Source organism: Channa argus, chromosome 17 (genome assembly GCF_033026475.1).
Source record: "Channa argus isolate prfri chromosome 17, Channa argus male v1.0, whole genome shotgun sequence".
NCBI lineage: Eukaryota > Metazoa > Chordata > Actinopteri > Anabantiformes > Channidae > Channa > Channa argus.
Window position 1 is genome coordinate 21,177,500 of NC_090213.1, and position 144,179 is coordinate 21,321,678.

At 39.0% G+C, this 144,179-nt stretch overlaps 1 protein-coding gene across 7 annotated transcripts; it reads right to left on the reverse strand.

Moving 5' to 3' along the window:
* Positions 1-26,942: 26,942 nt before the first annotated feature.
* On the reverse strand, positions 26,943-120,641 carry epha7 (eph receptor A7). 7 transcript variants are annotated; one of them, XM_067481951.1, is made up of 17 exons: positions 120,430-120,636; positions 118,853-118,917; positions 117,609-118,278; positions 99,621-99,776; positions 87,374-87,709; positions 54,574-54,698; positions 52,330-52,498; positions 49,403-49,547; positions 47,589-47,644; positions 44,910-45,023; positions 44,251-44,436; positions 43,622-43,683; positions 43,194-43,403; positions 42,296-42,445; positions 37,585-37,778; positions 36,799-36,954; positions 26,943-34,533 (listed from the first exon to the last, which is right to left on the reverse strand). In XM_067481951.1, exons 1-17 carry the CDS (start codon positions 120,521-120,523, stop codon positions 34,419-34,421), a joined length of 3,003 nt encoding a protein of 1,000 aa, XP_067338052.1. In that variant the 5' UTR covers positions 120,524-120,636; the 3' UTR covers positions 26,943-34,418. The 7 variants fall into 7 exon arrangements, 5 of the variants coding, with proteins under 5 accessions (XP_067338052.1, XP_067338054.1, XP_067338051.1 ...); XM_067481953.1 differs by having other exon boundaries at positions 49,439-49,547; positions 120,430-120,635; XM_067481950.1 differs by having other exon boundaries at positions 44,910-45,035; positions 120,430-120,635.
* Between the last annotated feature and the right edge of the window lie 23,538 nt (positions 120,642-144,179).

Below are 144,179 nucleotides of genomic sequence, written 5' to 3' on the forward strand. Positions count from 1 at the left end.
GGATTAAATAAATTCCAAACTGATTACATTTTGGCAAGAGAAACTTTTTCGCTGAAAACTCACGTTGCTCTGGTGCCGTGTCAAACTAACCCTTTCACACAACTGTTGAGTGATTTGTCATACAGTGCTTATTTGCTGGGCTGAAAAGGAATTAAAACTAATCTGACAACCAACTTCTATTTTACACAGGCACCTGCACACTGCTGGAGTTAAAGGGAAACTTCAGCACAAAACACTGCTGTGCTCTTAAAAAAATGCAAATTGTGTTTGATGTTTTGTGAAGAATACTTGCAGGCATTGATCTGTCCTCGCTGGCTTTATTCAGCTGGTAAAACTCACTGTGCTTTTTGTCTGCAGCAAATCAAAGATAGACCCTATGGGCGCTGTCAGAAGTCATTGTGCGAAATGTAGGACTTCACTAAGGTCAAATTGCACAATGCAGGAAGATGGAAAGGGGACACACTTGAAAGTTTAACAACACCTTATCACTTTCTACAAAACACAAATAATATATCATTAATACCTGTACTCTATATATTGTGTAATGGATACATACAAAAGCTGATGCAACATCTCACAGATGGTTGTGATGGCAGATAACAGTCAGGCTTTGCTTTAAATAATGCTTCATTATCAATATGATGTGCATGTAATAATCGGCTTACTGAGTACATGTTGCAGGATTTAAAAGACACCTACACTGATGAGCTCCATCATTAGCATTGGTTCTCTTAATAATGGGATGGATGACAATAGTCAGAATGGCCACTCTGAGCAATCCACCTGTCTTTTAGTACTACAGCCATTCAAACCCTGGAAAGCTCAGAGGTTATACAATGATCAGCCACAAAACATAAACAATGGTGGCGTTAATAATATCATGGAGGACAAGGGTCAGCATGGCCAGTCTGAGTAGGCTGCAGCTACACAGCTCCATACACAGCAAAATGTGATGCACTGTGTGCAAAGGTGGTAGAAGTACACAAACTCAATATTTATGTAAAAGTGCAAGTATTGGCCTAAAACATATCGCCACTAAAAGCTTTAAATCTCTTACTAAAGTAAAATTACTGAGAAGATTATTTACCTTTTGTTGAAAGTACAAAGGTAAAAGTATTCCACTAAGAAAACAATACTTACCATAGTAAATATGGTGAAATATGTACAGTAATTAACAAAAAAATCACTGTTGGTAAAGGTTGAACTAATTTTAACCATTTTAGGTGCTAAAAGGTGGTTAACCCGTAATGATAATATTTATTGGTAATATTTACTAAATGCCCAGCAGGGCGACTGTGGGGCAGGAAGGTAGAGCGGTTGTCCATCAATCTCACAGTTGTTGGTTCAATCTCCAGCTCCTCCGGTAACATGTCGAAGTGTCCTTGAGCAAGACACTGAACCCCAACTTAGTTGCTCCCGGTGAGTGTTGGCCAGCTGCATAGCAGCTCCCCCATCGGTGTATGAATGTGTGTGTGATTGTGTGTGTGAATGGGTAAATAAGAAGCAGTGTAAAGCGCTTTGAGTGCCAATAGGTAGAAAAGCGCTATATAAGTGCAGAACATTTACCAGCTGCCATCAAAGTCTGTGAAAAGCAAGATGTTCTTATCTTTGTAAGAACATGATACAGTGTAATGTAAAAAGACTGTCAACTATGTAGTACTATGATGTGGAGTTTACCTATTTCTCATCAGACTTTAATCATGAGCAGGATTTTTTAGGGAAAGCTTAAAGAAGTGCTCAATGATATGCTGCAGCCCCTGCCCAGAACAAAAACCCCATTCCAACTTCTACTAAAATTTCAAATATTGCTAATACTGTAACTAAACGCTTTTCTACCTATGACCACTCAAAGCACTTTACACTGCTTTTATTTACCTGTTCCTACTCACAGCGATGGGGAACTGGCCAACACGCACAACTACCAACTAAGTTGGGCTTCAGTGTCTTGCTCAATGATGCTTCAACATGTGACCAAAGGAGCCAGGAATCGAACCAACAACCGGGGGGATTGGGGGACAAATGCTCTACCTTCCTGCGCCAGTCTCAACAGTATGTTATGTATCATACTTGGTGTGTAATACCATATCATGTTGTTTATACAATATTTATTTAAGAAATATATTTGCAAAAAAAAATGTATTAGTAAATGCCTCGACATTTAGCAACATTTTAGTTTTTATTTGTCAGATTACCCAATTATGAAGCAGTTATGCAAGTCAATCAGTTATCAGTTAGTTACTATTACATTTCTTCAGCAAATACAATAATACAACAATCGCAACCACAACCTTCTGTGCGGAGTTTGCATGTTGTCCCTATGTTTGCATAGGTTTCTTCCAGGTGCTTCAGTTTTCTCTAACGCTAAAAATGTGCGTTAGGGACCAGGTCAGGTTGGCCCATAGTGGCGGCACGCTCAGTCGCAGCAGCTCTGGTCTAACCCTCCATCTGATCATCAGATGGAATTTCGTTGTACACCTTGTATGTATAGGACAAATAAAGTACTTTAAAAAAATGTTCACACAATGGTGCAGATTCATACAATATAAATTTTGAAGCTTTTTTTTTTTGAGCTGTGACCACATGTTCAAAGACAGTGTTCACCAATGAATGGCTCTAATCTCCCAATCATATCTGCCCTGGTGTCTTCCATCAACTCTATCTCAAAAAGTATCAAAGCATATGAATCAGGATTCATATTTGTAATGTGTCCACGAGTAGGCAATCATTTTAATATAATTATGTCTACTAGGCTTATACATTGAAGCAATGGTTAGAAAATGGCTACAAAATGAGAAATTAGCGACTTGAGCTAGGCTATTTACACTGCTTAAACTGGGAACCCAAAGAGCGATCGACCCTGGTGTCGGAAGAATCATAGATATACATTTTATAGTCTGATTTGTGCCCTTCAACTAAAATGAGATTGTTAGGGTGTCTACAAATGATATCTTAATTTTTACGTCAACTTTTACACGTACTCCTCCTTCTGTTTTTTTTTTTCAAGAGCATTTAGACAATAATATTTCTGTACAGCAGTGCCACCAAGTGGATATAAATGACATCACATACACTACTCAGTGAGGTGAATGAGGATAAACAAACAAAGATAGGTTTTCTGAGTTTTTACTACAGCAGTATGGCTACAAAAAAGGTCAACCATGCAGTTACGATGGAAGTCAAATTGTTAAAGAACACCATTTCCCATTAGGCAGAGTAGTTTGTTTTTCATCTCAACAGTAGACATGAGCCACAAGAGTGAGTGGACAGTTTACAGAAAGTTCAGACATGTCTAAAAAAGCAGCAGGATGTAGGGAACTGAACGTTGCACGGGATTTATGACAGCACAGATTCCAGCTAGAACACTAGCCATTAAAACTTTACCTGATGCATCCCCAGAAATTCAGAACGGAGTACTGCCAATAATTTTAGGATTTTTAAACCTAATTTTACATACTTTATTTTTTTAATCATCTACCTGCTGAATATAATGACAAACAGAGATGTGTTAGTCTAGTGGCTGTAGTGAACATGACATATCCACATAGTAAATAGGTGCTTATATTGCTTTTATTACAGTGTTGCTTCTCATTCACCTATTTTCCCACCGATTGTGGGTGCTTGCCTGACCCACCAGGAGGAACTTGGGGTTCAGTGTCTTGCCCAAGGACACTTTGACACATAGCCAGGAGGGACTGGAGGGAATTAAACCACTGACTCTTTGATTTGTGGACGACTGCCTTACCAACTATATTACAGCCGCCCAAAAAATTTCCCACAGGAGACTAGAGTCTGACTCACTGAGAAAGGCAATGCCTTTAGCTATCAAGCTCCTCCCAACTCTCTACTTTTAAGTCTAGGCTTAAAACCTTCCTTTTTGATGAAGTTTATAGTTCGTTGAAATCATGCTGCTATAGGGTTAGCCTGCTAGGGGACCCACCCCCCAATGCACTGGGCTCCCTTCCTCCTCTCACCCCACATTTACTTGTCACAACTGTATGGCATTAACTTTGTGTCTTCTTTCTCCCATAGTTGTCTTTCTCCATCTCTGTCCCTTTCTGCAGGCTTTCTGTCCCTTTTCTGTGCCCTGCTTTGAAGCTGTGTGTTTTCCAGCGTGCAGCTACTGGTCCTACCAAACTGCTCGATGTTTTGTTGTTGCTTTTTGTTGTTCTTTTCTTTTCTCTCTCCACTTTCCACTCACCAAAACCGGTCAAGGCAGATGGCCGCCCACCCTGAGCCTGGTTCTGCTGGAGGTTTCTTCTGTTAAAGTGAGTTTTTCATCTCCACTGTTGCTGAGTTCTTGCTAAAAGGTGATTTGTTGGGTTTTCTCTACATATATTATATTATATTATAGTCTTGAAAGTGCCTTAAGATGACTTTGTTGTGAATTGGCACAATATAAATAAAGTTGAATTGAATTGAATTTAATATGTTATGTCATGGATTTGTCACTACATACATGAAGGAACATTAAGGAAACAGTGGTTTTAAACCAAACCCTGACAAATGTAACCATCATTATTTTGTGCCTAAAGCTAAACTTTAACTCAACCAAAAGACTATGTTAACACGGGTATAATTCAGCTTTAATTGTTTAAGATAAAAAATGATGGAATTCCAGCTGCAATACAGTGCCTAGTCCAAAAGTGAGGCCAATTCGACAATTACCTGCTCCCATGATGGCATTCATTCAACAACAGCTTCTGTGGTTCATAAGGCCGGGTAGTGATCAACAACATGCAGTAACAACATGGTCAGATTAAATGACTTGTTGGTTTGTATTAATTGGGTTTGAAATTATTGTAGTACAGTATAAGTGAACCTGTTTCTGGAAGGTTACGTTAGTCAAAAACTATACCTTAAAGACAGAGAAAGACTATTATTAAGAACCATAAGTCATGTTATAGATACAAGAGAATTTCTAATTCTCTGAATATACCTTGGAGTACAATTAAATCTATTATTAACATATTAAAAGAATATGTGTAAATCCCCACAGAGCAGGCCACCAAGACACCTAAGAAGCCTCTGAAGTAGTGATATATATCAGTTATCCAGTGTAGAATATACAGCATTAATGTACAGCATTCGTGGAACTCTGGCTTTTTAACAGCATGTTTGCTTGATGTTTCCTAGGTAGGCTGCTCTATGCATAGATAGCTGTTCTTGCCTTGTATGAGAAGTACCAGCACACTTAGTAATCTGATTGAAAAAGAGGTGTGCTGTCTTGAAATGGGGTAGTAGTTAATAATGGCTGTGCGGTGTATCCGTAATAAGGCCTGTAAATTACCATTAAATGTTGCTTTAACTGAATACTATGTGTACGGATTCTGGAATGAAACTAATCCAAAAGAAACTCCTGAGAGCACACTGTAGCTTTAGTTCTCTAGTAAATTCCATTACCGAGTATCATTTGAAGCAGGTGTTCAGTGTTGTGTAGCAGATGACTGTGAAAATAACCTTCCCAAACCTCACTGTGACTGTTTGGAATACAATGAAGCTTCATAGATAGTGTAGCTTGTTTAATTGGTAACATTCCTTTGTTGCCAGTGCTACTAAGATTATTTTAAACAAAAGGATTTAACATTAATGAAGAACATTCCAGGGTAATGTAATGATCAATAATTGGAGAATATATGGAGGGTGGATGAGTGAAATTAGTTGTCCATGAAAGAAAATGAACCAAGTTATGTCTTTGAGGGAAAGAATAAGGATAATTTACACTGATGTGTTTCTAAGTAATTTTCCCTCCTATTCACTTATTTATGTAAAATCTAACCTAGAGCAGAAATTGCTAGGAAAAAATGCGTGATGCGATAAGCAAGGGAGGACAGAACAGTGGGAGAAGACTAAATGTGTTTTAAAATTCTAGTCATTTTAGTTGTCATCCCATAGCAATGTGTCACTGTCAAATGCTTTATCTGTCAGCTGCACTCTTGCCCATAGACAGCCCTGGGCCATGTGGGAGACTTCACGGTACTTTTTTCCCTTTCCCCCATGTCTGCCTGTAGCAGGTGTGGAGTCATCACAACTCTATCAGCTTCACCACGGCAATAAAAACACATTAAACTGCTACTCTGAGGAGTGCTGTGCACCCGGACATGGGGTCAAGATGACTAATGGTGGCTGCTCCACATTTGGGCAGGGTCAGTCTTAAGCCCCTTGAAGATCTGAGCCAACAGTCCAAAATCCAATTTTAGTTAACCCAGATTTGTTTACTAATAACATTTATATTCAACCAGACCTGAAAAGAAATGTTTTTAGTGAAAATTACATAGTCCTATTGTATGCTTTATTACTTAAAGTGCAAACTCTCCTAAAAGCTGTACATGTGGGACCATTTCTTAAATTATTCTATTGTATTGCCGTGATTGTAAATATTTTTACATTGTTTCTTCTGCATCTTCCTTGTAGCACTTATAAATTTGCTTTAAATGTAAAGTGGATTCTGCATAAAATTGATTATTATTATTATTATTGTTGTTGTTGTTATTTTTGCTCTCTCCAAATATTCCAGTCCAGACCAAAAAACTATCTTGTTTTGTTTGTTTTTTCTTTTTTGATGATAAACTCATTACAGATGAAAACATCAACTGGAAAATGAATAAGAACAGGAAGTGGCAGCAGGGGCAGTGACTCCATAAGTAGTAAAACTGTTTACATTACAGGAAGTCACTAATGCTCACATTCTGTGAGGTCTGATCCACAAATGTCACAAACTAATTATTAAAGATCACTTGCTCAGCTTCTATAATCTATCTGCTTCTTCCTGTGTCTGACAGATAAAACTTAAAATGCTACACATGTAATCTGTGTTTATAGTTTACCTTCTATATGGCTCACATATATACCAACTGTCAGTGCTACATTGTATTAAGGGTGAGACATAGGTGGGGTTATAGAGCAGGACAGTGGCAGGGTGGGGGTTGGCAGAAGAATGATTTGTGTGAAATTTTTATTCTCTATACTGTCAGGTATCAAAAGCAATATTTAGCAAAAGTAATGAGCTTTGTTGGTTGTCCCTATATAACTGTTATCATTTCTATCGATACTAGTAAACCATGGGGTCTACTGATCTAACTGTGAATGGTTAATTTGATCAGTAGGTATCATATAGGTAGAATCTGTAGCCACAAAATTAGACTGGCCAAAAAATAAAGTCTAACACAAAGAACTTTGCCAGAAAACAAGGAATAAAATAACACATGTACAGAAAAAAAGTCAGACTATATTTTACAGAGGTGACTTCTTCATACGTCTGTGTTTATAACCTGTGTGCAGTTTAATTATGTTTCTTGGGCCCTATACATCTACAATGAACAGAGGTCTATCAATGAAATATTTTTCTGACATTTAAAATTGGACAGCACATTGGTATGCTTTATTATTATATCAACCAACCAGTATTTATCAACCTGCAGTAAATCCCGCCTACAAAAAAGATCATATTTAAAGAGGTGTCTTATGAGTTTGTATGTTTTCCGTTTGTATGTTTGTATGTTGTATGTGTCTGTGGTAAATGCTCTGCACTTATTTAGCGCTTCTCATTCCCCCATTCTCCCTCACATTCACAAACACCCACACACCGACGGGGGCAACACTCATCAGGAGCAAGTAGTTTGGGGTTTAGTGTCTTGCTCAAGGACACATGTGGCATGTGACCAGAGGAGCCAGGGATTGAACCAACAACTGTGCTATTGGTGGATTACTGCTCTTCCTCCTGTGCCACAGTTGCCACAAAATGTGGGTCTTCAAGGTCAACTGGGATTGGCTGCAGCACCCTATTCCTAGACAGGATAATGAGGCTAGGTGATAGATGAATAGAAGTTAATATGAAGTGTTTTTTTTTTTCAATACAGATGTTCAGAAAAATTATAAAAAATTAATTATAAACCAAGTTAAAATGCCCTTATTGGCTGATGCTGAAAGATTATGAAGTATTTCTTATTAATTTAAGTAAAAATCATAAGCATCAGCCATGCCCAATGAAACCCTGAGGTCATCTAACCACAAGATAGACTTAAAACCAACAGTTTGTTGTGAAATACTTAATGCATGAATGTGTATTTGAAAAAACTAAATAAAATAAAAGGTGGACATTTTTTATCATTATAGTAAAATGACATTCTTCAGCCTCCAAGCTTCTTGTTTTGCTGTTTAAGCGTATTGTTCTGTGAATATAAATTGTTTTTATTAGCTAAAGGTTTTACCCTTATCATCCATTTGTAGTTTGATACTTTTTAATGAACAATTATTGTTTTATTAGCCTTGATTTAGGACATGTGCTTACTTGTTCAATTAAATTTTACTATTTTGATATCATTACCCCAGATCGTGCTTATGTAGGCATATGAATAGATTGAATAGAGTGTACAGTCCTTGGGATTTCAGAAGAGAAACGCTTGGAAACACAGATAAATAAAAAAGATAGGAAGAGCAATGGGAAGCTGGCAATGCAGAAGTGAGCAACATCTCCAGAGAAATGTCCCTAAGTTTGTCACTCAAATATTTTGTGGTTGGGTTTACAGAGAGCAGTGGATCTTCAGCAAAGAAGTGATAAGCAAAGGTTTCGCTAAACCCTTTCAATGCTACGTACGTAAGGCCTCTCCATTACTAAACGGTTTGACCGAACAGAATGGAAGAATGTTGGTAATACACTATATCAGTAAGCAGCGTTTCCACTACATCTTCGCAATGAACACCTGCTGAGCACCAAATCCTTACTGTCTGTCTGTACTGCATCAGCGTGCTGTCTGTATTACTGAACACTGCAAAGAAGTTAAAATATTCAATAAATAATCGAGAGGCCACTTTTTTTTACGTGCGTGTGCTAATAAGCGGTGGTACAACACAATTCAGAAGGTGGATACCTGAACCAAAACCCAGCAGGATCCTTTGGTATCCGAGGATTTGAGTCAAGTTAGGACAATCATTGTTCAGGTTTGCTCCTGGCATATTGTATTGTGGTCAACAGTTTGGCCACTTCAAATATGACTAAAGAAAACTAGTAAATAGTCATCTGAAGCCCACAAACTTAACTCCGTTGAGCTCATGTCGCATTTGGATCCAGTGAGCCAGTAAACTTGTTCTTTCAGACCAGATGACCTTTTGAAGTGTCTCAATCCTCTCAGCTCTCCTCATTGGTAAGTCATCTGTGTTTTTCTGTTTTACCCTGACACTGTGTCTGTCCATCTGTTATTGATCTTTAATATACTTCTGTACAGTCTCACTAATACAGCTGCATAGAATCCAGATACAGTAAGGATGCATTAAAATTAATGAAGCCAATAAAATAAATAGAACTGCAGAATAGCTCTGTCCAAAAAAATGTAATCTTCACTGCAGTTTTCATAGTTGATTGTAAATCCTTAGACTGCACTGCAGATCTGCTTTGGCAGAAAAATAATCTATAGCTTGGATAATAATTTTACTATTCATCTTTGTTTTTTCAAATATTAAGTCTGACTAAGCTGATATTTTTTACATTTCTGACCATCTTAGTGCTAATGTTTCTCCACCTGTCATAAATATTTAGCAATACTCTGCAAGAAGTCAGAGGTAACTACAAATGATGATTGCATCAAACCAGAATTACAGTTGAAACAGCAGAGAACAGAACAGGTGTAATTTCTCTAAAGACAATTTCAAGGTTTCAGTCCTTGTGATGAAACCATTTTTATTGCCATTAACTCTTCGAGTATCACTATCCAGAACTAGAAATTCAAAAAAGATGCTCTATCAATTGAATCTCTATCAGAGAATTTTTACTGCTTGATTTGTAAGTTTTGAGGTGTTCTCATTTATTTTAATTTAATAATTTAATGACGATCGAGAGCTGGATGTTTAGAGTCTTATTCCTGCACTTACATTGTGAGTTGTAGCTGTAAACCAAGATTATACTTTTTACAATAAAGAATAATGCATATGTGATATAAAACTTGTCACCTGCATGTGTAAACACAACAACATAAGCAAACCCCATGTTACTATGACAATAACACATAATTGTTACAATTTCTAAGCACATCCACTTCTTTCATTAAACTGTTAACCCCCCCTCCACACACACAAACCCACACACACAAATGCTTTCTTGTGATGACACAATTCAATTAATTCAACTTCAATGTGAAGGCCCAATTTAAATTAATTTACCTGAGATAAATTCTCCACAGTCAATTCTAGTTTTGGGCTAAACGTAAAACACAGGCACCAGATTATACAAATCATTCACTGTCAGATCTGTTGAAATGTAATTGTGGCGTCACAAAGTGTTTACGTTTAAGATTTCTGACACTTTTTGCCCTTGTTATTCTTAATTATTCTTCTTCATTTTTGCTGCAGTGTTAAACTCTCACAGCCCTGTCTCTCCTTCTCTCTCTGTGAGTCTCTCGTAACCAAGGGGAAACATGCTTCAGATAGCTGAAACATTGTTTCAGATATCGATATACATGGTCTGGTCAATGACCACGAGAGTGTGGAGTCACGCTAGATGATAAAAATCATGCTTTTCTAATCCAATTCTTAAATGGGTTCAAAGATCCAACATATCCAAAAAGCCTGGACGAGAGCATCCAGCAGCACTCATTTAATCTTGATAAACTACATATGAAGAACATGGCCCTAACCTCAGTTTGAAGCGACACAGCAGAATTTTGTTAATTGTTTTTGTTGAGATTTTTCCAGGTTTTGAGTAAATGCCATTCATGCATTGTGTTAAAAGAGAATTTATCACCAAGGAAAATCCAAGAAAGGATCTTTTTGTTGTTTTTACTTTCTTGTTCCCACCACAGATCAATTGAGTCAATAATCAGGCAAGACTATACTTGCATGACTTGTAGTGATGCATTTTAGTTTGCATTAATATTTCTACATTTAAAAGGAAACCAAACCAAGTGAAAAAAGTTTATAATTTGTTTGTCTGGTTCAGACCAGAATAAATGAACTATAGATTTAAGATCCCAGGTAGTACTCTTGACCTGGCCTCCAGTGTCAAACATACAGCAGGAAATTAAATAAGATCACACTCTAAGCTAAAGCTTGCTTGGTTGCTTTAGAAAAACATAAATATGCTTCCACTCCTACTTCCAGTGCAATACTGTGCCAACAAAAGACAGGCATAATAGGTACCAGTCATCCCTCTCCCCAGGCATTCCCATCTGCCCGCTCACAAAGAGGCCTATTGGTGCTCTTGTGAGGTGGGGTGGAGGTCTGACTAGCTCACCGTGGGGGTTTGTCCTCCTCCATTGCTGTCCTCACTAATCCCAGTACTGACAAGTAGTGAGAGGACCAATCAGAAGCTGCCTGGCAGGTCCTCCAAATCCACCCAGGTCAGGGATAATTTGTCTTTAGATTTCTCTTTCTATTGACTGTCTGAACATGTCTGAGAACAGGCTGGTTGTGAGAGACACTTTTGCTGGGTCTCAGTGGCGATATGGAGGTGGAGAATGGTGAGGGTCAGCTCCCTGTGTCCCAGCATCCAGGCATCTCTGGGAGATCAAAACCTTGTTTGTCTGCCTGGAGATTTGGCAGTGATTAAAAGCTCTGCAGCTCTGTTCAAGCGAAGAACATTCTGTTAAGCTTCAGTTTAACCACCATCTATGCTCAGTTAAGTTCTGCTAATGTCTGGTTTCATTAACAACATGTTATTATACTAATTATTTTGGAAAAGCAGATCAAAAATGTTTAGCCTGGAGGACCAATAAGTACCTCCTATTCATGTTAATTTAGTTTTAAGAGATTTTACAGTCAAAGGGACAAAAGCACTTTGCATAAAAATAGTTTAATAAAAAAACCAGAGCTCCACTTACAAGCTTTTTTCAGCTCACAAGTCAGCACACTGAATTTGTTAAGCATGACAGTTCTTTCTTTGCATTAGCTATTCCTCCTTTTCATTGGGAATAGTAATTTGACAAAATGCTTCAATCTAACATCTACCCTTTCACGTTTTCAACCTTCAAATGCCTTTGGTTACGTGTGCACTGGCATCTTTTCCTTTCCCTGTTAAATTAACTGTTCATCTACTTTCATGTCTTTCATGTCTTCAGCTGACATTTCAACTGTTATCAGCAATTACACTTCAGCTGATTAGTGATCTCTTACACTTCAAATGACAGTTCAACTGCTTTCATCAACTGTAAGTACAGTGAACAATTGTTTTCAGTTATTACACTTGACACTTGTAACTCAATAAATCACACATTTTCAAGCTTTTTCTTTCGACGCTATCCTCCTATAAAATACAACAAAGTGTTTCCTTGTAAAAAAGACAAATACAAAACCTTGCTGTGACCTAGGATTTAGACTTTTAATCCAGCATTTTTCTATGCTATGTTGATAACAAAGCATAGAAATATAGATATAAATAAATAAATATAGAAAACCCAACAAGTGCCCCTTGAGTAAGCCCTGGACAATGATGGAGAAGAAAAACTTTCTTTACCTTAAGAAATCTAAAGCAGAGGTGCACGCTAGCGTGGGGGAACATCTTTCTTGACAAGTTGGGGTGAGTGGAATTGGAGAAGTTTGGAGAAGCGAAACTATAGAAGAAATGAGACCCAAAATGTCTTGTAATGGTGACATGTAAGGAGGGGAGAAGATGAGTGCTTTCGGGGGTCTCCCAGCATGAGACATTTATAACAGCCCAACTAAGAGCTAGTTCAGAGTGAATGAACCAGCTCTAACTACAAACTTAAAAAAAAAACAGAAGAAGGTTTAAGTCAGACTTAAAAATAGAGAGGGTGTCTACTCCCTGAATCTGAACTGGGAGCTGTTTCCAAAGGAGAGGAGCTTGATAGCTAGAGGCTCTGCCTCCCATTCTACCTTTGGAAATTCTGGAAAGCACAAGTAGGCCTGCATTCTGAGATCGAAGTGGTCTACTATTGGCTATTGGTCTATCGGCTAAATCCTGATCAAATTCTGATTTAAAGGGTTTGATTACAGCAACCTTTGCTCTTTGGACTGTTAACCTAATATGGACATGTCTATCAAAGGTAAAAAAAAAAAAAATGGGTGGTCTAATCAGGATGGGATCTAAGAAACGTGTTGATGGTTTCTAAACAAGCAACAATGACTCTAGAGCTGTTGTATATGAAGATCTATCTGTGATGATCCTGAGGACGATCCAGGTAATATATTTCTTTCTCTAATAGCTGCAATTTTATTTGTAAAGAAAGTCAGGCTTTTTTATATATTAATGAACTGTTTTTCCAGGCTAAGCAAAATTCTTCCAAATGAGTAGAACAATACTTCCTTTCTAAGTTTTGTGATGTCTGCTTTAAGCTACGCATTTGTGAATTGTACCATGAAGCACAAAAGTGCCTCTTTTTCAGAAGGGTAACCACATCTTCTCAGTAAGATAAACTACTTGTATGGGATTTGTCAAAGTGAGAACTGTCCATTTTATTGACAGAGTGAAGTACATTACAAAGGGATCATTTCCCTAAAATGTTTAACAGCATTTTCAGATAAAATGCCTATCAGAGTGCATCATCAAGTGAAAGCACACATTCTGAGCTTGCCTCTGACATCAATCTTAAATTCAAATGTGTACAAAAAAACAAATCTACAGAAATGTTGAAATTTGACCTGCAATCAGGCGTCTACAAAAGCTGATTCAAGTATCCTGGCAAGTGACACTAAGAGCAAGGTTACTGATGCAACATTACCTCTATTGATATTACCCAACTCAGAGTCCCTTACTTTATTCCCCACCCATTCAAGAATCACATTAAGGTTGTAGAGTGCTATTTTATTGCTTTTAGTTTTTCAATTAGTCTGGATAATTTGTGTCCACCTCCTTTAGATTAGATTTTAAATGAGAAACATGTTGTGCCATTAATTATCAAATTCTTGTTTGGTGGACAAGGCTCTTTAATGCCCAGCTGTAAAGAAAAGAAAAGAAATTGGAAGGAAAGGGTGGAGAGAGTGAAGATGGGAAAATGGGGAACAGCACAGGGGACTGCTGGGTAGTGGGCAGGCTAAGTGATTAGCTCAGTAATAGCAAGAAGGGCTGTAACAGTGATGGCCTTTCTATATGTATGTCGTACCTGGTGGTGCATCCCCCCCGATGTTTTCTGTACCACATTAGGCGTACATACCTGTGCATGTGGTTCTAACCCGTGGTGATGCTGGTAAGCTACAGATGACATTTGTTCCTTCATTCGACACCCCACAGCGTGCCTCCTTCCCACCCAGCTGATGAGCAAACACTTCACTCCTAGTCATCTCAAAAAGTGGGTCAGGCCTCTTTGTAGCTTCTGCCACTGCTGTGCTTTGTCTACAGCACTGCTGTTGCCTCTAGAATCTGTGTATAGTAGGATGTTTTTGTGCAGCAAGACTGCAGGCACACACTGCAGATAAATCATATGTCTTTACAGGTGCCACAGTAACACGATCAGCAATGCTCTTCACCTCACCTGTTAGTGGTTTTATATCATTAATTGTGTACTTATATTGGGGGGGGGGGGGGGGGGGGGGGGGATTCTGGGAACACTGAACGGAAAACCCATAATAAACTTTCAAATTCTAAAAGAAAATCTAACACTGAAGGAAGATTAGGAGGATTTAAAGTGGACTAAATGAAACAGGTTACTATTAGGTGCTAGCGACAGTATATGTGTTACAAATTGCTTCCCGAAGTGGCTGCAGAAACAGCTACGATCATATATGAGACACACAGTTGTACAGGTTTTAACACTACAAAAATAACTACTTAAAACTGCATTAAAAACAAAAAGCTCTGCATCTGCCATTCACTAAGCTTCAGTGTTGCTTGAATAAAATGCTTGTATGGTATTTTAAGTTGGGGGAAAATGCAGTTAAACACAAGAAAAAGCTAGAAGGTGGACCTTTATTTTTATTGTTTTAACGTACCACTCCAATCTTAGCAAACAAATAAAATGAATTAATTTGCTTATTTTTATCTAGTAACAACATGTATGCATCCATAGGTACTGTGGAGGTTCACTGTTCTTATTAATAAGTCCCGGTCTGTAATCTAAAGCATTACCAAAAGTATAAATGTACCTGTCCACAGGGTTGTCAGCTAACTCTAATGACAGTGTATTTTTTCCTTATTATTCTGACATAATTCTAACCTGTTTTGACAATAGTGCACTTAATTTGATGCTACCAGAAAAGTAAAACTAAATTCTATAGAGGGAGACAGCAGGGACATGTACGTACAGCATGTATGCTGTCATACTAGTCACATAGCTTCTCTAGAGTCCCTGAATACTTATGGTGCGATAACGACCCTGCTGGCTGAATTTAAATCAGATTGCAGTGGTCTCTTGGCACAATCTGCATGTGTCTTTTCCATTGAAAAGCTTTTTTCTACAAGCTACATTCCTGCTGCAGGAGGGGAGCTGCTGGGACGCAGTGAAGCAGGAGCATGTGAAAGAGGCAGATGTCTGTTAGTTCCAAGGTGTTCTTACCTGGCTCTGAGGAAGTGACTCATGCATGTTTTGGTTTGACAGGCAAACTTGATAATAAGCCTCAGGAGTCAGAGGTGGCTGACTGTATGTAAGTGTACACACACACACACACACACACACACACATTGACCACCATCACAAGTGAATGATTCTTTATGTGAACATAAGAACAGTGTGCCCACAGGTACACTTATCTCAGCACTTCTTTGTTCTGCTTGATCACACATTTGACTGAAAGTGTGTTATAGTAAATCTTTTGTGAAATGTTGAATTATCCTTAATGACTTTAAGTTAGTTCACTAACAAAAAAGGCTATAACGAGAGCCAAAGCTCCCCTTTGTTTTAGACCATAAATCATTATTATACTGTATTATTATATTAGCTATTCCCATTTCCTTGCAGAGGAGGCCCTATTTTAGAAGCAGTGCAGCAGTCTCAAAAGAAAACATACCCTGAAGGTTTTTTTATTTCACATCTCTGCAATTCTGCTCACTGACCTAATTGTAACTGGTTTTCCACCTAGCAATTTTACAACGTTTCCTCCATTGTCTTTTGAAGTCATATTACCATAAAGCTGTTAACTAATATATTCAGATTTGTCAATATTTCTGCAAAAATGCAGTACCAAGGTCCTCATTTTTAAAGGCCTGGTTTCTTTCGAGAGATATATGCTTATCACAGTATCATCTTTATCATAGTTTTTTAATCCATTTGATGTTTGAACTTTATGACACAAATTTATTATGTAGTTAGTACAGTTGTTAAGAAAATGCTGATATATTGTATCCTGTATCTGAAAAATCCATGAGCCACAGTGTTGCACCAGATTACATGTTTTGTACACACTCTATATTTTATGATAATATTTGATTTTATTATCCTCTTGCAAGAAATACTTAAAGGAGAACCAAATGTGGATTAGTCTGTTAGTAAAAATAGTCCCTAAACTATAGAATCCTCAGGTGATTAGAGTCTTAACATGCCAATGATGGTTAGTTATTAATTATTATCACACTGATGATTATGATTCAGTAGGTCATCTATACTGACATAGTTATGATGGTCTAAACTTGTGCAAAGATGTTACATCTAGCAGTCATAGTAAATATTACAGTTACCAGAGGGATTTGGTGCTGTACTTTAAAGTAAACGAGGAATATTGTTATTCAGTGTTACTGGTTTAATCAATGTTGTTTCTGTATGTTAACCCAAACCACCATCTTCTCCTAACCCCAATTTTCTCATATAACCTTGTTAACAAGTGGAACAGCTACCTACTGGCTGCTTTAATTAGAAATTCAGGGCATTACTAAGTCTTTTTTGAAAATGAAACAATACATTTGTGACCAACTTTTTAAAGATATGTGTTCCCTAGACACAAACACCAAGGTTGAGCCACAGACGGCAGTGAGAAAGTATAAAGATCCAGACAGAAATACATTGCTGGTTTTGCTGTTTTCATGGCATTTGTGATAGCAGCACTGCTGTCCAGTCCTTTAAACTGAGCACATTTTACTGGACAATTTACAGGTCTGGGTTTGCACTGATGGATCTGAAGCCAGCTGGAGAAATGGGAAAATAGCTCAGTGGACTTAATGGACATAGTTACAACAATAGTTACAACAATTGCAAATAATTAATATGTGGTATGTTTTGTGAACCAGGTTCTGTTATGAGAGTAAATAAATACAGTATTATCTACAGTTTTCCGAGAATGGCAAACTCAAAGAGTAAGGGACATGCATACACTTTAAAAAAGTTTTATAAGATATCATGTAAGTACATGCAATATTTAATGTTAATTTTAAGAAATTCTCAGGGCTTGCTGCAGGGAGGTACCACACCAACACCACTAAACACAAACCACACATGCCCAAAATAATAGAACAATACCATCTTAAAATTACCCTCCAAGAGCACACTAGTGTGCATATAGCATCCACAAAATTATTACTAAACATGCAGTGAAGAGGGGCTAATTCTGTGTAGTTTCGGTTGCTATAATTAGAAAATTCATCAGCAAGGTTATTCTCCATCAGAATGCAACAATGTTTAATATACAATAAAACAATTCCACCAGGTTTATAGGTCATTTTAACAATTGTGATTAATATACACTAACATAGGGGCAATTCAAATTCAGTCAGCCTTTGGGCAGACTTGGATTTTAGAATGAGGTGGCATCACCCTGTTAATGATTTCTCCCTTATTCAGCCTTTCACTCAGCTGCTTGTCCCATCTGCAGCCTTTAAGGTGATTAGACATTTGTTGTCTAGGAGAATTTTACCTCGGGAAATCAGGTTTCTCTAATCCCCTACCCCAATTTTGGAAACCAGCTTTTCAGTTTACATGACAATGAAGAAATCAGCTTTACTGTAAAACTGACAGTAACCTGGTTACTTAAGTCCTTGTAAAACCACAAGTCATCATCACTGCTTTGACTGGCAGACCTTCACTGTCAGCTTTGTCAGTGTACGAGAAGTTGTTCATATACACACCTAGAAATACCAGACCATTGCCATGTACAACTGCAGTATTAAAGTATATAATTCACTGCTCTTGTAGCAACCTGGCAGCAGGTGTCTCTTCTCCATGTTTGTCATTTGTTTTGTTGTTGCTGTTTTACTAATTTTATGGTGCACTAACTAAAGGTTTCATTTTATTTTCTGCTTTTAAAAAAACTTTTTTGCTACTGTGATCAATACAAAATGGAGCTGGTATTACTAATTTTCTTTACAATGTTTTTGAGGGATTGCAGAGATGGCTGGTCATTCTGGCGTCCTTTAAACATGTTAAAAATAAATGTTATATTGCAAAATAATCATGCAGTAAACATTGTTTAACCAACCTGTGCACGCTGTAGTCATGTCAGCATTAATTAAAGAAAAATAAGGATTTGGTTAATTCTGAAGGATCCTGTCCACTTCCTGTGTGGAGTCCTGATAAAATCAGGTGACGTGAGGCTATGACAGCTTCAGATTTGCCACAGGGTGTAGAGAGTAGCAGGGTTTTAATGTTCCTGAACTGTGTTTTGCTCTGCTCTGTCTCTCTGTTTCACATGTAAGTTTTGTAAGTAGGTGAGTCAGACTGTTTCTGCAGCTCAGCAGCTACTTAATGTTACTGCAGGAGAAGGTGAAGCAAAGTGGAGCCACAGAAAACAAAGAAAATTTGGAGCTCAGGTAAGAATCAATGAGTATGTGTGTGTTTTGACATTATAAATTCTAAACTACTATCAGCATTGCTCAGACCTTTCTGTTTGCTCACCATGTTATATATTTACCCTAAAGCTGACACTAAACCTGTTGCTGATGTAATCTTTTCACAGTGATTGCAGGCCATTTTACCAGATGCACCAAGCTGATAGGTCATTTTAGCCATTGTTACTGCAAGGAGACAACATTTAAGTGTAAGCAGTTTGGCCAATATTTTGTCTTGCTCGAGTTGCTAAAACTCTTAAGTTATGTCTTGATTAGGGAGCATACAATTCAGTCGCTGTCCCTCCTGAAGGTTATTCTGATCAAACATTTTACATTTGAAATCCATCTAAAAAACTTAGAACTCTATCAGTCTTTTATTAAATCTGTGTGTTGTGTTATGCTTTGTTAAGGTGGTAAATAGAAACAGGTTTGTTAAGATGGTTTAGGTTCCCCAACCAGTCAATTCAGAACTGATGATGTCTTTGTATGAGAGGTACATTGTTTTCCAGCTGCCACTGAGCAGCCTCTCAACTATGGTGCAGGAGGTAAAGCGTTTGTCCACCTATCCTCAAGTTGCTGGTTCAATCTCCGGTTCCTCCAGCCACATGTCGAAGTGTCCTTGCGCAAAAAAACAGCCTTTCGTGACCCAGTCCCTGGCAGCAGTGAAGACCAACATCTACACAACAACATGCACTAGTCTTTTAGCAAAGAGGCTTAAAGCTAGTTTAATTGCTGGAAAATGTCATATCTGAGTGACAGGCTAGCATTAGCTGGGTCAGCAACATGATGAGGACGTAAGTGAAGGGCAGGGTGGAACATAATGAAGGAGGGAAAAGGAGGGGTGGGTGCTTTGAGGCTCATGCTAGCTTTATGTTGGTGGTGACTGCTTCAGTTTATATTTTATGTACCTTTGGAACCGTACATTAGGTAAAAATTATGACACACATATGTAATAAATAAATAGAAATATGTGCTGGAGATTATGTGTTTGTTCTTGTTTTGCAGAAGCCTCTGCTGAGCTCCAAACAGGTCAGAGATTTCCTCAGCAACCAGTGTTTTGATGGCAGCAGCACCATCGCTCCTTTTGCTCCAATGTGTCTTTGAAGAAACCATTGTATCTGCCAAATCCATCAACCCTTCCTACAGAGGCATTTGCCAGCCTGTGAAACTGATCATCTACCTTGGGAATTGTGAACTATAGCAGGGAGGGCCATATTTTACTGCCTCCTTAAATTCTTAATGCAGGAAGGTGCCATGGGCTTGGCAATAAAACGGACTCTACGAATCCAAGGCACTTAGGCCACTCTCAATCAGCCCAAAGCATCCTGAGACACTCTGAAAGCAGACATGTTATGAATCTAACTGTAGCTGCAATACTTAATCAAAACGAATGTTAGTTCCAGAAAAATAAAGTGCATTTGGAATGCAGTGTTTTTCAGTGTAGTATGGAGTATGGTATGGTAGTATTTGCATTAAAAACAAATTTGCCAAGAATAAATGATTGCAATCAACATGTGGTGTACTTATCTCCACTGTCCTTTTGAATAGCAAGGTCTTATTAAGGGAAGTATCTTAATAAATAAATGAAAATGTTCACATAATTGCACGTGAAAGCTGACTGTGAAGTTATTTATGAAAGAAAGATATAAACAGAAGTTTTCACCCTCTATGAATCTGCTGCTGCTATTATTGTGTGACATTCAATTTCTGATTATATCAGAGATTTTAATTATTTATAATAAATAGAATTGAAGAATGATAAGAAGGTGCTTCTTCTGTTTTAATGAGAACTGTTTAAAAAATGTCCCTTTCCACGAGCAATGTTATAGAAGCATGATCCAAATGACTAAAGCTACATCATGAATTTCAGCCCAGAATCTCTATGAATTACAAAGTTCCTGTGTAAAAACTTAAACTTGGATGTAAGTGTGGCACGAGTCATGTCCCAAGTGTCAGCTACTTACTCTGTTTTGGTTCTCACCAAATGTACACATTCATCCATTATCTGTAACTGCTTATCCTGTTTAGGGACGAGGGGGGTGGAGCCTATCTGAGCTGTTCTTGGGTGAGAGCCTAGGCAGGTCATCAGTTTATCTCAGGGTCAACACAGAAAGACAAACGAAGGAAGACAACCATTCACACCTACAGGCAATCTACATTCACCAAATAACCTAACATGTCTTTGGACACACAAGCACAGGGAGAAGCTCTACACAGAAGGGTCATGGTTGGGTGGGGACCTGACCCACAACCTTCTAGCTGTGAAGTGTCAGCGCTAACTACTTCACCACCAGGCTGCCCCCACCAAATCTTGATGTTAGCTGCTGAATGTTCCTCTAAATTCACCCTCACACTATTACAACAATAACAAAAGTACTACTAGCACTACTATATATCCATATACACAATATAACAAGAGTTTAGAGTTACTGAACCCTTCTGTGTGTGGCTCATTTGTGAATAACTTTGGATAATGGCATTTGACACATGACTAAATGTAAATATATCTTCTAAAATGGCATTTGTTGGGTGGCAGCCACTTGTCTTTTTGGGTGTAACTTTTGTAATGTTGTTGTTGTCTATGGCAGAGAATTGGCAGAGCATCCAGAATTACTTACACATGGCAACAGATAGTAGAACTGCTAAACAACAGGCCTGCTCTCAGAGGAAAAATCTCATGTCATCATCTGGACTTCGTTTCCACTTCCTGCCCAGGACTTTTATTTTGTAGTCCCTTTTACCTGCTTCCTGCCTTATGTTAATTCATCAGCCTGATTGTTTTCACCTGTTCCCTGGTTCTGTATACCTGGCTCTTCCCACAGTCCCCGGCCAGATCATTTATCCTCGTGTTTCAATGTTTGCTACCTGTCGTGTTTTTTCGTGTCCTCCCCTCAGCAGCGAATTTCTGTTAACCCTCTCACCGTCTCTTTACTTGGGTCCGTCCTTATCCAAAAGTGTGACATGAGGAGGCAGAGGCAGGGTCTAGTCAAGGTCTAGTCTGCCATAATAAAGTGGACAAGTCATCAGTGCTGATGGAGGACCACTGTGTGGACAGTTAATGCAGCATATTACGTGTAAGGAAATATGGCTGCATGAACTTTGTCCTGATTCATTTGTAACTAGATGGTTTCCAGCTAGCGAGGGTGAAGTGCACCCTGAGGCTAAAGGTCCGTTATTCCTCCTGCCATCAAACTCCACTGTCTTCATTACTTCTAGAAAACTCATGCAACCTGGATGATCGTAGAATTATTTGCCTGATTGTCATTCATGTGTTATTGTTGCTCCTTTTTTCTGATCTTTATTTATTCCACATTTAACCTGTTTGAGTTTTTTTACTTTTCCTGGAATTTTTGCTCTTCTGCTGTGCCTGCCATCTTGGAGAAACCTAATACAAATTATCAAAGCATAAGTCAATTAAATGGATTTTTCTTCTCGAGATTATTATGTCAACAACCTTTTTTTTGACAGTTAGATGTGTTAATGCAATGGTATAATGTATTATTGACAATCTTCTTAAAAAATTAGAGGTTCTTTTAAGATGCCCTTGTAACTGTCACTCAGGCTTCTTAATTACCTCTGCCATAATCATCCATCCTGATTTGTCGATCAGGAGTAGTTTTAGAGCAATGCAAGTATTTGTCCTGAAAATAGGATGTTTACCCTCCTAATGATGAAACCAGAGAGAAGATTAAGCAGAGAGATGATGTTTGATTTTTAGATTATTTTGTTGACATCTGACACATGGAGCCTGAGTAGCTTTTTACTCTGAATTACACACAGCAATAACAGGAAAATCTAGTCAAAGCGCTGCTATTTGCTGTGTGTGGGAAGAGAAAGGCCCTTACTGAGATAAATACAGCTGTTACAATGCATTGCAGTTATTGTTGTTTTAGGTCTGTACTCCACTTACTTCCAAGCACTGTGAGGGAATGTTATGTTGGATTTAAAGGCATTTATATCTGTTTGTATTGAACAGGTTAGAACATTTTGAGGTTACACTAGCTTGTGATATAGTATGTATGTGATATAAAAGTGTACAACACGATTACCCAAGTACTCCAATAGTTAACGCATATGTCACTATTATGTCCATGGTTTGATTTTGACCTCTGACCTTTCCTGCATGTTTCCAAAAGGCAGTTAATTAATAAAATATGGGAAAATATGGGGTCCCGAAAAATGGGAGGGTTGTGGCAGGAAGGGAATCTGACATAAAAACACATGTTCCGCCAAATCAATGTGCGGAACATGTTCTGCTGTGGAGCTTTGGTTTGACATCCTGCTGTAAAAAACAGTCTTGTACAGCAGTGACCAAGTTGTGCATGAGATGGGGTTTTACATAAGACAGAATATGTAGGTATCTATATAGAGTGATGTTTCATATGAGATAGTTTAATCTAAAGCCTAACTGGAATAATGGTCTTCCAGTCAATGAATATTTATGAACCAAAAAAAGTCAATGTACACAAATGCTTAAGCTGAGCCATATTTTTATTGTTTACAAAAAACAAAAAATCTGCCTTATGATTTGTCCAGTCAGAGCAAAGAGCTCAACAATCATACAAATTCATGCACTATTGTTGCAGTAAGTATATAATATTAAGATTATAGCTGACATATCAACACCACATAAAAAATATACATAATCTTGTTTGCTGTGCATATTATTAGGTGTATTAAAATCCTGGAATGTTGTTCGTCCCCTATATTTCAGTGTTTCACTATCATGTACTGTACATAGCACTTTATATGACACTGTGTTGGGAAACTATATATAAAATATTCTGAAAAAAGCACACAAAGGTAATAATTTGATCTGATTAGCAAGAACACTGAAATTAGAAAAGACTCTAGACTATTCCCAACGTAACAAGAATGGACTGATGCTCTGTTTCTACAGGCAAGTCAATGGCTAAACTTTTGATGAAGCACCAGCTCTTTTTTAGGATACAGGGCCTCTTTCCTCGGAAATCACCTCTATTTTTCTTCAAGACAAGAGCAACAGATTAGGCATGAAAAGTCTAGTTTGTTGCATCTGTAAATACCACATTATATTTCCCTGAAGGATACACCTGAAGTGTGAAACGCAAAGCCTTTGTTTTCTAAATGGGTCATGATCTGTTTTCCCCGTGGAGTCCAACAGGTAAACCATTAGTCAAGCTTGCACATTCTCCTAATCAATTTACACACTTCAAAACCATTCATCTCCATTTCCACTTTTGACTTCTATATTAGATGCAAAATGTCAGATACCGTAATAATGGTGAAACGGGGCTCAGAATTATTGCAGAATCACCAAATACAAATGATTTCTTTCCCAGTTATCTTCCTCTGGCAGTCTGCCACCTTCTTCTATTTATGTCAGTTTGCTGTAAAGGCCTAGATGAAGACAGTTTGTACTCTAATATATAAAGAGCCAAAGCATTTCAGGGTGTGATTAACTATAAACACTGTAATATAATTGATCACAGTCTTTGCTGATTAATTTCACTTCCATGACAGTTACTTTGCTATTAATCTTTAACAGCCGCAAATTTTGGTGACTTCACTTTACAGTTAAACTGTTGCACTTTACTAGCACCCAAAGCAGTTGCTTCTTCCCACACACACATGCACACACTCAGCAGCTGCCCTGACCCACAGGGAGCAAATTGTGGCTCAATGTTTTGCTCAATGAAACTTGGGCATTTGGAGTTGAGGAATTAACTGTCAAACAAATTGGTGGATGTCCACTCTACCTTCTGAGCCACAGCAACCTTTTTTCAAGTTTCTGAAGTCTGAAATAAACTTTACTCTCTTCTTTACTTATGTATTGTGACAGCAGTTGCGTATTCACGTAAAACGAAGTCATATATCAAAAAAGAACAACAGAACATCTTTTCACACCAAGACCATGTCCAGTCTCCTCTGGGAATGTCCTCTGCTTCGGAGAGCTAACCCTGACCCTTTCCCTACTATAGTCTTCATACAACGAGTCACAATCACTACAGGTGCTACATGACCCCCAAATGTGTCTTCTGGTCCTTTTCTGCTGCAGGTACAAAGAACATATTGTGTTGTTTTATTATTGATATTTTATCATGACATGATATGGTTATAATTTATTTTATTTCCCCTCTCCAGCGTGTTTAAGTTCTCGGTGCCTTGTCTGTACTTTGTGTGTTTTTCCTGCACTGCTCATGGAGTGATTTTCTGTTGTTTGCCTTTTTTAAATAAACCTTCATTAACCATAACACCCATCCTCGCCGTCTCCTCTTTTGGGTCCTACCAAAATTAAATATACATTCAAAGTGTGACAGAAATATTATAGGCTACAGACTGGGTTCTGCTCAAGAAAGTCATGAGAACCAAAAAAAAACTATGAAGCTACTGACAGGTACATTGCCTATAAGAAATATTCACCCCGCTTGAGTTTTCAATTTGTATTTTTTTGAATGATGGGTGATTCAAGGCTGACAAAAAATTGCTAACAAATCAGAATTGTTTTGTTTCATGTCAAATTATTCTACATTAATAAAACATATAAACTAAAAGTCACTGAATAACTCTTGGAGAACAGTAAATAAGTGTTAGTAGACCTACTTTAAAAACTTGATTGACGTCCACTAAGACATCTCTGACTGCTTTAAAGCATTATACGTGTAACAACTATTTTATGGGTTTTTTGTTTAATCTTTATGGGAGTGACGCAGAGGCAAAAGCTCATATTATAAATGTCAGCTAGAGTTTGCACCAAGGCATCTGTGATACTCTGATGTCTACTGGGAGAAGGTTCTATAGTCTGTTGAGACATAAATAGATTTTTTTTTTTTTTATCAGACTAGATTTTATGACTGGCAAAGAAATCATGCAACAGTCGGAACTTTCTCAGCAGAGCATGAAGGATTTGCAGATGTAAAGATCTCACTGATACAGTTTTATAGCCTTAGATAAATAACAGTTGTTTCTCTGTTGTGTCTCTGATAAGTTTAAAAAATGCCTTTACCAACATTCAGGGGGCTCAATGAATGTGTTCTCCAGGTGGCGATTGTGTTTCAATTCTTCCTTTTTTTATTGTGCATCTTCAATTTGTAAAAAAAAAAAATAACGGAATGCTACAAATTTGGAAAAACAATTTAAATGTCACAAAAAAGTGTTTGCACAGCTGAAATAAAAAGGTATATTAATAAAAACACAATGCAAGAAAGTCCATTAGAAACAGTCTTGTCAATAATTAAACATACTTAAACATCACTCACTGCATCAGATCTGCAGTGTGGAGATACTGTAATTTATATGAAAAAACATAGATAGAATCCAACACTCTTTCTTTATGGTCTTCTGTTTGAAATTTGACCAGTATCCTTTTAATCATGTCATGTCAGTGTGTTTTCTTCATTGGGGTAATGGTGTCTGAGTGCAGAATTAGCACTGCCAGCTGTTTATTGCATTGGATGGTACTGTTCGAATGTAAGCGTGGTATCCTTTTACTGCAGTACTTGTCAAAATGACCTAAACGTTTAAGGAGGATTAGACTTGTAGGGTAGAAAGTAAGGAGCACCTACAGAAAAAACTTTGGAAGGAAGCCAAATTCATGGGAAACCCAAAGCAGTGCTGCAGAGAGACATTGGAGCAGGCTTGGAGACAGCATGGTAAGCAAGTAACGGACTTACCAAAATAAATATTAGAACTGCTGAAAGATGTGATCAGTAGAAATCCATTCAAACCCCTTCAAAGAATTGGAATTTCTGCAGGATTACATTACAAAACAGTGAGGGCTGTTTGGACAGTTCTGGCTGTCTTATCATGTATGCATGTACAAACAAGTGGGTAAGCGTGTCCACACACTTTCTCAAGCACATTCAAACACACAAAACCTCAGTGGCGGCTCTAAGTGTAATGCAGGAGCAGATAAATGTAGTTAATAAGTTTAGGTTTAAGGGAAGCACCCAGCTTCATCTGCCCTATGTGTGGTTGGCCTGGGTGGCTTCACTCTTTTATTTAAATTTATTTTGAACCATTTTATTGTTTGTTTTTTCAGGAAGGAGTCATGTATATTGTGATGGCTGTTGTTGGAGCTGTTTTGAAGCAAAAAATATACCATTCACATTTTGTAAGTGTTCCACTCTTTATTCCACTATATAGGTTGCTTGTACCATCTCATATACAGGTGCGAGGCCAAAGGGGGGACCTGGATGGGCACTGGCAACCCCCAAAATCTGATTGGCTATCCCAGGTGTCACACCTGTCAGAGTGACAAGGTGGTGGGTACCTGCTGTATAACTTACAGCACAAGGAGAAATGAACAAATCTGAGTCTAAAACTACTCACGATCATTACAAATAAATTATTTATTTACTATTATGTACATTTATATATTTTGTCACAACAGAGTTTTGTAGCAGTTAGAACCAGGCAGATAATCTCTGCACAGGATAGACTTTTACATCTGATTGTATTTACTTAGTTGAAAAATTTTAAAATTGGTACCCAAAGCATTTAACACTGCTTCTCATCCACCTATTCACACACACACACACACACACACTGGAGCAACTAAGCTAAAGTGCAGTTTCTTGCTCGAGGCACTTCGATCTATTAACCTATTAATATAGAGTTTACTTCCAAAGGTTTTTAAGTTTAAAACCTTGTGCTAAGGGTCATTTTCTAAATCTACCACCCTGTTTTGAGGCTGTGCCCCAGTCTGGCCACACCAATAAAAAGATTCTAGATCCACCTCTGCTCATACAACACACAGTACTGTTTGCTGAACTAGTGTCCCCACATTGGGAGGCAGCTGTCTTTTGAAATATAACATAATGTTTGTGGTTTTCCTTTATTCATTTCTTTGCCACATTCAAAGCTGGATCATTCTGCTCGGATCCATCCATCCCAGCCCTTTACATACATTGCATACAAAGGCACACACTCCCCCAAGATAACCCCATGTCTCTTTTGGTCATTTTTCCCCCTGCTGTATTCTGTATTTTTCAGGACGGCAAAATTCCATTGAAGCTTGGAACTAGCTGCATCCTACAGCCTCTAAGAGCTACGTGTCAGCTGAGAAGGTGACGCACATGTAAATCATAGTAAAAGACAAAAACAAAATTATGTAGTACTTTCAAGAAAGGTCACAGTATGATCTTGATATTGCTTGAGTCTGTAATTATGTATTGTAAATTAATTGTAAATTAATGAATAGTAAATTATGTAATTCCATGTTTCCATGTTAACATATTTCAACGAATGATGCTCATTACAACTGTATTTTATTTGCAGTAGGAAGTTAGCATGTCCCTAGTTTCTTCAACCAATGAGACTTTTCAACTGGCATTAGGATCACTTCAGAAATAAGCTCTGGGACAAATAGAAGTTTAAGATAAGTACATGTTCTGTTCGGTAAGATAATCTTCACATATAACCACCACTTTTGGGATTTTCTAAAGCTTTAATACAATGGACAGAAGTAAAAAAGCTATTGTTAGTCTATGAACAAGCTACACCACAGAAGTCTTTCTTCTTATAGTGACCTAATTGTGAGTTATAAACTAAACAAGGCTGGAAAGATGGATTAGTGAGTAAGTGAGTCCCACATGAAGACATTTAATGTTCCCGACAACCTCTCAAAGTGTCATTTAGCAACTTGTTAGCGACTACCTTTTTAAGACAAGTAAAAGTTAAAAAAGATCCTGTTTTGGATATTTACTGTGAATTTTATGTCAGAGAATGTACATGAAATGAACACGAAACTCTCGACCTTGTGTTAACTAAACATTATTTCAGGCATTTATCCAAAAACACATAGGTTTAGTGCAAAAACGCAAACTGATTTCCAGGTTTTAGGACTCATTCCGATAGGACGCTAATAGATTTTTAGCTTATGAAAAGAAACCTTTAATTAGAAGATAAAGGCCTAAAACAGATCTACAGTACCATGGGAACATATACAGACTGGAAAAAAAAGTGTATTAAAAATCTTACCTTTTTTATTAAATATAAAAGTCAACTCAGTCAGGTGGGAATTTGACTAAAATGCTCATACACTGTATGGCCCGAAGTCAAACTAGACTGAAAACTGAATAAAAGTTTTGTTAACATTTATTAATGACAACAGGAAGACTAATATGTCAAGCATTTGCCTCTAAAGATTCCTTTGAGAAAGACAAATAGTTGACGATTAATATTAAGGCTGTAATCGACTAAAACTCTTGGATTTCTGTTCCAAATATCAAAACTTTAAAAGAGCATAACATGAACATCTAGGATTTGAGAAATGATAACAAAAACTACAAAGGACAACTTCTATAGAGATTGTATTATATTTCCAAAAATATATGTACAGTCTATTACAAAGGTTACAAAGCAAAAAGAATTGTTTATGTAACAAGAAATTGTCTAGTTTAAACGATCCTGCATTTCTGCTGTTGGGGAAAATATTTTTGACCAGTGAATCATCTCAATACTTTCATCACAGAAAAATAAATAATAAATTGACCATTTGTATTACTGTACAACCAACTAAAAGGTAAAATAAAGACAGAGTCAACGGAAAGATGGAGATCCTACCAGAGTCTTTGGTCCTAAATGAGAAATTATGTACAACTGAAATCTTGTGGGTGACAGTAATTCATCTGTGAGATAGAAAAATATAGTGCATTTTCAATGTATTCAGAGCTTTCTACTGAGTAATATGTGTAAAAAACAATATAAATAAAATGTACAAGTTTTACACTTAGAACATATACAAAGATTCCCTCAGATCCCGGCTCTTTCGGACACAGTCGAGATGCTGCACTCTTTGGAAGTATCCACCACTTCGCCAAAGAATCATTTCCAAATGTGAAACCACAAGATTTAAAAAATAACTTCTTAAAATTCTGAGCTGTTCCTGATTCCATCCAACTCTCTGCATCCTGCCATCTTCTGTTGTTGTTTTTTGTCTTTTTTATTAATTTTGTATTTTTGTGTTTTGTTGAAATAAAGCCACAAAAAAAAAAAAAATTAAATAAACTGTCCCGAGTCGAACAACCTGAAGTTCAAAATGTGTATGAGGTGAGCTGAAAGACAGTAAAGTGACTTTGTTGCTGAATCTTACAGGTGATGTTGAGTTGATTGTACCCTGGCCTCAAAATGCTGTTTCCCTACCACTGAAAGAATGCAAAAAAAAAAAAGGGAGGTGGGGGTTAGAAGCATACCCTGGGGTGTGAGGGGCCTGGTTTTAAAATCAGAGCAGGGAGCAGAGGGGTGGGTGAGAGAGTACTGCCTGTGAACTGGGGAGTTTTGTGCTGACTGAATGACTTTATGCCGGTATTCAATTCAAAGGTCTGGCCAGGGCCCAATGCTGAGCTGTGCTGTATGGATAAAGAGAGGGAGTGTGTGTTTGTGTGTGTGAGAGAGAGAGAGACACACACAGGGGCTCAAAGCTGGTCAGGGCAGATTCCTGGTGTCTCTTTGCAAAGGTGAGTCTTAAAAGTGAAATGGATCTGTCCACACTAATCTGATTAGTGTGGACGTGTATGTTTCCAGTGTGTAAAAACACTATGTATCCTAACATGTGAGGGTTATTTTCTATCCATGCTTCCTACCAAACTGTACACCAATGAGTCTAGAACCAACCCATTCATTTGAAAATGTTTCCGTATTTCAATTCTGTACATATGCACTGATCGGGTGTGAAAATTGAGTTGGACAGTAGAGCACTCGGACTAATCTGGAGCTACACAGCCTCACACACAGCAAGCTGTGTCAGTCATGGCCAGGGATGGATTATTAAATGGGCTCACAGGCCACCAGAGGTCAAGAGGCCCCAGGCACGTGCTTCTTTGTGAATTTGTTTGAAATTTAGAAAGAACTCAGATGCAAGACAACAAATGACTAAAAAGACCAAAGACAACCAAAGGTTGATGCACATGACCGAACATTGACCCAAAATGACCATAAACACACACTCTAAACAGTAACAAAAATAATTTGGACAGGAATCCTGAACGTCTCTAGACTTCACCGAGGGGATCTGCATGTGAGAATGTCTGAGTCAGACAGCCCAGACATTACTTCAAGTTTCAAGAGCCCCCTGATATGGAAGCATGGGTAATGGGTGTAAGGCTGTGTGTGGATGTAGGATTTAAAATGAGCGAATGGGCCTGCTGATGTTTCTATAAGGTGAATGCTACGTGTTCTTCTTCTTTTGTTTTTTGACTCGCACGGCTTTTTTATGTGCTGTAAACAAAACACTGTGCTTACTGCAGCAAACGTTTTCTATCATGTTGCATCCTCTGTCGAGGCACCGCCCCCCAATGGAATCAGTATACACATATAAGGTACACCATTAAAACCAGCAAGTGGTATTAATTCTGCAGCTGATCAGTGTCCACTTCTATGAACAGACATATGCTGTTATCAAGTCTTTCATCACAGAAAAATCATAAAAGTGTGAAAGCTGTAATAAACTGAAATGACACCTGGTTCCGTAATCAGTCGTGTCAAGCTGAGCTGACACATCTCAATCATACTACTTGGATAAGAAGAGGGAGACAGTGCTTGAGACAAGTTTCAATGGAAACAATCCAAATAAGTATAAAACTGTTATCTCAACCTGCTCAATAAAATGTTTAACAGCCTAATTAAATAAAAAATGGGCCGTTCGGGCAAAAAGCACTGTTGTTGGTAAGATGGGAACATTTAATCTCCCCTTGTTTTTATTAGAAAAGGACAAAAAACTCTGACTCTAGCAACTGGCATCACTTTTAAAGGTCAAGATGACAAACCTCACAGTGACATGTAACAACCAGCTTGTTGTTGTCATTAATGATTTCCTTGGAAACTGGGCTCTGTACTTAGCCAAAGATGGTGAGGTGAAAAAAAACATAGCAGTTTTACATAGTCTCAGCTGTTCAGTCTCTGTGATCGCCTTTAAAAATAATGCAGACTTTTGAGGGATTTTTGTGTTTGCGTTGTCAGACATTTTAGACCGAAATTAGTGGAAGAAGTATTTGGAAGATTAATTGACAATTTAGAGCATTACATTAAAATGGTTCCCATTTTTAAAGTCTGTCTTAAAATAACAGTCAGGTGTTCATATGAACATTGAAAGAGGTCTGACTTGGTGCTGTAATCATTGCTCCTGTTAATACATGCCACAAACATTGCTTCAGTGGAACAGTTGTTGGCCAAACTCCATAGTGCCTGTTCACTGCTTCATGCAGTTCTGTATTCAAATGTGTATCTGAAGCTAAAATGTGCAGTTTATTGAATCAAAGTCTTTTTTTATTGTAAAATGAAAATTTGGAAGATGTTTAGACATATATACACCATATACTGTTCCTGTCTCTCAGCTTATCTTTTTTTTGTTCTTTCCTTTGTGAGGTTGCCATTTGGTCATTTTGCCTTTTTCCCAGATGCCCTTTCATATAGAATTCTCTCAAATTTTGGCAGAGCTGTGACCGGCATGCAGAATGCACTGCCCACGAACCATCGACCCTGCAGCTGAAGGGCAACCACTGTACCAATAGAGACACTGTCTATGCTCTTTTCAGATACATGTTTTAATTAATTTTTGGATGAATGTAGATTGTTTTGAGGCCTGTATTAGTTAAACTTGTTTCATTGCTCACAGGAACACATGACCGTTGCTTTAAGACTCAATGGTAAAAATTGGTAACTTAAATTGGTAAATTGGAGACTTTGAAAAGAAAGTGAAAGTCATCTACTGGTGTTGGTGCTATCAGTCAGCTCAAGGTTGATTTCCCGATGTTTTTATCTGTGGATCTGAGATGAAAATGATATTTTGGAGAATAAAACTTTATCTCTCAGGTTACAGCGGCAATAAAAGATCTAATGGTTTTCTTCTTTGAATACCACCTCTCCTTACACGACAGCTCAATAACTGCATTTCTTATCAAAGAATACTGCACTAAAACATACTCGACATGAAAACTTTCTGTCTTTTTTGCATTTGAAGTAGAGACAGATGGCACCAAATAGGATGATTGGCTTTTAGCACATCTTCTGCAAAACGCCTCGCCGTCTCTGTTCTCCATACAAAGCTGTATGGAAGAAAAGAGGAGCAATCTTAAGAGACACTTTAATGCATGTTCCATTACATTTACGCCTGTGAGGGATGAGTAGCGGAGACGCATGAATAAACAAGGGAGTCATGGCTGCCTACAGAGCCGGGGTGGTGGGATTTAACATCACAATGTGCATCTGATTTAGGCTCCATCATTTGGTCCTGCATTTTCATACCCAAGCCCTGAAGGGGCTTTTTGATTTCTGGGCGGCGCGTTGGTGTCACAAGATGATGTCAGCATGGCTAATTGGCACCTTTCTACTGTTTTTGTTAGTGCCTCTTTCATCTCTGCAGCCACTCAGTCTAACATTTCCATGCCATGTTACATTTTCATCAAATGTTAAGCATATCATAGATGCAAAATCTTACACCATTACTTCATTTGAAGACTTGGCACTGCAGTTTCTCAGAGCACTTTTGAAAACGTTTTTAGGTCGAAGAAGTACATTCCTTTTCTTTCGTTTCCTTCCGGTGGTGACTAAATCTTTCCAAAGACTAATGACAGCACACACATGCCTAGCACCTTTAAAAGCTCAGGTGAGGACCATTTCTACCTGGTAATTATTGCTCTGTTTTGTCCATCTCTTCTTTGCTGAACGTGTCACTTGTGGCATTACTCCGTGTCTGTGAACTGATGTTCACCTGTTCAAGTTCCAGATAGAAAAGACATCACACTACAAGGAAAAAAATAAAAAATAGAGAGCTTGTCCACTCACTAAAAGAACTGCAGAAAGCATTGCAATTGAAATGCCTAAAATTGCAATTCTAACTCATTTAAGGCAGTATTACATTTACACTCTTCTTGAATCCACCCCTAAAAATGTATTTGCAGCTGACCAATACCATACCATACAAACACTGTGTGCAACATTTTAGGCAGAATGATGGCAAAACAATATGCGGTGGCCTCAATTTCAATACAATCTTTCAATAGTGCTAAAACATTCTACTTAATAACCAAATAACTCATCCTGTGTTTCCTGCAGTGAACACTAAGACAAAGGATATTGCTACTCTGATACAAAAGTCTGGTGATTCAAATAACAATTCACGTCCTGCTTCTCCTCAGTGTTGCACTCTTCAGAAAAAAATCCTTAAAAAAAGTGAAAGGTCAAAACATGTCAAAAACTCTGTCAGGCTCCAAACAAGCATGTGAGGGTTTTTCATTCAATAGCACATGAAGGATAACACTGCAAACAGTTCAAACAGTCCAGCATGTGTCAGCACAAAAAGTACCTGTGAATCTGCAGCTAAATAGTTCCCTCCGTGTTTGGATAAAAGAGAGTTTACCCTGTTGTCAAGTCCAAATAGAAGAGAATAAAAGAATAGCTGTATGCAAGTTATTTGTTCTTCTTAAAGAAAATCCATAGCCACGGTGTGCACTTAAATCATTCATTAAGTTAAAGAAATGTAAGCATCAATTCCTCTCAATTGCTCCATTTGATATGTGGTTGAGTTCATAAGCGCTTCTAAAAAAAAGGAAAAAAAAAGTCTTGTCCAGGTAGTTTCATTTTTTGTTGCTGTTTTTGCCCTTTTCCTCTCTTTAGTGCTCTCTGAAGAGGCGGAGTGCATCCTTCTCTGAGGAACAAAGGAATGATTTCACCCCCAGACACAGCCGGAAGAGTCAGACATGACAGATGTCAGTTTACTTTGATGGTTATCCCGGTTACATCCCGGGCGCCGCTCCAGATAAGTCCTGTTTTAGTTTTTGCCTTGCTCGGGGGAGCCCATCGCAGTCTGTCACACTTGAACACCCGTGCCATGGAGATGCAGCATCTGGGCTCTCATAGTCTGTATGCTGCTCATGATCTTTTTCTGATGGCCCACCAGTGTGATTCCCAAGCTCATCACGTCCCTGGAAGACAGGACAACCCATCAATCAATGCACCAGACCACAGTATGGGACAAACCAAGTGAGAGTTAGAGCCTTAAGCCTTTAATTATTATTGATGTGAGTAAGGGGTAGAAAAAAATGCATGCAAAAACTGCAGGGATATGTATCAATATCAATAATAACCATCAATTCCAAGCAAACTATGATCTCAAGTGGTCTAACATTTCATCTGCATCTGTATCTGTATGCTTGGAAAGTTTTCTTGACTGGGGGATGAATTGCAGATACTGGTATTGGCATTTTGTCCAATACTGGGCTTGTGTACTTTTATTCATCCTCATAATACATCTCCGATACCACACCCAATACCTCTGGGGTGGAAAATGTCTTTAGATGGTTTAGAGCTTTTTTAAGATAACTGATGACGACAAAAGCAAAGCGGAATGAAAATTGTGCTCTGCTAATGACTTGTGTTCCAGTTATTAGCAGTCATTCTCATATTTGTCAAGATTATTTTAAACTTGTTTAATATTTGCAAGTGCCATCAGTGGCAATAAATTTCACTTTGTTGTACAAACTTATTCTACCTTTATATTCTTCTGCAGACTCTACAGTCTGTTGTCCACACCTCACTATCCAGGATCTCACTACTAGATCCCAACTCTCTGCTTTGTCTGTCTTTGTTCTTTTCATTTGGTTCTTTTCAGCAAAGGTTGCTCTGTTTATAAAACCCCAGTCACTGCTATATTTGTTTTGGCAGAAGAACTTGCATTCTCACAGCGTTTGCAGGTTTGTCTACATTAGACGTCCAGTCGCTCCTTCCAGAAACTAGATTTCTGTGACAGTTAGTGGAAACAGGTTGGTATTGGCAAGTACTCAAATGCAAATACTTGAACTCAATCTGGAAAAAAGTTGTATCAGGACATTTCTAAGTTGAATCCTTGAACATTTTGTGAAGATGGATATTGACATCTGATCATCACTGGATGTTCTAAAAAACAGCTCAAGGCCAAGCCACAGTCTGGGCTCGAGTTCACTTATTCATGTGTTTTCAACTAGTGAGATTAAAAAAAGGAACAAATAAAGCCAAGAGTTTGCACAAGTTCATGCAGTTTAACATGGGGATACACTTCATAAACATTAATATGGAATGTGGGAGAACTTATTAAGGAATTTAAGAAATATTTTCCAAGTAACATGTAATCCACATATAGTAATTACAGGAAAAATGGTTTGGATAATCCTCTGAGCAAACAAGAAACGAGGAAGTTGAAACATTGCTGTCACAAAGCCTTTTATCACTGCAATTAGGACTGTTTCAGACTGATGTTTGAACAGGCATCTGGTCAGCACCTCTGACAGGTTTCAAGTTTGAATCTTTGACAAACCTCACTGAAAAACATTCTGGGAAAATTACTGTTTTCTTTTCTTTGAGCAGCTACAGATTGTTTTAAATTCCTAAAGCTGTAAAAACATAGGCTGTGTAAAACAACATGAGATGGTGAGTTTCAGAAATTACTGTATGCTAATTAGTATAGCACAAAATCAGAGCCATATCATTTTATGGCTTTATTTTTTAACAGAAACAGCAATTTTGGTTTCAGTTCCACATTTACATATTTTCTATTTGGGCTACGCTACTTGATACTTCCTGCTGAGTATTACTTTAACTGTGAAGCAGGAAAGGGATGATTTATCCATTTTGATACCCTGAAAGTGAAACAGTTCTATAAAACAGTACCAAATTTAACTGATGATTCGCACAACTAAAGGCCGGAAAATCATACCTCATTAGAAGAAATGTATGAATAAATGTACATTATCTGATATAAAGACACTCACAGTAACAGAGCCATGGATTTAACTGTGTATAATTTGGAATTAGTCCTGTGCAAACATAGACTAAATTCATCCAAACAACATTTATGCATGGAGGAAGTGCTGAGTTTGCATTAGCAGCAAATTAAATTAGGTGATAACAAACAGGTAGGCTTATGACTACAATATGAATAAATTACAGAAGTAAAACTTAGAAAATAAAAATAAAGAGATGTTTGTGTTCTGCAGGTTAGATTATAAAAACAGACCATTGGAAATGTAGGGTGATTTATGAAAACTCATAAATCTTATGGGTTGGCAGTCATTCAAATCTCAACCTGAAGGCAAAATGCAAAACCTGATGACTCCTGTTAGGTGTTAGTGTACATTGAGATCACAGCCTATACATGGCTGGTGTTAATGTTCTCTACTGATGCTTAACCCCTTTACGGATTCAAGTCTACTCACTCAATTGACATCCTAGCCACAGATTCCAGGGAACTATAGCCAGCTGCTGTGAAGTTGTCTCTGTATCGCTCCATCTTGATGGCTTCCAGCCACTCTCCCACTGAGCGGAAAGCGGTGAAGTCTGGTGTGCTCTGATCTAACAGTGGACTAATTGGTCTGTGGGATGAGCACAGAAAGATGTTTATGTCTTATGTGAAAAGGAAATGTTCTGCTGAAAACACAATCAAGCAGGAGATGAGACAAAGCGATGGCATCCAGCGGTGCAGAAAATTGCAAGAAGGGGCAAGAACTAGCTGAACAGAGGCTTCAATCAATACAAAATCCACAAACAGATGCAGCATGTCAGGTTACTGCCTCTGAAAAATATTATTGCCAATATATTTTCAATGTGAACACATTCCCCACACACAGTCTATATAATAAAGTGCTCTTTAACCAGCTGTAACCTCTGACTCTCAATCTTACCTCGGGAAAGTAAGTTCTGACTGCAAACAGAATTCATTTGACAAACGTCAGAGCAAGGTCTAGAGTCCCCACTGCACTCCGAAGTAGCAGGACTCATTATAGAGATTGATTTAAAAGCCCTCCTATTGACCATAAAGCCATGGAAGCTGCTTTGGGATATTGATCCCCTAGGATTTATCTTTCATCTGTGAACTACAGAAGCTAAATCATCCACTGGACACTTTGGATCATCCCCTAATGCGCTAAACTTAAAGTTAGAATGCTTTATTGTATAAGGCAACATTCTAAAGAAATGAATGATTTGGGGTTTTGCTTCCTGACCTTGTACATGTTCCCACTGGAGTTTTCAAGGTGTTAGGGTTACGGATCATCTTATCAAGGATGCCAACTATCTGATCGAATTTTGGACGTTCGGCTCTGTCTTTCTGCCAGCAGTCCAGCATTAGCTGATGGAGGCCTGGAGGACAGTCCATGGGAGCTGGAAGACGGTATCCCTCCTCTATCGCCTTTATGACCTAGAGAATGCAGAACACATGGATTATTAGTATACACATTTAGTACAACCCTAACCCTAAAACCTTAAATATCAACCTTTTATTTCACCCAACCTCTACCCAAACCCCTTTCGGATCACCTCAATCTTAAATAATTGAGTATCAGCCTTTAAGTTTCACCTCAGCGTAACCCCCTGTCTTTTGATATTGGCCCCAAAAGCTTTAGTATCAGCGTTTATAACCACCTAAAACCCCACAATCATTAAACCTTTAGTTTTGAATGATTTACAAAAATACTATTTTCCTTAGGCCTCTATGCAGCTTCAGCTCTATGTGAAAAGCTTCATTTTTGCCTACATCTTCTACAGAGTCCACTCTGTCCTGATTGGGCTAATATGGCCCGAGCACAGCAGGGACCTATAGAAATAATATGTATTTATAGTCTTTGGGTATATGGTTCACTTATGGGCTGATGATGGTCAGATACGGTTTAGGAAGATGTTCATATGGGTAACATCTGGGGAGCCACTGGAAAGTTTGCCACATAGCAGAAAAGGTTTTGTTTTTGTTTGATTCTTTGGAATGACACCTATCATCACAACAATGAAGTTACTAAACTAAAATATAGAAAAAGCAGAATATGGCCTCTTTAATCAATTCATGGCTACCTGAATAATTGTGTGAGAATTATGTAAATGAAAGTAGCTACGCTGAGTGTTGCTGCTCAGATACTGTCATTTCCAAACTCCATTCTTTTTACCAAATGAGTACTCAGATCCTTCTACATCTGCCTCGGCTAGAGCTAGTAATCTCCAATTTTGTTTGTGAAGCCTGTCTGCAAAGAACACAGCCTGAAGGACACTGTCCAATTCGTGTTTTATATCCAAGTCAATTTTACTAATCACAGAGAAAACTTCCCGGCCTGTGAAAACTGCTATATACAGGAAGGATGTTTGTCTAGTCGGAAAAAAATCAGTCAAATAACAACACTCAGGCATTTGAGCTTGAGACTTCCAGAGGAGACATGGAAGTTGAGAGACATGACTCTTTAACCAGCAGGGAGGTTTTAACTGATGATTCTATAAAATGACACCATGGGAAACGGAGGAAGTGTGGGATCCAGCAATATTTGAATGTGACCCACTTAGTTGATTAAAAGATTTTGACTTTTTTTATTGTCTGTATGTTCAGTTCTTAATGGAAAAGCTTCATTTGATTCAGTAGCTTCTTTGATAAGATCAAAGGTTTTCAATTTGTTTCTAAATGTGTAGGCATACGAGCAAATACGGAGCACAAATCTCCCATTTGCTCTATTTATCTAGAAAACTAATTTGTCTTAGAATCTGAGTGTAAATGGACCTAAAGTGTCAGCTACAAGAGTTCAAAGCACAAAATAACTGCTTCCATAGTGGGTAGAAATACTGTGATACTGTGGAAGTTAATTTGATGGTCAGGCTGTGTAATTCTTTAAGAAAAATCCCACCTTTTCTATAATTTACTGATCCTGAAAAGGGTAGAAATACTTTTATTTTGCCTCAGCTCGAACACTGCTGCTCTGCTCTCATTACGCTCAGTCGCTAAATCATCTTTTGCTGCTAAATGCTGCAGCTAGGCTTTTAAGCAACTCCTTAGGAGACTGGATCATATCATATTACACCAACTTGGGTCTCTCCTAAGGTTCGACTGTGATTCTTAATAGTACCCTTAAAGGTTATTTAGGGTCAAGCTTCTGGATACATGGTGGAGTTAGAGTGTGTGGTAGTATTTCATTGAGATTCATTCTCTCAATTGTTCTTATGTCTAAACAAAGGCGCCATAAATGTATTCAGCTCTGCTAAATAATAAAAAAGATCTTTTTACAGAGCATTTAAACCTAATCTACTGTCACTCTGCATCATGCATGCAGTTTAGCACAGAGTTCATTAAAAGTCAATGCCGTGAGAACAGCAGGTGCAGTGGGCATTTTGATTTGGCCCCCTAGCTCCCTTTCCTTTTTAATGTGTATAAGGGATTCTCTACGTTTCTGCATATATTCATCAGCTATTCCTGTCAGGGCTGCTCAGACAAGAATGAGTCATGGAGAGAGAAGGTGTCAAAACACTGAAACTGTTGCTAAAAATGCAAATAATGTTCTTCCTGCATCCCTAGAGGATGTTTGCTGACGTCTTGACAAAGCGCAAAAATTTCTGACATTGATGTCTGTCAAGTAGCAGAGTGACAAGATAACCACATACGGCACTTTAATGCCCAGACATCTTGTTTAGCATTTTTAACATCTGATTGTTCAATCAGCAGGCCTCTGCTGTGTAGTGCCAAAGAATATTAATCATGTTTAGCCTTGATGCTGTGGGAGCTAAATACCAGGCGCCATATACAAATCTTAAGACCAGATCTCACTCGCCTTCTATCATCAATCAGAATGTGTCAAGTGTCCGACAATAAGAAAAAAGCTTCAACTGGTCTGGCGCAGTTGGACTCCCACAGTAGGAGTTGACAGGAAAGAAGGCAACAGCACTCAGCAAACTGCGGGTGACTCAATCTTTATAGCAATCTGTGACATTTCTGAAAAGTGTGGGACTTAATAAGAAGCAAATGTGTTGTTTGAGGAAGAAAAGTATGAGTAAGAGTTTACTTGATGATAAGTGATCATCTTGATTATGATGATTGGCCGTTTTTCCCTCATCTCGCTCATAAATATTCACAATTCAAATAAGTTTCATTCTGCACCTTTATGATACATTCTCTTATGTTATTACAGAATCTAATAGAGCCTTGAAACCTCCAAACTCCCTGTCAGCTCTGGTGCACTGAGTTTCATAACATCAGCAGTGAGGTGGGAGAAAATTCTACCACATGAAAAAGTACAGTACGGCTGTTTACACAGTGTGTGTATTTTTATTTCTTTTTCTGTTTTTGCATTGTTACGAGAGCAATAGTCCTTTTCCTTTTTGTTTGACCGTATTGTAGTCTAATAAAGTTTAACTGAATTCAAGTAATACTTATTCTGACATTTCATCATGGTTATTATTTTATTATTTATGCAAGTAGAGCCTGATGTTGTTGACTCAGATTTTCTACATAGATCTTTGCACTTCACCCTTAATGCATTTTAAATGAGAAGGCAGCGGTGTTTCTGGATCTTGTTTTTACAGTATATATTTTTTGCATGGCCGAGTTATACCAACATTTGTGGATACAGCATAAACTGTGTTCCTTGACAACAGTTTTTACAAGTTTGATTTCCTCTAAAGAATCGGATCTGTCTTTAATGCAGTGGCTCCTGAGGGCCTGGAAATCTCACCGCTTGTGTACAGAGAGGATATTTTAATGATATCAAGAACCAATAGATCATAAAATCCCCTTATTTGTTGCAATTTTACATTGAGAAATGTTATTCTCAAGGCACAGAACAAGTGTCTTTTTCAGTAATGAACCTAACCCATACTCATTTTTATTAGTCTTTTGTTGCCTCTGTCCCAACTTTTGAGACAAGCTGTTGGAATTGCAGTTAATGTGTGGCATTTTAATGTGTTAATAAACAATCAAAATCCACGTTTTACCATTTGAAATGCTTTATTTATACTATTTACAATCAAATTAGGTATTAAATGTTTCAAATTTTGCATTTTGCATTTTATATAATCTCCCAATATTTCTTGAGAATTAAGTTTTGTACATTTGTGTTTTTTTCTTCTGTACAAGACAGATGTAAACCGATTCCCTATCTTGCAGCAAATTATTGTGTTATGTATTTCATTTTATACGTATGAAAACACCTTGAAGCACTGCTTATTTAATTACTCTGTAGGCTTGTCTCATTAAGTTGAAAAAAAGGTGGTGTGTGTCTTTATGTTTAGCACTTTGTTCAAGTTGTTTGCTGTATGATAACATCATTTCTTATTACCATAAGTCATTATATGAAGAAGAAGAGGTTTCAATCCAGAGCATTCTGCACGCCAAGTGCTTTCCACTCTCATTATTTAAATTAACAGCATCATCAAATCCATGTTCTTGGGACTTTTTTATTTGGGATATATTTATGCTTGTCCCATTTCAGGACTGTTTCTCCTTCAAATCCTTCAAAACTACATGAATCTAGCAAGAGTTCTTGAACTCATTAAGTCCAAGGTTACAGTACCAGCTGCACTGTTCTCATGAGATCCAGCAAAAAAACCCTCAGAGTTAGATTTTCGTGATTTCTCTGATTTTCAGCTGTGATTTTCTTTGTTTTAGTCGGATGACATCAGTAAATATAATTAGGGATGAATCTGGGAAAATTGTTTCAATTTATGCCTCTTGTAGAGCATTTGTTGTTACCTACAGCAGGTCTCTGTTTACATGCAGATTGAAAGGACCACATTACCTCCACAGTAATACCACTGTTTACACCGGTTTGTTATTAGCAAGCAATACATTAGGCACAGCTTAAACGATGGATCCATCATTTTTTATACTTAATAATGCTGCACCCAGTATCCATTTGTATAACTGATAAATCTTAGTACGTTTTTTCATTTTATAATCAGGTAGTAACTCACATCTTGATTAGACATGTCCCAGTAAGGCCGTTCCCCATAGGACATGACCTCCCACATGACAATGCCGTAACTCCACACATCGCTTGCAGAGGTGAATTTACGATACTGGATGGCTTCTGGCGCAGTCCATCGGACGGGTATTTTGCCCCCCTGTTCAGTAAAATGGAGGTCAGTGGCTTTTGTAAAGATTATATCCTGACTTTTTTGATAAAACATAATTTAAAGAAAAAGTTTTACAATTACACACAGATTTAAAAAACACACACAAAAAAAAATTGAAGCAAAAATCCTATATATATATATATATATATATATATATATATATATATATATATATATATATAAAATATAATATGTTTGAATGCTCTTAAGGCCAATTAGAATGTATTAATAAAAACAAGAAATATTCTCTTGAAAGAATTTATTGCCAACTGAAAATCTTTCACAGCTACATCTTAATGGGTTATTGTGATCTCTCATTAAATAAATTTTGATGTCTTGGACTAGTATTTCTGTTTTTATGTATGTCTTGCTATTTGTTGTAATGGAAGGAAGTGTGTAAAGTGCCTTTTGCTTTGTTTTCGCTATGAGTAACAGTAAACTCAGAATTCTGACAAACAAAGTTAAATAAATAAATAAATAAAGTCAGAATTCAAATCATATTTATTTATAATACTATTTAAAATAGTATATTTACTGTTTATGCATGCTTTTGGTCAGCCTTTAGCCTTTAGAAAACATAGCTATCCAAACATGCTTAAGGTGTTTCTTCAAAATCGTAAAGACTACTTGGGTGTATCCCTGTACTTCTGCTCTATTTTCATGCACTGGCTGTGACTTCATTAGTGAATTCAGACAGGACTCCGGGTGGAGAGAGCAAGCCTTTTAATTGACTCACAGTTGTTGTGTAGAAAGCCTCGGGATCGTCGTCTATCACCCTTGACAGGCCGAAGTCAGACACTTTACATACAAGATTGCTGTTGACAAGGATGTTTCGTGCAGCCAGATCTCGATGGACATATCCCATGTCGGATAGATATCTCATTCCCGCTGCTATGCCCCGCAGCATCCCCACCAACTGGATGACTGTGAACTGACCATCGTGTTTCTGCGCAGCACAGAGAAACACAGGCAGGTCAGCTATCTTCACTGACCATGAGGGAAATATAGGTCACACCACTGCAGCAGTTCTGGCACAAGATTTATAATATTTATGCAGTGCACAGATTCTGTTGTAGACTCCCTGCTCTTTGGGAAACTTTTGAGAAATTGTAAAGTTACAAAAGATGCAGTTTGAGCCTCCTGTGTTTTGAAGGTGATACTCACCCTGAGGAAGGCATCTAATGAGCCATTCTCCATGTACTCAATGACAATCATGACCGGTTTTCCTGGAGAAAAAACAATTGACAAAAAAAGAACATGATTAATTGATGCCAAAATGTTGTTTGCTTACACAACGCTTCACAATAAATGTCTATGCCGAAACTGCTTCCAAGTTATTTTTAGCTGCCTGTTTCATTGGCTTTTAATTAAAAGTTACCATCTGCTCCTTTTATTACAGTGTCTAAATGAGAAAATGTTAAATAGGGAGTGTGACTAATTTAATCAGATATAATGTCATTCTAACTATGACACTTTTACCTCTCAAAGCTAAATCTTGATCTGATGATCAGGGATTGATTTGTCTCATGGCATCAACATACCGCACAATACCGCGTTGGTCAAATTTGTGGTGACTGAACATATTTGCAAAGTGGCACAGAATTTACAGGGATTTGTTGAAGATAAAGTTGAATTGTTGAGATCGCAACGTCATGAAATCCGGGACGGTCCGATGTGATTGTCTTTGACTTTAAAATGAGCTGAAATTAGCTCATAGATTACAAAAAAGAATGCTGTCTATGTTGTCTTTGTCTCTTTAGAATCCAAAAGTTGTCCTCTTTAGGTGTGTTTACCTCGTGTCACTACTCCTTCCAAACGGACAACATTAGGATGATCGAACTGTCCCATAATGCTGGCCTCGCACAAGAAGTCCCGTCTCTGCTTCTCTGTGTAGCCCACTTTTAAGGTCTTGATGGCGACCGACACATCTCGTTTACCTGGCAGCTTAAGCCGGCCGCTGCACACCTCTCCAAACTCTCCTGTGAGGAATGGTACCATTTGTGAGTGAGGAGTTTATGTGCGGCAAAAACATAAAAAATAAAAAAATAAAATATCAAGCACAATGACAAATTTATTACTGTATTTTGAGACAAAGCAGCTGTGCTGTGGTGGAATACAAATTGGACAGCGACATCTTGTTATACTCAGGGGAGTGTAACCAAGACCTATAATAAGACATGCTGGAGATGCATAGATACTGTCATTGACCGCCTCTGTAAAACCCATGTGGTAGCAATTTTTCAGCTGCAGGAATCTCTGTGACTGCGACTACCAGATGCAACCCACACATTAATTGCAATGAACTTTTTTCGCCTCCTCACAATTGCACTGTCAATATATAATGCATAAAGCTGTGTCCCTACTCAAGGTGTAAATATTTGGCTGTCAGTGTGATATATGAGAGCATGAAGTAACTAAACCACAAGAGCTGAGAGACACAGGGTGGGCTCACCTGCTCCAATAACCCGCTCGATTTTAATGCAGGAGGCATCCAGCTCTTTGGCAAATTGATGGACGGCCCTGTTTGGGTCTTCGTACGTCTCAGGGTCAATGTAGGTTTTGGTGCCTGGAAATTTGACTGTAGAAAGGTAAGAGGATTACTGTTATGATTAAATATGCACACTGTGCACCAGCAGGCACTTGACAGGCATACGATTACTGAGACCAGTGATTCAGAGGGAACGGCTGAACAGTAAGCGACCGGTGTCAAAAGGGTTTTCACACAGGAAAAATTCTTCATAAAAGGAAAGTAAAGATTTGAGTAACCCGTGCATGGTCCTTTTTTTATTGTAACTGTAGCTGCCCTTCGCCTCCCTGCAGCTGAGACTAGCTCACTGAAGAAGAAGAATAAAAGACTCACTGCTCATGTTTGTTCATATTATACAACATGGCATTCCAGAGATTTCAGGATGAGTTTCTCTCTTAAATCTCTAGATAGTGTCGAGTTGATGGAATCTATTATATGGTAAAAACAGCAGGCTGTCCAAGGAACATTAATTAAACACTTATCAATCAAAGCAATGAAAGACCAAAAGACTTCTGTACACTTCAGTTTGGAATTCTAATTCTACTTCAGAACCTTGAAATAGTCTATCTGAATTTGTGTGGCTTGAAGTCTCTGAAAACCCTGGAATGCTTCACACTTACAATGTCATCATCTAGGGATGTTATGAAAAAGTTTTTTATGTGCTCAGAAAATAGCAATGTGGGACCAAAACTAGATTAAGTGCATGTAATGTGTATTTAAGTGAGATTTAGTTATCTGTTTTCGGTTAGCTTTAGTTCAATGACCCACATTTGTCGTTGTTTCATTCATTTCCCTGTAGCAACAATGTAATATATGTTTAACTAAACAGAAACTTTCATTTGGACTTTAGTTCCAATTCACAGGTGTGAAAATGTCTTAAGAGGCTTGTTCAGTTCAGAAAGAGCTCAGAATTTAAATTCTGAGGTTTCTTTCTTTAGTTAATTGAATCAGAGCAATACAATATTTTGATCTAATGTGATTTTAGTGTCAGTCACTTATACTGCTGAACATAATATTTATATTTTATGGGAGTTGTTGAAAACCATTAATTTTGAAAATGAAAAAAAAAATTAACTTTTAACATCAAGTTTTCAAACATGTCCCACTTGAAATAAACCTTCTAGATATTAGGAAGAGTTCAATTTAAACCACATAATTTATGAAAAAGTAAGTCTTCATCAATAAAACTAAATGATTGCTGTGGGAAATTCAAATTAATTTGTATGACTGATGCCTCAGGCAAGACGTTTGGGCTTTTCTTAAAATCTAATCTATGCAATATGAAATAACACTGATATGGAACCAGGTTATGAATATTCACGAGGTGAGAGTGGAAGCCGTTTGTAGCAAATAAGGAAAAGCAAACAAGGTTAGAGAAAGGCCAGAGCTGAGGTAGCGGGTTACTATTTTGCACAGTGCTCCAAATTAACAGCAAATTACAGTATTATGTACTATTAAATGAACAGACCACTCATGGGGCCCATTACACTATGCATTTTAAATTTCACTGAGACAGTATAACCTGTCATCTTTAAACTTTAATGAGATAGCACAGCCATAATAAACCGTTTAAACAGTAGACCAAACAACACAACTAAACCGTTGGAGCTGGAGAGACTCTCCTTCTGTACGGGGGGAGGACATGGTGGCCGATCTAACAGTGGCAACACAACAAATGTATTGTGCTACAGCAAGGGGACACTGGCAGCTGAAATTTCCTTCCACTTGCTCCCATAATTGCTTCGTCCATCTGAGATGTCAGCGGATCTGATAGGAGATGTCTTATCACGACTTCCTCGCCACTACATGGCAGACAAATTGGGTCCACATGTGGAATTTGGGCACTATCTAGCTTCCGTCGCCTTGGCAGCCTCTTGTCATTTGATACTGCACAGCGAAGCCCTCCATTAAGCTTGACACTAGTCTTGTTTGTATTTTCTCCTAGTTTTTTTTCTTCCGCAGGTGCAACCTGTGAGCAGCTGAGGTGTATCTGTCACATACTTAGTAGTAGCCAACCTGGGCTCAGTGGCACTGTCTCTGCTTTAGCCGTATGCTTTGTGACACCCCTGACCCTTTGTTTCCAAATCAGCGGTTTGCCTACAGCGCAGATCATTACGGCTCTACTTTGGAAAGCTGTCTGCAGCTGTATCTCCAGGGGCATCATTAGGGGTGGTGGATCAGTGAAAAAAAACTCTCACTGATAGAAGGTAACTAGAAACAGCATCTATGACAGAGCAAACTGTGTGCACACCAGAAACTATGTCACTTGCTGAAGCCATCTGAATTGTGGCTTTTACATGTTTGAAAGAACACTCCTTCCTCACGGGTCACCACTTTACTCCCTCCCTGACAGCTGTCACATTCATGCTTTTGTAGTTTTCTGACTTCTTCATCTCCACAGATTGAGTCTAGCCAATCATCAGCAGATGTTAACTCAACTCAAATCAAATGAACTGGGATAAAAGAGTCATGCCTGTGGGGGATAATGGGTTTACAGCAACACTGTTCAGTATGCAGAAGTCTCTGTCTGTGTGTGTACATATACCTACTGCACATATATACATATATATCTGTGTGATGATGATGATAAATGCAGGCACTTACACTGGAAGTAGAGCTCCTCGTCTCCCTCCTGATCTGCTTTGCTGTACCCGCAGTGCCTGCACGGGGGGAGAGGAAGACAGGCAGAATCAACTGATTGTGCGGAAAAAATAAATGCCCTAAATTACAAGATTTTTAATGCGGCAACTAATGCTGTGCATGACAAATCTCTTAGGAACCCAACTGAGCAGCAGGAGCTGTGAACTCAGCAGCCTAGCCCTGGGAAAAAAGTATCTAATCGTGTAACATATCAAATAATGCATACACTGTAAAGGACTGCTTAACATGTCTCTAGTATTAATTTTTCATATCAATGTGTTGAAGGTTCTCTTAAGCAGGTGATTTGCTGCACAAGGCTGGTCTGGAGTGCAAAATAAAATAAAAGCAGTGACATGGGAGGGTGGAATAAATCCTAAGTGATTGACATGCACTTACTGGTGATGGAAATATATGACTAGAACTACTTTCTGTTTTTATTTACACGCCTCTATGATTTGTCACTGTGTTGGCATGTTACATTAGTTTACTGATAATGTTTCTGTTCTAAAAGACACTTTGAAACAGTATTATAGGAGGTCGTGGTTTAAAAATATCAAGTTATTAACGTTATAATGAATTGAGATGATTGCATGGCAGTCTTGGTTTTGCATCTGCGTAGCATCAGTAAGTGTTAGTAGTGCTGCTTGTAGCTATTTATTTAAAGGTTCGCACACTAGTGTTAGTGGTGTTTTTCAGTCACTTTCCTGAAAAATCTATTTTGGCACTAGATAAAATAGCCCTTCTAATTTTGGCCTTAAACTTAACAAACCACAAGCATTTTGAGACCTTCCTGCCTGAACAAACATGTTCAGTAAAGTAAAGTTCAGTAAAGAAGGGCTGTACACTGATCCAAAATATGTCCAGATTGGCACCAACATTCCTTTTCTGGATAAACATCTCTTCTTATTATTATTTTGAGTTAAGGTTTTTGTCAGGCTATTCATCCCATGTCCAATACAAAAGTCAGAAAAATATACCATCAACCTACATTGACTCTACATTTACAAGGTAATTTGTGTGTGTCAATATTGAGAATGTCACTGGAAGAAAACCCTGAAATGAGGGATTTGCAAAGGGAAATACTTGAGTTTGAATGGTGTTTGCTAAACTGATGTTCTTGATATCCGGGCAAGGACTGGATTCAAATTCAATAATTCCCTTAAACCCTTCTCTAATTGTGAATATGAGCAAAATGTTCTGAGCTTCTGTCTGCACATTAACCAACATCAACTCCATACTGAAGAAACAGTATTTTAAATTTGCTGATAGTAAGGGAATATGATAAGTTATAAAACATAAAAACCCTGATTCCAGTGGTATGTGTATAACATCCATACTTTCTGGATTGACAATTTTGACATAAACATGGCAAGGAGAGGCTAATTCTGATGAACCCACTATGAAAAACAAGCACTGATGAAATGACATTCATGCATATAAAACCAAAGCCGAAACTGGTGATAATGACAATGGTCAGGAGCCTTTGTGGTGGTGCAAAAAGCAGTGCCATACTTGAACTCAACATTTCACAAAGTAACACAGCAATGTAGAGCAAAAGGTTTCTCACTCTAGACAATTTGTCTCATAATGGCTTTGCAATAAAAAGAAAAAGGAAACAACTTTTGTTGGGGCCAGAAAAAAAAAAAAAAATATGCATCACAACCCATTAGCACAGCATGCCACGAGATGATGGGTGCACGTGTGTGTGCGTGTGACGACTCCACAGACGTGAGAGGCCTGTGAGTGACAGAAAGGCTAATTGACAAGCGCAGACTCACAGGAGCGGAGAGTCAATGGGGCCCGCGAGAGCGTACCTTCTCCCAATGATGAAGCCGAACACCATGAACACCAGGATGATGGTCCCCGCCACGGCCACCACCGCTATGATGATGACGGGGTTCTGCTCGCTGGAGACAATTGCAGCTGATGAGACGGACACACATAAACACACACGGACAGACATGCAGAAAGACAGAAATGCTCAGTGTGAACATCAGCACATCAAAGACTAAAATCTGCAGGACATAATTGAGCCCAATGAGCGGCGTGAAGATTGATAACCCCCCTCCTCTCTTTCCCTCTGAGAGAGTGGAGGAGGGACACTTCTATTTTTGAGCCGTCCTTATACACATGGCTCTACTGTTTCAGAAAGTGGGCTTAATAGTCCCAGACGGCGATGGCGATGCCCTTCATCTCAAACAAAGACACATTCAGGTTGGATTGCTTCCCATTCAGAGCTCTCACAGTGCTCAGACTGTTTGCGTTGACAAACTGACGATAGCTCAGATGAATGGTTTATCATAGCATCGGATAAAGTCAATGTGAGTGGTGTTTGTGGGAAAAAATTCATGCATTTTAAATCAAGTGGATCTATGCTGCATAAATACTGTTTTTGCAGTGCTGTGTGAGGAGGTAAGGGAATAAAAAAATGCAGCAATATTTGATCAACTGTAATTCAATCAGGCCTCAATAGCTCACTAATTGTCTGTATGGGGGGTGGGTGGGGGGGGGGGGGGGGGGTAGTCCACTGTCATATTAAACACTTGCAGTTCTCCCTGTTGTCACAGAGGAGACTAGAGGCTCTTGGTGCTGGCCAAGGACATGTTGACTGGAACATAGACTTGTAACCTTGTTAACAGGACACAATCTGCATGTGGTGTGAGTAATTAATGAATCCTTTTATGCAGAAATGTTGGATGTATGGTTGGTGGGGGGGTATTTGGGTGGGCAGGTTGGATGGTGGGGACTACAGGGAAATGAATGAAACAACGACCAATGTGGGTCATTAAGATTCAGACAGTGGATTTAAACTTAAGTATATACAACAAATAAAAAAATTGCAGGTCACTCGTGTCAGCCTTCAACAAGGTGAACTAAAGCTAACCGAACAGAAATATGAAAGGCAATTATTAATTAAAGGGAATTATTTGCTGCTCATCATTGGTAGACGGGTAGATTGCCTGTAGAAAGATCTATACCAAACCCATCAACAACAGAGCAAATCAGGCTAGAAGAAAAAACTAAAAGGTGGTTTTGCGTTTTTGCTTGTGTACAGATTAAACAAAGGAAATACAATGTGTCAGTTTTTCAGATTTACTTTAGTAGGTTAACGTCATCACTGTGCTCAGAGCCAGGCTAATTGTTCCCACCTGCTTCCAGTCTCTATGCTAAATTGGCCTCGGATTTGAACCGGGACCTTTGAGCTGTGAGGTAGCAAGAGTTAATCACTACCCCCATCGTGCTGCCTAAGTTCACCATCTCCTGATTATAATGTAAAGACATAACACTGAAAATATACATCTGAAAATAAATACAATCAGTCTAAAAGCACCATATTATTGCCAAAATATAACATCCACTTTAGATTGCTATGGAATGACCATTATTTCTTGTTATCAGTGCCACAGATATGGGCCAGTACGTTTGCATGTTACCTTGTACAGTAATGCTATATGCTGCGGTTTGATTTTGACACATAAAAATAAATGTCCTAAGGCTAAGTTTAGGCACAAAAACAAGCAGCCTGACTGTGGTGTGGGTTAAAAAAACTACACAAATTACACTGACTGAAAAAACACCAAAGTCTAATGTTTGAAATGGGAAACCAAGCTCCTCCGTACAATGACGCATACACTGCCAGTCATGTTCCTGTCATATTTACCAAGGCCGCTAGATGTTGCTGATTTAAGACAAGACCTCAACCACACCTCTATGTTTCAAATATCGACATATGGTGCTGCTCTACATGTGTTATGATCCTTAGCAGCTCACATAAGCGCCGCTCACCGGAACTCACAATTACACACTGTGAGACTCAGGGCACAGCTAAAGTAACTCATTAGATTAAAATGAGTTTATCCTCATGACACTACCGTAGCTAGTTCTTGTGCTGCGTGAATTTTTTTCAAAGCAATTTGTGTTTGCTTTGCTTGAAAGCAAATAATTTCACTGAGTTATTACTACATCAGTTTGAAACATTAATGGCTTGTGCATTCGGTTGGAGTAGCATGCCTGGACCAAAATGTGGTGCTGAGATACTGCTGTGGTCATCAACAGTGTATCTGAAGACATGTTAACGCTGTCTGTGGGTATTTGATTCAACACATACAAATTTAACGTAATGTGGACATGAAGACTGACGAGGTGAAAAACTGAAATGAAACTGAGGCTCTAGATCCCACCAGTGATCACTTATTAGTGCAGTACTGAAAACATCTTCTTCCCTCTGTCTTCACTATCTAAGCTGCACCCAAACCACCTACACGTTAAATAAACCGAATCAGTGAAAAAGAGCAAAAGAGAAAAGAGAACACAATGAATACGGAAAAGAATGAATGTCCCCTAAGTAATTGTAAACCACAAAGGGAAAAGATGGGTCATAATGGTTTTGGGTCCGAAAAAAGTTATTTGTTTTAAAAGTATCAGAAAAATACTGTGAAATCTCTTTTGTTGAACAACTCTTCAAGAACATTATCTTCAAGATCATTTTTGTTGTACTGTGTTTAAGGTGTCTCGTATTCTGGACCATCAGTTCATACTCCCTGTCTTGTAAATCTGTCCTAAATGACAAAATTTGTTGAGAACAAATCACATAGTGGGAGTGTTATTTACATTCGTGTCACATGTAAATATTCTGCACACATGCAGCAGTAACAATGTAAAACACAAATATACTTGCATACGTAGCCTGTGTGTAGCCTCCTACCTGTAGCCTCTTCTTTGGTGGTTATCTCCAGTCTGGGGCCATAGGTGCCGTACCCGGCCTCTGTGAAGGCCCTGATCTGGAACACGTAGGCTGTGCTGGGCTTCAGGTTATTCACAGTGGCTGATGTGGACTTGGACCTTACTGTGGAGTAGATCCGGTCCTTCTGATCCTGTAAAGAGATTCAAGTTTTCATTCCTTAATGAATTTTTAACTATTTTGGCAAAAAAAAAAAAAAAACAAGAACTGTCTCCTGTGTGAGTCTAGCTAATAGAGTCCTATTGAAGTGCTGTTATCTTAATGACTTCAATTTATACTAAATACTACAGATATACTTCAGAGGATGTAATTACCTACACTGTAAATGCAATGAATGTAAGTTAACAATGTTCTATCCACATGGATACACAGGGTTTTGATTTAACATGAAACCATTTCAATTAAGTAGCCATTTAAATTTTAGGTCTATATATATATATTATTCAAAAATGTGTAGACCCTAATATTTTTTAGTATGAGCTGCAGTCATCCTCATTAAAACAATCTTTTAGAAGAGACAGGACTATATTTGTAAAGTTCCCTGTTTTTGTATTAAATACTATATTTTCCTAGTTTTCTAATCTGCTTCTGTTCACAATTGGTGTTAATGCAGCTTCAAATTCAACTGTTCTAAAAATAATGTGCATTTCCAAAGCAGTAATTTCATCTGTACATAAGGTAAATCATGTCATACAAACTACTGTTTCTAATTTCTAAAAAAAAAAAAAAATACATTCACCATTTAATTCCTATTGCTTTTATTCTCTATTAAGATTGCTCCAATAGCTTTTATCAGATGTTAACTGTGTGAAATGTCATATAGAATTAGTAGCCCTTGGTGCATTCTACAGTGTGTGAGCAGGTAAGTTATGGTTACAGGTGATTTTTTTTTAGTACTATTTAACTCAATTCAAACTTAATTCAAAGCTAGTCTGTAAACCCAGCTCATTAAGCAGCATTGAGCAGAGATATACACTTCTAAAAGTTTTTGAGTGAGCCTCACTTTTCTAGCCAATCAGAATTTCAGATATTTCTGAAGGGATCCTTAGTCTGGGCAGAGCAGAGTGGACTGATTTCCAGTCTCATGCTTGCACTAGCTTAAGTGGCATATTGTAACTTTAAGTGCCATTTACTATTTAATTCCAATTGCTCCTACTTTGGTGCTTTTTAATCATTTTCAAGCTACCATTGATTACACTCAGGACCTGCTGTTGCACATTTAAAGCCACCCAGTGGCTTTTAAATGGTAAAGTGCCAACATATTTTTGTAGACTTTTTGTCACTGGGAAGTGAAAAAAAAATGTAATAATTTCTATCAAAGTATAGTTAAAAATATAGTTTCCTGCTAAACTGATGCTTTTCTTCCTCTGATGTTTTTTCTACACTTCCTTAGTTTGAGGGTCAGTTTCTTTTTGGGAATTAACTAACTGAAGAATTAGGACTAAACATTGCAGAACATTTTTCTCATATATGCTTTACAATGACCATAGGTCACAGATCACACATTTAAACTCCAATATATTACCATTAAGCATGTCTTGCAACATAGAGAACATAAACACACCTATAAACAACTTCTACATCAAGAAATCCATTTGAATGCACATGCTGCACGCGTTGTGTACTTTGGTGTTTATCTGTAAATGTTTTGTTCTGCAAAATCCCAAAGGCCTGTTAGGGGTGTAGTCGTTGTTTCCAATTTTCCACTTTTACAGCTGGGCAGACCACAGCCACAGTACGTGACACAGGAGACTGATTTGCCAGTGTGCAAGAAGCTGTGGCCGGCAGGATTGGCATCAGAGCTCTGCTACACTGCCTTTGATTTGCCAGGTTAAATTCGCTCCATTAAACCTTGCTGTAAAAAGCTGATGTGTTCAGACTTAAAACACAGGGAAGCAGCCGTATAATGTATGTAAAAGGGTGAAGGAGGGAACTATAACAGATTGCTAATTCTGGCAGTGCTGCAGCCACGGATTGTGTGCGTGCTAACATGTGCGTGGGTGCGGCTGTGAAGGACTACAGCCTGATTAAAATCTTATAAGCATCTCATTCATTATTGCAATTATAAGACAAAAGAATCTTATAAATTCCACTAACAGCGTCATGCAGATAGAATACAAAATGAAGAGTCTGCAAAAGTGAATGTGAAGTGAGAGATGGAGGTGAAAGAGTTTCAGAAAGTGACAAACAAATCTCCTGGAAACTCACTTTTTCATAGTATTTGATTTCATATTCTGTGATGACGCCATTGGGCTGCTGGGGCTCCTGCCAGGAGAGCTGGATGCTACGCTGCTGCACTTTCTCCTTGATGACCTCGCTGACCTGGGATGGAGCTGTTTAGACAAGAACATGTCAATAAGTAGAGGGCAAACCATCTCTGCACTCACATGCACACAGCCAGTCACAAATCAGCTGCAGCGAGTCCTCAACTAACACTCAGAGGCCCTCTCCAGCTGATGAATATTCACAGGGAGGCTTCAAAATGTTTACGCCTCATGATCGAAATTTCAATTACAGAGCAAACAGCGGAAGATAGCGTTACTCCAGCCAGTGGAAAACTGGAACATGTAGATTATGAATGACAATATAGTTTAATTAATTCCAACATTTCCAGTGGAACAAGCAGGCACCTACTCTCCCTGATGACAGAACTATTGGAGGGAGAGAAGAGTACCTGTAACCTTTTGACATCAGTCTTATGCACACAATTATCTCAGGCTCTTTGCATGACTCATTTCCAGTGTCAGGTTGCTGGAAATAAGTGCTACCACATTTGATTTTGCTAAACATCCAAAATATGCATTATTTATTAATACCAAAAGCATGTGATGGTGCCTAAGCCCTACAATGTCTCAACATAGGCTTAAAACATTCTTCTGGAAGAGATAGACCTGCTTTACTCCCTATTGCTATGACTAGGACAGCTCATAAGGTTACAACTACTACAAATCACTCACTAACTTTATAGTTGCATCAGATTTTTTGGGCCTCTAAGGTTAAACAAGTAGTTGCATATCTAGTTGTCACAAAGCAACATTATAATTTCCTTAGAGATTTTTGTTCAACCCGACAATTGCAAATCAAACTTTTTGAGATTTGCTTCTAACCAGTATTATTTCTTTAGCTGTTGAAATGCTCCACTGTGTTGACAACCTAGAAACTAACTTTATGTGGACCTGGGCATGTCGTGGATGCTGATTTATCAGAGCTTGTCACTGAAATGTGCTGACTACTGCTGTTTGTGATGAAGATCCTGACAAAGTAAAGATGGACCAAAACGATAAAACTGTGGGCTGTAAGACCAAAACAATGAGATGAAGGATGAAAAGATACTATAAATAACTGCACGATGTTACCTTTTCTTTTATTTGGGTTACACATTCATTTGGTATGTTGATTTAAAAAAAAACAAAAAACTACTTTACCTTAATATGATATTCAACCTCTTTCCAAAGAAAACCAAACTGTACTATATAGTTGATACATTGTATTATAGTGTTTCATATAAAAATACATTTCTAGAATAATTATTTAAAATTACTTTTATTGGTAGTTGGTTAAATTGTTGCAAACATTTTACTTTTTTTAACTATTTATTTTACTATAAATATGTCATAAAACTTATCTTAATGTGGAGAGGTGCTGTTGAAGCTTCCTGTGAAGTCTTGTGAGTCACAGAACAGCACTGGCACAAGTGCAGAGACATACACTCCTGAACATTTTTGATCCACTATTCTAAATAATTAGAGATTTCCAATGATTTCTGCCTAATTTACAAAATTTGCACATTTTGTTTATTTCATTTTGATAAAACCTAAGAGCGTAGCAGAGTGTAGCAGAAGCTAAAATGCACAGCAGACTGTATTGATACCAATTCTTATACTACCACTCATGTATAAGCTTTAGTAAGATCTTAAGAGTGTTTCACTAATGCTACTAATTAATTCTGCCACTGTGTTTACTGCTTGTTATATACATTCCATCACCTTATCATCTTATTTATAATTACCAACAATTTTAGAGCACTTTTCTTAAAGACCCTAGAGAAGAATAAGAAGACAAGCTTTTTGGATTACTAATCCTCACCCAAAGGAGATAACGCTTTCAAAAACTATGCATTATATATATGCATCCTTTCTGCAAACATATAGTGAAATCGTGATGACTCATGTTGCTCTTGGGGCAAAGCATATTAATTAATACATCTTAGCAAGTCTGAAAAACCGTCCTGGGAATGACTTGAACCCCAAGGTAAAAGCCACTCGTTGGAAGCCGTGCTTTGATTTGCTTCCTGAATCTTTTATGGATGAGCCAAGTGCTTTTAACTAGGAAGTGAATGTACAATCAGTTAATCATCTCGTCTTGAGCAATTCTACAATTTCACACAGGTTTACTATTTGGTAGTGTGCTATTTTCTTCAGAGAAATCCTTTGTTGATACTGGACAACTTCAAACAAGAGACACATTCCCTTTCCGTGGACAAGCAGAAGCTGCTGAAGCAGTGAAGTGTCTGTGTCATGTTCAGTGACCCAGTGGGAGTGGACGTCTGTAGCCTTAATGCAGCTTGACCTCAGATTGTTTTAAGATGACCTGCCGCTAATGACTCCAACTGGATTAAAATCTCATTAGGTCTCATCAGCATTCCTGACGGTAATAAACACGACAGCAGACACCCAAGACCTTGTCAAAAACCTGCTGTTGTGACATGTCCCCTCATAATCCACCCAAAACACAGGAACAATGTATCCTTTCTCAGCATAGTTGGCCGGTCAAAGGGACGATTGAGTTTTCTCTCCCGAGTCACAACAAGCAGTTAGTGCAGCTTAACTTCATCCAATTTGGCTGCTTTCTCTGCCCCCTTCCAGACGGTGTCCTTGAAATATGGACCTCTCTCTCTTCCCGCTTCTACTTGTAGTTCGGGTTTATGGGCACTAAATGATGCTTCTTGTCTGTGTTTACTGTTTTAATCTAACATTTGCTTTCATCCCCTGCAGATGTCTTTTCCTACATGTGCAGATGAAATGCTAGTTTAGGCTTTAAATTTAAACTCTTCAGAGGATGGATGGAGTTGCATGGTTTGTTTTATGCTTATGACCTGAACTGAGAAAATGTTTTGCTCTTTTATAATATGCTTGTATGTAATTAAAAGTTATTAAATCTATAACAACTTAGTCTTTAGTAAGTATAAAATATTGTCTAAGTCTGTGTCAAAGCTCTTTTTAAAGTGATGACATGGGAAAAATGACTGAATGACAAAATGCTGCATACAAGATGATGAAGTGTCTCTTTTGTTGGTGCTGTAATTTGATAATTTTTGCTGTTTTGCTCTTTTTAGGAAAAGTTAGAAGAACAAATGCATTGATTTACAATTAACCTACATCAAAATTCAGAAAACGCATTTTATCACGTACACATTCTTGACTTTTTCTACTTTTTATCTTCCACTATTGAAAAAAAACTATTAAAAAAAATAAAAATGTGTGTCAGTATAAATGTGGCACATTGTCAATTGAGTATTACACTTCCATGAAAATGAATGGAGACTGTTTATCTTTATTCCACGGTAGAGTGGTTGGATAAAACAGGCAAAAAATGGCAAACAAATAGTTAAATAGTCAAAACTCTGACATCGGAGTTTGATCAACCCTGCACTAGCATGGAGCACTTTACTCATAACGTAAGTGGCAGCAGTGATATTGCCTGAGACACAGAGCCAGCACACAGCATGATGAACTACTTTCCCACACAGCTTCTTCTCCCTCTAGAGTTTGATGCAGACTCAGGCATCAGATCTGCCCCATTTACCCCCCTTTGGCCTGTGGCTGTGGTAGCAGTGACTCAGCCCAGTCCCCGCCCCCTCCTTCACTTCCTCACCCCCTGCCACTGGTGAGAGAGACGCAGTGCCCTGTGTTTCCACAGAGATCATGAGATCAGTGAGGGCTAAAAGATGATCGTTGCAGGAAGGTGAATTTCAGAATGGAAAAGCAGTCGCTCTCAATTTCTCGGGGCTGCAGGTGAAGACCATAGTTGAGTGTTTAAACTAAGAAGAATCTGCTCCTCTGGCTCTGTCTGTCCACTCAGGTGGCACAGCATGACAGCCATTACTGTCTGACTTGAGATTATGACCAGAACCAGTCAGCCACTCTCAGACTTTTAACATGTCTGTGGGGCTTAGCATGGCAGAAAAGTGTATAATTGCTATGGTGGTCTTCAAAAGCACTGTTTGGGAAAGCATTAGGGCATTCATTTTGCAATATTAGAAAATGTGTTAGTGACCCTGAAAATCGTCTCCTGTTACACTAACTGATCCAGAAGCCAGTCACAGCCGTGGTATGCATTAGAATATCTTATGAATACATTAGACAGTGCATTTTTAATATCCTCTCCTTTCACTCAGCCAGCTGATTTCACTCAGAGGCAAAAAGCAGAGTGGAGGTAGTTTATTACATAAGCATCTTTCTCTGCTTCTGTGCTTGCTTCATGGACCGCACCAATGATATAAACTCATATTAATTACTGCTGTTTTCAACATATGCTTGCGTATCTTAATGCCTAGGCACCATCTGTGTTAAAGTGCACAAGATTGCTGGTGAATAGCAGCTTTTTGAAGATTTGTAACATGTTTTTAATCCAAACTGTAAATTTCAGTGTCTCTGTAAGAAGAAAAATTGAAACATCCTTTGGGCCCAAAATGGGCACATAAATAAACGGCACATTTACCTTAAACTGTCAAACAGTGGACGTGGATCCATTAGAAACCGTGGTAGAACATACTGGAGACCTTTTCTGTTAGAAATTTAACTGCTAACACAATGTACAGTAACAGTCGAAGGTTTATGAACCTCTTAGATTTTTCTCTATTTCTGCATAAATGACAGCTAACACCTGGTCAGATTACATGCAAGTCCTAAAACTAAAGAAACACAAATGTAAGAATTAAGCCAAAGATTACACTTATTTTTTTATAATGGAACATTATCGGGTTGTAGATACTTGTTGTGTGGCAACATTATGTGAATCAGTGTCTTCTGTTAGTAGTTTAACCCCTGTGTTGGATGCTCTGTTCAACAATCAGCTCCAAGGTCTTTAGAAAGTCTTATGTAACACTCTTTCCAGCCTTTTGAACAACTGTTTGTTCAAACCATGTTACAGACACACACAAACATGCATCAACAAGACAATTCCCACTTGATTTTCATACCACAGAATGACACAAGTGACACAATTTACCCTTTAACTTAACTCACAGTCCAAGTTCATATACAGTACTTTGCTACACACATTAAAATCTGATCATGTTTGAGCAAATTATAAAGGGTTAAAAATACAGAAAGTGACACTATATTTTTTGAATCCTTAAAATCCAGCTGGCTCTACTACTCTACATGGTGTCAAGTATTTTATAGGCTTATGGCTACTGATGTATTTTGCACAACAACACATTGTACAGGCCGATTTAGATTCAGTTCCCCTTTCATCGTGGCAGAGCTGAATATTTACAGAGGAGACTGGTTGTTAGAGTTTGGGCTTTTAAACACATCATCTCCAGCAGCCTGTGAAAAGAGACTGGTGACACTTTGGTCTGAGGCTGGGTTGACACTAACAAGTTATGACATAATCAAGATTACTTCGACTTGATGTTGTGACTCCCATATCAGAGCAGAAAGTGACTGCTGTTAAATGTTGGCAGCTTAGAAACAATTGACATTTTAGAACTGATCTCTACATATTACCCTAAAAATGGCAAATACCTGTTGTGGATATAAATATTTCTTTTGAGGGGATGATAAGACATGAAGTCAAAGGTGCATTTAGTATTACATTTCCCTTAAGTAGGGACACGTAGATGAGAAATGACTGGTATAAATTGAAGCAGAGGAGGTTGCAAACTCCAGATGTTTAATCCCTAGTATTACGAAGGCTCCAAAAAAACACGATTTTCAATGGTGAAACTCAGACCTCCCTTAAACTACAAGGCCAGGACGTATCCTGAGACATTTGACCTACAGTATCCTAACTTTAAGTCGTAATGTTCCAAAGTTCTTAATGGTCAGTTATTAGTCACAGTGAGTATCTGTAAAGTTAGTTTTTACAGTTTCCTGAGCTTCTTTGGACAATGAATACAGATGTCCATCCTCCTCTGATCTCCACTCCTGGCTGATCCTAGTCATCTGCTCTTTATAAGATTTTCCCTGATTTATCTTCACCTGCTCAGAAGATAAAGATTGTATCTTAAGACAATGTGACACTGTTCTTACAGCTGCAAATCCTTTGCATGTTGGTACAAAGGTGTGTGCCTGTGTGTTTAAGGGGGGTGTTAGCCTCTACCTGACCAGACTGAAATTGGCTGCAGTGTAACTCTGAAGACCACTCATCCACTCACTGAGCAATGTATTGTACATTGAGCATACTTGAATTGAAAGCCAAATTCCCTTTAGTAACTGTTTGAACTTATATTCAGTGAGTCACAGAAGAGTGAGAGGGGGACAATAATAAACCCACGCTCTTGTGAATGTGAGGGGAACTGTCAAAGTTGGTGTGAGAGTTCAGTCTCTCAAAGGCCTCCTGTGGGAATTATGGGGAATTAAATAATAATTAATAATTTTGTTTTTATCAATATATCTCTTTTATGTTTTTAAGGCTATTTAGTTTAGTAATTTTAACTTAAAGTATTTGAAACTTGAAATGATGACTGATGAGTGACTTGATGGTGAATGAACTAACTCTTTAAATCAAGAAATACAGAAGGAAGGACAATCTGGTGATTTTAAGTTAAGTCTACTTATGTAAACTTGATTAGTATACTGCATCCAATAAAAGGTCCATGTTAATAAAACATAACAGTTTAGTTTTACCTCGTGTAAAATTTGTAATTGCAGGTTTCCAGAGAATTTTCTAGTAGAGTCCACTAATTTGGACTGAGAGTACAGTCTCGCCAGTGGAATTGATAGACTGCATAGGACCACTTTCACTAGCTGCTGCCACTTAAGTGCCATGTCATCTGTGCTCAGAGACAAGCAGGAAGAAAAAAGGGACTGATGCAGTTAGTAATGCTTTTGATTTCATGCAGGGATCCTTGCTTTAACTTGCATTAACTCCCCCCCTTTCTCTTACTGGCCATTAAACTGTTTAACTCATCCCCAAATTGACAACTACTGTTGTTTTTATTTCATTTAGCATTTTTGTTTCATTTCTTTTTACTCCCCTAGATGGAGTAAAAAGAAATGAAGAAATGGTTGATCAGTAGTTTGTATTTGTTTATTGTCCCGGTTTGGTGGATGTTCTTTTCCTTAATTTCTGCTTTCACACAGAGAGCATCTGTAACAAGGTGACATAATTTCCCTATGGGATCAATAAAGTTATTGAACCTTGAATCTCGAAGCTTTTGTCATCAGTGATAAAGTTATTACTCGTGGGGACAAATTAAATCAATGATCAATTTAAAACTTTTTAGGAATCTATATTATCCAACCTGATCAATATCATTCTTTTACAAACTTGCCAGTGGAAGGCTCATGTGGATTTTGGCCAGACATTTTTAAAACTGCACCGTGTCCTCCCATCAAAGACTAGCTGTATTATTCCTGGAACATTCTGATAGTCTGATGATTTCTATTCACCACACTTCTGATGGAAGTGTATGAAATACCCTTGAACCAAGTGTGTTTGAAAATAGAGTTTTAAAGAACTTGGCAGAGGACGGAGCGCTCACTGCATAACAATACCGGTCGAGGCAGGCACACCTTTTAGTGAACATGCAGGGAGGTTAAAGGCGGCTCTGTTTTAAAGCAATTAGCTAGGCTAGATTTGAAGGAGACCTAGTCTGGATCTTTTATGTTCTATAAGCCCATATAAATTCTATAAGTGGTGATGAGTTAATTATTAAAACACATGTCCCCTTATTATTTTTGAGTTCAGGGTCCTACTATCATACAGTATATTTACATTTATGCTTTGAATACACAGAAAGGTTTAACTCCTGTTCTCTTTGCCTCAGAAAATGTCTTCTTCTGTGCACCATCAAATGATGGTGGGATGTGTTTGGTCATAAATGCCGCGCATTAGATGTCAATGAGAATTTCTTCAGTTAATAGAATCCCTCCTTGAATTGTCCCTGCGCTCAAGCGAGTAAATGTTTTTTTTTTTCTTTTGGTGTGTGATTTGCTGAGTGCATCAACAATACCTAACAGCTTAAGTATAGCCTTGTGCACAGCTGTGAAGCCAGGAGTCACAATCACAGTAGAAGGTGGGTTGGGGAAATTGCATTCATGCTACATTGACATGCACACACAAGGCATACTGTGCATGAATGCCCCTCCACTGCCTACTAACAGGGAGTTCATTTTAACCCTCAGTGGTGTTCCACATTGCACGTTCTTGTATAATATCAAAATGCCATTCAGTACTGGAGCAGATGCAAAAATCATTGGTCAGCTTTGTTACATAATTGTTGAGCCAGCAGGGACACCGCTTATTGAGGAAGCACTCAGCTTTCCTGTGTCAGTGTCCAAATTAAGGAGCAAGGCTGGCAGCCTATCATCAGAGGCTCTTAGCACGCTCCCTGATTCCTCCAAGTCAGCTAGAATTGGGTCTGAAATAGCCATATTTATTTTCTCTCACACGGGGCAAGATTAGTGAACTCTATTGTAACGTGGCCTACATTTACATGATCAAATGCCAGTGATGGTGAAATGATTGCCCCGTTCACAATGGCCACTAAATTGCATCTTTCACAAATAGACACGAATGAAAAGTCCTCTGTTCTGCAAGACAGAACTGAAGGGTTTAGTTTTTTTGGTGTTGATTTTTTGCATTTTACTGATTTTTGGAGAAAGATGTTTTCACCAGTTTCAATAAGTCTCAATGCAGAAAGGCAGGAAACAAAGAAACATTATGTTGTGCATGTAGTTTTATATCCAAACAAGCAGTAAATCTTTGAGGATAATATTGAAAGTCTGAATGATTGTATTTTTGACATAATATTGCAAAAAAATGTATCAAGACTTTTTTGGAAAAGAAATTTTTGCAATAAAGTCCTAAGTGTTCAAAATAGCACGTCTTTGTTCGAGACTCTGTTTGAGACTTTCAAGGCAGAGACTTTCTTTGGACCTTTTAAAATATATCCTGGCAGTCCTACAAATGAACATCAGTGCATAATGAAACTTGCATTTGGGTTTTGGATGTCCATTAAGTATGTAATCACACCCGCTAGCTCTCCTATTACATCCATAGCTCACACTTTGCTCGGCCCAGCGTCCGGCTTTAATAAGTTGGCCAATTAAGATTTTAATCGTGTTTTTGGTTGAACAGGGAATTTGCTTATTTATTGTATTACATATGTATTTGTATTGTATGTGTGTACTCAGCCTATGAACTTTTATACGTTTTATTTTCTAACACTGAAGGCTCGGATTCAGAATTGAAATATTGAAATTGAGGATTTTAACTACAGGAAATTTTGAACTGATGTAAGAAATACACAGACAGTAAGTCTGTGTGTAAGAGTGATACCTCTTACTGCCTATAGATGATCTTTGGCTAGAGACATTGGTAAGAATCCTGTTTCTCCACCAACATGCAGAAAACAGACACGCCAACAACCACCTGTAATAACTTTAAAACATTGAAATGATTATCAGTGCCATGTTATTTGAACTGCTGTTTGACATTTTAACCAGAAAACAAGTATACAGGAAGAGCAAAGTGAGGTGTAAGGAGTTAATTAGTTAGTGAATCAATCGTGGTGTTGTTCTTCTGAACCGATTTTAAAAAAAGCTAGACAAACGTATGTATATTCTATGTGATTTAAACACTGGAGAGGTACTTCTTCAAGGCCCATTATATGACTGGTGACCAGGTTTTTTGTAAATTGTTGAAAACTACTTAGTTATTTAGTTAACTAACTAGTCTATGCATAATACAGCCTTTTAAAAAAATCTGTAGCGTAGTTAGGCTCCAACCACAATATATATTTTCAAATTAGTAAGAACTGTTGAAACGGACTCAAGATTCCAGTGACTATGTATATACAACAGCTAACAGACAGATGAGAAAGAAAAAAGCTGAATGAATGAGTGAGTATGAAAATAATGTGAATCACATGCTATGACCATTTATGGAACTTACAGAAGACATAATCACTGTGTCAACAAAAATGTTGTCCACTGGTTAGGACAGACCAAAATTGCAAAAGGGCAAATTGTTATGCACAGAGCGAGCCAGACTCTCCTCATTTTGCTGTGTAGGTATAATCTGGCTGGACTCATTCAAATTTAAAGGCTCAAGCCAAATTCTGAGGTGCCCTGGGACACATTTGACTACATGCTGTATAGTGCAGTAAAGCCACAGCAGTTCTCTCTGAGCTTTATTCCAATTGCCACAGGTAACACAGAATGTAAGCAGTCAGTTAAACTGTACAGTGTATTTTTAATGCCAGGTTTAAAGCATAATTTCCTCCTCTGTCTGGCAGAAACCAGGTCACACTGTAGAAGTTCATAATGATTAGCTGGACAGATGCGAAACAGCAATGTGAGTCAAAGAACAATGACATGGGACATAAACTGAATGTGTGCTGCAGCTTGATTGGGCCAAAACTGTGTATTTACCTCAGACATAAAACTGAGCCTCTTGATTTAAAATCCTTAACCGTTCACACTAAAAACACATGGCCCAGTTGTTTGTAATAAACATCCCAGCTGCCAAATAAGCACATTTGTTGACTTACTCTGCCAATCCTAATTATTGGGACTATACACAGCAGGCTAACATGTGTGCAGGATGTAATGGGATGTGAGGTGGCGTGGTGTGTCAGCGCTAAACACTTTGAGATGCTTACTTGTTTCTGGGAGGTTGCTAGAAAGAAATGACAGAATCACGAACAGAGGGAAGCTCTGAGCCTGCACACAAACCTTGGTTTTCTTCACGGGCCCCTTTTCCATCTAAACCCACTCAATCTTAGTAAATCCTCCGAACAGCCTGGCTGCTTGATGTACAGCCTGATATCCTCATTCCTAATTGCTTAATTTCCTGAAATCGGCAGAATTCATAGCCTGGACAGTTTGATGAAGTCATAAAAATGCTCGTCCAAATCCCCTGGTGCTGGTGAGCTGTGTTATAATGATGCTATCTAACTCCAGCTCAGCGCATGCACTGTCAGATTAAATACACACTAAAACAAACAGGCACAGGCCAGATGAGAAATGAAAGCACTGGTACTTGTTATAATGTACACGCTTGCCTTTGCTTATCCACTGCCTCACTGACCTTTTTGCTACAAGCAGCTGCAAGGCACGTCTTTTCAAATACGTGACCAGGCTAAGCAGAGATATGCGTGTGCATACACAGCAGCTTTATCGTTTATCTTAATAAAACAAAGACTGTGGAGTGAAAAGGCACAGAGCCGATTACGGCGAGAGCCCAGCACAGTAACTGTGGATATTTACCGGCGCTGCTAAGCAGCCCAAACGCCTTCCACCTCTCTGCTTCCCCTAAATGTCAAAGCACAGCCTGAGGGCCCTGCGTTTCAGTCTGAAACCCTGAGTGGACATCTGAGCTCCACGGGGATTGATAAGTGAGATAATTCACAAAATGCACTGTGCTGTGGACTGATGGTGCACAACGGGTCAGAATCCTGAGGCACCGCTATTATTTTGAGGTTTCAACCCCATAGTCACACTTATATGTGGTTCCTCACACAGGCAGCTGCTCCTAACACTGCTCTTCCTTTTATCATCAGCAAATAAATCCAATGTTTGCCTTTCAACATGAGAAATAATTCCAATTTCTAATTAAACCCACCGCTGCTGTTTTGCAGAAAGTGGGGACATATGAACGTTGAGGGCTGGCATCATAAACATCAATTTATTGTAGAAATACCTCTGTCATCATGAAGATGATCATATTAATCAGTGCTCATATGCTCTTTAATCACAGTCTTGGACAGGCTCCATCCAAGGGAAATCATATCCAGCGCCCCTCCAGACGCCTCTGTAATTTTGCACAGAGCAGTCTAGCCCAACACACTGCTGATTGCCAACAGATCTAGGCCAGGCCTGCAGCTCTCCAAGACACTATACAGTTAAGTCACCGTGAGACAAGTCTGACAAGCCCTGAAAATGACCCTGCTTCTGCTGCTGTGGACAGTCGTGGAGGTTGTAAATGTGCTCCCCCCGTACTGCACTCAGGTTGCTAAGCACCTTGAATCTGTCAACAAGTTCAGTCCTGTGCCAGATGAAGTGGCAGCCACACTTGCCACATTTGGTTATTTTAGTGACGAGCTGGGGTTTTGATTTTTTAATGTTGCCAGAAGATGAAATAATCTACCACACAGCAAGTGGGACACACTGCAAGAGTGCAAACACACCTTGGTGCAGGGGGATCCTGCTCATCACAAGTGAAAATACACAACAACAGCTGTAGGCTAAGTCTTCCCACCATAACCCTTCAGTTTAAAGCCATGCTGAGCAGTCAAGTTGTGCTTACATTAGTAGTTCCAACTGTGCCGTTTTTTTACACAAGGTTTTGGATATAAAGATGAATAATACTACGCCTCTCTAATATTTCCATTTCATTTAATGGTACAACCAAGGCTGCATTACCCTAAAAGCTCCAGGTCCTCTGTGTTTTATGATGTGGTGAACCATAGTCTTTACTATGTCAATGATAAGGACTATGGTTTAGTAGGTGGCTAAAATATACAGCAGTTGCATAAAACCTGTAGTAAAGCTTTAAAGTTGAACTTTAAATAACAATCTTCCGCCAGACACTAAAACCAATGACCTGTGATGTGAGTCTATGACCTGGTTTATCCTAATTGTCTGTTGTCCAAAATTTCATAAAACAACGTTAACCACATAGAACACTTCACTGAGTGATAAAACACTGAATCACCATAACTTCCGTTGGGGATCTTGCACATGTGCAGCTGACTCTACTTCATTTTATTAATTTTTAATTAATTGGCCAAACATATTGGAATGCAAAGAACAGGTTATTCAGTGGAGCAGTATGTTTGGATGATGTGTCGAAGAACAAAATTCATCTTCTTAACCAGCACTGCCCCAAAAAACACCTGCTTCCAGCAGCTTCCTGCATCAACCAATTCAATCATGATCAATCGTTTATCGTGTTACTTTCAGTAACTAAAACACCAGCACTTGTATGTTGCAGTCTCACATACTGTATGAATTTGCTGGTAGTATAATGCTGGGGTTAATCCCTGGTCACAGCCATAAGACTATCCACCCCCTCCCATGCACACACTAAGACAGAATATATTTGATCCTGTCAGACAGCAAAGAATAAGATTATTTTAACATCAGTTAAATACTTAAAAAGGAAATAACTGATGGCAAATTAGGAGAACGGGAACATCTCCAGTGAAGCAGTGATTCCTGATGCCCTTGTGATTCTGACGTCTCCATTTTAAAAATATCTTTTGTCTGAAAGATATTAATGCTTAGGTCACATTCACGCTAGCAGTTGTAAGATATATGCTCTGACAATCTCTTCTCTTTAAATCCCACACTGATCCTGTAAAAGCCTGTTTCAAAGCTCCACCAAGCAACACCTAATTCTGCCTGAGAAAACAGAAACTGGATGGTGATAATGACCTTACACGGAAGTATAGAACTCATTTGACTCACACACTTGCTTTGAGTCAATTGAGTGCATCTGCAGGAAATCGAGCGGTGCACGGCCAGAGTAAATGCACCTGGTGATAAGGGATAAGACTGGAACGCCCAGCCGACTCAGCAGCAGCAGGCCTGTAATCAAGGGGACGGCCTGATGCTGGCAGCCATGCTCGTGATGAGTAACATCCGGGCCAGACACTCCAGACAGGCCTCCAGCCAGACAGCATGTGGGAGAGGAAAAAAAAAAAAAAAAGATTGCACAAAAGCCTTCTTAGTGGCGTGACTGACTGTAAGTTTAAAGGACTGAGTTGTTCGTGTCTGTCATCAGAACTGAGCTCTTCTATCACTCATCTGTCTGTTATGAGCTCAGTTGATGTCTTCTTTGAGCAAAAAGCAAATAGCAGCACGTGAAGGCAACCAGACGGCAGCGCACGCCTGGGTGTGTCCCTTCACTCGTAACAATACATACAGCAGGCAGATTTGTCCTGGAGGGGTATTTCATGGAGTATGAGTATCACTGCATACAAAGTGTTGATCCTAGAAATGATTGACCTCCTAAACTACATCTTTTTATGCTCTGTTAACATACGGAAGCAGCTAACAAATTATGATAAATGACTCCTAAACAGAGAGAGAGACAAGCTGTGACTCAAGGTCTGTGGAACTCATGGATATTGTGGAATTTAAAGACATATATCAGACTTTTGAAACAATTTGGTTGGTTTGCCTCAACTAACTGTGTGTAAAAATCATTTTAGATCACATTCATAACCATGATTTATTATGGAGTGTCATGTTAAGGCTGTTTGCAGTGTTAAAGAGCTGTGGAGCCTCAGAAGAGCTGATTATTCCCAAACTCGGAACAACACAGCCTCTGCTCTAGCGCTCAGGAAAGTTTTCAACCGCAACTGTGTTGAGTGATTGCCTGCTTGCAGAGACAAAGCCACCTTTCAGGTTGCCTGGCAGAACGAGGCACAGGTCAGATCTCAGCTCCCTGTACCTCACAAAGACACGTCCACTGTCCTTTATCCCACATTACTGGCTTCCAGGCTAAGTGACTGGCAGTAATTGTCAGGCACAGAGTCAGATTCACTGCATGGAGAGAAGCCCAGTAATGCTGTAACACCTGCTAGATAAACAAGGCCTCCCACAAAAAACGGGCCAAACCATCCTTTCTATTCTTTTCTGGGGGAAGAGGATGATAACAATGCCAAGAACTGACAATGAGCACTTATGACCTTTGACCGAGGACAGAGAGCAGCAGGAGGGCTTGCTGAGGTGCGAGATTCTGCTGTTTGCCATGGTGCAGTTTCAAATTAAAAGCCACAGCTATCATTTAACTTTAAGTAGCAATTACATCACATAAATGTTTTTGTCTAATCTTTTGAAAACTTGAAAAATACAATAGAAAATCATGTTTATGCAAAAATCTGATACAAAACTATTCTTGGCAAATTCTTATTAACTTGCAATGTTGTGTATAATGTCTTCATACACCCAGAAACGCAATTACATCATACCGGCTTCATACAACATACTGGTCATCCTATCATTGAGTATGTTCCTTAATGGATTTCTTACAGAGCTGCCCGATTTAGAACAAAAAGCCGTTTGATTATTGTAGACAATATGCCACAAGTGTTAACATGCATCTACATGCTTTGTTTGCAAAGAAAGTCCACATCCCACCATGGTCCACCATGGACAGGTCTCCATCCCAGGGTCAACGAAGAGACATACACAGGTAGACAACCATTTCTCAAATTAAACATACAAACAAACAAAGATAAAACATGCACAAATCAAAAAAGTATTTTTAAAATTATGATTAAAAAAAGTCAATCTCAACTTCGTTGTTTGATGGTTTATTTTTCTTATTAAAAACTGTTCAAATGTGCATTAGAATAGAAACTGAACTATGTTTTGTTCCATCAAAAGCTGCATCTAAAATGATAAACTACAGAGAAAAAATACTGCCTTAGACGGGAACGAAGAACCTGTTCCTCCAGTTTCAGGAACAGACTTTAAGCTTGGAGCCACATGACTACCTCAGTCAGGGCTGTGACTTTCACTTTTCCTCAACTCGACTTATTCCTCTCTCCACCTATGCATAAAACCCACCGTTGACAGCAACAAGTTCACACTACCTGTCAGTGGGTAGTCAAAAGTCTGCGAAATGCAGAAAATCCCTTACTGAAGGCAGGCTGAGGTTAAGCCCAGTGCCTTCAAAATAAATTACAATTCTTAATCAAATCACATTTATAGATTACAATAATAGATGTACAGGACTTAAGAGCTTGGTGGCACAACAATGAGGGTGGTATTCTCTTATAAAACCGATCATTAAATTCAGAAGGCATAGTAAAATTTTTAATAAACACACCTGCAGCTTCTTTGATCATTTGTCTTGTGGGTGAAATATTATTTGCTCTACGGCAACAAAAATGTTTGTTAACGGCAGTGTGTGTGTATGTGTGAGTGCTGTGAGAACAAAGCTTCATTCTTCAAGAGTCTGAGCCCTGGCTCACATCATTATCATGATGTCATTATTGCAAGATAATTAGCCTTGAAAATGTATCTTGGGAAACAAACTCATAGCTTGTACTTTCTCCTTCCAGCAAAGTGTCTCTGTGTTGCTGCCAACTATATATTGGACTTGGTAATGACTCCTTTCTTTTTTTGGCTGGTTACAGAAATGTGCTTCACAAGATCAAGCATGATCACTTTGCCTTAGTGCGGGTAATACGAATAACAGACGCTGTAATGAGATGTCAGAGATCATCAGTGAAGGTAAGGAGAAAACTGTGTGGCACTAAGAGACTCCTTCAGAACACCAGTATGAGCTGAGTAACATAATACAACCCGGCATGCTCAAGGTGGCACCTTGTGGCATTAAGCAAACCAGAGAAGTATTTTTGTAACAGCTCTATTAACTGTATGGTCACAGAAAACTGCAGGCTGAGGAGATGAAAGATGCTTGTGCTGAGTAATGTACCTTCTTGAACTCAGCACACTGATTAAAGTTTGGAGATTGGTCAGACAAAAAGAAAAACGTATAAAAGCTGAGCCTGTACTTAACTTGTTTTTTTAGTTCTGAATCATATTTCTGTTTTCTTTAACAAGAGAAAGCAAAGTGGAGCTGTCAAAGTGGTTCTTTATACAGAAAAAAACTCTAAACAGAATAAAAAATGTATTAATATGTCCCTGCTTGAAATACCATGCTTGTCAGCCTCCACATGAAAATAATCAGCCGACAATGCCTGCAGCACATTGCGTTGTCTGGCCTAACACCACTGCCATTAGTCACACAGGGACAATTAAAAAAATTGCCCCAGCCTGTCCTTTGTTCATCTGTCTGAATTGCCTTAATCCTTCTCTATTAAACTCAAGAATAGTTGGTGGGACCATTCATATCTGTGAAGGCGGCTGCGCTGCAGCCTAGCAGATCTGTGTGGATTCAGGCTCAGAGAGAAGCAGCAGGGGTTGAGGGCTGGAAGAGAGGGTTGGTTGTTTGTGATGCAGATTCTCTACTAGAGACAGACCACCAGCAGTGTGGAGCACACAGACACACACACACACACACACACACAGTAGGTTGGCTTGTCAGGATACCATGCAGAGTCATGTGTCAGCAAGTGGGTGTTTTCTCCTGCTGATGTGATGGGAGGCAGTTTAGGATTTTACTCAGCTCACTACCATGTGAGGTGTCAATGTCTTAGCTTGGGTGAACAAGCTGATTGAATCGTTTAGTTGGTCTTGCTGTTAATTAGTGCCGGATCAAAATGTAAAACTATTGTTGTACAGACTGATACATAGCACTGAGTAACATCATCTGATCAGTTATATAGTAACAGAAATCCCAGAAGTTTCACACTGAACTCCTGTGGGAAAGTTCAGCACTTTGATCCGTCCGTCCTTCTTCATCGTTTGACGGACTAAATACTAGGTGATGTTCACTACAGTTGCAGGGAATACATGTATTTGAGATTTTTGGCTGCTGGTACAAATGACTTACAGGAGGACAAGACAGTCTCTAATATTTGGTTTCAAAGTTGATAGAACTAGTCAGTAAATGATGTTATTGTATTATATTTACTAATTAATTAATGTGCTTATCACTTTAATTTTGCAGCTTATAACAATTAATGAAGTCATTTTAACAACCTTATATACAATTTCCATCATTTTGTTCTGAATCTAATGATAATAATACAAATTACTTTACATACTGCTGAGTAACTTGTGAATTTCACACCAGGGATCAATGAAATCTTGTGATTATACTGCAGTTTTATTATAATCTCATTCTGAAAAGCAACTATTAGGTAACACAAAGTTGTGGTGGGGGTAAAGTATGATATTTGTCTCTGAAATGTGGTAAAGTTTAAGAATGAAATAGATGGAAATGCTCTAGTAAAGTAGAAATTGCTTAATAGTGTAGTAATTATAAAACATGTAAGTAAATGTACTCAGTGGTTGCCAGTTGCTGTTACTGGTAGTTAGCCACCTGTCAGTTACAGTGAACACATTTCTCTGTTTTGGACTCTCTAGCTCTCAGTCCAAAAGTTATTCAAGATTCAAACAACTGTATTGATACCGTAGGAAAATTGAGAAGCAGAGTTGGGAAGATTTCCTCTAGGTCTCCATGTTTATCACAAGTAAATTAACCTATAAGCATATAATCCTTAGTTAACTGGCTTTCCGTTTAATGATGTGTGGACCTTTAACATGAGATTTTTGGTTGATGGCAAAATATCCCTGATAAGTAAGAGCTTTGAATGCCATGAATAAACTTTGTGTCTTAGTGTTGGAGCTTCTATAAAAAATGTTCATATTTGGCCTATGAGTATTCAAAGTAAGGGAAAGTATAAATCTGTTTATCATAGACAACCCTTCTTACCAACAGTCTCCCCCCTAACAAAGTCTAAATAACATAACAGCTTCATGGGAAATTGGGCCAAAGCAGCTTAAAGTTGCAAAGCAAAGTGTGTGACGGAGGACTTTCAAATTGAGAGCTAAAGCCTGACATCCTGATTAAGTCCGGCGAGGTGTCACATCATTGTCAGCCGTTGTGTATTGGTCACAGTATTTGCCATTACTGTAATTGGTGATTTCTGTCTGATAGGCAGCAAGGGAGAGACGAGGCTTAAGACTTAGTGGGAGGGCCCAGGCCTGGAGTTTACTTTTCAGGGTCCTGAGCTTCTTCCAAACCCCATCCCAATTAGTCCTACAACAATAACAGACAGCAGCTTTTGCCTCTTTGTGTCAGACGTCTGGTATGTTTACTTAGTGTATCTCTAGTCCACTTTGTCACTAGCTAATTGGTGCCAACAGTATTCGAATGCAAATACCAGGCATGTTCACATCATTTAAAGCAAGTTACCTTTAGTTAGACTGAGATGACAAAGTAACAAAACGAATGTCAGAAGTTGTGGGGTAGATGTCTTCCGTCTACACAGTGGTGTATTTGTGGTGTGTGTGTCTGTGCATTCATCTCCTGCTTTCACACTGGATTCACCTTGTGTTATCATCTTATTTTAGCCGGACTGACAAGCTCATGTGGCTGAAATGCATCCAGTCAATACATTAAATCAATGAATCTTGCAAGGTGTAATTTATTTTTGCATAATCGACACAATAACATCATGTCACTAATAAGTGATTGCATCTCTTCACTGGAAGCGTTTCTAGAAAAGCTGAACCTGCTGAAAATACAGGGGTCCCTACATGCCTTTAGTTATATCTCAGCTAGACATCTACTGCCAAACTATACTGGTTTTAACACACTCTGACATACTTATTGGCAGCACTCCACAGTGAGTCACCACTGTGATATGGAGATGATTTGGGAGAAATTTACAAATTTAATTAGCTCAGTCTCTAAGGATACAAGCTCTTCCAACTTTCATTTAGATGTAATCTTTCTTCAGCTAATATATTTTAGTACACAGTTCTTACAGAAGATTACCTCTCCTCAGCCTTAGTCATTTATAACATGCAGGAGACATGGCTGGCTATGTAGCACTGAGGAGAAAATGGTGAAAACAATACACATCTATGATCAAATATAAAATTCATAAATGGGGCATATTGTGATATTTGTGTGATGGTTTAGTGCATTTTTGTGTACAGCAGATGATGATATTTTTGTTCTTTTTTTTCCTGCGACTCATTAGTCAACCCTGTCCTCTTAAAAACGACGTTCATGTGCAACTGAACTGCAAACACAATTATGCTTTCGTAGGGGACATAATAACTATGTTCTAATGCAACAAAATGATCAACGGCTTTGGGCTTGTCCCTTCAGGGGTCACCACAGCGGAACATGTGAAGCATGTTGATTTTGGCATGCGCTCTTCATGCCGCAACCTTCCTATTTAATCCAGGCTCGGGACCAGCACCAAGGTGGCCCTTGGTGGATGAGTGCGGCCACACCTGGTGGGGGGGAATTGTGCATCCCAACCCAATGCTCTACTACTGAGCCACCAGGTCCCCTATGTTCTAATGGAAGATATTTTTCAATTTACTGAGGGAAGCCAAGCTGCAGGGGGCAATAAACATTGCATGTGAAGTGAGTGTTAAATTTTTCTTCATTAAACCAGAACACAATTTGTAACTGTACACAACTGCTGTGAGTCTAAACACAACCATAAAGCTTCCCACCAACTCTTTGTCTAAGGATGCAACAGAAAGAGCAGAGAGGATGTTGGGATGAAGAAAATAAGGAGATCATCTAAAACAAAGGAAGTGAAACACATTGTGAAAGCTATTGGCCGTGTTACCGTGTCAAATCCTCCCTCCCGTCCTCAATGACTTCCTTTAACCCAGATGTGAAGCCCATCTGCTCCACAGCCAATACCAACGTCCTTTTAGATCTTTAGCTGCCATAATCTTTTTTAATGTAGTTTCATACCAAATAATTAAAAGCAGGAAACCAGATGGCTGTCATACACTCTTCCTGCAAAAAGGTTTTAGTCCCGCCCTGATAGTGTTAGTATAGATGAGGAAGTTAGCAGGTGTGTAGGACCATGTTAAGTCTTGTTCAGGCCCTGAAAGAATTTAAGCAACAGCTTTTACGGGTCTAAAGGTTGACGTAATTGCCAGCAGCCTGTTTGAGAGGAGGCAAATGGACTTTCTAAAAAGATTTCCCTTCCTTTCTCTAAAGCCAAAGTGGTCTGCCACAAGCTCATTATGATTTCCAAGTGTGATGATCTGAATAAAAGGGGAGGGGGGTGAAGCAGGGGGTTGAAGACATAATTAGTTTTCTTCACTGCAGGAGACAGTATGCTGATGAGACAATGAAAGACAGAAAAAAAGCCGAGCTGTCAATCTCTCCCAATTCTTTCATCTCACAACACAAAGCTCCAGTGAGCAATGTTCACAAAAAAAAAAATTAAACATAGAACCCATGCGACCACAACACATGGCTGTGTTACACAATAGAGAACTCTGCCATTACTATAGCCATAGCAGCCACTCGTTTGATAGACATCTAATGGAAAGGAAGCAGAAAGAGGATGTTTTCCAGCAAAGAGAATCGAGGTCATGTTTAGCCAGAGTGATAAACCTGAATATAACATCGCACCTTTTAAATAAGCAAATTCATTATAATCAAAGTTCTAATAACCCAGGTCCTCGAGAGTCTTATCAAGCACCGTGGGAGTACAAAGACTCTTCTATAAATAAAAATAAAGACATGTTTACTGTATCAAATGACTTATTCTCCTAATTACAGTTCAGTGTAGAAGCTGAAGAGAAAGTTTTAGGCAATCATATGATTAATGGCACATACTGTGCTCAGCCTAGTCAGACACATGGTTTTAACCTACATCTGCTGTAAAAGCGAATGAAAAAAAAAATTGATGTAAAAGAAAAAAAAAGAACCTAGAACAAAATTATAAGCTAAAAGAAGCTAAAAAAGAGCTGACTGGAACTGCAATGTTGGTAACAAATATGAAACAATAAACTTGTTCACATGTGTTCTCATGTTTGTGATAATTGTAAAGTGAGGAAACAATCTTTTTTTGGACAAATTGATCAAAGCTTATCTATCGACTGGAGATCGTTGTGTGTGTTTTGGCCAGCAGGGTGAATTCACTGCTCTTGGGCAACAATGGCATGCACCCCAGCTTGGCTTTCTATTACCCTCGCAAGTCCTTTTAACTCCTTTGGCAGGAAATGAAACACTTGAATGGCTCTATTGCAAAGTGCCTGAGCCATTTGCAGCCGAGGCCGTGACATTCCTGAGCATGTGTTCCATATAAAGAGAGGCTCTTGGAGTCACAGGTGCATGCTGACAGGGCAAGTGTGGTTATGCCTGTGTGCATTTGCATTAATGTATATGAGAGAGCAGACAGAAGAGCAAGCGAGCAGGCAGACTATGAAGGAGCAGGAAAGAAAGTATTTTGGTGTTTACTGAGGCCTTACAATCAGCTGCAGGCAGTAAACGGAGAGCTGCTGCATTTCCAAGCCAAAGCCAGCTGCCTTAACTGACCATTTGAAACTTGGAAACACACAGCAGAACTTTGAATTTGCCTTTAAATAAGCAGAGTTTGGAATTTGAACTTTCAAGGGAGGCAAACAAATACAATGTCTGGTGATTTTCTTGATTTGCTGCTAGCAATAATTCCTTTCATTATCGACAAGCTGTTGATTACTTTCTTTATTGCTTTATTAACTGTTCAGTCTATAAAATGTTAGCAAGTAATAAAAATGTCACTAACAGCTCCAGTCAGCCTGAAGCAATTTTTTTAAATTGTTTGTTTTGAATATGTTGGAGTCAACATATTCAATCTAAAATAATACAACAAAGAAGCTCAACTGCATGTCTAGCATCATTTTCCTTACATGGTTAATTGAAAATTTGCAGATGATTACGTAATCACCTAATTGACTGTTTCAGCAGGCTGGCTATGACTCACATTACTGGATGCAAAGGCACATTTATGTTCATTTTTTTCCCTAAATAATGTATTTTTGCTTTCCAAAAGTAAATAGCACAGCCCTTAAATCAATAAAACATAATTCCTGTACATCCTCCCTTTCTGAGTTTCCTTTTACACTCGGTGCACTTACATGATTTATTTTTTGGGATTATTATTCTTCTTTTTATCAGATTTTATTGCTGGAAATTTCTCCTGACATTTGAAGGAAGATGAATAAATCGGGGGCATCACTCTGCTCTAGTGTGTTCGTTGTTGCTCGACGTGAGAACACGGTGTGCTATGACTTCTTCACTGCACTGCTAAACATGTATGTTCTCACTGCAGCTCTTTTGTTCTCAGGTCACACTGTTATTTGTCCTATGCTTCCGCTGCTGCACCAGACTGACTGCCTCAATTAGTAGCCACTCACTGAGAGACATTAATAAGTGTCCACCAAACTTGAGATGGAATACATTAGAGTTCCATTTTTGTCGTCAGTGATATTTCTCATCAACTAACCCTCAGGTCTGTAATTTCACTGAGCGAACAGCGTCTGCTCGTGATCTGTCACCCTGTGGTGGTGGCAGAATGAAGGCTCAGGTGCCCTAATCTACTCATTATATACATGAAAAATACAGTCCAATACACACATCAGCATGTTTGTATCTACTGCTCACATTAAAATAAAGACATTTTATCAGAAAATTTTGGTTTTATTTGATCAGATGTTGAGATACTTATGGTATAAACATTTGTACCTAAAATAAATGTGAATGGAAAACAGTTTTTTGTCTTTACACTTTTTGTAAGTGTAGATAGAAACAACATTTCCCGTTAAAAAAAGCAGCATTATTGTTAACAGGTTTTGAAGCTGGGATCCTGGTTATTTGGGGAATTCTGCCCAAACACATGGCTGCTCCATTTTCGATGAAAATTCCTGGGAAACTTGGAAAACAGTTGGTGCTAAATGGAAAAATCGGAGACATCATTATTATGGTAATGTAACCAGCTTCAGCTTCTTTTCAATCTAACGTGATTAGAGTCCAGCTGTGTGCTGCTGTGTTTTTTCCAGCTGGACAGATCATGATGATTTACAAGAAATCACTAAAAAGTATCAACACATAGTGTACGTAATTACTAAATTACAGAGGTAGTAGAAGTACACAAATCCAATACTTAAAAAAGTTGAAGTAGATGCCTACAATACAATGCTACAAATAGTAGTACCATGCCAAATTATTCACTCAAGTAAAAGTATACTGTAAGTACTCCACTAAAAAAACTATTACTTTTTTTTGGTTTGATGCTAATGACAAACGAACAGGTCTAGACCATAGACAATTTATGAATAGAAAAATACTATAGAGACTTAATGTAGAATAAAAGCAGCAGTAGGTAAAGGTGGAGCTGATTTTAAACACCTTATGTCCTGACAGATGCTTTATTCATAATGTTATATCAGCATTTATCATCTTTAAAATCTATATTTGCAGCGTTCAACTACTTGAAAATGATAATTATGATAATACCATAAACATTTCAAGAAAAAACTAAAACGGATACTAAGGTGTGGAATTTTTACTAAAATGTACATAAATTCGATATATTAATACATTTAGTTTTTGCAGTAAATTTAGAATTAAACAGTTAACAAAAACACACAACTGATATAATTAAGCTAACTGGACCTGGATAGGCAGTGAATGTAAACGGGGGAAAAAATATTAATTTTATTTAAATTAAATGTATTATTATTATTATTATTATTATTATTATTATTATTATTATTATTATCATCATCCTCCCTTTTAGATGTTTATTTGCCTTCCTTTAAAGAAGGATTTGCCTATGGAAAAGTTCTGACATTTTGAACCCTGTCTATACTTAGATATGTGTGCACCCTTAAGGCATTAGACTCATTATGATCAGACTTTATGATCTGACTCCTCTGTGAAGCAAACCAACCTTTAGCTCAGTGGACTATCATTGTCTCTGCTTCCCCATTACAAACATGGAAACATGCAGATAGTCAACATTCTGCAGTATCTCTGCTTTCTGCCTGCAGAGAAATCCTGATTTGTTTACACAAGGGTTTAAGATATTGTAAAATTCACACATACACATCATTTTCATATTCCAAAAGCACTGATAAGTGCAACAATGCTTGAGGAAACTTGTTCAGTGGCCAACTTCTGGAGAAAATATGTTGTCAAATGTCTCAGCTGATAAATGAGAGGCTGATGGCGGTAGGAGAAAATGAAGTAATCCAGGAAGGTGAGGTTCTGACTGAGAAGCAAAGCTGCTGTGGAAGGTAAACAGCAGATTGACTGCCAAAAAGGTTGCATCAATGCCTTTCTGCTCGCAGAGACCTAAATAATTAATTCCGTGTGTGTGTGTGTGTGTGTGTGTGTGTGTGTGTGTGTGTGTGTGTGTGTGTGTGTGTGTGTGTGCAAACAGCCTATAGCATGAAGCTCAATGCATATCAACATTCCTTTTCAACTTCCACAATATTCCCAAGCTGAGCCCAAGACAACAGAATGTTGCAACTTCTCAGACAGTTTTGAGGACGGGATAATATCACTGTCTGCAAATGTTCCAAATTAATAACACTGCATGCAAACACAAACAAATGGGGATGGAGACAGAGCTCTGGTGGAAATCAACATAAATAATCCACAGAAAACAAGCAAGAGTTCAAGACAAACATTGATGAAGAGTTATTGCAATTTAAGTTTTACTGGTAACAATAATAGTCTCCATTCATCCACTCTAGGTATATATCATATATATATATATATATATATATATATATATATATATATATATATATATATATATATATATATATATATATATATATATATGTGTGTGTGTGATATAAATGCTTTATGATATTAATGATATGATATAAATCCTGAAGCTCTCTCTCTTTGTAAAACTTGCTATTACATACACCATTGCTTCACTTGACCACATGTTCAGCTGCTGGAACAAAGGACTAAGCTTTTGTTGTCTGAACTGCACATCATCAGGTTGCTGATAACTTGCTTTTCCTTTGATCCACAAGTGGATGCTGAAACCAGTTTTTTCCCTGATCCTCTGTAATATTCAGTTTCATGCTGCAGGCTCCCGTTCTAGCACATGTATAGTCACTGTCCTGTTATTTACCTGTTTTAGTAAATAGTAGGTCTTGATTTGTTCTGGTTCTAGTTTTGTCTCGACTTGAAAATAACTGGATCTGCAATTGTGGTGAGCTTATGACTGATCTGCTCATTCTATACAGTTTGAAGTCAGTTTTGTCGTCCATTTCCAATGTAATGTAAATGATAGAAGCATTTAAACATTTCTATAAAAACTGAATAAGTGTCTCTTATAAAAATGCTGGGTCAGAATTCAAGTGCAGCTTTTGTATTTTAAGACTCTTTATGACCTTTCCTCTAATGATGCTACTAAACCAAAATATCCAGTTTAAACAATTATTCATATAGTAGAAAATATGCAGAAAATATTTAACATTAGTTAAAAGAAGTTTGGTTTTGCTTAGAGAATCTATGTATTTATGTATATCGAGAGAGAGAGAGAGAGAAAGTGGGATATGTAGATATCTAATGCTATATGCTTAGCTTACCCATGTCTATGGCTAGAGAATGTCAAAAATAATATAAACAACAAGCTAACAGACAATAATTTTTCATTAAATTCTGTTTGGGAAGACTTTAACTTCCTATTAAAATACAACAACGCACAAATGCAAGCAGGTCTATTACAGTGGAACCACCTCTTAATATAATCTACTCCAGCATGACTGCGACACTCACTATGACCTCAAAAGAGGAATTATCACCTGTCTGACATATTCAACTTAGAAACTGAGAAATGAAGAGACATAAGATTGTACTGGTTGGCCTAATAATGTGGCCAGTGAGCCTATGCTTTTATTCTCAGACGGTTCGGTGATTTCCCACAACTGCTGAACAATATAGCAAACATTTCCCAATCAACAGTGCCCTTGTTAGTGATAATTCTACGCTATAGAACAAATACACATCCAGTACTCTACGCTGTGGCTCATTATAATGGAGCTCTATGGCACATAGGAATAAAACATCAGGCTCTGAATGCAGGCATACTCATTGGATCCACTGGCTGTCGGTTTGACGGTTTTACGGGATTTGTTGACAGTTAGAAGAACACAGAATATCACCAGCTCCAAGTATCAGCCCTCTTAGCCGAGGCCTATTCTTGACTGCAACCCTGCACGGATGTGTCTCCCCGTGTCCTTTTCCAAAGCAGTAAAACAGCTTGTTGCTCTGACAGGCTGCCTGCACCAACAGAAAGGACTGTCCAACGGCTCCAATAGGGACCAAGTGAAGGGGAAAGAAGCAACGCCAGCTTCTATGAAGGAGGGCTTATTCAAGCACGGAAGATTCAGGGGGATTTAGGGAGCTCGTCTGCCAGCAATAAAAGGCTGAAACAGGATACTTGGCGAGATTAATTACCTAGATAGGCCACGATAATGCCATTTAAATGGGAAAGTAATTAAAGTGCACCTTCCATGAAAATTATTCATTGCTGACAGATTGGGTGACAGACAAATCAGGAGGCATTTACAGAAAAGCTACAGGTTAAGTGCTCCGAGCTTCTGCTCTGAGACCACCACAGTTTTATTGCAGCTGTTGAATCGCGCTACTTTGCCCAGCTCTCATCAAATTACTGCAAGCATGTGGAGCAGAGGGGGGAGGGTGGTGGTGGTGGGAGGAAAAAGAATGGGCTCCCAGGTAACGTAAAACCGGGGACAAATGCTACAAAGAAGGATCTGCTTAACTAGAAAATTACACTGACTAGCACTGGTCAGTGGGGACTCCTCAGAATCAACCAGGCCTTGTGTTTAAGACCACCGTGGCAGCTTACAACACAAAAAGGGATAAATCAATGACCTTATTGTTCCCCAAGTGCTACTTTCACAAATACACTGAATATTATCCATGTGGTGATGATAAGGCATCAATATAGTGGATTGTATAGTGGACAAAGATTGAACATTTGATATTTTAATGATCCTTGTTGCCTTGCACTTGTAAATAATGATCAAAGCACCCAGCAAACTCTACAAAGCATCGGACATTGTACTGGTCGCTGACAGTGTAGCAGAATAACTGAAGCAGACAAACTAAACAGGGGAATTCATGTAGTCATGCAATGTGAGGGTGCAGAGGCTTGTGAAATCAACGTAAAATGATTATCTTACATTCTCGTGTGCCCTTAGTGCTTGTTTTCCTTTTGCGCTGAGAGATGGTGCTAGAGGGAATAGCCTGTTGTTCTTTTTGAATGTTTAAGTAGGTTTGTACTTGAGGGGGACTCTGGCATCATCCTACATTCACACAGCACTGCACAACAAATGGAGCGAAGAATGGCTAAAAATAAAGAGAACTCAGTTTGCTATTTTTCACTTTCCTCTGATGTAAAATATGTGGGGGCTGATTGTATGCTTCACTCTTGTCAAATGTAGTGGAATGATGACCAAGTCTCCCTCATCCGCCATTAACACCTGGTTGTTTTAATGCTACGATGGACAGGGGACAGTGGTGTACCTGACTAGAGGTAGTCCGTGATCTGTACAGATTACCCCCTTATGGACACCTACACTGACTCTACTCCACCTTGCTCTCCGTCTCTCATTATTGCTCATTTCAAATTAAATACAACCAGTTTTGTGCACTGATGTTTCTGATTATGTTTCTGTCATTTTTATATCTCTAAGACAAGCCACGATTCTCCCATACATGCAGCATGAATTAGGTAGGAGGCTTTTCAAGTTCTTCTGCTCATCCACTCATCCATACTCATCCATGACTGTCACTTTCAACTGCTTTGTCTCCATTGAAATTTGGGAATCGTTACAATAAAGGCAAGAGTTGCTGTATTTCACAATATGATTGTTTCAAAATGTTAGAAATATATTTAAATCCTATCACTGCGACTGAGGCTACTGAAGATTCAAAAAGAAATGAGCAAATTACTTCAATAATGAATATATTGTAACCTAGTCTCAGTCTATGCTATGGCTATTGAATAATGAAATATGATTCTCTATTGTTTAAAGGAACAAGGTATCATCATACTTTACAATGCACTTTAATGTAACAATAGAACACTAGATATTTCATTTTAAGATTTTATACACTAGACATCTTCAATGATTTTGATTATTAATATTTTATATCAAAAGTTTAGCAAAACTTCCCTGCTTTGAGTGTTCATTTTTTATGGCGCTTGGCTATTAAATACATTTTTGTTTAATCCCTTTTTTTCCTGGTCAATTCAGGACAATTCTTCAACACTAGACTCGTAGATTATTCCAGAAATGTACTGTCATTATAAAGATTTACATAAAAGACAGTTTTATCTGAATGGCAGAAGCCAATATTTTGCCAGACTTATCTCATTAGAAATGTTAGGGCCAGCAGTGGCTCAGTTGATAAGAGTGGTTGCCCACCGACCACAGGGTCAGAGGTTCGCTCCTCCTGACCACATGTTGAAGTGTTCCTGGGCAAGACACTGAACCCCCCACAGCCTCAACATCCCCAGCAGTGCAGTGCCAGTCCCAGGCCTGGTAGAAATTAGGGAGGGTTGTGTCATAGTGTAAAAACTGTGCCAAATCAAACATGTGGACTAATGATCCACTTTGGCAGAAAGGACAAAAATAAAAATCTCATCAGAAATGTTATGTTTTCATTGTCTGAAAGCAGCTTACATAATACCAAATTGGCTACAGACTGGGGGCTGTGACATTTCTGCCATTTCCACCACAGCCTTAGCAATGCATGTAGCAAAGTCCCCCCCCCCCCCCCCCCCCCCCCCCCCTTGCTAATACAAGCAGCCAACATTAAAATCAAATTCCACATGCTCTTCCTTCCATCATTATAATATTTATATCTCTTGTTGATCACACCCCAATTCACTAGTCTCAAGCTATGAGACACACACACACTAGTATTTCTCATAACCAATTCCAAATCTATTTCTGCTCCCTTCTTCACAGTGATTTTTCTGGCTCAGAGATGTGAACGCTCATGTGAATAAATATTAATGGTTATTCTATGAGCTGTGCCCGCTCACAAGTGTTCCGGAAGAACAAAAGGCCTTGTTTACAAGTGTTCTCGAGGAAGGCGAAGGTGTGGCAGGCCCTTGGAGGGTGGCTCTGTACCATTGTCGACTCACAATGGAGCACTGATTGAAATACGCTCTTAACTTCCAGAATACGGCGGCAGCGAAGACAGCAAAAATCCTCAACAACCCAAATTTCTATTCAACCAATGTGAGGACAGAGCTGAAGAAATCAGGCTTACAAACTTGCAACCTCTACTTAAACGCATTTAAGTCGGAGCTGAGATGTAATTAGGTTTCTGAAAACAATGAGCACTCAGCACCTTGTGTAGCTCCAGCCTTGCTCCAGACACTTCCTTTGGTGTAATTAGGGGATGTGTGAATTCCTCATCAGATGGATCACCATCTGCATTCGCACACTGTATGTTTATTTTCCCAGTTCCCCATTAAGAAGTCTATGTTCAAGCTGATTATCATGCAGGAGTTGGACGTAGGAATGGTCTTCTCTTCTCTAAGGTTCTTTCCGTGCTACGGGTCTCCGGCACCTCGACACACAAAGGTTAATCAATTCTGAATGATGAGCCATAAAAGCTTTAATAATGCAGTCATTTTCTAATGAGAGGTCCTGAACGCTCATTCGAGAAGGGGCTATGTTTTAGGAAGCGCCGACCTTCCAATTACAAAGCGCTCAAGCATTCCGTAACAGCCCAGAGAGCACTGGACACAGAGGGTCCAGTGAGCAGTAAAATTAGCCCTGTGGAGGAGCTAACGTCTGCTTAGCATGGGGAAGGACAGAGCCATCATCACACAGCTATCCTTATCAACCTCATACTGACCACAAAACTTCACAGAGTGGACACTGGTGTGGATGGATCCATTTCAAAGCATCTGGCTTTGACACAGGATGAGTTTACATATTTCATGTCACAGTCAAAACTGGTTTCTTTTAACACAAATGTTCCCTAACAATGAAGCATGACATTTTGGGACCCTGAACCTCAAAGTTGTACCTAGTGTCTGCTACTAACTTGTAAGTCACTTTGGATAAAAGCATCACTCTGACTAATTGTAATTGTAACCCGATTCAAGAGCTACAAAGATCTGCAACAATGGCAAGTTAAGGATAATTACTCTCATTTTTCTACTCTCAATAGTATTTTCATGAATCCTCAAAAAGACAATATAGCCAAATCTTAAATTTCTTTTAAAAAAGTAAAAATTCTAATTCAAAATTATTGAACTGATTTTTTTATGACTACATTTTTCATTTAATTATGATAACATGGTAGATTAAGCCATGATTCATTGATACAATAAAAACTTAAAGAATCTTCTAATATTCTGGCTAATATTCTGGCCTTCTAGTTATAAATATTACTGATTGCATTAGTTATATAATTATTTCACACACATTTGTCATGCAGGGGAAAAAAAGCAAAACATATGTTGATTTCTTTCTGCCCAATTAATTAATTCATGTTTTCCACCTTCATTTAAAAATACTATTGTCTCCCAGAGCTGCTACTATTGAACAGATGGACTGGGGGGACCTGTCTTTAAGAGCTCCTAACCCAGCAGGAATTAGATTCGTCTGGGTTTGAAAGAGGAGTTTCAGTATTAAATAATGCTTAGAATCCTGCTTCAGATGCTATTCAACCATAATACCACAAAGGAAATGAACCGATTCACAGTTACTAGAGATTAGAATTAACCATTAGACATTAACCCTTCATAGAGCTAATATACTAATTCATAGAGCTAACAACCCAATTCACCTTGGCCATTTGAACTGATTATAGTGTTAGAGAACCCTAAATGTTACCACTTATTCAAAATGAAAAACGTGAAGCTGTCAACAGCTAATGACTAAATATTCCACCAGGTTTACTGCGTAATTGTTGTCAACATGCCAGGTATAATTATGGCTGAGCATGTGTTAATTGTCCCTTTTTTCCTACCCTTCTCCTGAAGTCCTCATGTCCTTGGCCAGGCAAGCCCTCAGCACGTTCCAGCTCATGTCATCGTCATAAACCAAACCTCTGAAAATACATCATCCCTAATGCTATACTACACACACACTTCCACAACACATTATATCTTGTAGTTCTCTGTCTCTCCTACAGATACACACACCTATTCGCTGGGGTATTGACATGTACTGCATGTGTTGATAAGAAAATCCAAACAAGACTGATCGTCACATAGGAGCGAACAGTTAGCTGGAGGAAGCTAGAGTCTTAGTGCTGTCTTTGCAGCCTTTTTTTCATCACCGCACTCACAACATAGTCTATTGGGCCAATTGTGTTTCATGGATGGTCAAGCATGAAAGAGGAATCATGTAGGTGGGGGGGGGGGGGGGGGGGATCCATAGAAATAATGACTAAAATAAAGCTTAAGAGTTTGTCACTGCATTTTAATTACAGTAGATTCCCTTGAGACTGAACTGAAAATACAATACTAGGTCTTTAGGTACCACTGGGAGTCAGCATCATTGCTAAGCTAATAATGTTTGCCACTGTAATGCTGATATACACATTAAATTAATCTGGGTAATATGCATACTGAAAATATTATGGATCGTAGCAGACTATGGTCGTTAATGCTAATGGGGAATCATTACTGTAGTTTGCATATGAAAGGTTTTTAAAATTAAACTGTCAATTGCCATGTTGCTAATGCCTAATGATCTCTGAGTGAGCAAAAGTGAGTTCCTTGATATCATGTAACAGAGAGTGTTTTCTAACTTTGTGTCATGAGCATGTTTTACCTTGTTTTTTAATCCATCAAATTGATATGTAAAAGTAGTGATTTGTGCTCAGGGAGGGAGTTTTGGATCTTCAGCTGTAACACTGGTTGCCAAACTCTGTTTTTGATTTGACTGAGTATGGATTAAAAACACAACATGCATGTGATCTATAGCCAGCTGTAGGTGTATTTTTGAAAACTAAAAAAGAGCCAGGAAGATTCTTCAACACTAGACTCGTAGATTCTTGGCTCCTTAACACACAGACATGGGATTGGTACAGATCTTCTTATTTAACTCTCATTGAGTCAGTGAATGCTGTTTATGAAGGGAAGAAAATTAGAAAATGTACGACTAAAGTTCTGAAGATTATCTTTGTTCTAACAGGGGATTTGTTGAGTTTTCTCTCTAAATCTATTAAGACTTGACTTTCCCATGTAAAGGGCCTTGAGATCATATCAGTTGTGATCTGGCACTACATAAATAAAGTTGAAGGGAACTGAATCAAATTAAAAACATTTCCACACATTTTCACTTTTACTCTAAAGATACGAAGGGGATTTCAACAATACCAATCACCAGATGGAGTTAAGATGCCTTACCTGCTTGACCAGTAGCAATGCTAACTGCTGCAAAAAGCCTCTGCGTGCGGCTCAAGTCTGACACCCCGTTGACAGCCTCCACCTCAAAGGTGTAGTTGGCGTGGGCGAGCAGGTCTATGATGGTCACGTACGTGTCCACTAATCCTGACTGTGAGGGAAAGTATCCCACATTTGGCCCACATGGAACACACTCCTCAGGTTCCCAGCTGCACCGTCGGCATATAACCCTGTAGGTGACGTCATTGCGGCCACCTGTGTCAGCCGGAGGGCTCCATTCCAGGCTCACTGTGGTCTGGTTGATGTTGTATACCAGGTTTTGTGGAGCAGAGGGGGGTCCTGTCAGAGGTGGACAAAGAGGAAGCCAGAATTAAATAACTGAGTGCCAATGAAAGTGACAGCCAAGAGTGTGCATTAGCTGGATCTGTGCTTTCACTATTCTACGAAAAAAAAAAAAAAAAACACTACGGGACATGCCAGCTCCAGCCCAGGAGCCAAACACTGACACTCAATTCTAATAAGACTCAGATCCAGAAAAAAAGAACAGGGCAGGTACACTGAGAGGAATTCAGCTTGGCAGACATGAAGGTCAGTGGTGGAAGGCTGTGAAATCGAGCAGTAGAACCCAGAGTTTCAAAAGGAGAGTAATTACATATAGTTAAAACAACAACATTTTGTTTTATAGATTGCAATTACAGGTAATTATTTCATAATCTCATCATACCACACTTTTATATGATTATTTATTTTGATATCTACTATATTTAAACGATAGTATTGTATTATTACTTCTTAATACATATTCCTACTTATTACTAAGTTCCATATAAAATTGTATTACTGAGCCCTTTACACTAATATTTAAAAAGCAAAAGCTAAAACGCACAGTACATATTGAATAAAGTTGGTTTCATTGTAAACATTCTCATTGTCTGCAACGCTCTAGTATCCATAATTCCTCTAGGGATTCAATAGTCAAAGAGTCAAGTCATGTCTTATCTTTGTGGGAAAGCTCACCAGTCTAACCTACAGCACCTAACTGATTATTAGATTCTGCAGTGTAAGGGCTTTCTATGTTTTCCCAGGTCCACTTCAATTGTGTAATTATCACATGCACGACCATTTCAGAACTTATAATCATGAGTCTCAAACCTTGAAATAATAAGTAAATTATAGTTTACTTCTAAGATTTTCTTCTACAATTCCCACCAAGCATTGAATTGAGGTTAAAATCCATCCATCCATTATCTGTAACTGCTTATCCTGTTCAGGGTCCCAGGGGGCCAAAGCCTATCCCAGCTGTCACTGCTTGACAGGTGGGGTCCACCCTGGACAGGTCTCCAGTCAATCTCAGGGCTAACAGAGAGAAACATACACTGACAGACAGCTGAGCAATAAGCTGCCTGATGCTGCTGGAAATTCAGTTGATGAGAGCAATGAGAATGGACAGAAGACGTAAAACCAAAACAATTTGCTGAAAGATGCCAAAAGTTCTGGTGTGCTATAAATTGCGTGGGCTTGTAATTGTAAGTGACCCTTGCCATATTACACATCCAAATTACAGACACTGTTAACATAAAAGTAGTCATTAGTCCATCCTTAGGGCGTCATGGTTCCTCGTGTTAATGTGAATATTAATGCGTTCATATCACTATTGTGTGCTGGGTGTATGCAAACATAGATGGTGGTTTATCCAGACGCATGAAGGGCTTTGTTTACACAGCGACTGGTAACAGCAGAAAATCTGCAGCTGCTATGTAAATGACACACAAATGTGCTTTTTAGTTACACTAGGCTCGTAGATTCTTGAGACACAAATGCTTCGCATGGAGTTAGAGGCCTCAGACACACGATCACTCTTCGTCATTCTGTTCTCCAAAAATATACAGCTATCCCCCAGCTGGAGACAGTGGCTTTAGTGGATTGCCTCAGAAAGGTATATCATGTAGACAGCAGGATGCTTAAAGTTAATGTCTTCGGAAAAAAAAACTCACTGCCTGGCTCACCCACAGAATTTATGATGAAGCTTTAGAACTGGATTATCACTGCCCTGTAACTGTCATATACAATTTGACTTGACATACAACAACAATGAGCTCACAAGGCATTAAACGTGCACACAAGCACTGAGCATTTGCCTGTAAATTTTCACATAAACCAGAGAGATTAGCTCATCCCATAAAACAATGAACAACTAATTGCTGCTTTCATCTTTCAAATTCCAGGTTGTTGGCTTTTATGGCCCAGATGTTGATATAAATAAACTCCCCCTAACGCAGTAAAGATTATATGACTTGTATTCTCTGTTTATAAATGTTTTAAGAACATCTTCATTTTGTTCTCTGAGAGATTTAAACCAATGTTTTGTCAGGAATTTCTTTTAAGCAAACATAGGGGATTTGGGGGGGAGGGGGGTCTCTCAACTCATTAGATTTGTCACATTAACTAACAAATCAGAGCATGCATATGCATGGGGCCAAAATTGCTATGGCAATATTCAGGCTCATTAATACAGCACTTACTTGTATTTCCCCGTGCTCCCTTTGGAAACAAGGGCTCAACAAAGAGATCTGTCACATTTTATGGGCAAGTCTGGACCCAAATGCAGAGGCGAGGCAAAGATACAGTTTAGCGGGGTTTAAGTAAAAATCACAGCATTTGGAGCTGAAACAAAGACCCAAAACAACATTATAGCAACAACACTGGGAGCAAAGTAAGCAGAAAAAAAAAACTAAAACAACTTTATTTCAACCAGGATGGGAGCAAACACACAAAGGCATATATGGAATATTCTCCTCTCTGTAACTAAAGTAACAGGAAAAATTATACAGGAACAGTGTGTTTTCTATTTAAATAGGTAAACAGGTAAGTGCCATCAATTTAACAGGTAAACAGGAAACAGGTTAGTATTTTGATATGCAGTTATTATGGGGACAGGTAATTCAATTCAATTTAATTCAATTCAATTCAAGAACCCAACAAATCCCCCTTGAACAAGCTCCAGGCAACAGTGGAGAGCAAAAACTCCCTTTAACGGAAGAAATCTCCAGCAGAACCAGGCTCAGGGTGGACGGCCATCTGCCTTGACCGGTTGGGGTGAGTGGAAAGGGGAGAGAGAAGAGAAAAGAGCAACAAAAGCCACAACAAATCATCAGGCAGGTTGGTAGGACCAGTAGCTGCACGCTGGAAGACACACAGCTTCAAAGCCGGGGACACCTGCAGAAACGGACAGAGAGAGGGACAGACGAAGAAAGACAACTACGGGAGAAAATTATGTTGGTGTATATAAATAAATGTGAGGTGAGAGGAGAGGAGAGAGGGTCAAGAGGAGGAAAGGAGCTCATTGGGGGGGGGGTCCCTCAGCAGTCTAAGCCTATAGCAGCATGACTATAACTAAGTATAAGCTTTACCAAAGAGGAAGGTTTTAAGCTTAGACTTAAAAGTAGAGAGGGTGTCTGCTTCCAGAATCAGAACTGGGAGCTGGTTCCTGGTAACATCACTCTCTTTAAACATGGAATGAAGGTATTGATAAAGCTAAACACGGTCTGTGAGTAGTGAGAGTGACAAAAGTTACCCCAAAAACAGAGCTGAACAAAGATGAATTTAAATGTGAGCCTGGAGCAAAAGACAGAGGAGGAGCTGTGGCAGCCATGACTAGACAAGCCAACAAGGAGGGAAATGTGTGAGAAGCTTAAATACTTGGAGGACTAAGGGACTGTTTGAACAGAAAATGTTCTACACTTATAGAGCACTTTTCTACCTTATTGGTTCCCAAAGTGCTTTACACCGTTTCTCATTCACCCCGTTACACACACACTATGCAGCTGGCCAACACTCACCAGAAGCAACTAAATTGGAGTTCGGTGTCTTGCTCAAGGACACTTCAAAATGTGTGGAGCCAGGGATTGAACCAAGAACCCTGTGATTGCTGGATAACTGCTCTCCTGAGACTCAGTTGCCCCCTAATTGAACACAATTATCCCAGGTGGGAGCAGGTGAAAGGAGGGGAACAAAACAAAGAAACAGCCAGCAGGAAAAGGTGTGTGTGTGTGTGTGTGGCAGGCTTCAATTTGGTGATATTAACATATTACCAGTAGAATGTGACTGGCAGGTATCTGTATTCCTGATTATCGAGTAAAAAAAAGAGACTGACGCTGGGTTAGGAAGATGAAAGAGCCACCTGTGGCAGGTGAAGTGGAGAGGAGTGACTGCTAAATGCACCACTTAGCTTCAGCTTCTTGCCACTGACACTAAACCTGGGTTTCTCACAGACAAAGAGAAGGTGTCTGTCTCGACGCCCACGCAATATGTGCACCCACCTCCCCCTCCCAGCCCAAGACTCAGAGATCTTTTATTCTACCATCTCCTTGGTTGCAGTTAGTGATGATAACGTTTCATTTAGCTCCTGACTCACTCATTTCAGGGGCCACAGATCAAAGCAGTGATTCGCACAGCAACAAGGGACGAAAGGAAATTAGATTAGACTGACCCTGAATCTGTGCAACCTTTGTCTTTGGTCCTATTTTGCAGATGCATGCTACTATGCAAGCTTGTGCCTTTGTGTTTCTACAATATAAATATCTCAGTGTACAGTGTTTCAAATGAAGAATTTGTCTTACAACCTGACCACTGCTGGGTTGAGTTTATTGAGTAAAGTTAGGAAGAAGGCAGGGGTTGAACATCTCTCTCAAGCTTTCCTTTTCATCCATCACCTTTCATGAGCACAGTTCCCAAAGTACATTCAAAAAGTTAAACCTCTTTTTTTCTGCCTAGGAAACTATGTTTGCTGCCAACTTCTTTAGGTAATCAGCATCTCTGTGCACATGGAATCTGTGTATCAATTTTTCAAAACGTTTTAGCTCTCGCTGCAGATCATGTCTTTTTAATACAGTGAGCATTTTCCAACACAAAAATACAGTTCAGCCAGTTGGTTAACTTGGAACTTGTGACCTTACTTGAGATGTGGGCATTTTAGGTCATCTCTCTCTCTCTCTGATGATTTTGGTGCTCAAAGTAGTAGTAGGAAACTGGTCTAATACTAAAATCTTTCCTGCGCTGGAGCTTGGTCACCAAAATGAACTTCTGGCTTTTTAAATCTTTCTTTTCCCTAAAGAACATTCACACTCAATTGTTCTGATCAAAGAAATGCACTTACAGACACACACCACATTTCTTTCTATCATTATTCCTTGTCTCCATGATGGTCTACAAACCTACGAATGCATCCAGCCATTATCTGTAACCTTTATCCTGTTCAGGGTCATGGGGGGCTGGAGCTTATCCCAGCTAGCAAGAGGCAGAGTACAGTCCGGGCATGTCTCCAGTCTATCTCATGGTCACAAACCTAAACATCTAGAGTAAAAGCTACAGAATAAATAAGGTTTCTTTGGAAAAATATGTATTTTATTTCTATTAAAGCAAGTGGACTTTAAGAACTCCAATGCTGTGTACTATAACATCACATAAGCAACAACATGTGCGCTGTAATTATGTTATAATAGAGTTTTTCCACAGCCTGGTATCAGCCTAGTACAATTCTACTCTATTTGCTTTTGGTACCAGGTACTTAATTTTCCAGTACAGATACAATACCCACTCAATGTACTCTAGCTAGTTGTCATAGCATGACACCTGGCACCTTCCTCAACATGATGCAAACTGAAAAATGGAAGATACTGAAGGAATGCTGTTGTTGATTCTCAGGATGTTTTCATCTAAGTAAGGACACATAATTAATTTTACATAAGGCTGAATGCAGCCATAACAAAGACTCAAAGAATATGTTTGCACAAAGGTGGCTGTGACTTGTCACTGGCCAATCAAACGTGTTTTCCTTTTGGTGTCACCTTAGTTCAACCTCAGCAACATCAAAGAAAGTACTGGGTATAAGATACTAATGCACTTTACCTGAAGGTAAACCAAAATGTAATAAAAGGGTTTGTTGCATCAAGACTACAAAAGACACAGTGGAAGATGGTTAAGGAAGAACCTCTGATAGTGGTGAATTACACACTCCCTTCATACGTGTAAGGTGATACATCATATACCCCACTTTAGATGGCGTCTCTTTGTTTCTCTGAATATGCTATGTCTGAACTGAGGAGCTCTTCTGCCCCCTCTTCACCTGCAGCACAGATTCTCATTGCATCCTGAGCTTTCAGTTTGTCTGTCTACTCATCCTCATAGCTCAGGGGCTTGTCGTTCCCCTTCTTCTTTTTGCACTTTTTTCTGTCTCTCACTCCCCCACTCTGTCTTATCTTCTAGTGTTCTCTCCTCTTACCCCTCCTCCTAGTCAAGTTTCATTTCATGGATTAGGCTGCCAGCCCCCACAGCCTGAAATGTCTCAATCATTTGCTAGCTTCCCTCCAACGCTTCGACTGTGACCAAGCATGAGTGAGCATGTGTGTATGTTTTTACTGTCATGCCTAAGTACAGAATATGTGCATGGACTGTTTATGTTTTTTGTTCCATCATTTGCATGTTAATATGAAGCAGAACGTGTGTTTTTGGTAATAAGTAACAACTCCCACATGCACAAATGTTGAGAAAAAGCCTTCAGCAGCACAGTTATCCACTACATCTAATACAGCTACCATATAGAAAACACAGTATGGCGTGGTATGGATTGTTTTTAGGTCAGGTTTCAAAGCCCATCCCCAGTCTGTGCAGAGCTGTGAGACCTGAGTAAATCCAAGCTTAGGGGAGAAGAATCCAGCGCTTATCGGCCTTGAGAGGTGCTCAGGGCTGCCTTAACCATCCACAGCCTATTAGCTGTCTGTGCTCTAATTGGGGAGCTGTGGGGAGAGGGGCAGCAGGGGTGAGTGGTATTCAAATCACCCATGAGGTAATCCTCATTCTACAAATGTGTGTTGTGACCCCATGACCTAGCCTCTAATTATGTGGCTGGAGCAGAAGCTGTATGAAGGAAGCTGTGCAGCAGAGGAAAAGAGCTCAAGTGCCCCCAACTGCTGTTGTAATAAAAATTTCAGAAACTTCAATACCACACTGAATTCAATATTGGATTTGCTACTAATACAAAATGTGCACTGCGAGCTGAAATTCCATTTTACACACACACTCCGTAGAGTGTAGCATGATGACACAGGAACACAGGACCACATATGCCATGACAGGGATAAAAAATGAAAGGAAAATAAGTCTGGTAGAACAATAAAGAAATCTGCTTTCAGTGGAGTCCAGAGATTTTACAGAGAAGAGTCATCATAAAATAAACACATGAAAGCAACTGACGAACCTATAGTGGAGCTACATGGTGCAAATCTTACACAAATGCCTAAAGACACAAAGGTGATGTCTTTACGTAAACTCTTTCATTTATGGTGTTTGGGAATCTTATGAATACACTGGCTGCAATCCATATATGTGTAGCCCTCACTAATTATAAAATGCACAGAAACAAAAAGGCAACATGTTTTACATGCAACATGTATTATGTACCATTTTTTGCATCAAAGTAAATGATGACATGTCATTTTGTTGTGTGCCTTCCCAGCACAGAAGCCTCAGATTACTTGTGCCTTTGTGGTTACTTGAAGAACTACACATTTGTTCAGTTCACTAATGTTTATTGTAAATACAATTGCAAAGGAAATACTTTTGCCATTATCAGCATTTATGAGCATTTTTTAGTTATATGCCAAATATTGTTTTTTCCTATACGATACTGTGAAACACTTCCAGATGCATCTTTGTCTTCAGGACGTCCTGCCTTGTGAAATGGCCTTTTGTTAAAATTGTATATTTTCAGGTGGGAAGATGCTTTATATTCTTTTTTGTGATTCTGACATTCATTTTAGAAATCAGACTTATGAGTTTAAAGCGATTTAAATAATTAACTAAAGAAATGAATAAATGGCTAAAGAAATAATTGTGGCTTTAATCTTTTTCTGAGCTTTATAGTGCACATTCTTAAACCGATTTGAGAATCAGCCCATGTCTAATTCATGCCTTAGGTTCTTATTGTGAGTTAATTCCCCCCTGACCAAAGTAACTGTTGAGATCTGGGAACATGGTAACAAGGTCAACAGTCAAAAATACCTTACACACACCAGATACAATTAAGCCAGCTCACTGTATCATTTTATGATACATAGAAATATAGATTTTACATGGAAACTGAACATCAATAGTAAGTAAAATGTGAAGACCAAAACCAGAAGTAAAGAGCAATTTACTGGAGCCTCCCCTAAAGTGAACATGGGCCTAAATACGGGCTTCAGTCTCATAGTAGAATAAAAAAGATCCACATTGAGCTTCTGTGGTGGCAACACTATCCCTACATTCTGCAGCCCTTTCACAGTCCCCTAGCAACACCAGGCAGGATGGACCCTGCAACAGCAACTTGTTGAGATGGCACATTTTTAAGGGGGGCTGGGAGGAGGACATGACCACGTACAACTGGCCTTTTCAGCCCCTCACATGCACCAACACTGCTCACAGCTGTTGCATGATTGATGCCCACTCCCCAACCTGTCAACTACTCCAGTCTGTGCCTTCCCTCTAGAGAAAATACCCCGCTGTATCCGTCCCTATACATCTCATTTTCTCACAACTTAGCATATGAATAGTGCGGACAAACATTCCACAAACAAAAGCACCCCCCCCCCCCCAACAACACACACCACATGGGAAACAATGTATTTGGAGTTATGTATTTCTTCCCTAATCTTTATTCAGAGTGGATTTGGCTTTTCATGTCCCCACATTACATCTTCATTTCATTTCCTCTCAAATCTTCATAGACACATTCTTAATCTCTGTGTGCCAAAGATCCATCTCACTGTTTTGCTAAGGCGTACAATATTGTGGCTTTACAAACTCCTATTTAAAACAAAAATCTGTCAATCAATTTGTTCAGCCAATGCAAATTCATTTTCAATTACTATTCACTCCTGGTCTGGATAAGGCTTGAAAAAAAGGAAATCACGGTAACTATTGGTCATACTGACTTAATCCAAGGATAAATGAGGAAATGCACGTCCATGGGGCCGTGCAAAAATTACCCTGGCTGAATGAGGAGGAGGGTGAAGCTATGCATACAGTTAAAAATACATATTTACATATAATGGTATGGGGCCATCAAGTGTAGACCCGAAGTTAATGAAAATGAATAATGGAAAGTATGCATTAGCCAACTTCAGTAATTACTGTGCTACTTGGCCAAGGTGATTACCCAGAAGAGAACAGCCAGAGGACACTGCAAAGAATGTGGGAACTTTTCACTGCATATGTGTCCTGCCCTTGATCAGTGGGAGATGTTAGAGCATTAACATCTGATTAGGATGGTCCAAGATGTGAGTAATGGAGCTGTCGTTTAAAACCCAAACTGTCTGCCTCTGAGCTGCACACAGAGATAGCTGGTTTATGGTCAGTGCTCGGCCTAAGTTATGTCAGTGTTTACATTGCATAGTGATGGAAATGTTGAACACTAAATGTCAGCTTGGTGAGGAACCTAAATATGTGTAAACTGAGCCCACCGATTTCCTCCCCATTCTACAATTCCTCCATCTGGAATTCTTATCTGACTGAAAGCATTAGATAAACTGTCCAGAGTGTGTGCCTCTTCAACCAAAGCAAGCAATTATACCTTTTTCCTAACAGTGCCCAACTGAATCTGAGCCCACCAGAGAAACTAAAACACGACCTGGCTAACAGCTTAATGGACAGGTTGGCTGCTTGTGTGAAAGAAGAAGAGTATCGGGCTAAGTTCAATTAAATGTGCAACATCATATACGTGGGACAAGAAACTGCCCGTCAGAGGCGTCAGACCTGCTTTGTCTCCACACATCCACAGCAGGCTCATGTCCCATAAAAAGGCCTACAAGTTTGTCTTTTTTAGTTTGCCCGAGTACATCAAAAAATGTGTTATTGTTCATTTTGAGGTAAAGAAAATAAATGAAATTAAAATATCATAACTCTATTTATATTTTTAAGGTGAAACAGTAAAAGTGTTTCAGACTTCTCCTATATTAGTACAACATAATATAATATAATATATTACCCAACCCTGTGGTCGGCCACTCTACCAACTCAGTCACTGCCGCCCCAAGATAATACAATATAAAATTATATAATCTGTGCTCTGGGCCTCCAGGTTTTCAAGGGCAGTGTCAGTGCACCGCAGACACTGGAACACTACTAACACTTTCAAATTTGAAAACTACCCAAGTGGTAAATAAAAGTTTTTATTCAATGATTTGTAAATTATTTATTTATTTATTCTTTTGCTGCTGTTGCTGTAGCCAGAGTCAGGGAAACATAGTCGATCTTTGGATTCACTTGCTTTTTAACAATATGCACACAATGACAATGTTAGCATCATCTGCAGATTTACATATTGTGTAGATGTTCATTTCTGACACATGTACTCTGATAACTTGAGGTTGCCATGTAAATGTTCTGCACTTATATAGCACTTTTCTAACTATTAGCACTCAAAGTGTTTTACACTGCTTCTTATTTACCCATTCGCACTCACAATCATACACACTCACACACCGATGGGGGAGCTGCTATGCAGCTGGCCAACACTCACCGGGAGCAACTAAGATGGGGTTCAGTGTCTTGCTCAAGGACACTTCAACATGTGACCGGAGGAGCCGGGGATTGAACCAACAACTGCGAGATTGGTGGACAACTCTATCTTCCTGTGCCTTAATCTCCCCATGTACCTTTTGGTTGTTATTGTACTTTGCATTGTGGGACATCAACATTTTAGTTCTCAGTGCATTTATGGTAAGCTCAGAACATGATTAGAAAAAGTGCTGTATATAGAATATGATGCATGTCACACAGTAAATTCCGCATTTTTTTCAGCCCATGAAGTATTTTAATACCGGGACAAAAAAAAGATGGCTGACTTTCTGGGCAGTTGAGTAATAGTGAGACGTCTGGGACAGACCCACATTTTTTCAGTCTGATGGTTTGAAGATAGATAACAGTTTTGGGAAATCATATTTGATTAAAAGGTGGAGATAGACAACTTTTTTATTAAAGTTACAATCTTGAAAATATTTTTCCTTTTAATTACCTGTTACACATCAACCTAAAACCACTATACATTTACAGTATTATGTATTATACATATTAAATATGTAAAGAAATTGTTTTCTCCCGCAACACTGGTGTTTTAATACTCAGTGTAAAAAGGTGCAAACTTTAACATTCTGCCAAATAATTCCTAACTGAACGCTGGCTTCTGGCAGGACAAACACACCTGTGCACTAAGGATATGTTGAAATAAATGGAAAGGGTTTCAGGGCAGGCAGAGACAGAGATGTTGCTCAACAAGGTGCTTCACAGACACCCATAAATGACAAAGAATCATTACTCATACCAAATTTACAACATAAAATCCAAACCCTAATCCCTATAATCTTCTGTTTGATTCTCTGACTTAATGCATAGACTTTGCGATGCAGCACTATAAATTCTATTATTTGCATAATTTCTTATCGCCAGCCTCTGTCTGTCACTCACACTCATACACACACACACACACACACACATACGTTCAGGGAAAAAGCACCAGGTTATGAAGCAGGCCTGCTGATTCTCCCACATATGCATTTCAATTTCTGTTGTTTTTAATTAGTGAAACGTGTGATAAAATAAACTACCACTGTCTGAAATGGTAATTAATCTGCTGTCCTTAACAAAAAAAACGATGCCTGATGAATTTAAGTAGCAACTAGAAGCTGATCCAAGAGTGGTGGGATACAGCAGAATGAAGGCAGACAGATAAGGTGCAGAGATTACGTTTCGGGGTGGTGTTTACCTCTGGATAAAGCAGCATGCTAACATTGCCCTGCTGGGCTGTGTCACTCTCCATGCACAGTAGCTGAAGGCAATGCAATAAGCCTTCAATAGCAGTCACAAAACTGGTCCACTGGCCAGGACAAATGAAGACATACGGGGGGTTGCCTGTGCTACAGCTCCGGACTGTAATTGCAATCTTTCAGACGGGAAATGGCAAATTGCTCTTCTCATCATTAGCAACCAGCTAAGACACAAAACAGACATGCAAGCCTGCAAACATAATTATAATGACACACTGGCAGGCAGAGGAGCTGCTATGGAACACATCTGGGGCTTTCAGGAGACCACTGCAGGCTGACGGAACAGCCTGGGTTCCAGTGTGTGTGTGTGTATGTGTGTGTTTTTTCCTTGCATGTGTGACTGTTTAAATTCATGTGTGGTTGTTTATCTAGCAGTGGCATGGTAGACTTACTTGTGCAGGCCACAGACGGAGGGTCAGAGAGTGCTCGGTAGTAGCCGTCCTCACAGTCACAGCGCCAGGAGCCCTCACGGTCATTGAAGCTGTGTGCAGGACAGCGAGAACACTGAAGGTCTTGGGAGGAAGACTTGTAGAAACCACGACCGCATGCTGTGGAAGGAATGAAAAAATATATAGTGCCATGGGGAATAAAGAACAGAGACGAGCTAAAACAGAAAATTATAAGCCAGTGTTATATGGGGATGTGATGTATGCTGTCAGTTAAAACCACATGTTTGAATAATGACATTCAGACAAATGAAATTGAGTTTACGGTTTAACTATTTTTTGTAAATTATTTTTGGGAAAATAAATGCAAAGATAAATAACATGCAGTATATGAAAACCTTTTGGGTTTCAAGCACCTTCAAATATTTAGTGCTTAATATGCATGACGTGTGAACCTATTGTGCTACAGCCATAATTAGTTCACTTGAGTTTGCATCAAACTTACAGATGCACATTGTAAGGTAGACTGTGTGTCGGATCCATTGCAGATCAAGTCTCCATAGCTTTTGTCTGATAGTATATGATAATTTGTTTCTTTTTTTTAAATCAATCCTTTAAATTAAATAATCTTAGAAATGAAGTGAAGTTAACAGTAGCATACTGTATATATGCATAACAGCATGTAAGTTTAAAAAAGTGTTTTCCATCAACTGAACACTGTCTCACACGCCCTGAACACAGTCAGTGCAGGAGACTTGAGACCACATTCACTGAGAAATAATAGCAGCTAACCTGCTGAGGAAAAACCTGTCCAAAAGTAACAAGATTTGGTGTTTTATATAAAAAAATCACCAAAGGGTCTTAAGAGTCACAATTTGTGGGCAGGGTCGTGTGGGCACTGCAGTAGTGTAGGGTGTGTGTGTCTCAACCAGCTTTCAGAGAGAAGAGAGTGAGTTAATGCAGCTGGTACTGGTGTATCGATACTCTTTCAAATATTCATGTTATCAACATGCATTGAGAATTTTTTTTATTTTTGACAACACCATTGCAAAGCTCCATAAAGCTAAATTCAACAGATACCCAGAGTTTTACAACTTTTTTATTTCTATTTTAATTTAGCAAACCCAGTTGAGCCAGGTTTACACAGCATAACATTCACTGGCTGATTTCAGAAGCCATTATAAATCACTGAATGTCTCAGGGTGATATTAGTCCTGTGCAAACAGCCTTCAAAAGTCTAGGTTTCACACCTGAATTCCCATCATGAAGAGGACATGACTGAACACACAGTTGTTTTCACATGGTGAAGCAGCCAGTATTTGAATGAACCTGCCCCCACAGGCTTCATCAAGCAGGCTGAGCCATGAAACAGCATCATGTTGAAGTATTCGCCAACTCTAACCTCTCACTTTGAGAGGAAAATAACAAGGCTATTTTTATTCTAATGAATCCCCAGGTCAGCAAAGAGGTCTGACTTGTTTATAACAAAGTCCTATCTGTATCTGAAAGGCAACATTCTTGTGCAGAGCAGAGAGATAAGCACACATATCGAGCAAAAGAACATGGATCATTTCAAAATTGTTGAGAGAGGTAAACAAACCTCAGACTGAAATGATGAAAAAGAAAAACTCCTCACTATCAGTAAGATAATAATTTAAGACTTACACTTCCAAACATAAATACTTTGACCACCCATCATTTTCCTAAAACACCAAATGATGCTCAGGTCCCAAAAGATTTGCAACAGCAAGTTAAGGCAAAGATAGAAAGGTAATAGAAAACACAGTGGAAATACAGTGATTCATGACAACCTCACTGAGTATCATGTTTGTTAAGTTCTGGGTCTGACTATTTTCAAACCAGCTCATCCACAGTGACCTGCTGCAATACAAACCTACAGTATGTACGTCTGAATGCAATGTAGGCTACATGATTTCTCTTAAACTATCTGTAATCTATACTTGTGTGAATTCCTCTGCATACAAACTATTACATTATAGCCTATTAAATATGCATTTTTCCTGAGCCACGAAGGGAAATGAGCAATATTTTTATGCTGGGTTCCCACCATTACAGATCTCAATTCCATCCTGATTTTATTATTTTCTGTGGCCAAATCCTCCTGTGCCTGGTCCACAATAAGAAGTAAGGAATCAGAGTTATCTCGTTCCAGTGCTTTCAGAGCAGCATGAAGAGGAGGTCAAGGCTCAGGATATCCTCATTTCAGCTACATGAAAGCCTTGTCATTCTCCATTTATGGCTTTGACACAGCCTTGTGAAACAAGACCCTTTTTAACCAATAGGGGTGGGGGGGGCATGATTTTTATCTCTAATTCTTTACGTTTTGGAGCTGGTAATTGAAAACAGAAACAGAGCCATGAGGAGGCTGCGAGCTGTGGGTCTTCTTGAATGCTGACCAGGCAAAACGTATCGCAGACTCTACAAGGGCTTACTCATCATATTTAGCTCCTTTTAACTATACATTCAGTGCTGATGGAGTGATAAAGTTGGACAAACAGCAAAGTCGACCGTGCCCATTTGTAGTGTGTGACACACTGTGTACACACTTCCCCACCGAGGTTGATAATGACAATGTAAGGCTTTCTCCAGCAGGTTAGAGATTGGCTAGATCCCATTTAAGACGCGCTTTCGCCCACCATGCTGACTGTTTAAACATTCTGATAAGCCAGCATGTCTGTTTGCATTTGGGTTTCTCAGAGCTCATATGTTGGATGTGCCGAGAGAAAAAGCTTGGCGGGGGCCGGGGCTAACTCCCACCGTGACCACCACTCCAGCAAATAAGAGGATCCACAGAGCAGATTAAGACAGCGCCTAGAAGTGAAGGATTATTGAAAGTAAACCAATCTATAGAGCCTAGACTGGTTTTACCAACTTACAAATACATATGTTTGTAGCTTTCGCAGTATTACTTTTGCATAGGCTTAAGCTTTTTTTCTCACTCAATCCAAGAACTCAAGATGACCTCATGCACAAGTCTAGAAAAGGCAGACTGGATGGCTGGAATCTGACAAAAAGAAAATTACTTTGAATTGATATTCTGTTTACCATATCATCATCATCATCTTCATCAATGCCATAGGCATGGCTTTATCATTTCCCGCGAGTGGATTGGATTTCAGTATTAGTAATGGTATTTGAAGTTACATCAACATACACGTTTCAGTCGTTGATCCTCCTCTCACTGCTTCAGGGCCTTCTTCTGAACAGATCGAGTTATTTACGACAACTGTGTGCAGTTAAGAGAATTTGATAAATGCAACTTGGATCGCTCACACAAACACACCTCACAGAGAAAAGGTCAGGGAATTTTCAGATAATGAGAAAATGGTCTTGCATGAGGCCCATTATCTAAATTTGGTTCTAAAAAAAAGGGATGAAGAAAAAAACATCTCTCTGTTACCAAGAGATGTTGTGTACCAGATTTACCTACTGGCAAAGTAGCTTACTCACCAGTTCGTGGGCAGGTAGAAACAAATGTTAGCTAAATGTCATTGTAAATACTTCAGGGTTTATACTAAACGTCGACCAGTGTTTTTATATGAAAATTTATTGCTTGAGATGCACATTCGTGCTGGGTAAATGCAACTTCCACATTGATAACATGATGCACACTGGCCAAAAAAGGATTTTTCTCATAGGAAAGTATTGCAAAAGGAGCAGCTATAAAACAGAGAATACATTTTTCTAAGCTTACAAAATCACTTTTATTATCAGACGTGCATTAATTTGATCCAGTACTGTTTCCATTCATGTGATAGAATGGAGGATGTTGCTAGTGAGTATGATCAATTGGCCCAAAAATGCACAAACATGTGGATCATCTTGGCAAGTTTTTGTGTCTGAGCCACTTAACAACTCATAAGAGGGAGGGCACCATGTTTTTATCCCATATCCAGTTCAATCCAGTTCTGCTGTCTGTCTAAGAGATTACACTGGCAAATGTAAGGTGTATATACTTTACAGAGGTGATGGCCAAAACAAAAAATAGGACCCGTTTGAATAATCTGCACTCACACTTTAAGTCAAGCTCACAAGCAAAACAACGTTAGTTTTTGCCTTTTTCAGTGACAGCTCATGTGTTTACGAGTGCATCCTACTGGGTCTGGTTGTGGACATGTTTGCAGAATCAACAAGGCAGCAAATGAGGCCTCAAAAATCAAATGCCTGTATGTCATGGGCAACTAAGTGTTTCTGCAGCTCTCCCCACCACTGGCAGCGGAGAGTGACAAGTACAAACACAGTCTTCCTGGCCCGGCATTCCTGTCCCAGCAGCAGCCACACACTGACTCGCTGCTGGTGAGTTACCATTTCTGGCACCAGACGCGGATGAAACAGTCATAGTCTGAAACATGGAGATGGCATGATAGTGGGTGAGAGGCTCTTTGTCGACTGTCCTGGCAGCAACACTTTCATTTCAAGTGGAAATATCTACAATGCAATTACACAGCTGTGTTCACCCAGTAGCCTCTTGACTGACAAAATGACTGACACCATACTAGCACACACTGACGTACAAACGTGTTAAAACAATGTACAAAACCTGACTTTAAAACTCGCACTGACTTTGACAAGAAAACTTACATTCCAACATGTTATTGCATTTGTAGGGCAACGTGTAAAGGGAGTAACTCATTTTCTGTAAAACTTTTTCTGGCCCAGATAAACAGCGACCAATGTCTTGTGCTTGTTGACACAGCCCTGTTAAGAAAGCAAGCAGCCAGCTTATTTACAACACTGAGAAATTAGTCTATAGAGAAGAGTGTTTCAAGTGTGTGTGGAGATTAAGCAGAGAGAGAGAGTGAGAGAGAAAAAAGTCTTACATTCCAACCAGCTTCTACAGAGCCAGCATCTGTAATTTCCCTTTCCAGTGGTCAAGCACTTTGGTTCAGTGATGTTTGGGAGTACAACACTGCAGTCAGCAATTTTAGACAGAGAAAGCCAGACAAGCCTGAGAAAGTCCTATAGCATAGTGGGGCAGAGATAATCAAACACTCCTATGACTAGAGACTGGCCCAGAGATTAAAAACAAGCCCCCTTATCTTATGAAGACATGCATTGATGAAAACAAATGCAAACAATACGTTTCTTTATTCTTGTATAATCTCAGTTAAATTCTGTTTCTTCTGAGCTGAGCTTCTTAACATTCTTCAGTTCGATTTCTCATGGCTTGGCAGTGTCATGACACTCTGGGTGAGGGACAGAAAGGGAAGGCAGCGCTGACTCCTTATGTGACAGCCTGACATATTCTTTCCTGGCCAAGATAGAAAATAATTATTTCTCTTGTCTGAGGGTGATGTTGGACGTCTCGCCCCCAATAAGAAGAAAACCAAGATATATGTAAAGATCAAAAAGTCATAAAGGCATGTAGAAGTATATGTTGTAAAATATGTGTATTGGAAAGCTCTGACAAATAATTATATTAATTAATTAATTTTGTGCCTGACCATTTGAACTTCCTTTATGTTCTACAGTAGGTGTCATTTTCTCGTTTAGTTTTCATTATAAAAAATAACTTTGGACGAGACCCTTTTACTGAAAGTCCAGAAATTGAGCTTCCTTACTTGCTTGCAACCTACAAATACAATAAAGGTTATAATCTTCATGCTACTGAGCACAGAGGGCACTGGCCTGTCCAAGAAGGGCAGCTGGGGAATAGAGTTTTTTCCCCATCTGTTTCAATATTGCTTTGAACGGGGCTCAAAGTGAGTTGCAGTGTGGGAACGTGGGAGATTCCCTCTGCTTTCTGCAGGCTGCCAGAAGCAGACAGAGAAGGACTAGTGTGGGCCTTTCTGTCTCCATGGCCCTAGCATGATGAGTCCTGTCAGGACTAGGCCTCTCCCCTTCTCCTGCTGCCCTCCCATCCAGCCTGATTATGTGTTAAATCCGCCCATGTGTCAGGATGGATGTGGAAAGAATGTGTGCTGAAAAGAACCGAGCGGGGCTGAGGAGACCCGGAGAGAGCAGCCTGGAGATAGCACCCCATTAGAGTGATAAAAGAGGCTGAAGAAGGAGAGTGGCCGACAGGACCAACATGCAGGCCCCGTTGCTGATGAATGCCAGGTGCAACGGGTCAAGTGTGATAAAGGAAACAGTTTATTTTCTTATTTCAAGAAACACCATTGGCTTTCCATAAAATGCTTGCCATAGTTGCTGCCGCTCCGATCCTGTAATGTCTTTATAAATATCAACTCTGAACACAGGCCTGGTACAATGTGGAGCCTGTCGCCTGTGGTTTATGTGAGGATGTTTCCTCCCAGTGTTGTTTCCTCTGACTGAGGTTCCCTCCCACTGTGTGTGTGTGTGTGCGTGCGTGTGTGTGTGTGTGTGTGAGTGTGCGCGTGTGTGAGAGAGAGAGAGAGAGAGTTTTTTTTTTTCTTGCATAACATAAATTTTTTTAGTTATTTTTTCACTTTACATAGGAAACCAAACTTAAATGCATAATAGGGAATAAAACTACAGCTTTATTCTGTGTCACGCATGTAGATTTGCTAGTTGTCTAAGCACAAGCAGTTTTAAAAAATAATTTGAGCACTAAATTAATTTTCAATTTTAATTCTGACTTTCAACTCATATTTGGAGACAAACAAAAACAATTTTCAGTTTAAAGTCAGAATTTTGAGAAAAAAGTCTGAATTCTTGTTTTATAATTTTGGGGGACTTTAGAATCTTTCTTCAGAACTCATAAATGTAAGACATAGCACCTCAAATTGGTAAAAAATTTTGACTTCAGCAACAATGAGCATTTTGGATTAAGTCTGCAATTTAATCCAAAATGCTGCAGCAAGAGTGATGACTGGAACTAGCAAGAGAGATCATATTTCACCTTCACTAGCTTCTCTCCATTGGCTTCCCATTAAATGTAGAATAGAATTTAAAACCCTGCTTCTTACATATAAAGCTCTGAATGGTCAGGCTCCATCATATATAGAAGACCTCATAGCACCATATCATCCCAGTAGACCACTTCGCTCTCAGAATGCAGGCCTACTTGTGGTTCCCAGAATTTTCAAAGGTAGAATGGGAGGTAGAGCCTTTAGCTATCAAGCTCCTCTCCTGTGGAACCAGCTCCCAGTTCAGAATCGGGAAGCAGACAGCAGTCTAGGCTTAAAACCTTCCTCTTTAATAAAACATATAGTTAGTTATAGTTATGCTGCCATAGGCTTAGACTTCTGGGGGACCCACCCCCCAATGCACTGAGCTCCTTTCCTCCTCCATCCATCTCTCCTTTCCTCTCATCTGACATTTATTTATTGCACAGTTTACGTGTTCTTTCTCCTATAGTTGTCTTTCTCCCTTTTTGTCTCCTTGTCTCTGTCTCTTCACCAGATGTCCCTGGCGTTGGAGCTGTTTTCCAGTGGTCCTACTGGTCCTACCAACCTGCCCAATGTTTTGTTGCTGTTTTCTTTTCTTTCTCCACTTTCCACTCACCCCAACCGGTCAAGGCAGATGGTCGTCCACCCTGAGCCTGGTTCTGTTGGGGGTTTCTTCCGTTAAAGGGAGTTTTTCCTCTCCACTGTTGCCTATGGCTTGCTCCAGGGGGAATTGTTGGGTTCTCTTTATATATCTTTGAAGTCTTCACTTTATTCTGTAAAATGCCTTGAGATTACCATTTTGTTAAATGGGTGCTGCATAAATAAATATTAGTAAATATAATAATAGTTGAATTACATTGAATTAAAAAACTATCAAAGCTACATGGTGTCACTAATGACATCATCAGTACATAGACACATCACAAACATACATTACATTACACACACAGGCAAACATTACATTTAATGTTGGAAACAAATAACAAACCCTAACATGAACAAATTTCTGTGCATACCGAAATGAACCTTCTTTCCAGTATTATCTGTAAAGAAAACCAAAAGCTTTTTCTCCCTCGTGTCTGATCACTTGTGTTCCACTGCAGTACAATGTTAATACTGCTATAAACATTCTCTGTCATCTATTTTAAAATAGCATGTGTCTAGCTGCACATTCAGACAACCATGAAATGCAATTTAAAAACCAAACTCCCACTTTTCAGCTTTCTTTCAGAGCATGCGCTTAGGACCATGACTGTGCATTACGACTACAGAGAAAGATGTCAATAGCTCACCTAGAGCTTATTTCTTATGCATTAATGTAGCCTCAGGCCTGTGTCTGTCGCTCTGATTAGATGTGACTTATGTTCTTTGCCTCGATAAATAGCGGGCCTCAGTGTGGACATTCATCAGACTCTGTTTACTTGCATTTTATGCATCCTGAACTATAGCTGCATTGCTTTTATGGACTAAAGCCTGTGGTGTTTTCCCCTGCAATGTAAGAGGCAGTAGATCTTGTGAGTAATTTCAGAGGAACACTGGCAGGCAACACAAGGAAAAAAAATCCCAGCTGAGTATATTTCTTCTACTTGAGAAGCCAAAGGACAGCTCAATTGATCGCATCTTGCAGGTGATGTGTTGACTTTTGAAGCGGCAAAGGTTTGGAAGAAATCAAGTGCACTTTGAAGAAAGAGTTTCTTATGCTTACTACAGTGCTTCCTAACATTGTGTTTATAGCTTTGCATCATCTGTTTTCAGAGTATTTTAATCTTAATCAGAATCTTATGATTAAGAACTCTTGTGCTTTTTACTTTTAATATTTCAAATTTTTGGTTTTTCAGTCTGATCAGAGGATTAAGCAAACACAAATATCTTGTCATTTGTTTCATTTTTCCTGCAAACTCGTTGCACAGCTTTACTGTTTTTTTTTTTGCAATCAACGGAGAAAAAGAAGCTCTGCAGATGTTTTTTTTTTTTTTTTTTCTCGCCCACTGACATGTTTAATCTCCTACCTATGAGAGCTAAAGCACCTACTCAACTCGGGAAAATAGAACACATAAAGAAAAGGAACTGAGGTTGTGCTGAAAATCTTTTCATGGGACCATGCTGGAGTTTCAATATCAATCCCCTTCCAAACAAGCTTATTTCGCACACAGCATCTCCCATGGGATTGGGAATAAGGGGGGAACCTAGCTTTCAATGAGGCTAAGGATTAAGAGAAGCCACAGAAACATAAGTTCGAACAGTTAAAGAATCTGATGTCACGTTCTGGATCCTCCTTCCACCCCATACTCATATTTGGAATGACTTAGGCCACTGCTGCACTCCACACATACAGACAAGCAGCCCATTCATCCGAGGTACCTGTGCTTAGCAGGAGATAAGTAGCTTTCCACAAGAAACAAAGAGAAGATTAGCATTCCCTTACACTATGTTGGAGGGCAGGCAGCTTTGCCCTCTGAGCAGGGAAAACCCGAAGGAAAAGCCTGCTTGGCTCTACACAGCAAAGATCAAAGCCAGACACTGATTAAGTTATACTAAAATACACCAGTGCCCCTGCTGTGCTGCTAAAAGTCATGCAACAGCTAGTCCACCAAGTTTCCCCCAAAAATGGGACAATTTAGAATTAAACAGCAAACTAATGAACCCACTATCTGCTCCAAATGAAGACGTTACTAGAAGTAATCTCCATTTCTGATGTGAAATTAACCTTGTGATTAACCTTGCTTTTCGTACATCAGACTGGCTAGTAACCAGTTTTATGAGATCGTCAATTCACCCAAGACTACCAAGATACATCCAGTACCTTATGTCCATGATTTCAAGGTGAAGTGAATTATTTTCTACAGATTAAAAAGTAGCTATAAAATTGGAGGCACTGCTTTCTGTGGATTACCCAGAATAATCAGGGGAGTGTTTCTGGAAAGACATTATTGATTTTCTTTCATAAATATCCCCTTTTCAACTTCTGAGCACTGCAAATAAAATTCATTCACCTCCAAGTAACAATCAACTTAATTTTTTGGTCATAGCTTGTACACAATTTTGCTGTTGTAACAAATGTATCAATTCACAGCTAAAAAAAAAAGCATCTAACAAATGACTGCAGTTTTACCACCGTTGCTACTGGACACTTCTTTCTGGACATAAACATATATATATACAAACACACAATCAGACACACAAAACAAAGGAGGTCAACAAAGACAATTGCTTGAGCTGCATTAAAGTCACTGCTGACAGCATTACAAATTCTAAACAATAAACCTGAAACCTTGATTAACTGCATGGGTTGAGGTGGAAAATGAAGGGCATTTTAGGATTAAATATATTACATCAGGGAGTTTACAGCATCACCCTCAGCCTGGGCTGTAGCTTGAGTCTACGCATAGTCCTTCTAAAAGGACTTTGCTCTTTAAGTCATCATGCAGAGGGAGCTTTTTGAAATGGATTCTCAGTGACATGGAAAATGTCCCTGCCTAATCGTCTTTTGTTTAGTTCATTTAACTCCCATGGAAACAGGAGAGCGGGCCCTTAAGGCCAGCCATGCAGCTACCTTTAATGGATGATGTGGTCCGCTCTGAAAGGGAGCTGTGCTAAAAGACAACGCAGATGAGGCGAGGATTCTGCATTCTGGGAATGAAAGCACAGGGTCTAAAGGTCTGACAAATCCAAAGCCCCCTGCAGACCAAGAGAACTCTGCACTGAAAATGTCCCGTCAGCAACTGAGCATTATGTCTGAACTGTGCTAATACCCACCAACACTCCCCTCCTGACTCAGCCTCCGCCTATCCAATTCTACCACAACCTCTCCTCTGTCCCAGAGCTGTGACAGAAAAAAATAAAGACTGTGAGACAAGCCAGTCCTCAGGCTAGCTTGCCCTTTAAACATCTGTCCATCCAAACAGCGAAACAGCATATTTCCCCACTTGTGCTTAATGGTATCGAGCCTGTGTATACAGTCATTAAATGATTTTTATTATGCCCTGGGAACCTGTTTTGAGGATGTCTTCATATGTTTTGTCAGTTTATAGATCAAACAATTAATCAGATAATTTAGAAATGATCCGAAAAATATTTAATAAGGAGAATAATCCTTAGTTACAGCATTAACTCAGTTGTTCTCACACACTAGCACTCCTGCTTTTTAGCAAATTATTTATTTAGACACAAAGCTCTGGAAGAAACAAAAGAAATGAATTTCCCACTATTTCTCCTCTTTCTCATGGATCTGTGTTTTATACATTTAAATCTAGTGTTACATCGCAAGAAGGCATTTACAGATGCAGTTTCATGTGCCCTGTGCCGGCTTTGGGCGGCTTCCAGCTGTATTTGTGTATATGAACGCTGTCTTGTGTGGGAAATAAAATCCACCAGCCGTTTTCTCGCCATACAAGATAGTGTTTTAATATAAAATAAGACATAAACGTCAGTCAGCAGTGCACATGAAACTGTGTGAAAAATGCCAACAATGCCTTTTATAATGGCCTGTTTCTGAAATAAAACTAGATCAAAACAGGTAAAAACACTGCTGGTGTGGAAAAGGAGACAAATTACGACACTTTGCCTCACGATATTTTCCTGCAACACAGCCACCCTAAGAGCATTTTAAGTTCTGCTTCCTCTGCTCTAGATCTAAGTGGGAAAAAGTATGAAGTTATATAATAAGTTATTGATTTTCTTCTTAAAGCAAGATTGAAGTACAGAGCCAGTGGTCTGAAGCCTCCCAGAGGAGCAGCTCCACTGACAACATGGCCCTCCTTGCTGCATCTTAAGGTGGCGAGACCGTGGGCCCAGTCACATATCACTTTCACCCTTATGCCACAGGGACACAACACAGATCACCAAAGGCACTGTTTTCTGACACAGAGTTCGCTTGTCTAATCACATCCGTCTCTTGCAGTCAGCAGGCGAGCAAACACAAAAAAGATATTTGTGCCACCGTTTAGATAGCTAAAAAAGGGCAAAGCTTAGAAACGTAAGAGGTATGGAAGCAGGGATCGATGGAGATGTCTGAGCCTGTTAGTGCAAGTGGAGATGAGGGCTGCTGCACTGTGGGGAGGGCTCTTTTGTCATGCAGGGAGAGGGGGCCGGAGAGGTGACTCTGCTGGCGATCAGGGGTCAACTGCTGCGATCATCCATCTTCCGTCTTGACAGTGTCCTGTAAGCCAGGTCGCTCATGTTACTAAACACAACAGGCAGGCCTCCATTGTGGCACTGCGCTGGCCTGCAGCCATGTGTAAATGAAGTTAATATTCACTGACCTCATGCATGGCCCGAGGTGGACCCTGGTGTCACCTTGGAAATAACGCTATCTGACGCAGAGTCATAAAGGTCTCCCTTTTAGCGGGTTAACAAAGTCTCTAACCAGAGCGAGCTGACCATATGTCTTTGTTTGCACAAGAATAAGGACTGTTTACTTGAATTCGAGCTTTACATCTGAGGCAATGTAGTGTCTCTAATTTAGACTGGCAGGTCAAATTCCAAGACCTGCAGGCTGATAATTCATTGCTCCTTTTTTTTTCTTTTTCTTTTTCGTCTGTGTGTGCATTTTCTTCTCTGCATTAAATAGCTGATTAGCAAAATTTGCATCTAAAATCAAACTAAGAACTAAGTCAAACCAGAAGATACACATACCACACACACGTGCTCCTGGCATCAGTGTCTGTGATTTGCATCAATACTAAACAAAAATAAATCATCTCAGAAATCACAAAAGTTATAGGAAATCAACTCCTCACTCTTTATCTAACAAACTAGTATAACTGACATGACAACTTATGGAGGTTTAGGGTGCTATAAAATTTATTGAATTTGAGACTTTTTCTTCTCAGAATTCTAACTTTAAACACAATGCTGACTGATATAAATTCAGAAAAAAAAAATCAGAAATTCCGAATTATGACTTTAAATTCAGACTTTTTTTTTTCATTTCTGACTTCCAACTGTCCAAAATTCTGTCTGCATTATCCATAAAAAATTTAGAATTTTAATTTAGTATTACATTCATCCTGACTTAGTCGGAATTCTAAGGGGAAAAAAGGTCAAGATTGTGAAAAAACGGCAGAAGACAAACACATTTTTACAGTGGCTCTTATCCTCTTTCTTACCAATTGGTGTTGTTTTTGAGTAGATTCAATTAGTAGCAATATATGCCCCATGCCTTATACAGCATAAGCATTTAAATAAAGTGAGACACAGGACGACACTGACTAGGATTCAAGACTTATGAGTAGGGAAAGATGAGGGTGCTAGTATTTGTAAAATATCCATGAGATTTGTTTTTGATGCTCCAGTAGTGTTTTGTGACCAAGGTTTGTGGACCTACAACAGTCGAGTGGATCGAGCTTTTTCAACAGCTGCTTGATATTCATGTATGCATGAGTCAGTAGCTGCAGCTTATCAGCAGAGGTGAGAGACAAGCCCATTACCAGTGACCAGACACTGGCAGGCTCCTGTCCCTCTTTAAGCTCAGCTCATTGTGCCTAGATTGTGTCTTCAGATCCATCTTTACCATAGTCTGTTAACTCTTAACATGGAAACCAGTTGGAGCAAATAATTACTCATGACAGGCCATTTTTTCTATAACTTGGCTTCTGTCTATTAATACGTGCAAATGGTATGTGTATAATTTCGAAACAAATATTTACTGAGCCCAACAATGTTATTCCTAAGTAAAATGAGGCATTTGTATTTAATTTGATGTGTTGACACAAAAGCTGGACTCTATTGAAGATGCTGCTGGCAACAGCTCCAACAAGCACATTCTGGGAAAACAGACCTTAATGCCTTGACTTCTTATTTGGAAGTGTGTATTGGAATAGGAAGTATAGGATGTTAGAGTTAGTTAAGTTAAAGAAATGTTCTTCATTATGATTCGCCAACTCTGGGTTTTAAACATTCTGCCTTCTTTTCATCCTCTGAGGAAGTGGCTGTTTAGTCTCTACTAATGAACGCAAATTAGAGCTGCACCGAGATATAACCAGAAATATATAACCCATAAACTGGCTTTTACTCTAATCTATATGATAAACAGCCAGCACCCATTTTTTCTAGATCTTTCACTGGCATATTTAGCACAGAGAAGTTGTGCTAAATACAATGTAGGAAACATTCCTAAGGTAAAAACAATTGCAGCAACCTATTAGGACAGTGTGCTGCAAAAAAATAAAGACATTAACTCTGTATGTACTGAACTTCAGATGTGATATGTAAAAATGAAGTGGAACTGTTTAAAACAGATTTATAAGTGGTTGGGTACAGAGACAAACGCATTCAGGAGCAGAAAAACAAGCCATGACAAAGTTTTAACCCCCATACGCAGCAGAATGTCCAGAATTTAGATTAGATGATTAACTACCATCAATTCTATTACTCAGTGTGGTAACTGGTCTCCTCACAAATAAAATGGCCAATTGTGTTGTCAAAAACACAGAAATACTGAGTTATAAACACTAAGGAGTTTAAAATTGTGTTGTTGAGTAAAGGAAAATAGTTTGTAATTAACAAACTAGATCACGCAGTGTGACTAACAGAATGTGAGCAGAGAAGATCCATAGCTGGCTTTAGCATTTCTATCGCTGATTGTTTACAATCTGATACATTTTGAAAATGACCAAGGTTACTGTTAGAGACACAGGAACGAGTGAATATTTATCTTAGACAAACACCCTAAATGACTGACGCCTTAATCATCGGAGTTTTTTAAAAGCTCATATCTCAAACTCCTCCCTTAAGTGATCCATTTTCCCACACTGCCAACTGTATTGGTAGTAACATCCTGAGCGGACAATAGCACATCTGTATGTGTGGGTGTGTGTTTTTTTTGTGTGTGACTGCTACCTGCAAGGCCAAGACAACAAGGAGGAAAAGCCGTGAGCTGTGGAAGAATGCTGCTATTCACAGGAAGCAGACACTGGCAGTGTCGGGACCGGCTCCCATCCATCACTAATTTATTTCAATGTTGAGTGATTTAGGTCCATTTGGCTCTCCTGTGGATTCATTGCGCACCTGTCATTTGCATAATTAAGCTGTGGAGCAGTTGTAAAAGACAGCCATTTGATGCATTATGTCCACACCTTATCAATCAGGGGAGCATAAAGACATTTGAAGACCCCCTGACACTTGGCTTCCTAGCTTCAATTTAAATGCTAAATGCAGATTTATTTTAGGTCTGGTTGCCCCGGTCACCTGGTGGCTTCCATATATGTTAAGCTTTTATGGGCAGACCCTGTCTGCTCAGGGGGAGGCTCAATCATCAATCAGTCTCCAACTAACTTCTGTCCAACTCCCTGACAGTCGGGGCAAATGGCACCAGCTTGTTGAGGATGCTGTATCCTGTCTTGAATTCTCTTGTTAGCATGCAGCAACAGATCCAAATGCGGCCTGTTTCATCACCACTGAGGGGTCTCTCCCCTTTTTTTTTTTTTTTTTGTTAGCCAAGGTCGACAGTTAATCACTTCTTAGGCACTGGTTATTTAGTACCACAATGATGTGATGTGTCAGAATCGGACAACATACATTCCCGGGATTGAGCGAAACAAAGAAACCAATGTCTTCCCACAAGAGCCCTCTCTCTGTCTAAACGACTCTGTGGCTCCACTGCAACCAGTAGCCAGTGCTCAACAGCACCAGCGAATGAATAGGAGCTATTTTCACAACACGCACTTCTTCGCAAAATGAAGCCCGCGCAGGCTGCAGGGACACTTCAACTGGCCTTTTTCAACACCCATTACACTGCGAGCACTGAACACAGCAGGCAGAGAAGAAGAGTGACATTTACTGCCACAGGCTGCCACACAAAGAGTTAAAGTGAGAGAGAGAGACAGTGGGAGCGGGGGGCACAGGGGTGAAAGACAAGGGGTCGCTCTTCGCTGACGGTGATGAATGAGTAGATCACAACACATTTCAGTGGAGGCCTTTGAGTCCACAGAAGGGGCTCCTCAAATGACATGACTGACACCTCAACTTGCTTACTCCACCTGCACCCACCCACTGAATATTTTACTCAGTGGCCATGTTATAATCATAGCACAGTGTAGACTAAAATAGGCCAGTTAAGGACTGTCTTAAGGAGCCAGTTTGCTTCATTTAAAGTGCTTCTCAGATCACTCGTCTGCATCTAAACTCAACTTTAGGATGTTAAAGCTATGTCCAAAAATGTTTCCATGCGGTCGCCCCATGAAGTAAAAGCCTAAAGTGGCACTGAGACCTAGCATTGTTCACTGCTTGGCGCCAGATTAACTCAACTTCTACTTTCTGTTGACTTTTTAACGTACACCAAGCACTTTGGAATAAAGAAACATGTCACCTAGTGGTTTGGTGTGTCTGGCTGATGCCCTGTTAATTGATTTTAGAGGTCTACAGTCCAGAAGAAGAAAGCAAATGACCCAGGCTGCAGACTGAGGGACAGTAATAGAGTACAATCGAGTACATTGTTGGTTATTAGTATTGATGAAAAACAAATGACAAGAAAAAATCCTCCTCTAAAACCCTAACAACCACACCAAACAAAATCCGCTCAACCAAAAGAAAACGCACCTTCCCAGCACTGAGACAAGCTCATCCAGTGTCCAAAATCCATGAGCCCACATTTTTAATGGTCACAGCCACTTGGACTTATTGCTTTGCTGTTCAACTGATAGAAATACTTTGAATAGCTTTTAGATTGTTCTAGGGGAAACTACTGACTGGACAATTTAATGTCAGTGAAGCTGCTGGAAGAAGTGCTGATCGTGCACCGTGATTCTCATTTTATTTAGATTAACTACCCCTTAATACAAAGGCTTCTCATGCCTCAGTGGAGATAAAGCTCATAAAGGTGCAGTATCAGACTGAAGTTTGATCCACATACACATTAAGGTACTTTCTTCCACAGGCTTTAAAAAAACCTAAGTCCAGGTTGACTTATATCTACAGGTATTTGTTTCATTTGGCACATGAACAGATTAATAAGTAGAGACACACCAGTTGCTGCACTAAGATATAATGGAAAAGTAGCCACAATTACTTTGACAAGTCAGAGATATTGGCTGTTGTTCTGAATTGCTCTCCCTGTGGAAATAAATGGTGGGCTTTCTTTCCAGCTATGGGCACAACTGGATCTTCTATCTATGCATATTAAAACAACACGGCCAATAAAAAGGAGCTATGTGGGGTTGAATCAGCGATAGCCTGCTAACATTAAAAACATAGCACAACTTAGGGCTGTGCTGCTCTAAATTACATCGCCTAATATATTTCATTACACCTCCCTCAGAGGGGTCCCTAATGGATGACAGCGTGGTATAAAACCTTGTCTGTCAGGGACACTAATTTGTTCTTAGACAAATTCTGTTAGAATATTACTGACTGCTGCACCTCAGAAGCTGCTTAGATTGCAGTTGACCACTTTGAAAAAAAAGGAAAAAGATTTGCTGACAAAGCCAAGCCACTTAAATTGTGTGACCTGGGTCACCTCCTTTTGATCCAGAGTGATTTTTATCTTTCAAGTCAGGTGCCCACTGAAAATAATCCTCGGAGTCCTTCGAATGATCGAAAGCATTGTTAACTGTAGCTGCACGATCCAGCACCACAACAAGGTATAAATGAAGCACGCGGAGGCTGGATTTGCCCTTCTTGTTAGGCGCCTTCATAAATATCCTGAGACCTGAATGCCACAGTACGGCAGCTATTTGTTTTCTCTCTGTGTCAGGGTCACTTGGCTGGGGCACACAGACACTGAAAGACTGGCTGGACCTCCCCTGGACCTGTGAATTCTGCTTGTGATTGTATTGGCTCTCCGCCAGTAGGATAGAGCGGAGCATTCAAACGAAAAACTCAAGATATTATTTCGTCTCAGTGTCCACAAAATAATGGCAATAAATTAAGAGGCTCATAAACATTCAACACGGATTCCAATTATTAAACTGAGGATATTTGACTTCAACACTTTATCCATCTTTACCGCTGTCATATCAGCTGCTTTAATCCCATTTGCCAACAGAACCATTCAGTCAGTGATGCCTAAACTATCATTTACCTGCTTTGCATAATTATATTACAAATACTCTTTGGTTTATTGCCTTTTTGTTGTGGTGTGAAATGCAAGATACCCCTGAATGATTACTACGAGATAATTATTTCAACAAGAAACAACTCTTAAAAGAAGGGTAAAGGCACTCACGTTCACATGCGTCTCCTTTCTGATGAAATCCAGCTTTGCATATACATTTCCCAATAGGCACCAGCCATTCCCCCTCAGCACTGCAGTGCATCTTGGGAGAGTTGTCGGCCTCCTCCTCTGCATCGCTCACGCACATGCCCTCGACCTCCACCAGCGAGGAGAACTCTGATCCTGTCACGGTGTCTGGGAACGTGGCCAGGTTCTCAATGATAGACCAACACTTCTTGTAATAAACCTTGACAGAGACCAGGGCAATACACGCCCCTACATCCTGGAAGGCCAGGTAAAAGCCCCGTCTGGACAGGGGGCCAATTATACGCACTTCTGTATTCAGCTTCATTTTCCTCTCGCCCAGATCACCCTGGGTGAAGCTTTCATCTGCAGCGATTGTGTCTATTTTCACATACTGGTTCTCCCGTAAGCTCCTGCCCACCTCTGAATCTGTTTCTTGGTAATACAAGTTGAATGTCTCCTTGCAAGTGCCCACCACACCGGGTAGGCTGTTACAATCCCTCAAGGTGAACTTCAGTTCCACAAAAATTCTCTGGGCATCGCCCTTCTCTATCCAGTTAGTCCGAAGCCAGTTATTCTGATTGGGCTCCATGACTTGACAAACTTGGTAAGTGCGTATGGGTGTGTAGTTCTCATCCAAGCCACTGATCTCTTCCCACTGGAAAATAAAGACATGCAGAGTAATGAACGGGTCGATTTAGAAACATCATCATGTTGAATTTAAATGTCTTAAAACTGAGACAGACACCTAATGCTATACAATCAAACCAAACTAGAGGTGTCTATGATGTAATGAATATGACAAAAGGTACATTAAAAAAAAAATGTATTATCTGCTTATTATTAACTGCAGTGAGATGGTGAGATTAGTAGTTGCATTTGTATCGCACAAAAAAATCTTTAAAGTATGATTGTGCTCAGTTTATCTGCTTTTTCTCACATTATTTATTTAAAAAGTTTCTCACCACCTGCTTTTAATCAGACTAGCAAGTTGGTTTGCTTAAAGCCTTTGTGCTCTGAATGTCAAAAGAGTTTAGGAGCAGAAAAAACCTCCTGTATTCTTCATCGTTTTTGTTCTACAAAGAAGTACAGAGTACTGATCCTTATTTATATTTCAAACCTCTTGAATATCAGTATTCATATCACAGATGTGGGACATGGGAGAATGCTAGAAAATACATAGATATGGAACACATCCGCGAGCCTGTGATGCAGAGATTCTGCAGACTTACCCCATTGGGAGGATAGGAGATCCACTCCAGTTCTGTCTGCTGTGCCTTGGAGTCCAGCAGAATCACTAGTGACAGGAAACCGAGAGGCAGGTGGTTAAATCTCACCGGGCCACCGGTGCTGGGTTATTACTGATAGGCCACACATCTAAAGCTATAGCGCATATAGTCGTGACCTAATTTCTAGCAGCAGCAGCAGCTAAAGCAAAAAAAATACATGCAATAAGAAATGTGTTCACTGCAGCACAATGTCCTCCTGTCTGCGGGGGAACTTTTTGGAAGACAAATCAAGACACTGACAGTGTCGGTAATAAAGACATAAAAAGTCTAGAACAAAATACACATAAAATATAAGCGCAATTAATTAATATAATCTTTTTATTTCTATGTGATTTTACACATCCGTTTTAAAACTAATTATTTATTACGTTGTTGCATTAAGGTCAAAGCGGCTTGTTGTCTTCATTCCAACATGCGGGTATTTTCAGCTCAAAACGCTCATAAAACTACAGAGTGGCCCCACAGCGGACGGGCTTGTTTGTGGTTTTAACGAAGGATTTTGGACAAAGCGGGGTGTTTGCTGCTCCAGAGCAGAGCGAGAGCGCAGAGCGGCGGCGCGGCGGCTTTATTGAAAATGATAAATAATTTCATAGAAAACTTTTTTTTTTTCAAAAACTTATTGGTACATCGCATATAATTAAACAGCTCCATCATAAGAGAAGGATCAGCTGCCAGGGCGCACCGCAGGAGAAGAAGTCATGGTCCGGCTGTACCTTCCAGGACACATTCTGATGTGGAGGTCTGCGAAATCCCCATATAAACACGAGGATTTAAAATTCATATCAGCTATTACATCCAGAGTGCGCTCTGCTTATTAAGCTTATTAAGCTTTTGGTGGATTGAAGATCAATAACAATGATAAGAATGATTTTCCGTTTTACGCATAGCATCATTTATTAATTTCCCCAAAGTCTGGAAAATTAAAAGTGTCACATTTTTAGCCATTTGCAATGATTTAACTCGTCTTTTATCTGTGGGGGTTTATTGACTTGATTGTGGTCAACTTCATCGTCTGACGCAGATTACGGCTCCGCATCAAACTGCCGTATTTTCCTTCCATGAAACAAGATTAGACGTGACTGTCACAACCGAGGCCAAAGGAAAAGACCATCCGAAACGGCGGCCAGACAGACGGCTCGCTCCCTTCCAGCGAGGCGAGCCTGCTGGGACGATCGATGAGGTGATTTTACCCAGTTTGCCGTGACATATTGTTAATCTATGACACACATACCCAAAGGTCGCTGGCACCGTAGTAAAATTAACCGAATCTTTCCCACGAAATCCGTATTCATCGGCTTGAATTTCCGTGCGTAAAAACACCGAGGGGTCGCTTGCAAACAGCCCGGGAGTAGACAGCACTGCCATCCACACACCGGCCGACGCTGACTGGGCTGGACTCATATAACATGTACATTTAGAGTTATTAAAGAGGAAAAAGCAATAACGCTGTGTGCTGCAGTTTCTAAAAACGTCTTCCAGCAGCGACGGGTTAGAGGAGAATCCAAACTTTAAGAACTTACCTTCCTTGGCATTCTGTGCTTCCCCGCTGTTTGTATAACAGCAGAAATGAATGCAAAATGTAATCCACAGATACGAAATAGACCTGGAGATCATGGTGTAGCCGCGGATTTCAATATAGACCGTAACTCGCTCTGCCACAGTCTCGTGTGCTTCCCATTGACGACACTAAACCGGCTCTATGTACAACAATCCGCTGGTCCCCACTCAAATAGCGTCTGCTGCGGCTGGGAGGAGACTCTGGCTCCGCTCACGTCAATCAAACAAACAGGCAAGTGGATTGTCCAATAATAATCTGATATGAGACACGTCATGAACATGAAGGGCCAATAACTCTCTGGGGGGGCGGGGGGATGCGCCGCGTGAACATATCGCAAAAAAGTCAGATATTTTTTCTTTTCTTCAGAAAAAGGGCAAGCGATGCTCAAATACAGTTGGTGTACACACACACACAAACACACACACACACACACACGCACAGCGCCTCAGCAGTCTGTGCCAAAAGGTTTGTTAGTCAGCTTATCTGAAATGGATGAAGGGATGATGTCTATGACCTTATTTATTTATCTGTATTCCAGATTCGGAACTCCTTTCTCATCCCAGCAGTTGAACTAATAGAGGTCCAGCTGTGTTGGATTGCTGGTGGTCAGGGGGAGGAGGTGAGGTTTTACAGAGACAGCTGTATATGGACCCCCAGTGCCGAAAGACTTGAAAGACACTAACCAAACACATTCAATGTGCATCTGAAAATGAACTAAAAAAACTTCAGTTCTTTAAAAAGTACCTTCAATTTGTATTGTTTCATTTATTCTGACCATTCATTCTAAGATTCCCTGCTTGATGCTACCTGGACTATCCTTACTGTGCTGTGAACACATTTAAATGCAAGCACGTGAGATGTTTACATGGGGAATGGCTCATTGGAGAAACTGCTAGGAAGTCAACATAGAAAAGAGACCAGAGTGGAGTAAAAAAAAAAAAAAAAAACTTTCTGAAATGTAGCTACAAAAAGCAAATACTCATTAAAAAAACTCAAAACCTCAAAATAGGCACCATAAATATACAGTGTAGTTACTGCATCTTGATAGATAGCATTTTTGCAACATTGAGTAAAACTGAAGAGTTTACTATAATACACTGACAGACATGATTGTAGTACAAAGATTGTAGATTGCGGGTCAAAGAAGTACTGCACCATCATGGGAGAAGCACCCACTTAGAATGGACTGTAATTTAATTTGTCCTCACCAGTGCAGGTACTTATCATCCTGCTATGGTCCTTTAGATTTTATTATTGTTTCTAATAGTTCATTTCCATTTGTTTTATTGTTTGTATTTTATGTTTACATTCATTCTTTTGTAAAGTGGGTTGAGATACTTCTGTTTGATAATTCACATTAAATACATTTGTACTTGATTCTGAGTGTTTGAGTTTTTTGTGAATGTGTGTGTGTAAGGAGAAAGAGACTTTGTGTGCTCAGTGACGCCACAGCCAGAAATAGTATCCTCACCATTTGAAAAGTGTACATTGTTCACCATCAAGATATTTGGAAAAAATTCACGTAAATTTGATTTATATAGCCCCAAATCACAAACTTGTCTCAGGTGACTTCACAGTCTGTGAAACACATCCAAAGGTTGGAATAAAGCGGCACAAAACCCATTAAATGAGAGAGAAAAAGAAAAGATGCTTGAGGAAGAGAAGAACAAAGTTGCAATTGGTCTTATTGTCCAGGGGGACAGATGTGAAGGAGGTATGTTCTTACGAGAAAATTGTGCGAAAGCCAGATGGATAGTTTGCAAGTTTTGTTTCTCCAAAACCTTCATTGAATGAGTTGAGTGAATTTCTTTCATTGAACTCACCATTTTAATTTGAAAGTCAGAGCAACTAATGTTTATAATTTCTGGCAGTAAAGATCTTAATTTGAATAAGCTAGAAAATATAAAACTTAAATATTTACGATATGGTAATAAAAACGAACGTGCTGTGTGAAGGTTTGTAGAAAGAGAATCAGAATGACTGCAGTCATTTGAAACAGTATAAATAGATATAATTGAGCACTTAACAAGCCTTTCTATTTGGCTTCCGGATTCTAAAGTGTGACAGTGTCTTTAATGGTTGATCCAATGTAGTATTTGATGGCGAGACAATGATTGGTGCTTTTATCCGGGGAAGGTCACCTTAAGTAAGGGAAAGTCCCACTGAGACAGGCCATTCACACGACAGGACCAGATTCATTATAGCTCTGCTGCCTGGGAGCCTTTCACTGTAAAGATGGGACCAATGGGGGTCTTAAACAACAAACAACCATAAACAACAACAACAAAAAACAGAGGCTAAAGTTAATTTCTCATTTTTTCAGATGACTTGGCATATCATTTAAAAATTCAGACATAAAGCACAGCTCATTATCCCTTATACAGCATTTGTTGCAGGTCACTAATTAATCTCCATTACTTGCCAACAAGCCAAACAGCTGTAATTATGGCCAACAAATATTGATTAATAAACTGTGTACACAAAAATGGACAGAGGCAGACGAGGACTCATTTCAAGGTTTATTTACCTCGGCTTTTTTGTCTTGTTGGTTTGTTTGTTTGACCCATTTATTATGCAGGTTGCAGCTAATCCTTTTTGCCCTTCATACACAGCTGAGTCTTGCATGGATGTGTATAACTAATGATTGTTGAATGAAAGTCTCGAAATTCTCACCCTGGAGATGAAAAATGCCCAGAAAGACACACACAAACTGGAAACAGTTGACAACCAAAAAGTTACGCTCCAACCAAAAGTTCTGTATACGCATAAAGAGATTTGAATAATGATAAAACTAATAGAAACAAAACCAATAATATACACAAAATGGCTACAAAAGAATAAACATGACCACTTAGAGATACATGATGGTCATAAATATACAAAGAAATGACAACAGAGATGTAACACACACACATTAACAAGAAACAGACACAAAATTACCCCGAATAAAGAAGAAATGACTGAAAGCATATTGACCACAGACAGTTGAAAAATGAACATGGACAATCGAAAATGTACAAAATGAAAAGAAAAAGTTAAACTGATGAAAGAAGAAAAATATGGTTAAAAATATGACAAATGAGTCATATAATCATAAAGTAAGAATGGGAAAAATTTGCTTTCAAAATTAAAGGAATCGCTCTCTTCACTCCTTAAACACATATCACAGTTACAAACACAGCCCTTTTTTGAATGGGTTGCTGGCATCCAAATGCAAATGTGCAGATATTTTTCAAAAACCTTTAAAATGTCTCATATTTAACGTTTGATTTGTTGTTTTAGCTTGTCACCAATTAACCTAACACGCGTGTCTTTGGACTGTAGAAGGAAACTGCAGTACCTGGAGGAAAGCAACACGAGCATAGGGAGAACATGCAAACTCCTGCAACTGGCCGTGGATTAGAACCAGGGCCCCTTTAGCTGTGTCGTAGTAACGCTAATAAGAAGAAAAAGAAGAAGAAAAAGACGAATGTAAACAAAGTAGATAGTTTAATTGAATCTTTATATTGTGTTCATTATTGTGTTAATTACACAAATTGTGACTGGTTGCACTGGTGCAGTACAGTAAGGCACCGTTTTCCGTTTTCCACAATAACAAGATGAAGCTCAGTAAAGGTTCTCATGCTGCACAGGTTATGTAAACAATATCTTAAACTGCTTGACTAACATGAGATATCCCACTAAATTGGAAGCTGTCTGTTTTGCCTCATATTATTTAACCTAAACATGCTTACTGTTGCCATTGTGTCCCCTAATTAAAGTGTTCCTGTTATCCTCACATGGAAGTGACACTAAGCATTAGAGCTATTATGTTCAGCACTGACAGTAATGAAGCTGCTATCGTCTTTCCTGGTTGTTGCCAGATTGATTGGCTAACAGAGAAAAGTGTAAGTGTGTGACATGTCAGAAGGTCATTGAGGCAGTTACAGATGTGAAACTTTGCATGTCAGCATGCACCAGCTCTTCTCAAGCTTGTTTAAGTTCAGTGGCAGCTCTGTCATATCAGCCAACAGTGATGAGAGAGTGGCTCCAACAAGAGACAGCTGTTGCAACAATAAACACTGAGGCATATTGTTAATGCAAACGTGGGCTGATGCATAATTAATGGAGCCATTGCGGTTGTAGGTCTTCTCATTATATATGTCTCTTACAATGGACACAACTGGCCATCACACGACACACTTGAATTTCAGTTATTTCTTTTGTGATTAGTACTGTTTCAGGATTCTTATTTATTGCAGATTGATACTGAAAAATACCTAAAGGGTTGTGCAGAGCTATTAGCTAGAATTTTATGTAGCATTTAGAAAAAGTAGTTTACTTGTTCTAAAAAATAATTAACATCCCACTAACCAAACCGTACATGGCACACACATTATCCATAGGCTTTGGATGCCATCATGGTATTTAGTCCATTCTCTGTTGTTATCGGAACCATACCTATAGGCCAGTAGGTACCTGCTCCACATGCTAGTAGGTTTGGTAGGACATTATTGTGTCATATTATGTGCCACAGTGATGTTTAAACTTGGGTTGGGCATAACAGGCAGACTTACCAAACCATAAGTCTGGGCTGATAGTGACTCATAACTTGCCATTCAATAGTATGATAACACTCAAACAACTACATTTGTATTCAGCACAGTCTATGTGCTGTGTGCAGAATTTAGTAGAAATTAGTTTAGTTTACATCAAATGGGATTTGCCTCCATAAGCTGACTGAATAAAAAACAATGGCTCATTGTATATATATTATTTTAGTTACAACTAGTGATTATGTAGAAGAAATAAATTCATTACATCTATTGTAAATTTACTACCATTTTTCCTAAAGAGATTCTTACCATCTTTTTTAATCAATGGAAATTACTAAGCTATTTCTGAAGCAAGTTAAATACGAAATCTGTTGGCCACATACAGTATTTTTTGGCTCCTTAACTGAACATTTCATAAATTTCTGTTCCTGATCCCTCTGTGATCCCCTTCATTTTAACTATTGCACTGGCTCACTGGTGCATCACATCTGGTGTCTGCAGGGACTTTCAGTGTTCCCATCAAGCCTTTATATTCTCAAAAAATTAGGTGGGGGAACATGTATAAGGTACTCAATCACATCCACTGGCATGTATAATTTGTATTCCTTTCCAGAGAAATCTGTCAAGCATTCATCCCGTGTCCTCATCAGGCAGTACTTAACTCCTCTGCCAGTGTTTTCTCCCTCCAGGCTTGAATTACACATTTTAGACAGAGTTCCACACACTGCTGAGATGTGTAAAGAAGTTGGAAATACTTATGTACACAGTTGTACCTTGTTCCCATGTACCTCTCAAGCTGTGTCACAAAGAAGCGAACAAGCCGTCCACAGCCGGTGGGGCTGTGTGTATGTGCTCAGGCGGATCTAGCAGGCAGGGTGGGGGCAGTCTGAAGTCTGTCTGTCAGGCCCTGAAGGAAAACAACAGCCAGAGCTTTAATAGCGACCACGAGAAGCAGCCCAGAAGCCCTGTCAAATGGTGGTTTGGTTGTGCAAGCAGGCAATTTGCTTCTTTTTATAGATCAAGTATTATAGAATGGCTGTCCCAGAGGAAATCTCAAGTGTTGAAAATTCAACTGGTATTGTTGTGGGGCAGCTCAAAGCCATTTGCACCTGACACCATTTTGTTGATATAATCACATTCCTGCAGGAGTCTGTCTGCGACTCGGGTGAAGTTTTAAAATGCGAAGCACTGGAGAAAGAGTAATCATTCCACACAAAATTTCCCCTGTGTTTAAACTCATGTGCCTTGGGTCGCAATTATGAAAATTTGTTCATCAGAAGACAAGGAAGTACACCAGAAATCTACATTTCTTTGTGATCCAATTAGGCGATTCAAAGACAGAAGCATGCAGTTGTATTTATGAAGCACATTTCTGTCTGGCTTGTTGCTCTAGTTTTTAGTTATGTTGTAGAAGTTTGGTGTGTTGCATCTCAGTTAATGGGTCACAGGATGTGTGGTAACGTTAGAGTGAGCAAGATTTTATAATAACAATTAAAAAAACATTGTGAAATTACAAGACCGGCAGCCTGAATGGGAAATAAAACAAAAACAGACTAATCTAGCCTAAAATGACTCAACATTCTTAATATTCACTAAAACACAACCCAAATTAATGTATTCACATTATTCACATTAAAGACAACCACATGTGAAGACAATCCTTTTGATTCCAGTTTGATCTTTCTATGCAAATAAATATAATTATGAAAGTTCAAATCTGCATGCGACACATAAGACACTGCTTTTATTGTCTAATAATTCCAGTATGACTACTTTCAACTAAATCAATGGCTTGACAAAAAAAAAATGTTCTCAGTGAGTGAAATGTGACAATGCTGCAGTGTACGGGTCTGATTGCTGTTTCATTTCCAATGGCACTGCTCTTTTCAATATGACTGTGGGATTGTTAGAATCAGTGTTGACAAATGAAAATATCCAGGCATCTGCACTTATGGGAAACATGTGGTCAGTTTCAGTCGACTTCATTCATGCACAGCGATGACACTAGTTCCTCCTCAATCATTGTGTTGTTTGTTTGTTTAGGAGCAATGAAAATGGCCATTTAGCTTGTCCAGACTCCCAAAGCCAAGTCAAACTCTAAGCGACTCTGGGTGACTGTGGCGCAGGAAAGTAGAGCGGTTGTCCACCAATCTCACAGTTGTTGGTTCAATCCCCACCTCATCTGGTCACATGTCAAAGTGTCCTTGAGCAAGACACTGAGTGTTGGCCAGATGCATAGCAGCCACACCATCGGTGTGTGAGTGTGTGTGTGAATGGGTGAATAAGCGGTGTAAAGTGCTTTGAGTGCTGATAGGTAGAAAAGTGCTATATAAGTGCAAAACATTTAAGCAACGATTTAAAAATTTGACTGTGATAATGCCTTAGCTACATCATGGATGATTAGTCACAACTGCATAGAGTTTACAGAATACATGCCATGACATGACTGTGTGCTATGACACAGGGTTTTCACACAACACCAGACGAGCTAATCTTATGTGATGATTTTGCAGATTTTACTGTGCCATAGATTTATTGTAAACTAAGAAAAACACCCATTATAACCCATAATGGCAAAACTTAAACCACATAAAAAACTAATTAGAAATTAAAAGCTCTTAATCTCAATCTCTATTTACATATACAGTAAGTATTAATACTGAACATTGATCTGTCATCAGCTAAGTTGAGAAGCAAGTACAATAAATGTTCAATGTTTGTTTAACAACGATCTCTGGAGCGACGTATGTGCTGAAGCATCAGGAGCATCAGATTCGAGTAAGATCACCTCTACACAAGTCTTAGCTCTCGTACACCCTAGAGTATGTTTTCTTGTCCAAATTCTCTGTATTTGGCTGCATTCACTCTTTCAATAGTCGGATCAGTTCTCCCCAAATTGTTACGAACTTTTCCACAGAGTTCTTTGGATTTCACTTGTAGTTTAGCTTTTTATCCTGACAGTGTATAATGTGGAACGTTATATGAACACATTTCTGCCTTTCTAATCTATGTCCAATCATTTAATTTGTACCAGGTGAAGCAATTTCTACACTCATGTCAAGAAAAAACAAAAACAAAAACGATATACTTGACCATAATCTGGAGTAAATGGTAAATTGTCTGCACTTATTTAATGCTTTTCTACCTGTTGGTACTCAGAGCGCTTTACATTGCTTCCAATTCACCCAGGCGCACTCACAATCGCATACACACTCATACACCGATGGTGGAGCTGCTATACAGCTGGCCAACGCCAGTGTCTTGCTCAAGGACACTTTGACATGTGACCAGTGGAGGTGGGGATGGAACCACTAACTGGGGGATTGGTGGATGACCGCTCTACCACTTTCGCCACACTGCAGCATTAAACAATGTGAATGCATAATACAAATACCTTCCAACATGACAGGACATAAAACATGATTTAGTATATATGAAAATCTGATGCAATTGTTGTTGACATTATATATTGGTTTAAGTAGATATTTACTTTACTTGCATTACTTATGCCTCTGGATGGGTTTTGCCATTTTTACAAATATTCTATGCTAACTATTATCATTTGCATAGTGTGTCTTCTTTTATCATTTTGTTCAGCTCAGAATCTGACTAAGTTAAGTACTTTAAACCGATTTCTTTTAGAGCTATCTCATGTTTGTCTTGTCAACATATCTGTTTTAAAAGCATAGTTAAATATAGCTTACAGTGTATGAAACTCCCCCACCTCTAAAATGTGCTTTAGGTTTACTTGGAAATTTCCAGTGTGAATTAGAAGGACATTTAGAAAGGGGCCTTTAAATGCACTACAATGAAAAAACTTTTTGGAGTTTAATAAAAGCGGATATGTTAAATATGCACAAATGGAACAGATCTTAGTGTCAGGATTGTTCAGCTGCTCGTTCAGCAATAAATCTTATTTTATGAAGTGAAATAGAACTAAGCTCTGCTCAGGACATCAAACCCTTTATACTGTATATGATATAGATAAACTGCTTTTTACCCAGATCCAAATGTAGCAATGGTGTCATGTTTCCCCTATAAATGTACTTCATAGTGGGAGCTCAGTTTTTGGGGTACAGGGTAATGGCAGTCGAGTTTTCCATGGCATGCGAGTGAACGCGGCCCCTTTGAATGTGAAGGATGCTAAGCAGAAAGGTGTTTTATTTCACAGTTTCTCCAGCTGCCTTTGCTGCAATGCTGACAACATCCAGTTTAGATGATATTTGGCCTGTGCAACCCCGGGTAATCTGTCCAACGGCTGCTCTCTGCCCAGACACAGCCCTCAGCCATGCTGACTGCCTGGTGCCCACAACCCCTGAGAAAAACATGTCCTTTTTTCGATTCATTTTAAATCCACTACCTGCACAATAACCTGCCCACTTTAACATGCAACTGAAGCTGTTGCTTGTATGAAAAAAATAATACTGTGTGCTCTGATATGTAGAATTTAATTATTTGGTGCATTGTGATACTGGGGGTAAAGTTAAATTTAGTGCTCTTCTCTCGGTAACAACATCAAACAGGCAAAGGCCTTTTTAACATGACTCCATTGTACTGAAGTAGTCAAAATTAGCAAACCTAACAGTTTAACAATATACTCATGTCCTTGCAAATACCAAATACATGCAATAAAGTTAATTCCATGTGTTTTTGCTAAAAAAGTCCAAAATAGTCCGAATATAAACTTTAAATCATGCGATCTGCACATCATCTGGACTTTGTGCTTAGCAATCATCAAACCCTGTGCCAAAAATGCCACATTGCCCTCTTTCGATCTTTTCTATAGCCCAAAGAAGTTGTTCAGTTTAATGGAGGTAATTTAAAACTTGTTTGTAATTCTTTGTGTTTGTTAATATGTAATTTAAAATCAATATTCTCCTCATGTAGAAAGTCCAATGGCTGTGTTGAGGACACTAAATCAGGTTAGGATAAAGATGAAATTAGATAAAGATTGACTACTGTAAATTTGAGTCTTCTCACTGGACTAAGCTGAAATAAAGATTTAAAATGTATTGTTTAATGGCACAGACTGGAAGATCAGGTTTCATATTCCAGGTAAGACAAGCAATCAAAGTATGTCTATACAGTGTCCTTGGCCAAGACACTGACCAAGTTGATCCTGTGTGTGTGTCTCACTTGTACTTGCCAAATGACTAAATGTAATAAATGATTCCTGCACTTTAACTTAACATAATCCATTATTTTTAAATGTAGTAGGACAGGTTGTTTATTTAAGTTTCATTGTCTTTGCTTAGCAAAAGGAACTGACCTTGGTGTGATAAAGTGACCACATAGACATATAATAACGTATGTCATTATAATAACATATACTGTTTGAACCCAGGACCTTTTGCTGTGAAGTGGCAGTGTAATCACCACCAGGCAGTTTATCACCATGATGCTTGGCTCACTTTTAACCAGAATCATTTTAAATCATTTGCACTAATATATCGCTTTTCTACCTATTAGCCAACACTCACTAGGAGTGAACCCCCAACTAAGTCGGTGTTCAGTGTCTTGCTCAAGGACACTTTGAAATGTGACTGGAGGAGTCGGGGATGGAACCAACAACTGCAAGATTGATAGACGACCTCTGTACCTCCCTGCGCTGTCACTTAGTGACTAAGTTGTTTTCTCTAAATACGTACATACAAACAGTCCTGATTCCTCTCTCTTCTGAAGCAAGCTGATTCAGAAATTAACATATTGCTTCTAGCACCTTGTCTTGCTCCTGAACTGACTCCTATACAATGCTGACTCTCAGACTTTCAGGGGATGGACTTACACCATGTCTAAATCGGAAGTGTAGCCTAAAAAATTAGTAGAGAATTTGTGTCCATACCAAGAATGTGTTTGGGCATGTGTTACTCCCTCATGAGTTATGTTTGGTTTTCATGGAGGACAGAGAGGAATATGAGGGCGCTTATAGGATCACATTGGATAGAGAAAAATAATATACAAAACAATAGTAATTGTACTAGTGGTCAAGAAAACGTTCAGTTTTTAGCTATTTAATCATGTTTTTAAAAGTTTAATGGGTGAACAACAATACTGTATTCATGGTTAGAGTTTATGTCAGGGTTCTCTGTAGACATACATTAGTTTGAAGGCTTTTTGTGGAGTGTTTTAAGCACATACGCCCAAAAAGTAATAATATAATGTGTGTTAGGTGCAAATCTAAGATGTGGCTGAGGTGTAGACACCACGTATCTGATTTTGCAGTCTGATGGGACATAACAATGGGAGCAAATGCAAGAAAAGCTTTAGTTCTGAAGTGGAGAACAACACCAAGCTTTCAAATAGTGTCAGTAATGAAGAACCTAATAGAATGAATAATACGATGCATAGGACGCTTTTCATTCAGGGAGCACTGTCTCTGGAGAAGGGCACACTACTGATAAAAGTAAACTAAAAAGTTTAATCTCAAATATGATAACATGAGAGAGATAGAGATCACTGGAAGAAGATAGGATTGCTTTAAGTTCTCTGAGCTGGACCAGCACAGGGCTATTACCGGACACACAGCACTCTCAGGTTTGGAATAAACTAATTGGACACAGTGCTTTCATCAAATGTGCATAAATGTGTTTATGGGTGTGTATTCTGGTTTTACCTAAAAACAAATTCTGAATAAGGAAACAGAGGTGAATATCAAGAGCTTCATTAATTTTTTCCTTAATACCAGTGGTACAATGTTGGCAGTGGATTGTGTTTTTGAGGAAACTTCTACCTTCTGCTTGTGGCTGCATTGGTTAGAACTATACCTGTCAACACATGGTGCTACAGGAATTTAAAAGTAGTAGAACTGGACCAAGCCAGTCAGTGGCCATCCACAAAACCACCATGCCTAAAATATGAAGGCTACAATAAAATACACACTACACCAGATTCCATGACTTTGTTGTGAATTGGCGCTATATAAATAAAGTTGAATTGAATTGAATTGAATTCCACACTAACTTACAGTAAGAAACTCTAGTGAATTATAGTACACTTGTCCAAATTATTTGCATCTAAATTTCATACCTTAGCATTCATGGGTCTACAGTTAGCATTGTTGGACATAGTTTAGTTATTGTCTGATTATTTGCAGCCTACTTGCTAAGGTAAGCGGTTGACTTCCGGTGTCCCAGCAAAGCTGGACACATTAGGTTGCTCTGCTAACGTAGTTTAGCTAAGTTAACTCATGTTAAATGTCAAAGTAAACAAAAGAAACAATGTGACACCAGTGGACGTTCTGTTATTCAAATCTTTACGACAATTACAGCTACACTAGCAGCATTTAATAATACTATTTATTATTATATATAATCGTTATTATCTGTTCCACCTGCCACTATCGTGCTTTTTCTCCTCTTTTTGGTTTTCTTTGTTTCATTAAACACTGTTTACACTGAATCATGTGTTACGTGCAGCAGAGTAAGAGTTAGGGTGCTCCTGGGGGGGGGAGGGGGGCAAGCAATGCTTGCTTTGCCTGCTGGCATGGAGCACCTCTGAAGTCAGTACAACATCCACATCTAAAGCTTCCACATCCTGCAGAATTCCTTAGTGGATAGAGTTGCTCAGTTTCCATGGTTTTGTTGTTAACACATGATGGAAATTTAGTGAGAATTTGATGATAAGCAGTTGTTGATGATAACCTGTCTCTGTTGAAAGACTGTCCACGGTTTCAAATGTGAACATTCTCTTTGATTTTCAGTCTTTTGTTCAAGTGACTGATGTACTGTAGTGTTCACTGCTGTATATCACAGACCAGTAAAATCAACACTTGGTATTGTGGCTGTAGTAAATTCTTCCTCCAGAACCTTTGAGCAGTGTGAGCCTGTGGCAGCAGGCAACTCAACAGCAGCTCAGAAATCACCTAGTTAATGCATCGGTTTTGTCTTTGTTTCACGTTTCACAGACTGGGGCATGACAGAACAGATGTCTTCACACTGTAAATTGGTATGCTGAGCAAATATCAGTTATTTTCCCTGTGCTTGGGTAACAGTGGGCAATAATGCACCACTGCCTTGAGAAATTCTGCAAACTGAGGTGTTTACTTAAACACTATTTCCACTAACTGGTCTCTGAAAGTCTGGATGAAACACACCTGCCAACTGGATGTTCCAAGGGGGACAAACCCACAAATCCACTAAAAAACATTGCATGTTCTTCTACCTAAGCAAATATAGTGGCGACCATGAGCAACTTTTTAAATGAAAAATGACAAACAAAGCACAGATCTTGGATGGAAATGTGTGGACAACAAGGACTGTAGAGTCAACAGAAAAATACGGAGGTAAAATACCTTTGTAAAATAAAGGAAACCTAGTTACTGCAGATCTCCATCAGATATTGCAGAGGTCTGTCACAAATATCAAACATGTTTAAAATAATCTTAAGACACATGAGTATGACAGTTTTACAGGTAAGATTACAAGTGCACAAGGGCAGTATTGGACTTTGAATCAGATACTCGTATCAGCATCAGGAGATCCCTAATTACAACATGGTACATTGTTCAAAACTATATAAGACAGGTTACGTCAAACTTAATAAACCTTTTTAAACAGAACCCACAGTCTGAAAGAGACTACAAGCTACACAACTAATTGCCCTGAGGGGACAATAAAGTTAATTTTGAGTCTTGAGAGTTATTCCACTTTGGTCATATTATGTCATATATTTTTAGAATTTTTGTCTCTTTTTGGTAATTTATCCACTTGAAATTTATTCATAGGAATTATTTGACCTTTCTCCATCATCATTTTCCATCAATGTTTGGTAGTTTTGTTGTTTTTCTGTGTTTGTGTTTTTAGGTTATTATAGTATATTATATTTTTAAATATTATGTTTGACTAACAGTTTGTCATTGTTTTTGACAGTTGTTCAACAAAACTGCATTTAAACAGTTTGCAAGCAATCAACGGTTTTAATATTTAATTTCCACCACATTTTCTGTGACCTGGAAGGTGTTTAGCTAAAGATAACTCCTTGGTAGAGGGACATAATAAATTGTTGCTATGGATTGTAAACATAAAAATGAAATGTGGAAGATTTTGTAACTGAAGCCAGGTTCAGATACTACAACCCCCTGTGATAACTTGTTTCACTATGTTTGTGCTAATTTGTATGTAATTAGCCAAAATCATTGTTAGTTTACAAGTTTGCTGCGTTATACTTCTCTTTTACTGAGAACTTGTTGCCAAGTTACCTCTAGAGAAATTCTCCACCTACACCCTCAAAAGCAAAGAAAGACCACCACACTGAGTGTTACTCAGCCAATTAGTCTTTATATTAATTTATGCACTACTTTTATAAGAAAAATACAAAATCAGATTTTGTTTTTACCTTAGCACAGTCTTGCTTGTTCTTTCAATTTTCACAGTGCTCTTATTTTGGTGCCTGCACACTTTATAGTTTCATAGGAATGATTATATAGTGCTTTGATTTGCAATTAGAAGAGAAAAAAGTACTATACTGTGTCTTGTTAAAAGTGTAAAAAGTGCTAATTAAGATTCAGCCTTGTTTAATACTGAGAAGGTTCTGAGCTTGTCTGTGGGGGATGTTTAGCTCCCAATGAAAGGTTTTAAATCCACTAAATTTCTGACCGCTAAAAGTGGCATATAGCTGAGTATATGATAACTTTTGTGATTTTCTAAATTATTCACATTGACCACAATGACCACACAGATACAGTATCACTGAATCTTCTCTACGTATGTTTGGTTGCTAGTCAGTCTGCCGCCTACATCAACTTATTTGTGTGCAATATATATGTACTCTGTTATTGTCCAAAAATATTAAAAACACATCAGCCAGACATATCGACAGGATGACAGTCCAGAAGGTGTTGTTAAAGTAAATATGAATAAATATGAATATGAAATATGAAATGTCCAAGCTGATGTGAATAACCATAACTCTACTAGAGATATCACACATGTGCAGTTGAGCAGTCACGTTACAGGGACAAGCTAATGTGGAGCATATGAGGCAATGTGTGTTAAAAATATGTTGGCCACATGTTGTGATATGAAGAAATATTTCATCCAGTGGAGCGTTTTTTCGGATAATGGAGGTTTTTATACAGATAAAGAAAGTAATTCAGGCTGCAGGCTGACAGGTAACTATTGACTTCAGGAGGAGCAGAGGAGGAGAGAAAAACATAATCATGAATTTCTGAAATGTGCAACCGAATTTCTTAATTTGTATAATTAGTAATTGATGCTCTCAATTTAGTATTATTACTCTGGATTTATTGTCAGATAACCTGTGATGCCAAAAAAGCTTTGTCTCTTCTTTGTCCTCTATTGCAGCTCAAACAAAGCCTCTACATAATGAAAGTATGGGTTTAACACACAGGACCACCTCTGACTGTCAGGCCTTTTACCCAGTGTATCTGGACATTAGTCCATAAACATTAGCCTGCCGTGTGCGTAAAACTCACTATTGCTGTGGTTGCAGTTGACGAAGGCTCACACAAACACAGCCCACTCATAATTCCCTCATAACAAATCACCTTTATGTTTGTAGACTTTAGCCTATTTCACAGTTTTAAAGTTGAATCCCTCCGACCATCATACAGCATCAGGAACAAGGCTCTCCAAATGAAGACAGATGCTGCTCTATAAAATTCATTTCTTTTTCTTTTTTTTATGATAAGGCTATTCATTTTTCCGTTATGGTAATGGGATAAAAAAATCAAATAGGTACTTAGCTTCATGTCTCCATCAGGCCTGTCAATGTGATTCTGGATCAAGTTACTGAATGTCACTTGATCCAATTCATATAATATGTATTCTTGTTATTTCTGAATCCAAAGTGAGCCAAATAAACATCTGGAGGGTGACTGCATAGGCCTATTTTGAGCATTGTATTACAGTGTCACAGCACAGACATCGAGAAAAAAAGTGACATTATTTTCCCCTTAGGGGTAGGATGGCCTGTCACTGGGACTGTAGCCTCTGGAAGGCCACATTTGTAGCTTTCACATTGGTTATATATTTGTACCCTTGTGGTAATAGCTGTACACAATATTCAGCACCGTCCCAGTTGAATGCATTTATGTCTTTACTCTTTATTTATCTTAGTCATTGATAATTGTATTATCGACTTGATAATTATGTATATGTATATGTATGTGTATAATGCATTTAATTCTGAAATCCTTTAATGTGTACTATAAGGTTGCTTGAAGTACCAACGTATGAGAGACACCTGGAAATGTATCGTGTCAGCTCTGAGAAATATGTCTCCAAAAAAAGATGTTCCGCCACAACCAAACTGCAACATCAGCATTTTAATAAACATACGGTAGTCGAAGGCTGGGCCATGTTCTGAGGTGATATACAACTACAGTCAGATGCTTACATACACTCATCATAGACATGAATGTCATAGACGTGTAGGGCTTTAAATTACTGTATTTCTTTGGACTGCTCTACTTCAACTTACATCTTTAACAGAAGAAAACCTCAAGAGGAGAAGGTGCACAAGGTTTAACTTATTTTGTATAAACTACACATGGTGCCAAAAGTTATTTGAATTTGACAAATCCAAGGACGTAGTGTGAGGGATCACGATGGACTAAAGCTGGTGGCTTTGTGGCAACATAAAAATGGTTTGTAGATTTAAACAGTTGTATAACCACACTTTCCTATGCACTTATATCTATTCTATGTAAAAATTAAATAAATAAAAAGAACTTAATTTCTGCTCTTTCTTGCACTTGCATCTCATGAACTGTGAACACTTTTCTAATAGGACTTTGCTTTGATGTTTTCTCCTTGACTTAGATTCTTGCTGCCTTGTTCCTCACTTGTAAGTCGCTAAAAGCGGATAAAAGCGTCTGCTAAATGACTAAATGTAAAATGTAGATGTAATGTAAATGTATATATATTAAAGTGTATTGGGAAGCGTAGTCACTTTCCAAGGTTTGAAAGATGTCACAGAAATGGGTTCTGATGTGAAGGAATAGCCCAGAAACCATCATGGTATTGGTTGCTGCTGGAAAACCACTGTCACTGTCTCCAGTCAAATAAGTTTTACATTGCTATGGACTAAAAGGCTGCTGTCCAACAAAGAAGTGTCTGTTCCAATATAACACATTACAGTTCGGCCAAAGGTTTTGTCACGGAGACAAACATAAAACATCCAGTAGGATGTTTTATGGTCCTACTGGTCCTATGGATTGGGGTGTTTGGCACCTTTGGCACCGGCGTAGAACAGTAAAGGAGAGGGATTGAACTCCAGGAACACTGGACCACAGTAGTGGTACCCCAAACTATAAGAAAAGTTAAACTAAGAAATGTTACTAAATCTACTTGATAAGGATTTGTTTTGACGTTGTGAATATGCAGTCTGGAGTAGGAAGTGTTCAGTGTTCACACTGCTTCTGAACTTTGTAGTCTTTTCTATATTAGTTTTTTTATATAGTTGTTGTGGTACCAGGCATCAAAACTGCCATCTTTTCTTATCTATGCTAGTCCTCAGGTATCCCTAAAAGAAGTGTCTTTGTTCTCTGACAAGTCTAAGAAAATGTGTTGAATCCTCGGTCAGGCAAACAGCTTTCCAGCAGTGAGGCGGAAGTCCTGAAAGAATCCTGCTATCATATCAGTCGCCACTCACCTCTCCGAAACTTCTTCCTCACCATCAGTCCTTTTAGTACATCAGCAGTGACAAAGATGAAATATGGGAGCAGGTAATCATCCTTTAACACCAGCTCCAGCCTTTGTGTATATATTAATTAGATGCCACTGGCTAGCTCCAAACTTCTGCCTTTATCTCTGTCATTAACACACCCCAAGTGCACTTTTGACTCCAGATTCAGTTCTTTTTGCCCTTTAGGGAAAAAAAGGGGTCATGTAAGATTTAAAGGGATTGGCCCACATCTAGCCCCTGCTCCTCTGCTCCTTTTTCATATTCTAATTAGGATAATTATTGGTTGGAAGGGGGGAATAAGGAGATATGCTGAGTGGATGATGGCTTTGAAGGAGGAGATGGAGAGCACTCGTTTGGAGAGGAGCATGTGTTCTGCATTATTTTGAGGGTGAGGGGAGCCTTAAAGACCATCCATCCATCCATCCAATATCTGTCATCACTTATCCTGTTTAGGGTCACGGGAGGCTGGAGTCTGTCCCACCAATCATGGGGGAGAGGCAGGGTCCACCCTGGACAGGTCTCTAATCTATCTCAGGGCCAACACAGATGGACATAGACAGACATACAACCATTCACACCTACAGGCAAGTTAGATTGACCAATTAAGAGGAAGTTGTGGAAGAGTTCTGCTTTCAGCAGTTTTTTGAATAGTAGGAGTGAGGCTGCTGAGCACAACCCAGTCCAATATTTACTCTTGTCTAGTTTCTTAGGTCACTCCCATCCTTTGGGGATCACATCCATGGCTGGGTCTCAGGACGTAGAGAGGTCCTAGGACTGGCTGTATGTTGAAGTGTGTATGTTGGGCAAGACAGCGAAGCCTAAGTTTCCGTGTGTGTGTGTGTGTGTGTGTGTGTGTGTGTGTGCATGCCCTGAGATGACTTTGTTGTGAATTGGCGCTATACAAATAAAGTTGAATTGAATTGAATTGAATTGTGTGTGTGTGTAAGTGTTAATGGCTGAATGAAAATGTGTGAGTACTCTGGGTAACAACAAGGTACAAAAGCACTATAGAAGTGTAGACTTTTACCTTTTAATTTAGCCACCACTGCCATGTTAAGCCATACTAAGAATCCAGAGGTAGCTTCTTCTTATAGCTACGTGAAGGGTCTGACCCTTTGCAGATGAGTGTCACATGGTGCTGTAAAGCATTCCAAAGTTCTTGAGAGACGTCCTGAAGTTACATAGCCCAAGAACAGAGGCTGCAGACCTGCAGTAGCAGTAGCAGAGATGCCACTCACCTCATTGGAATGGCATCAAAATGATTTTCAAGTTATTTTAATGTAACATGTTATAAGCTGGGGCTTTAACTTATCAACATGCTAAGATCTTATAATTTATATTTAGAAGGCTGATATTAGCATTAGGGTCAGGTGAAATGAATTTATCTCGATGACTCTCCCCTCCTCGTGCGACACCGGGGCGGTTTGGATGCTTACTATTGTAACATATCAAACATATCTGCACCTATATTTCCTGACCATTTTTCATTTTTTAACACTGCTGCTCACTCTGTGATTCAGCAACCATCCTGCAGAACCTTTTTTTTTTTTTGACAGATATGAAATGTCCTTAAGCTTCTTTGACAATTATAGCTTGGATTGACTAGGCTGACCTTTGGGATTCAGAGGATAGTCCCATGAAAACAAATGTAAAGTGTAAACAGTATATCATTTTGATTAAAATGTAGAGGCTACACTGTAATTTAGCTCTGGACCATGTTTACATTGGCATTAATATGCCAGTGGCGTACTTTGACTCAGAGGGAGGTCACTGTTGCGTGCCCACTTCCCAGAGCGACTGCATTAGCATGTTGAAATATGCCACTTGTTAACTTGTGTGACTTTGGTGCGGCTGTCAGAACCACAGAAGCAAGACTTTGTTGTTTTGTGATGTTCATAAAGGGAGAGGCACAGAGAGGAAGGACAGTGTTCCCACAGCCAGAGAGATACAATAAGGGGTGTACACTATTTGTACAGAAGTTTCTGTTGATGATTTAAAAGAATGTTTGAGCTTTTGTGAAATAAAATAAAAACTTTGCAGACAATGGATTATAAGCTCTGGGTGTTTTAATAAAAAAGCCTGTAGCATTCAAAGTTCATAGATATGATACAAACCACAACCATACACGGGTTGTGCACTGAACCCAGGCAACTTTTCCACTTTTGCCCAAGTGTTGCATGTTAGGGTTTGTTAATTGTTTCCAACATTAAATGTAATGCGTGTATGTTTGTGATGTGTCTATGTACTGATGATGTCATTAGTGACACCATGTAGCTTTGATAGTTGCTTTTGTAGTTTACTTTTAAAGTCTGTTGACCAGTGGTCAAGGAAACAATGCAACGCTATATTAACATTATGTGATGAATTGCATTTTTCATTGGCCTATACTTATGAGTTGTTTTTTCTGCATTGAACTCTCTATCTGCTTTGATCTCTGTTTTCCAATAAATAGTGTGAACAAGGAAGAGCCCGGTGGAGTTGGCTGAGTTCGGGTGAAGTGTTAAGTCACTAAGACCCCGCCGGGCTCCCCTTGTGCAAGTAAAAGACAAAAGTCGACTCTTGTGTGTTATTTCACTGTTGTTGAACTGTATTTCCAGGTGTAATCTGCGCTGTTGTGGTTGTCAGAACCCAACATTGTGAATATTATATGGCACATATTGTCATGCTCGAGGTTCATTGGAATTAACAGCTTTGCATGTGTATTTTTTTGCATCGAACTGATTGCAACAGAGCAGAGTTCATAGGAGAAACAGAAATCTCAGTGGTGTTGTGAAAAGCTAATTTTAGCTTGAAAGAATGACATGACATGACAAAAGCAGAAAAAGGAGACAAGAGAAACTTTATTTAATACTAATAAAGTTGTACAACCTTTGCAGACCCCTCTGTAATGTGTTTGATAGAAGGTGAGGATTGAAACCGCACATTCGTGATTATGCGAAATCTGTTGCTGTTAAGCTGAAAATGACTATTCATCTTCCAGGGTCTGCAGCAGGGTCACCCACTCCCCTGAAAAAACAGGCCAACATGTTTTATTACTTCCCTATAGTAAATCCATATGGATTCACACCTTTCATTCCATTAGAGCTCGCTGTCACCAAACATATCCAGTGTGAAATAGTGTGAAGCCCATAAGTTTCCAGGTTGCAGGCATAAATCCATCCATCATGCAAGAATTTCCAAGAGGAGCCAGTAATGGTTTTTATTAAAAGCTGGAATGTTGAGAAGGAACAGACACAACATTATAAATAGATTACAGACAGAACAAACATTAGTTTAGTAAGAAAAAAGGTCTATTGAGACTGTGCAACCTCAGATTTATATTTTAGGAAATTTATTTCTTTAATGCTCTAATCACTTTGTTTGTCTATGAATTTTGAAAATGTTTTCTATTAACATATTTAATTTAAATGGCAAGTTGCAAATATGCTGACACTGAATATATCAATGAAATGTTCTCAGACAACACAATCTTTTTCACTAAAATATCTGATCTTGCAGTTTCAGTACATAACACATCGTAACACATAGTTGTTAATTTCTTTATAGTTATGTTTAGACTCTTTAGGGGCAGGAAGGTTGAGCGGTTGTCCACCAATCTCACAGTTGTTGGTTCAATCCCCGGCTCCTCCAGTCACATGTCAAAGTGTCCTTGAGCAAGACACTGAACCCCAACTTAGTTGCTCCCGGTGACTGTTGGCCAGCTGCATAGCAGCTCCCCCATTGGTGTGTGTGTGTGATTGTGTGTGTGTGTGTGTGTGTGTGTGTGTGTGTGTGTGTGTGTGTGTGTGTGTGTGATTGTGAGTGCAAATGGGTGAATGAGAAGCAGTGTAAAGCACTCTGGGTAACAATAGGTAGAAAATTGCAATATAAGTGCAGTATCTTGCAGCCATTGGTTAAGGTTAGAGAAGAATTGCAGTCTGGCTTAATAGATAAGAATTTAACTTGATATTTCTTTACCTAAAGCCTCTTTAGCTTCTGGAATTGAACTTGAAACTTTTGGTTTGACAGTCCTGTACTTTGTAGGCTGTCATCCAACACAACTGCCTTCATGCAGCTCATTTTCCATTCATCTATTCAGAAAACTCACTGTGTCAGAATGTATTCACAATGATTGATTTTGAAACCAGAAAGAAACTACAACATTTTTGTGAAACTACACTGCAAATAGTCTTTAAAAAACCCCAGTCGAGTCTTCCAGTGGGGACACCTGAAGTGATGTCTGTGGTAGGCTACAAGTGGCTGTGTGTGTGTTGGTCAGGGTGCCCGGTCTGACTGAACTACAGGTGACGTGATAGAACTCATGTCATGCAAATACACGACAGAAAACAAGTTCAAATGTTACAGCTTTTAACTGTTTGTTCAGGTGCATCATGACCATGTTGCCTATGCCTTTGTCAGACATCCACTGATCACTTCTGCTCTCAATAGAACAACATTCACCAATCTAAATGACCATTCATGTGATCTTTTTCTGAGAAGCCTTTCTTGTGCCCAAATGGCAGCAGGCATCTGTACAAATTGCATCTATTTGTTGCCAGGCATCCCAATGGTGGCTACCATCTCTTACAATTGCACCAAAATGGCGGCTGTTGTAACATAGTTTTATGTCCTAAGCAGTCAAAAATGCTGGATTACAAAATAGTGGTTTTGTTGGATTTAGGGCCAAAATAAACATGATTAGGTTTTCTAAAAATGTCTAAAAATCAGCAAGCTATGACAGGGGACAGTGAAAATGTTATGTTGGCCAGTATCGACAAGCGTCAGAAGATACAGGCATCACAGTCACATTATTGTGTTTGGGGCTTTGTGCCCATGCTGAACCCTGTCCACCAACACAAAAACCGCCTGCTGGTATTAATGTTGTGGCTGATAATTGCACACTTTTTCAACACAGAGGGTAGTAGAAAATTGTAATTCAAAAGATAGCAATAAAAAAGTGACAGCATAATTTGTGACTAAGAGGATAAAATGGAGGACAAAGACCACAGACAGAGGAGATAAAGATTCTAAATCGGTTATGGGCCAAGAGACAATCAGAATCAGCTAAGAAGGCTTGACCAGAGTCAGGATGGACAAGACAGGGCAGCACACATGAGTTGAGCATCATCAGAAAAGCTGTACTTTATATAATGTTATCAGATAATTAAATCTCAAAACAGTTGTGCCTAAACCCTCTAACATGTCAGATTCAACATGTGAAATTGAAACTGCCACTCTGACACATGCGAAGGGTGAGAGGAGTCACAGCGCCTTTATTTTCAGACATATCACAACATCGAAGGATTATAAAGAACAAGAAGATGTTCTGATTCCTCATTTCAAGAGCTTCGCTTCAAGAGCCGCTATATAACAAAGGAAGTGTGAAAAATGCTTTTTACTGCTCGGAGCTGCTGTAAAGTTATATATACCGTTAAATTGAAATCCTGTAGCATAATAAAAAAGGTATTTGAAATCATTATAAGTCATTTAAACAGCTCATCAGCTTTACAGCATCCAGTGACATGCACATTGCTTGCATTTTCGTGGCTTGGGGGATAATGTCAGACCTGTCAGAGGTGCTGAAACATGAGTGACATGCCGTGACAGCAACTGTAACACAGTGGCTCTTAAGCATCTTTTTCCACACAGGTTTATGAAGATGAGGGGAGGAAGAAAATGCATCCCCCCTTTCCCCTCAGTGGTTCTGCACAATAATTGTTTTTCCACACCCTTGGGCTAGTCATCATTGTAGCTGCCACATCACCACATGATATTCATGATAATCCCATTAGTCTCTCCGCTACGGCGTCTCACAGTCAAAAACTTTCCCGCAGAATGGGGTACACTGGAGACAGTGTTTTTAAATGTGTTGATTGCCCCTTTGGTGTCTTGTCAGGGCTTGATGATCGTTCTAGATTTACAAGTTTTTTTTTATCTGATGACTTAAGGCATTAGTTGATGGAGCTTGAATCCAAGTCCTGCACAAAAACCCTGCTCCTCCTCCTCACTCTGTGGAGGAGATCAAGTTAAGACATGGAGACACACATATGCAGGTCACATCCATCCACTTTCTTACTGGTCAAACAGAGCTGCCTCCTGTGTGACATGTATACTGTAAACAGACTGTTTCTCTGTTGTACAATTTAGGGTAGGAAAAATTTGTTGACTCCACAAATATGCAACTAATTAAGTTAGAGGGAGAAGGGCCGCTGTGGTTCATTAATAAAGCAGCATAAGTGTCAGCACTGACCAATGCTGGAGGGAACAGTTTGTTTCGAAATATAAAACTCAGGTGGGTTTTCGTTGTGTTTTGTTCACTAATTCACCAGTGAATTTTCTGTTGAGTTTTTTGATGTGAAATTAGTTCAAAGTTTTACATATAACAGACCTTCTGATGCAAACTGAGAAAACACCCCGCTGATATAAAGACCTGCTAAGAAGTCCAAAAAACAGTGTGAACAATGTGAATGTTATTATGTTGGAAAGTAAGAAGTATCCATCCACTTTCTGTAACCAGAATAGACACCCACATTCACACCAATGGGCTATTTAG

Coding starts and splice junctions, on each gene's coding strand:
- epha7 (XM_067481950.1), bottom strand. CDS start 120,523: ATGATCTCCAGGTCTATTTCGTATCTGTGGATTACATTTTGCATTCAT. Junction 118,279..118,852: donor TCTCCTATCCTCCCAATGGG/GTAAGTCTGCAG, acceptor TTTATTTTCCAG/TGGGAAGAGATCAGTGGCTT. Junction 45,036..47,588: donor CGAGGAGCTCTACTTCCAGT/GTAAGTGCCTGC, acceptor ACCTTTCTACAG/TCAAATTTCCAGGCACCAAA.